Source organism: Ruditapes philippinarum, unplaced genomic scaffold, assembly GCF_026571515.1.
Source record: "Ruditapes philippinarum isolate M1 unplaced genomic scaffold, ASM2657151v2 ctg1468_1_1_1_1, whole genome shotgun sequence".
NCBI classification, from domain to species: Eukaryota; Metazoa; Mollusca; class Bivalvia; order Venerida; family Veneridae; genus Ruditapes; species Ruditapes philippinarum.
This window is the reverse complement of record NW_026861330.1, coordinates 84,985-226,190: the sequence shown is the minus strand read 5'-3', so window position 1 is coordinate 226,190 and position 141,206 is coordinate 84,985. Positions and strand designations below refer to the sequence as shown.

Below are 141,206 nucleotides of genomic sequence, written 5' to 3'. Positions count from 1 at the left end.
TAAGATCTTGCTAGAGTTACTAAGACATGAGTGAAGTTTCAAGGGCATACCTTCAAAAGGGGCTATATTTGATAGGTTTAATCACTGGAATACATATTTCTTTACTTTCAAACAGAAATGACACCTTTTGACCACCAAAAAATGTAAAATAAAAAAAGAACATTTTTTTATCTGACTAAGTGAACCCTGTTCATAGGCTTTGCCTACGTTCATATATATGAAAAAAGGCAAAGCCTCAAAGCGAGCTTGATGTACTTTTAACGTGAAAATAGTATAAAATAATCGCTTGATCATTTTTTATTTTAAATTTTCCGTTTTTAAATTGTCATTCGGTATTTTATACACTGCTTCTGTTTATTCTGTTTCCTCCTATTATATGAATAAAATTAATGTATTTTATCATTTGTGCTACGTGAATTACCTTAATTTACAGCAAGAAAGAAGGAAATCGGCTCAACTGTTGTTTCAATGTTTGTAAACAAATGCAGTGACGAGTGCGTGTGACGGTCACACGTTAATGTAAAACTTAACACGTTTGCGGACATTTTAAAATAGCACACTTGATTTGGTTTGTTTTGCATGTGCTGTTTTTGGCGCTACATTGTGACGTCGAAGTAAACAATACTTTAACGTCTGTACAGCGTTAACAACTGAATAAAAGATATTGGTGTTAATTTTCATTTTCTTAAGTTTAGACCATTTTCTTTCACATCAAAATTCGACAAAAAATTGTTTTAATTTTATCAGAATTTTTTTTAAAACAAAATGGCGCCCTCAATGTGAAAATACACAGGGAGATAATAAGAACGGCAAGTGCATTGTTGTTGGCCTTCTTTGTTTATATAGAAAAATTTCTGATAGTGTACGGGAAAAGTCGGTTAAAATAATTGTTCAATTTTCATTTTACATTTTCCGTTTTAAAACTGTCATCCGATATTTTATACACAGCTTCCGTTATTCTGGTTCCCTGTCCAATTATGGTTCCCATATAGAAGTGCGCGGGTGACCAGTCTACACCAAAGGGGTACGGCTCATTGAATGTTCACAAAATATGTATTTGATGGTAGAAAACATTTATCCTAAGTCAGAAATGAATTCTAAGTCCATTCCATTACACTATATACTAATATATAGACAAGGGTAACAACTCCCATTAAGAAGGTGTCTATGCCCAATCAGGGTTTTTGCCCTCGTAGTTTTTTTACACGATACAGCATAAATAAAAAGGAATTATGCAATTTGTAGTCGAATTATTTATCTATCGAACCAATGTAAAAACTTTTCTTTATATCTCTTATACTTAACGAGTACTGGCGTCAAAGTAACAAAAAAATGTTCATTTCGCGAGGTCGACATCGATCGTGGCTACGCAGGAAACACAAAGTTACACGACTGTTGCAATCGTTGAAGATAATATCACAAGCATTTATCATGCTGGGCAATTAAAAATACATAAAAGTAATCAAAATAATACCAATAACCTATAATGACCAATGTGATATAAACTCACCTGCGGCTTCAAAAATATTTCCCCGTTGAAATTTCTATAAAACACCGCCATCTTGACGAATGTAAACAAACGTCACCTGAATTGTTCGTTTTTTTTTCGGAAATTTACGTGTATATTTTCGGGAAATAAACCGACCCAATCAGGTTTGACGGGGTTGTTTACATTCGTCAAGATGGCGGTGTTTTTATAGAAATTTGCAACGGGGAAAATATTTTTGAGAGCCGCAGGTGAGTTTATATCACATTTCATTATAGTTATTGGTATATTTGATTACTTTATGTATTTTAATTGCCCCAGCATGATAAATGCTTGTGATATTATCTCCAACGATTGCAACAGTCGTGTAACTTTGTGTTTCCTGCGTAGCCACGATCGATGTCGACCTCGCGAAAATGAACAGTTTTTTGTTACTTTGACGGCCAGTACTCGTTAAGTATAAGAGATATAAGAAAAGTTTTACATTGGTTCGATAGATAAATAATTCGACTACAAATTGCATAATTCCTTTTTATTTATGCTGTATCGTGTAAAAAACTACGAGGCAAAAACCCTGATTGGGCATAGACACCTTCTTATGGGAGTTGTTACCCTTGTCTATATATTAGTATATAGTGTAATGGGAATGGACTTAGAATTCATTTCTGACTTAGGATAAATGTTTTCTACCATCAAATACATATTTTGTGAACATTCAATGAGCCGTACCCCTTTGGTCTACACATCCGTTTTCAGTCAGAATTCCTCAGTTTTTATCGTATCCCCCGAGTATTAATCAGATTGCCGACTGTTTTGATGTTCTTTCTCTTTTGTATCATACGGGGAAGTCAAAGTCTGGGCCCGCGAAGCGGGCCCGGGCTTTGGCTTGCCTGGCTACAGACTACACGTGTATATTTAAAAGAAAATTCAAATAAAAAACAATTAAAAAAATATAGAGTTCTATACCTATCAATGAAATTTTCAGTGTCAGTTCTAGATAGGCGCCGCCATTTACAATGTAACTCAATGATAAAAGGCGGTGTATTCCGATAACGTAACAAATCTCAACTTTTCGGATTAATAATAATCGTCGAGTGTTCCGAGTGAAAACGGAAGTGGGTACATATAATACCGAATGACACCTTTAAAACGGAAAAATGAAAGGATTTTTTACCGACTTCCCCGTTCATAGGCTTTGCCTAATTTCATATTAGTCAAACATTAAAACACGTTCCCTATTGTCACAATATGAAACCCCGGAAATATAGCCAATAAACGAGCATCTGAATAAGATATTTCTGACGCTTTCCTTTTCTCTGCCATCACAATAAGTAAACCCCAGCCAAAATGAACCAATCAATGGCATGCTCTGGAGTTCGGGTAAACTTAAATACCTGCACTCCAGTTAACGCAACTGTGCATGTACATGTTATTTAAGATTTAACTCGGACTCATTTTTCAAAAAGAAAGGTCCCCAAACTTGATATACAAGGATATATATTTCACTGACTTTCACTTGATGTTGCAAATAATACCGCAATTCAACCGTGCCTCTTGTGTCCAATTAATGATTTGGTGTTGTTCAACCTTACAGAAATTATCACAAGTCAAGTTTTATAATAGTAATCTGTTCTTACTAGCTGTAAAAAGTACTGACATTTAAACTGCTTGGCCAGATTATAATGTGTTCATTAAATATCTATCACATGTATACAGGTATCATAATTTGAGTTCCTTATAAGCAAAACTTACAAATAATTGCAAAAATTCTGGTGAAAACTTTCCTTCTACTCCATTTTGAAAACTAAAAACAAGAAAGTCGTCCCCGAAATTATTTTATTGTTACCCTAACTCAATATAGAGTATATCTATATTTAGGCAAACAATACAATTACGTTATTTCTCATTTACTATGTAGATAAATCTTCTCTAAATGCATAGCGATAATAGGAAAGAAAGTGTGTATAAAAATAATTCGTCCAAAAATATTGAAACGGTGTCCCGTAAATTTTCATACACATAAAATTCTTACATAAATCTCGAGCATCTCGAGTTATAAACAATAGAAGGTATACAAAATGTACCAGTTAAGCTATCTTTTTAGACCTAACAGCAGCTTTTGATCTTACATGGCACTTCGGTATTTTATGTAAGTTAAAAGAACATGGTGTGACAGGTGCCTGCTTCCAGTATTTAAGGTCTTTTCTAGAGGGCAGGAAAATATCGGTTCGAGTTGAGGGTTCAATGTCTGAAACAGAGCCAGTGGAACGTGGAAAGCCACTTCCCCTACTGAATTAATGGGGTTGTCCACAGCAATGACCTCATAGTTAATTGAATTTTTTATAAAAATAGCTAACCCTCCTGCTATATTTTGACTACCAACGGCACTCTTATTAAAGTGTTTATATTCAGGGGTGTATCCAGGAAGTGATCTTTCTTTGATTTGAGTTTCATTTTAGTTTCCTGGATACATAAAATATCAATATGAGGGTTATTATCAAATGGAAGTGTTTTTTTTCTGTATGTGTTTGACTTGTAAACCCCTGAATATTATGAGAAAAGATATTTAAAGATCTAGACATGACTGGGCCGGTTTGAGAAAAACTTCTTGTTGTGGGGAGACTTTATAAAATTACTTATAGAAGATCTCCCTTCTTGAGTTTTACCTGGGGTGCCAAGGGACCTTATACCCCCCTCCTAACTATGTTTAGCCCCCGGGATGTCAAGGCCCTGTGGGTTTTTGTTTTTAGATCCACAGTCCCATCAATTGGCTATTTTTTTTTGGGCTCGGACTTGAAACCAAATTTGTTTAACAGGACATTTTTTATAAAAGTGTCCTGTGTCGGTTATGGGCTGGTCTGCTTTTATTTTTTGATTATGCTGATAATCAAACTTACAAGATCTTCTAAGCAGACCGATTTGGTTTCTGCAGATCTATTATTGTCTTTTTTTAACATATATAGATCTGAAATGTAACATGTTTTTGATTGGCCGGTTGACGTTTGGGCTGACTTATTGGCCAATGACGGAACCATAGTTATGCTCTTAACCGGTGTGTCAGGGATAGACATTAGCCCCGGAAAAGAGACAGAATTTTTGTATCCCTCGGGGGTCGGGTCCCTCGAGGGACTATTTAAATACGAGGTATGCATGGAGACCATGGAGTCCTCGTCGGTGACATCAAAGTCCCCGCAGTCACTCACGGTCCGATCCTTAGAAACCGTCCGTGGGTGATGGGTGACCCTTCTGCCACCGGCGGTGACCCCGCTGGTCTCCCTGTTGTTGGAGTGGATGAGGAGGGGGGTTCCTTCAATAGTACCCCACTCCCACTCTTATCAATTTTACCAATTTTACCAATATGCGGTTGAAGGTTCGAATCCCTATCAGGAGTCCTCACCCCTGCCACACTCTTATTGAGCAAACATCCCTGCTCGCCATTAACAGGCGAGCATGGGGTGTGGCAGGAGGCGAGTCCCTGGGGGGGAGGCCACGATCATTCTTCCTCCTTGATCATGGCCTCCTCCTCCTTCAGTATAAAGCTGGGCCTTAGTCCAGCCCACTTTTCCTGGCCCGGGGCAATAGCTGTAATTGCTGTGGCGCGGAAATAGGCGACCACCCCCGTGTATGCCGCGCTATGTCCTTTCGCCACAGTTTATACATTTAATAGCCTTAGACCCACAGGTCCTTGTATTGTGAGCCCCGGCACACCTATCCCCGCACCTAGTGCTACCCCTGCAGGACTTGGAGCCAATGAACCCAAAAGCCCTGGCAGAGATAGCACCTGGTGGGAGGCCCCTAACATATGTTTCAGTTTTATATATTTGATCGTTAGGTCATCCTCTCTTCAGGTACACATCAAGGGGCACGCACCTGCGAATGTAAGTTTGATTTGCTGTAGAAGGGCTTCCCTTCTGTTGGAAAAAGGCCTATCTACAGCAAACAAGGGACGCCCGCTGGACCTGTCAAACTCCAGCCTATGCTGGAGTGCTGACAGGTCCTCCTCCATGGATATGCCACAGTGGATGACAACATCATATGTTGTCTCCCCCGGCATATTTGTGACTACACACAAATATATTGTTCAACTTAAATTTCCCTGTTTTTATACTAATAACCAGTGCTTCATGAGAAGCAAACTCCAGCAGAAGATTACCTGATTGCCAAGGGTGTTGCCTTCTTAATATTTTTGATCTTGCTATTGAGTTCCTTGGCCAGGGTCCTTATTGGTAGCGCTGTAATTTTCCTACTTAACCCTTTTAGGAACCCCTATATTCTCCGACGTGTTGCAAGATATCTCATGGTTCTTGCGAGGGTCCAAAGCACAACCAAGGACCCTCGAAAGATCCATGTGATGTCTAGATGGCCCGTGACGGGCCACCTTGACTGGCATTTTTGCCAATATCTGCGGTTAAACCGCCAATTATCAATAATTTCTGATTTTAAAAGATCTATTTATAAGTTAAAACTAAGGTTATAAACATATACTATGTATATGATATAATATCTTATTTTCCTAAGTGGTACAGCTGATTGTTACATGTATATATACCAAAAAAAAACAGAGTGGCTCACTAGTCAGGTAAATAAACCAAACACACCAAATGGTCAATATGACCTTGCATATAATTTTGTATGTCAACCAAAAGATCCAAAAATCAAAATGTCTAGAATAATAAATAATGGTTGACCTATTAATCAATGATCAAATATGCTAAATGAGTTAAATACAGAATATTTAACTATATATGCTACTGAACAGTAGGTATATGTACTAATAAATAACAAATAAAGAACAAATAGCTAGGAAACGATCGAACTGGTGTGGAACTGATATGGAACGTGGCGTGCGTGGTGGGAGGGGTACTGCTTGGCTGAGTGACGATCAATAACATGCGTCGAATGTAGATGTAAAACGTGTGTAGGTGAACCGTAGTTGGTGGCGATCAATAAACGATGTAGCGTGCCAATATAGTGTAACGTGTCTGTGCTTTTTATATAGTCTATTTATATCATAAAACTTTGATTTTGTAAATATTTTTGACTTTGTTTACAAAATGGCCCGTCCACCGGAAGCGGGTGAAGGAGACAACTGGATCAATATATAAAAAAAAAAAAATAAAAAAAAAAATTATTTTTTTTTTTCACTGTTATATTATTATAGACTATAAATAATATAACAGTGAAATTTTTTTTTTTTTTTTTTTTTTTTAATATATTGATATTTTATTGTATAAATAACAAGGTCAAAACACATTTTAGGTCAAATCAATGCCACTAGCACTTTTGGTAAAACCTGAAAAACTTAACTGAACTAAAAACCACTTACCAGATGACCGGGATAATTTTCCCAAATATACCCAAATACACTTAAATATAGCAATAATCGTTGTTGTGTTGCCTTAAAAAAGGCGACATATAGGTTATTACTTTGTTGTCGTAGTTTATGATCGTCCCCTCAAAGCTTTCCTTCTGCCAAAATGGCAGCAGCTTGTAACCTCATCCTAGTCCAAATATTTAGACGTAACCGGGGATTTGAAAGCTATTTTTTACATGTGTCAAATCCGCTTCGCATTTTCCAATAAACGTCAAACTTTAAAGAAAAGAAAACATGCGATGTCTTTTCAATTGAATGAAGGACTAACCTCATTCCCAGTATCCTTGGGTGTCCCTAGGACCCCTCCTGTCTCTCGCCTATATAAATTACCTCCCACAAGACATATATCCCCATGTCAGGTGGTTTGCAGACGACACTGCAATATACATTGCTCTGACATCTGCAAAACCAATCAGTCACCCTCCAAAATAGACCTAAATTGGTTAGAAAAGTGGCAGTTGGAGTGGGATATTATATGGATTTAACCCCTCCAAGTGTCAAGTTAATCCAGGAAACATCCTATCCCAACACAATACTACCTTCATGGAGTCAAATTAGAATTGATTACCTCAGCTTAATATATAGGGGAGTGGATATATGATAGAAAATCTCACGTGGGATGCCCATATAGACAGGACATACAAGAAAGCAAACCAAACATTAGGATTCCTACGCAGAAACATAAAGGTTAATCCCAATCCTGTAAGTCCAGACGTTAGTCAGACCCCTGCTTGAATAAGCAACCAGACCATGGTGAATCTTATAGAAAAGGGATAACCTAGCATCTATACTTCTGAGTTCTGGTTTATGAAGCTTAAGGGAGTGGAACATGTCCATGACTCTAGAGGTCTGACCATAATCTAGCTTGATCCATCAGGCTGCTCTTTGGACATTTTCAATTTGATCTATTTGTATTTTGGTGTGGGTAGATTATACTTTGGAACCATGCCTACCCAACATTGGTGGTTCTACTCAGGTGCCTGAAATAATGCGGGGAAGTCAGCACATGAAGTCTTCTTCCAATATGACCTATGCTGTGTTGGTGTGATTTAAAATCCAACCAAAAAAAAAAATGTCACTATATACATGTGTATAACTATTATATCATTTTTGTGTCGCCTCTACGGAGTAGTGGCGACATATAGGGATCACTTCTCCGTCATCCGTCTGTCTGTCTGTCTGTCCGTCTGTCAGTCCGTCACAAAACTTGTCCGGACTACTCCTCATAAACTACTGGTGCAATTTCATCCAAACTTTACAGGAATGATCAGTACCAAGTATAGTTGTGCATATTGTCAGGATTTTCCGGTTCAATGATTTTTTGTCAGAGTTATGGCCCTTTAAATAATTTTTAATTTTAAAAGTTTGTCCGGACTACTTCTCTTATACCACTAATGCAATTTCAATGAAACTTTACAGGATTGATCTGTAGCTCAAGTCCTTGCGCATATTGCACGGGTTTTCCGGTTGAATGATTTTTGGCCGAGTTATGGCCCTTTGATAAAAAGGTTTCTTTTTCTGTGTGTTGCCAGATACACAAAAGCTTGTCCGGACTACTCCTCATAAACTACTGGTGCAATTTCATCCAAACTTTACAGGAATGATCAGTACCAAGTCTAGTTGTGCATATTGTCAGCATTTTTCGGTTCAATGATTTTTGTCAGAGTTATGGCCCTTTAATAATTTTTAATTTTAAAGTTTGTCTGGACTACTTCTCTTATACCACTAATGCAATTTCAATGAAACTTTACAGGATTGATCTGTAGCTCAAGTCCTTGTGCATATTGCACGGGTTTTCCGGTTGAATGATTTTTGGCCGAGTTATGGCCCTTTGATAAAAAGGTTTCTTTTTCTGTGTGTTGCCAGATACACAAAAGCTTGTCTGGACTACTCCTCATAAACTACTGGTGCAATTTCATCCAAACTTTACAGGAATGATCAGTACCAAGTCTAGTTGTGCAATATTGTCAGGATTTTCCGGTTCAATGATTTTTGTCAGAGTTATGGCCCTTTAATAATTTTTAATTTTTAAAGTTTGTCCGGACTACTTCTCTTATACCACTAATGCAATTTCAATGAAACTTTACAGGATTGATCTGTAGCTCAAGTCCTTGCGCATATTGCACGGGTTTTCCGGTTGAATGATTTTTGGCCGAGTTATGGCCCTTTGATAAAAAGGTTTCTTTTTCTGTGTGTTGCCAGATACACAAAAGCTTGTCCGGACTACTCCTCATAACTACTGGTGCAATTTCATCCAAACTTTACAGGAATGATCAGTACCAAGTATAGTTGTGCATATTGTCAGCATTTTCCGGTTCAATGATTTTTGTTTGAGTTATGGCCCTTTAATAATTTTTAATTTTAAAGTTTGTCCAGACTTACTTCTCTTATACCACTTATGCAATTTCAATGAAACTTTACAGGATTGATCTGTAGCTCAAGTCCTTGCGCATATTGCACGGGTTTTCCGGTTGAATGATTTTTGGCTGAGTTATGGCCCTTTGATAAAAAGGTGTTTTTTTCTGTGTGTTGCCAGATACGCAAAAGCTTGTCCGGACTACTCCTCATAAACTACTGGTGCAATTTTATCCAAACTTTACAGGGATGATCAGTACAAAGTTGTTAGTCTAGTTGTGCACTGTCCGTCTGTCTGTCCGTCTGTCACAAAATTTGTCCCAACATGAAATTGGCCATCATGAGGCGACACATGTGATTACTGATCGCTCTTGTTATTGCAGATTGATGATTATATTTGTGTGTACAATAACAATACTGAAGTTGAATAGCCAGTATGTCTAAGAGGTACTATGTTAGAAATACTGTTGTCCCCTTTGAAGAAGACTTCACTCATGAGTTCAAAGGTATTTTATAAGCATTCCTGTGTATATTTAAAATATTGACAAACATTTACTTCAAATAAGGCATTGCCCTTGTAAGTGTATGACATAGGGTTTTGATAAAAAAAATGTCAGGAAATGTTTAGATTTAAAATCAATATCATCAGTAGACTAGAGACTCTGAGAGTGAAAATATTATAATTCATTAATTGTGATATTTTACATGGGTATAACTGTATATGTAAATTTATATAAGTTGTTTTGAGTAATGACTATCTTAGATGGGTATATGATTGTACATTTATATTATATAAGTTGTCTTGAGTAATATATTAATGAAATAGAATAAATTTGTGTACACAATGAGAATACATTGCTTTTTCACAGATATTTATTTCTAGTTTATTTGTTAACATCTTAATGATTGGCTTGATGTATTTTGAATTATTAAATTATTTGTTATTAGGGCACAGAAATATATGTGTGGAAGATTTACCTCCCTGGACACAAGAAAGTAAAACAGAGAAGGCTTCAAGAAGGGCTGTGTCAAGGTATATTTTAACCCTTTAATTATGATACAAGGGTAGCAGTGACATAATTGATCATATGAGTTTTGTTAGTCACAATAGATATTAAAGTTCATATTGCATCTTTCCAGCTTTTTTGATTGAGGAAGATTTCAGAAAACCTTGAGAGCACCATGATTTTAGGCATTATCTGTCACCCGAGACTGTTGGCCAGCTTGATAGATTCTTCAAGTAAAATTACTCAAGGTATCTTATAGGACCAAAAGTGGTAAAGCACACAGAGCTTTTGAAGTCACCAACCTTAACAATTAGCTTCCTGACAGGAGGACTGAATTACCCATGTGATCAGTGCAGACTAAGATTAGCAGCACATTCTATATCAATGCTATCTGCTCATCGTCTGCACTGTTTAGACAGTACATGTACATAAATTGAAAAATTCCCTCAAAATGATGGATGGTATTGTCCAAATTGAAAGATTGACGAAGCCATTTTAGATATTTAGCATCATAAATGTTAATCACTTAGCCACATGCTTAGAAATATAAATATTTATGACATTGAATCAGAACCGTTTGCAGATTATTTCACATTTAACTCTTGTTATGGACTTTGGCATAAAGGTTTCAAAGGCCTATTCTTATTCCACTTTCAAGTACTAAGTTGAGTGTGCTGACGTCACCTTAGTGCAGTATCAGGTTAAGTCCTTCTAACCAGTTATTGCACTAAGGTGAAGAGGTCTGTGCAATTATGAAATTTTTGTTACTTCATTAAATTTCATTCATTTTAAATTAATGCAATATAAATACTGGTTCAAGATATTAGCTGTGATATCACTGATTAAAGCTATGTTGCTAATTTGATTTGATTTTCTTCTTCTACTATTATCCTACAAACAAATGTTATCCTTTCTATATTTTATATTTTCAGAGTGCTGAATGCCTTTCTAAACACAGGGAAAGGTGGAACAGTGTATTTAGGTGTAATTGACTCTGGTTGTGTGAAAGGCTTGCAACTATCTGCCTATCAGGTAAAATGTAGACTGTTATCTCTTACACTGAAAATTTAATCCTGCTTTTGCTGTGGATATGTACAATGTAGCAATCTCATTAACCTTTAACCTGCTGTCTATAATTTAAATAATTTTTGTTGAGGTCCAAAATATCTTAAGACCTAGCCCTTGCAGTTTTCAAGAAGTAGAATTTCGAGGTATTTACTATATAATGAAAAGTTATGATCCCCTGGGGCAGGGCCAATTTTCACCCAAGGGCTAATATTTGAACAAACTTAGTAGAGGTCTACTAGATAATGTTTCATGTAAAAAAAAACTAAGCTTTAGCTCATGTTGTTTTAGAGATTTTTTAGGTTTTTACTATTTACATATAAGAAAAATCTATGCCCCCTCCCCCTGCCCTTGTTTTAAATTATCATGATCTGCAAATTGCTATTCAGTCAGTATATATTTAATTTTTGAAATTTTCCTAAAATATTATGAATTATATGAACAAGTCTGTTGAAGATTTTATTGAAATGGCAGCTGCTAATTATGTAAATTTATAACATTTGTTTTGTAGATATTGTTATTGATATAATGAAATATGTAATCTGTTTTTATTCTATTGAAAGGACAGCTGTTTCCAGTACTGTATAAGTGGTTATTAAGGTAGTGACATGGAAATATTGGCAAATTTCACAAATTGATGAAAATCGCTTAAATCTTCTCTAGCGTAAATATCAACCATCCTGTCATTAAATTCTACTCTTGCATGATGCATTAATATTTCCTCACACAAAATGTCTGGAATTTTAAATTTAAACCTTTCGACAAGCGGAAATATCCAATTTTACAGTAGTGACTTAATAACATTTCTATTGTAGAAAATGCATGTGATTGATGCAGTGAATGATGTATTAAGTAGATATATACCGCCTGTGAAAAATCATAGATACTCCATCAAGTTTGTCCCGGTTTACGAAAGTGACGAGGACAGCAACACAAGCACTTCTAAAGGGTAAAGTCATACACCTTATTACCTGCAGATTGTTGTATGATCAGTGATTTTTTCCCCTGTATTTTACATCAGAATTAAGGTTTCCTTTAGCCCAAAATAGGTATATTTTCCTCTAAAAAAAGAAGCTATATTTTCCCTTGAAATGCCCTGTGCACATTCTTTATCACTTTATCAGAACCATGACTAAACAGCAGCTGACTTATATCAGCTAGTTGATGTATTTAATTGACTGAAAGACAGAAAGCTGTCCCTATGGATAGCCTCTGCTATGTACCATGTATGTTTAATTGAATTGAAATTGAAACTTTTATGAAATTGGTGGGAAATTTCAATTCTCAGTTGTTGGATTTTGATTTCAGGTTTTCCTTCTTTTTCTGATTTATCATGCTATATTTCCCTATTCAGGAAGCCATAGGCTGTAAAAAAATCACTGATTATATGTAAACAAGTGCTATTTGTGCATGTACATTTAGAATAACCTATTTTTTTAAAGCAAGATCAGACAATTTTATGAAGATATTATTTTACCTCAGTGGCCAAATGGTTATGGTAACTACTTATTTTTTTTTCTATTTACTTAGAGGTTCTTCATTGAAAGGGTTAACAAGCTGAAAGGTGGCAGTGTGGTTGCGATACCTGCCTCTTATGACAGGGATCATTGTTTCTGGGAGAGTGGTTATGGTTGTTGACTTAAAACCACTTGCCCCTCACTGCTGTGGATTTGAATCCCGCTGGAGGCTTGGGGACCCTGTCTTGTGAGTAAGCTGTCCATATAGCTTACAGAATGTTGATTGTTTTATTCAGATGCCTGCTCATGCCCGAAATAATGCATGAATGGGCACTTGATGTCTTCCTCTACCAGTAAAGCTAAAAGTTGCCATATGACCTATATAGTGTTGGTGCGACTTAAAACCTAAAGCTAACACACACCAGAACCAGTAAGTTCCAGGAAGTGGACTCGAGAGTACTTTCAATATAAAGTTATAAGTTTTTTGCAGTCAAGCTTAAATAGAATAACATTAAAAGTTATACTAAAGGATAAATTGAACATTTGTTACTTCATCTTATTTACGACTGGTCTACTGGAGAGTATAATTCACTTTATTTGCAGGTTGGATGATGGATTTGATTCAGAATTAGCTGGTCGTGCACATGACCTACAAGGTCATAAGTATTGTTGGTGTGATAGAGATGCTGTTATGCAATATAATGCGGTAATTTTCACTGATACATTTGTACTTTTCCAAATAATAACTTTGTGATAAGGCATATTAATATGCAGTTGTTTGTCCAGTTTTTAGCTTGACTATACAAAGTATATGGAGAGCTATCCTACTTGCCCTGGCGTCAGCGTCCCTGTCCAGATTTTAGATTAAAGTTTTGGTGCAGTAAAATATTTTTCATTATAACTTTTTCATTTCTTATGGTACCAACTCCAATCTTCAAATACTGTATATGTTCCTTAAAAATATTTTTTTTTTTACTGTAACTTCTTTATTAGCTCACCTGTCACAAAGTGACAGGGTGAGCTTTTGTGATCGCTTTTCGTCCGTCCGTCCGTCCGGCGTCCGTCCGTCGTCCGTCCGTCGTCCGTCCGTCCGTAAACTTTTACTTTAAATGACATCTCCTCATAAACCACTCAGCCAATTTCATCCAAACTTCACAGGAATGTTCCTTTGGTGGTCACCTTTAAAAATTGTTCAAAGAATTTAATTCCATGCAAAACTCTGGTTGCCATGGCAACCGAAAGAAAAAACTTTAAATATCTTCTTTTAAAAAACCCAAAGAGCTAGAGCTTAGATATTTGGCATGAAACATCTTCTAGTGAGTGTCTACCAAGTTTGTTCAAATAAAAGCCCTGGGGTCAAAATTGGCCCCGCCCCGGGGGGTCATTGATTTTCCCTATATGCATATAGTAAAAACTTAAAAAATCTTCTTTTAAAGAACCCAAAGAGCTAGAGCTAAGATATTTAGCATGAAACATGTTCTAATGGGTGTCTACCAAGTTTGTTCAAATAAAAGCCCTGGGGTGAAAATTGGCCCGCCCCGGGGGTCATTGATTTTCCCTATATGCATATAGTAAAAACTTAAAAAATCTTCTTTGAAGGAACTCAAAGAGCTAGAGCTTAGATATTTGGCATGAAACATCTTCTAATGAGTGTCTACCAAGTTTGTTCAAATAAAAGCCCTGGGGTCAAAATTGGCCCGGCCCCGGGGGGTCATTGATTTTCCCTATATGCATATAGTAAAAACTTAAAAAATCTTCTTTTAAAGAACCCAAAGAGCTAGAGCTAAGATATTTAGCATGAAACATCTTCTTATGGGTGTCTACCAAGTTTGTTCAAATAAAAGCCGTGGGGTGAAAATTGGCCCCGCCCCGGGGGTCATTGATTTTCCCTATATGCATATAGTAAAAACTTAAAAATCTTCTTTTAAAGAACTCAAAAAGCTAGAGCTTAGATATTTGGCATGAAACATCTTCTAGTGTGTGTCTACCAAGTTTGTTCAAATAAAAGCCCTGGGGTCAAAATTGGCCCCGCCCCGGGGGGTCATTGATTTTTTCTATATGCATATAGTAAAAACTTTAAAAATCTTCTTTTAAAGAACCCAAAGAGCTAGAGCTAAGATATTTAGCATGAAACATGTTCTAATGGGTGTCTACCAAGTTTGTTCAAATAAAAGCCGTGGGGTGCAAATTGGCCCCGCCCTGGGGGGGTCATTGATTTTCCCTATATGCATATAGTAAAAACTTAAAAAATCTTCTTTTAAAGAACTCAAAGAGCTATGGCTAAGATATTGAGCATCAAACATGTTCTAATAGGTGTCTACCAAGTTTGTTCAGATACAAGCCCAGGGTCAAAATTGGCCCCGCCCGGGGGTCATTGATTTTCTTTATATGTGTTTAGCAAAAACTTTAAATCTTCTTTGAAAAAACCAAATAGCTAGAGTTTAGATATTAAGCATGAAACATCTTCTAGTAAGTGTCTACAAAGTTTGTTCAAATAAAAGCCCTGGCGTCAAAACTGGCCCGGCCCCAGGGGTGTCATTGTTTTTAACTATATGTGTATAGTAAAAACTTAAAAAAAATCTTTTAAAAAGCCCAATGAACTAGAGCTTAAATGTTTAGCATGAAACATCTTCTTATGGGTGTCTACCAAGTTTGTGCAAATAAAAGCCCTTACGTTAAATTGGCTCTGCAACGTTGGGTGGGGGGGCCTATATACAGGTGAGCGACCTCAGGGCCATCATGGCCCTCTTGTTTCTTTAGGAATCAACTTCATACTTCAAGAATATGTTCCTTATCATCAACCACATCTTATGTGATAAGGGTTATAACTCTAGCAATATTTTTAGATTTATCTCCCCTTGAAATTAGAATTTTCCTTAAAAAATATTATTGTTACTGTAACTGCTTTATTTCTTAAGGGATCAGCTTCATACTTCAAATATATGTTCCTTATCATCAACCACATCTTATGCGTCAAGGTTCATAACTCTAGCACCAATATTTTTAGATTTATCTCCCTTAGAACTTAGAATTTTCCTTAAAAAAATATTATTTTTTACTGTAATTGCTTTATTTCTTAAGGGATCAATTTCATACTTCAAATATATGTACGTTATCATCATCCACATCTAATGCGACAAGGTTCATAACTCTAGCATCGATATTTTCAGATTTATTTCCCTTTGAACTTATTTCTGTCTCTACGGACTTGACCTTATGTTAAATAGTTTTACTAAGTCTTGTAGATTGTCAGTGATTGATACTTTTACTTGAATGCTTGAAAAAAGTTTTTTAGGGGCATCTTTGTTTACAGCTTGTTGGTCAAAAAGCCACAGCTAAAAATTCCTGAGTTAAAAAAAAATTGACTTTTTACTATTGTAAAATTAAAACAGAACTAGTGAAAGTCGTTTCAAGTCTAAATAATTTTACAATTTGCAAGAAAGTTACATTACAGTTACTGCTCTATGGGCTTATATTGCACTAAATGTTAGTGTTACTTTATACATACATCAATGAAAATGTGATATATTTTTACTGTAAACAGTCTTATTTTGGATATGTGATAAATAGAATATTATATTCATGTAGATTCATTAATAACTTTATGAACTTGTTAATAAATTAAATCATGTGTTTAACTTGTTCATTACATTCAGTATTGAACCTGCACTCATTCAATATCCACTTTATATTGCAGGGTATTATGCTACAAGATTATGTGATTGAAATTAAAGTAAAGCCATGGGACTCAGATGATCCATTAAACCATGATGATGGATGTGGAACCATGGTTAATTTACACCCCATACATGATGATGAAGAGGGTAACTGCTACTTCAGGAGGCAGGCTAGTAATGTACAGGTAAAGATAATATATTTTATGAAGGACATTTGATATTTTGTGAAGGAAAGTTGATATTTTGTGAAGGAAATTTAATTGTGAAGGAAATTTGGTATTTTGTGAAGGAAATTTGATATTTTGTGAAGGAAATTTAATTGTGAAGGAAATTTAGTATTTTATGAAGGAAATTTTATGAAGGAAATTTATTTGTGAAAGAAATTTGGAAGGTTTTTTTTAAGGGACTTTAATTGTTTGTGAAGGAAATTTTGTATTTTGTAAATGAAACAGAAAATTTTGTGAAGGAAATTTGATATTTTGTCAATGAAACAATATTTTGTGATAGAAACATAATATTTTGTGTGTAGATTGTAATAATTTGTGAAAGAAATACAATAATTAATGGAGGAAAACTCAATATTTTGTTAAGGAAACATTATATTTTGTGAGGAAGCATTAACGTTATGTGAAAGAATTTGATATTTAATGAAGGAAACTTGACATTTTTTGTGAAGGAAGCATAATATTAATTATTTTGTGAAAGAATGTAAATATTTTGTAAAGGAAGCTTGACTTTTTTGTGAAGGGAACATAATTTTTGCCAGATTCATCAAGGAAAACAAGAAAAGGAATGAAAATTAAAAGTTATGATTATTTGTTATACTTTACAGTACACAATGACTGAGCTGGCTAGACTGACTAAACATGAGGTAGAGGTTACTTGTCAGGAGAAAATTGCAAGGTAAACTTTTAACTCTATGAATGTTTGCTTAGGGTCAGTATGTAAGTGGTTCAGGCTGCTGACATTGACTCATTTGCCTCTTACTGCTGCAGGTTTGAATCCTGCTAGAGAGGTAGTTTTCCAGCTAGCTTCCAGACAATTTGTGGTTCTACTTGGATGCCTGTTTGTAATTGAAATGCAAGTATTGCAAATTGGGCCACTTGAAGCTATCTACATCAGTAATTCTAAAAAATCAAATATGATCATTACCAAGCCCCTTGTGGCTTAATTCTCAACAAAAGATGTTTGGGATGATAATAACTTTTCTGTACCACCAATATGTAGCCAATATATAGTAAATCAAGTCTGTATAACTATCTGAACAGTCAGCACATACTACAATTATCTGCTCATATTGCATACATTTGTTATTTTGATGAAAAAAAATCCCGTAAATCTGCAATACTAGATAAATTATAAACTTAACAAAACACAAGTTTGTTACATAAGATTAGTTTGGTAAATATTTTTCAACAGTTTGATTTGTATGAAGGGACTTGACAAAATTTATTATCTGTTATGAAATAGTATACATGTACTTGATTTTTTTCTGAATGATTTTTACTTTAAAATTTACAGTCAGACTCACCTTCATCAAAATCTTATGTTACATATAAGTGATTTGTACTGTATCAATTAAGCACACCCAAGAGAGATAATAAGTATAGGTGTGGTTACAGGATTGCATAATTAAGTGATTTGACGTTGAAATAGTTTTCCGGCTGAGGGCATGGGGTCTCTAGTCCCACATTTTGGTAATTTTCAGGACCCCCCCCCCCAACCACACATACTTATTCTAATTTTTAAAACTCATTACTTCTATACTCATTCGAGAGTTTGACAATATACAATGTAATAATCATTGTAAAGGAAATACAATAATACATGATGTTTCTTATTGCTTATTCTTTTATTTCAGTTTGAAAAGAGAAATTGCACATCTTCAAAAGATCAAGCAAGAATCTATAAGTTGATAAATAAACTTGATACAAGAGAGAAGGGATCTATCCCTATAGTTACCTTAATGAGAAGTTCGAAGAATTTGTGAAACATAATAGCATTGAGCATTTTTTGAAGGAGAGGAATTACTATGTGTCACTGAAGAAAGGTTTCCTGAACGTGAAGAAAGGGTTCCTGTTTCCTGAACTACATAGCAACTGGGGTTAATGAGGAGAAAAAATGAGAATGAGAAAACTATGGTATAGTGATATGTACTTTACAAACATGTAACATCTAATAAAGGTGATGTAGGTTCATTGAATAGACTGTAAAAGTATCTGTAGGAGACAGAAAGTGTACACAAATAATCAAAATGTTGGAGTACTTTATATACATGTAAAGTAGGTTGGTTATATTGCAATAGACATCAATTGCACATACAAAATTAGTGACTGCAGTGTCAAAAAATTAATATAAATGTTGGTGATACTAGATAAAGTGGCCTCCTATGTAACATTCAACTGTTTAGATTTTGAAAGTTTGGTCTTAAAGGGGCGTCTGTAAGGCATTAGCTTAAACCTATATAATTTAGCTAAATCATAATGAAAGAAATCATGGAGCTTATGAAAACATGCATGTATTCTGGAAAGACCAATAGTTATATCATTAATTTGTGGAGAAAATATCCTGACCCGATTAGGGGTTCAAACATAGGATTTTTGGATTGTGATGTTGACACATTGGCCACTAGGTTTAGGTTTTAGGATATGTACAGTACACTATGGCTGTGATAGATTTTTAATATATCTGTATGCTAGTCATGAACGTCATAAAGTGCAAGCAATTTTTATCATATTGTTACTATTATGAAGGGAAAAAAGATGTCTTTTTTTTTTCAAAAAGTATTTATATTTTGAACCTAAACAAAATGTGTTTTCTGGAAATAAATGATTTAGTGAAAGAAAATATAATAAGTCACTTTTAAAAGAAGTAACTGGATATTTGTAATGTCTGTTTTTATTGGACTCTTTGTGATTTTTATTGTGTCGCCTCTACGGAGTAGTGGCGACATATAGGGATCACTTCTCCGTCGTCTGTCTGTCTGTCTGTCTGTCTGTCCGTCCGTCCGTCCGTCACAAAACTTGTCCGGACTACTCCTCATAAACTACTGGTGCAATTTCATCCAAACTTTACAGGAATGATCAGTACCAAGTCTAGTTGTGCATATTGTCAGTATTTTCCGGTTCAATGATCTTTGATAAAAAGGTTTCTTTTTCTGTGTGTTGCCAGATACACAAAAGTTTGTCCGGACTACTCCTCATAAACTACAGGTGCAATTTCATCCAAACTTTACAGGAATGATCAGTACCAAGTCTAGTTGTGCATATTGTCAGTATTTTCCGGTTCAATGATTTTTGTTTGAGTTATGGCCCTTTAATAATTTTTATTTTTAAAGTTTGTCCGGACTACTTCTCTTATACCACTAATGCAATTTCAATGAAACTTTACAGGATTGATCTGTAGCTCAAGTCCTTGCGCATATTGCACGGGTTTTCCGGTTGAATGATTTTTGGCTGAGTTATGGCCCTTTGATAAAAAGGTGTTTTTTTTCTGTGTGTTGCCAGATACGCAAAAGCTTGTCCGGACCACTCCTCATAAACTACTATTGCAATTTCATCCAAACTTTACAGGAATTATCAGTACCAAGTCTAGTTGTGCATATTGTCAGCATTTTCCGGTTCAATGATTTTTGTCAGAGTTGTGGCCCTTTAATAATTTTTTATTTTTAAGTTTGTCCGGACTACTTCTCTTATACCACTAATGCAATTTCAATGAAACTTTACAGGATTGATCTGTAGCTCAAGTCCTTGCGCATATTGCACGGGTTTTCCGGTTGAATGATTTTTGGCTGAGTTATGGCCCTTTGATAAAAAGGTTTCTTTTTCTGTGTGTTGCCAGATACACAAAAGCTTGTCCGGACTACTCCTCATAAACTACTATTGCAATTTCATCCAAACTTTACAGGAATGATCAGTACCAAGTCTAGTTGTGCACTGTCCGTCTGTCTGTCCGTCTGTCACAAAATTTGTCCCAACATGAAATTGGCCATCATGAGGCGACACATGTGATTACTGATCGCTCTGGTATAATCTATATATACTGCTGTCAATTTTTAAGAAAATTTCAATTTTCCTCCAGTGAAGAAAATTGCTGTACAATTATAAAAGCATTATTTAGATTTTCTTTTAGGTTATATAGCCATGCAGAAATGGCTGTTTGTCATATAACCCTCAGAGGGTTTTAGATTATATAAGATTCAAACCATAACTACTGGGTCATATAACCTGTCAAAAGAAATGTTAATGACCTATGATACATGTATAAGGTTATATTTACATGTATAATGCTGTATATTATGTAAAAGTAATAAATGACAGATGAATATTAATCAAAATAAATAACTAAAAAAACTACATTCAGTAGGAAACTACAAATATAATGTATACAACATTTTTAATTAACAAAATAAGCATAATAAAAAATTGGTAAATTTTTTTTTTAACCATGGTTGATATAATTCTTAATACCCATGACTATATGAGCATTTTCATCAAGTATTTGCTGACACTGTAGTGTCTCTATATAATTATGAAAACGGGTAAAATAAATGGTGCTTTTCAATGTATGTATATCATGTAAAAAGGGGATGCTACACATCATCTTTTTTGTGCAATAACTGATTAACTCCTATTAAATCTAGAAGAACTTATTTCATTACTGCACTAAGGTGATGATGACATGTTACTCTGTTATTGTTCACTTTTTCATGTGTTTAAGATTGTATGTAAAGTTCACATGTAATGTCACATACTGTTCTTCCATCATTGTTTATTTTTTCATGTGTTTAAGATTATATGTAAAGTTCTTGTAATGTAAGAGCTCTACACCACACAGTCCGAACTTTTCATGTCCTAAAATACGAATCAGCTTCTCCTGTAATAGAAAAACAATTACGGTTTTAAGGTACATTTAAAATAAGGTTATATATTAGATAAAATAATATATATCGTTTTGAGTAATACAAATAATTAGAAAAAAGATATAAGTTTTTTGGTGCATTGTCATATAGTATTGGACAGTTAAAGCAGCATGCCTCCAAATTCATGCTAATTTTCATAAAGATTTTGAAATTAAATTTTAAAGTTACATATTGTCAAGAGACCAAGAAAATTATTTACACAATCGGCACTTACAATCCAGTTAAATTACCAGATATACAATGTATGTCAAAATGTTTTTTAAATTAAGTATGTAATTAGTTAGGCAGTAGATATATGGTGATAAACACTGCTAAAGTAGTCATTAATTTTACATAATAATTTACATATAACATGTAAAATTATAATTTGAATCTTGAATGTTTTACTTTTCTCAGAATCTTTATACATTTGTCTCAAGGTTTATCTCTGCCAGTAAAGCTGGAAAGTCACCATCTGACTTTCACAGTGTTGGAGTAACTTTAAACACAAACAAAAGATATACTTAATATATACTATCTTATAATTCAACCATATAACATACTGTGACAAATCTGGCATAACAAAAATATTGAAGACTTTCTTTTTTCTTATTCTAAAGTTCCCACCAAATACATATATTTCATGATTACTTATATACATGTATAGCAACTGATTACCTCTAGTTCCTCCTCACCATCTGTTTTGTCAAGTTCCCTGCTTGCATTGTCAAACAGTCCCTGATCATTGCCAAGCACATTCAAAATGTACCTGATAATACAATAGTCTTTTTAATTAAAGGGATATATTTTAATACAAAATGAATTTGGGAATGACCTTATAATACTTATTTTGGAAAAATGGACGTATTAGAAAATGTCTTAAAAATGGACTTGGTACACAATTGTTACGAAAATGCACGTAATAGGAATATAGATAATACTAATGGTTTTGAAAACAGAGTGAATACAAAATTGACATGGAAAGAAAAAATACAAATGTTGTTTGTCATTCAATATTGATATATCATAGATATGTATGAGACCATATAAATGTCAGCTCTTCTGTATATTGCACACATACCCTAACTTTTCAAAGGTGTCTCGTTGATATTTTGTCATTCAATATTAATATATCATCAATATACATTATTAGCTCTTTAGTGCTGCTAAAAGTATTTGTAAATTTTAAAAAATCTTGAAAAAGGGAAATGAGATTTTTTAAGGCGATTTTTTTTCGTGGATTTTAATACTGTTTTAATATTACTTACATCTTAAGCAAGTCAACTTGTTGCTGCAAATGTGTTTTTCCAGCTGAAAAAAAAAATATATGATATCCATGAGTTATATCCCTGAATTCTCACTTCTTTTCTTTTTCAAGTTTAAAGTTGCATGCCAAAATATTTCAAGTAAATCAAAACACTAAGATTTTAATCAAAGATTCAAGTTATGTGCAAAAAATTACTGATTTTGTGGTTGTTTACACCATTTTTATATGCCCGAAAGAATTTCGGGCATATAATGTTATACCCCCTGGCGTTCGTCCGTTTGTCAGAACGTCCGTCTGTCTTACCGTCCGTTAGCAATTTGGTTTCCGAAGCATAACTTAAGTTCCATTTGGCCCACAATATTCAAACTTCATAGGATGATTGTCCATATTGGGTAGAAGACCCCTATTGATTTTGGGGTCACAATGTCAAAGGTCAAGGTCACTATGACCTTAAAACTGAAAACAGTTTCCCGGAGCATAACTTAAGTTCCTTTTGGCCCACAGTGTTCAAACTTCATAGGATGATTGTCCATATTGGGTAGAATACCCCTATTGATTTTGGGGTCACAAGGTCAAAGGTCACTATGACCTTAAAACTGAAAACAGTTTTTTTGGAGCATAACTTAAGTTCCATTTGGCCCAGAGTGTTCAAACTTCATATAAGGATGATTGTCCATATTGGCTAGAAGACCCCTATTGATTTTGGGGTCACAAGGTCAAAGGTCAAGGTCACTATGACCTTAAAACTGAAAACAGTTTCCGGAGCCTAACTTAAGTTCCATTTGGCCCAGAGTGTTCAAATTTGATAGGATGATCGTTCATATTGGCTAGAAGACCCCTATTGATTTTGGGGTCACAAGGTCAAAGGTCAAGGTCACTATGACCTTAAAACTAAAAACAGTTTCCGGTGCCTAACTTAAGTTCCATTTGGCCCAGAGTGTTAAAATTTGATAGGATTATTGTCCATATTGGCTAGAAGACCCCTATTGATTTTGGGGTCACAAAGTCAAAGGTTAAGGTCACTATGACCTTAAAACTGAAAACAGTTTCCGGAGCATAACTTAAGTTCCATTTGGCCCACAGTGTTCAAACTTCATAGGATGATTTTCCACATGGGGTAGAAGACCCCTATTGATTTTGGGGTCACAAGGTCAAAGGTCAAGGCCACTATTACCTTAAAACTAAAAACAGTTTCTGGAGCATAACTTAAGTTCTACTTGGCCGACAATGTTCAAACTTCATAGGAATATTGTCCATATTGGGTTGAAGACCCCTATTGATTTTGGGGTCACAAGATCAAAGGTCAAGGTCACTATTACTTAGAAATTGAAAACAGTTTTTATGAGCATAACTTAAGTTCCATTTGGCCCACAATATTCAAACTTCATAGGATGATTGTCTATATTAGGTAAAAGACAACTATTGATTTTGGAGTCACAAGGTCAAAGGTCAAGGTCACCATTACCTTAAAACTTAAAACAGTTGTCAGAACATAACTTAAGTTTCATTTGGCCCAGTCATAGTATGATTGGACATATTTGGTAGAAGACCCCTATTGATTTTGGGGTCTCAAAGTAAAGGTCAAGGTCACTATTACCTTAGAACTGAAAACAGTTTCCGGGGCATAACTTAACTTCCATTTGGACCACAATATTGAAACTTCAAAGGGGGATTGTTTTTTGAAGGAGGTAATACTTTATTTAATTCCCATGTCTTACAAATGCTTCATCTTTACTAAAAAAAATCACTTTCGGGCATATTATGCTCCGCCTAGGGATGCTCTTGTTTCTACTGCGTTAGTCAGGCAGTAAGGGCAATTTTTGCATATTTTTTACTTCTCTTTGGTAATTTATGTGAATTGTATGTGCTGTTTGCCTTGTGAAAATTACTTTCTTTGTTAACTTCACAATATTTTACATTTAAATACATTTTCATAATTATCATGAAAATAAGTATGAATCTTGAGGCATGCTGCTTTAACACTTCACTATAGGAGACAATTAACATAGAAGATAGTAATGTATTTCCATTATTTATTTAACACTCCTCTTAAACATGTTAAAAATATAATTACTACAATTTCTAAAAACTCTGTAATATACATGTGTATTAATGTTTAAAACTTACTAAAGTAAGCAAATATATTTTCTTTTTATTGTGTTATATCTTTAAAAATGATTTGTTATTTTGAATTTGATTACCATGTCATAGATTAATGTTACATACCTGGTCGAATAGTGTTGTGACCCTGTGAATTAGAAAGGACTAATTAACATAATTGTGTTATGAATTTATTATAAAAATAAATAAAGTTACCAAAATTTATACATGTACTAGTATTTCTTTTGATTATTTTTCAAGGCAAAACATAATTGTTTTATCAAATTGTTATTAACATAAATCAAATTACCAAATTTATGCATGTACTAGTATTTCTTTGAATATTTTAAAGGCAAAACATAATTGTTCTATCAAATTGTTATAAACATTAATAAAGTTACCAAAATATATAGATGTACTAGTATTTCTTTTGATTATTTTTCAAGGCAAAACATAATTGTTTTGTCAAATTGTTACTAACATGAATAAAGTTACCAAAATATATACATGTACTTGTATTTCTTTTTTCAAGGCAAATGTATGACAAATTTTATCAAGATGGTGTATGTATACAATGTAGCACGGGTAACGTACGCAAGGATAACTTGAACTACATTTTTACCTTACAATACCATACCTAACCTTACCATACCTTATCTATTAACAGGAACGTGTATATTAAAAATTTATTTCTTTGTATTACAAAATAACCAAAGTCATTATCCACTCAAAAAAATACTTGAGTATCCAAATATTATAGTAATTTTAGCCAAAGATGCCAGTAAATTGTACCAATAATGTGTGCAATTGGATATGTCAAAACAATTACCATATCTTTGAGAGTCCTGGTCACCAGTTCCATAACAGGGTCCGTTATTGTATCGTCACCAATCTTGTCACCTGATACCGCCGCCCCACCCTCCTTATCAGCACGTAGTCTAGGTTTGGGCACGGGCTTCTTATCTCCGAACTTCCTACCCGGCACGGTGTCATTGATAGTTTGAAGAGCGCTCCTTATATTAAAGGCACCCATATCATAATAATCTTCGCTGCCGTAGTCGTCCGGAGATCTGATATTTGGCTATAATATGCAACATATTTTATAGGTATATTATATAGTGGTCGTTTCTTGCATCTTGGAAAAATGTTTCTTATCACTGTTTTAGTTAATGTAAAGTTTCTTTTAAATTTATTTATCTGTTTTTACGACGATTTTAACATAGATTTGGTCATATCTCGGCGGACATATCAGTCCTTACCGGTTTACCTGGATGACTGGATAACTAACCAGTGGTTACCGATTTCTCTTGAAGTGGCTGTTAAAATCACATGATTTCTAAATCAGTGGTCAGAAACAAATGACCATTTAACTCAATTTTCGAGATCAATGGTTACGGAGGAGTTTCGCCTCGTCCGAGGATCGAAACAGCCGTGGATTACAAAAACGATGCTTTTCCTATTGAGCTTAGTGGACGGACTCTGTTGTATGCTTGGACAATACGGTAGTTAGAATGAGTATTTAGGTACAGTAACATACCAATAAGCCGGTATGAGACTACTTCTCAAAGCAAAACAAATCTTGGAAATAAGCGATGAAGGACAAATGGAACAGTGTGTATATCGTCTCTATCAAATATCAAGGGTACATTATAAGTTTAAATTAGGCGCCAACCTTATAACATAAACCCGTAACTTCACTAGCTTATGCCCCAATAAGAACTAGAAATACGGGACACTTTAGCTCCAATGACATTTTTTAAGTCCGAATACATACGCATTTTATGCTTTTCCATACGAACATTCAGAAATAATACAAAGTCGTATGAAAAGAGCAATAAGCTAAGAAGTAAGGAGCAGGAATACAGAGATGTCTGTATATTAAACATGTATAATGATTGGTGCATATACACTTTTTGAGGCGATTGAATTGCCACACACGAAGTGTCTTTGCGTTGATATTGGGATGCACTATTTGCCGTTCCGGTCCCTCCCGGTCTTTATTTAGAGACCCGAAAATACTGGGTGGAGAGATCGGCTCAAAGTATATCCCTTATCATTTCTTACCATTGGTTTTGGCTTTTGCCTTTCCTTGAAGAGTTTGTCTTGCATAATCTCGCGTGCAGATGGCCTGTCATTTGGGTCTTTTTCCATCATCCTAGACAAGAGCTCCGTGAACTCGGGTCGGTACTGGGTTGGCATGGTTGGTTTCTAGTATTCATTCACATTAATAAAAAACTTGATTAATTCTTGTTTCGTCAAAAAAGATAATGGTAAAACGTTGCGCTTACTCCCGTTGACGACATTTTGTCCGTGCCATATTAAATTCAACTTATGTTATAATTATGTTAAGCAATGAACCAACTTTTGTCTATGTTTAGTAAACTGTTAAATTTTGATGGTCAAAGCCCTCAGTTTTTAATAAATCATAAAATTCTTCTTTCGTTTTGAAACTCATCAGAATAAAGATCTTTTTTATATTTTTTTTTCAGAAATTTAAGACACTGACGATCTACAAGTATTTTATTGATTATAATTTGTTGATAATTTAAATACATTTTTTTCTTTTCATGATGCAGACCGAGCTACATTGACAGAGGAATGGTTTTAAAGAAAAAGTAAAGGGCGTATATATATATACATACCTCGCCTCTTGTAATGTTAAATATAAGCATTGGCATAAATAGAGCGTCAAATGGCTTCTCCAATGTTGCCAGTTCGTATATCAAAATAGAAAGAGACCAAATATCTGTCTGAAATAAGAGAAAAAAGTACTGGTACTGTATTTTAGACCTATAATCTAAAACATCAATTTAACCAGCATCATACATATTGAGTGAATCTTACACAGTGCTTGTTCAATAAACACCATATGATTCTTGCAAAGCTGGTCTTTTAAACTTTTTTACTTGTATTATTTAACCATGATATTAACAAATACAACAAGTTAAAATTGTAAAATATACAACGACTTAACCCATGAATTATATTTCAAATTGTTATAGACGATGAAGTAAATAACGTGTATATAAATTCGATAAAGAAATGTGTCACGTGTCTAAGAGAGCATGTTTCGTAATACAGAACAACCTCTTCATAGCGACCCTCTGTAGGGCAACCACTTCTTTACAAAAAACGTGCTATTTTTCCCAAATATGGCTTGACAATAGATTAAACCTCTCTAGAGGAACAGCTCTCTGCAACAACAAAAGTATTTGTCTCCCGAAGGGTACTGCTTTGCAAAGGTTTTACTGTATTTCTGATAATGACCACAAAATACAATTTTCCAGACAAGTAATGTGTGCATTGTATTTGGTTATTTAACAGATGTTATGAATTAGCTCAGACCATTTATTAAAGGGACTCACCTTGGCATTATAACCTATTCCCATGAATATTTCTGGGCTCATATAATGCGGTGTTCCAATCTGTGTCTGGGCCATGTTTATCACAGGATCTAGTACTCTGTAAGGAAAGGAAAAACATATCGTAGTTATAATAGTGACCATCTTTTCAGTTTGAAGATAAGGTTGACACAAGTACTCATATTAACGGTATGCAGATTGAATGCATTTATGCATAATTCACCGTGTATAACTGGTGGCGCTTAATTATTAAAAATACGGCGATGATACTTTAAACGAGGATAATATACATGTAGCAAAAAGTATAACATTCTTTATTAAATATATACTAGTATCTGGTTTCCCTTTAAGGGAAACGTGTAGAAGCCATTGTAAGAGCCATTCCCCTATATTTTTTTCTTTTCAAACAAATTGAAAATGTGTGTCTATGTATGTAGCCTAGGACTTGGCGTTATCAAAACAGATAAAGGTCTTGTAACTCATTTTTTTAATGTTTTTATATAATGTAGATTTATATACATAATATTATATACAATTTCACTGAAGTGTGGTAACAACCTTTATCACACACCCGTGCCGATTTTGCGACTCCGTAAATATGGTATTGCACGGCCGTGCATATATTTTGACGTGACGTCATTAGCGTTATACAAACATAGTGTAAAGACGCGCTAAATGTTAGCGTTATACTGAAAAATGGCTCTTATTTCACTTTAAACGGTCTTTATTTTGGGTATGTGATAAATAGAATATTAAATTCGTGTAAGTTCCATACTGAATTTATTGCACTCGTTAAATAAAATAATATTATGCTCGCCAGAGGCTCGCATAATATAATTTTATTCAACTCGTGCAATAAATTCAGTATGGAACTTACACTCATTCAATATCCTCTATTAAATACAACATACAGATTCTTTAATGGATTGTCAGGGGAGGTTACTGAAGTCACATTGTCGGACGAACGTTCATGGAAAGCAACTGCAGGTTTTTCTTATTTGATACATAAATTATATTCTTGAAATTCGATCTTCATTTAAATAGGCATTTAAGCACGGAGTTTGATAATTACACAAAGTCCGCTAATTGATTATACATTCTACATCTATACAAATGGTTACCTAGCTATTCCAAAATCTCCCAGTTTGCAATTCATATTTGCATCCAAAAATATGTTTTGAGACTTTAGGTCCCGATGTATAATATTTCTTTCATGAAGATACTGAAAAGAATTTAAATCGTGTTAATTTCAGAAAATCTAAATATTTTAATTAAAACCATAAAGCTGCTTGCCGCCAGATGAGCCAAAATATTTCAAGAAAATAAGCCCGAGAAAATGTACAAAGATTTGAAGAAAAAAAAAAGTAAAAAAAGATTCAAGATTCAAGCAATTGTGTACACGTTATATGCAGTATTTATCATCGTTTTTTTTTGCGTGACTAACGCAGTAAGGGCTAATTTTGCAAACATTGTGTTTTCAACTCTTTGGTTAATTACGTTGATTGTAAGTGCCGTTTGCATTGTGTGATTTACTTTCTTTGTTCACTTCACACTATTTTACTTTTACATTTTTAAATTTTCTATGACAATTAGCATGAATCTGTAAGTATGCTGCTTTATACTACAAATTGTGTCTAATAAAACCGGATGCGATCTGCTTTGCTTAATTTGAACCTGGTTCTGAATATTGCTATTTTAAGAAAGAAACTACAGTCAGACTGAGCGGATGTATAAAGTTGACGAGGCTCTATATTTGAGTGTCGTCACGACAAAACCAACATAATGGGTTTGCGACCAGCATGGATCCAGACCAGCCTGCGCATCCGTCAGTTTCTCTACTTGTAATAGAGTCGGTAAGCGAACAGCATGGATCCTGATCAGACTGCGCGGATGCACAGGCTGGTCTGGATCCATGCTGGTCGCAAACCCACTATGTTGGTTTTGTCATGACGCGGCTCATTTATACCTGTTACACATTGAATTTAGTAATTATACTAAAATGGAGGATCACGCCACTCATAGTTTCGATAAAAGATAAATTTCGTAACTAAAATCATCATGTAACATAAAATGTTTATGGTTTGGACGTTGATATCTGACGATGAACAACAAAAACAACAACAAAAATAAAAAAAATAAGAACGTGGGACAATTTTATTCAAGCAAGTTCAATAGATACTTATAGATAGATTGCTCATAGTTACAGTTGGATAAGAGATAAAAATATTATTTATATAAACGGCTAAATGTTTTGAATGGTTACAAATGATAGATGGTTAGATATAAGGTATTTATAGATAGAAAAGATTGATAACTAGTTATAAGGCGTTGTTTAATCTATAGTTTTTAAATGTATTACGGGGCAACAAAATTAACTTTAGGCGGTATAATGTTAAAAGTTACATATAATTAAAGAACACATGAAGACACAAAAAAGTTAAACCAATGCTTCTTAAAACGAAGTCATAAAGATCCCGATTGTCAAACGAACGGATATAACACAATTGCAACTGCCAAAAGAATAATCATCATTTTTTTTCTCATGATTATTTAGTGTCTGGTCGCCCGTAAAAGCACAAAACGGACCTCGGACACCCTCAGTCATGCCCTTACATGTTTAACTGGATTGTAATTTTCTTGTGTGCAATTTGCAAAGAATATGTTTGAAGAGAAGATCTTTGAGCTGAATAATAGGTCATTGCACAGCAGTCGATGAAACCTAGAACCAGTCAATTAAACGTAGAACCAGTCAATGAAACCTAAAACCAGTCAATGACACCTAGAACCGGTCAATGAAACCTTAAACCAGTCAATGACACCTAGAACCAGTCAATGACACCTTAAACCAGTCAATGACACCTAGAACCGGTCAACGAAACCTTAAACCAGTCAATGAAACCTAAAACCAGTCAATAAAACCTAAAACCAGTCAATGAAACCTAAAACCAGTCAATGAAACCTGGAACCAGTCAATGGAACCTAGAACCAGTCAATGAAACCTAAAACCAGTCAATGAAACCAAGAACCAGGCAGTGAAACCTAAAACCAGTCAATGGAAACTTAAACCAGTCAATGAAACCAAGAACCAGTCAATGAAGCCTAGAACCAGTCAAGAAAGCCTATTTTTTTTTATTGCCGATTTTTACATTTTTCATTCATTAGCATACATTAATCGGTGTGAAAAGATGAATTACACCTTTTAAAGTTCATTCCGTTGGGTAAAAAGGCAAGATTTTAGCATTTTATCATTCAAGCGCCTTGTCCGGTTTATACCGGAAGACGGTATTAAGTGTGGTGCTCAAATCCTTTTTTTTTTAAGTCTCACTCAAAACCAGTAGTCACTGAAACCTAGAACCAGTCAATGAAACCTAGAACCAGTCAATGAAACCTAAAACCAGTCAATGAAACCAAGAACCAGGCAGTGAAACCTAAAACCAGTCAATGAAAACTTAAACCAGTCAATGAAACCAAGAACCAGTCAATGAAGCCTAGAACCAGTCAAGAAAGCCTAGAACCAGTCCAAACTCCACACAGTGATTACTTCCCTTGGCAGAATTGTCTCTGTACTGATAAGGGAAAATAACTGCGTAGGAGATTGTTAAAACCAGTCAATGAAACCTTAAACCAGTCTCTGAAACCTAGAACGGACACCGAACGGACGATGTTGTCTTGTATGGAATTATCAACAATGTTTGACTTAAATAAATATATTAAAATAGGAAAATTTTCAAGAGTCTGATATCCCGATATATAGCTCAAGTCGATTGCAAGGCTCGCAGGACTACAGATTTGAGAAAGCAAATAGCTCTCCGGAATAGCGCACTCATGTTTATTGTATACTTTCTGTAAAAAGGTTTTAGAAAATATTAACAAAACCCGAGAGATTATTTTCTACTTATCAGGTCATAGAATATAAAGTCAAAATGACTGTGATAAATTGTGTTCAAGATGTATACATTACATACATTGAAATTAGTCATTTTATCAGAAAACTTATATTTTACATTGATAAATCAATATAACTGTATCTATTTATAGTTACTTATAGTTACAACATTGTATTTATTACACGGGCCTTTTTAGGGATATTCGTAAAAAGAATGATTTTAGTTAAGGTAAAAGTTGATTTAAGGATATTTGTAAAAGGAATATAGATAATAGTTAAATAAAATAGATAAATATCATTCTATACATTTTATACCTCTATTGCACTGGCAATCTGTCGAAACCATTCTATAAGCCGCAGTTCCTCTAATGGATTCCCATGCTGATTGTTTATATAATCTGTCAAAGATATATACGGTGAGATCTATCGACATTTAAGTGCTATTAAAGCGATTGAGTTTACGTCACTCATTTCTTTCTATATTTAAGCTTCCTGTTTAACATGCTGTTTGAGGTTTAATTATTAATTTAGTCAGTTTATTTAATAAATTGTAACAGTTTAAAATACGCCTCCAGGATAATGTGTCGTTATGTAAAAAAAGCAATAACCATTTAATCTTAATTGCAAAATGAAACGATTCGCTAGCGCTATGCATTTAGTTTAATAATATCTTATAACTTGTTTACACATGTAAATAGACAAAGAAACAACAGGATTCGGACGAAATTTGTCAATTAGCAAAAGAGTTCTTAGAGCAACAGCGACACCCCCCCCCCACCTGCCCCGACCAACAAATATGTGATTTACAACTAGGCATTCACGACTTTAATTCTTGAAAGTACGTGACACTTTAAACAGTTCCACTTCAGTTTCAATATTCTGCAGACGGATAATACTACTGACATACTAACCGGATAGATCTCCATTTGAACAAAATTCTGTCACAATACAAATCTTGTCATCTTGCACGAAGCTCGCGACGAAGGACAGCACGTGCTCGTGCTCGAGTTCGGAGAGAAGCTTGATCTCTTGTAACGTCAGGGCTAGCGTGTCTGCATCCATTGATCCAATATCCATCAGTTTTAAGGCTTGCTTTTTTGTTCAAATTCAAAGGTTAATATGGTATATATCTTTTATTATTACTGTGAGTTTTATATTGCAAAGATATATGCATTTATCACCAATTAAAGTGACGGTGAACACTTGAAAATAAGTAGGATGATTTGAAACGATAAAAAAAATCCATAAGTTTTGGTTGAACATATATACATGTAAATGTATTGTATACATGTATGTTCATTATAACTTTAATTAAGATGCTCTTTTAAGTCAGATGTATTAAATTATTTTTGACGTAAAGCGTTCATGTTTTGGCAATTGGAACACCTCGGCTATTATCAATAATAATTCTTATCGGAAAGGGCTTGAACTTTCGGTTTAAAATATTTGAAAACAAAAGTAAAACAGATAATCGAGACCTAAAAAACAACTTACTTTTGTTGACGGGTCAGATTTGTCTTGTATTAAAAACACTTTGCCGAAACCCCCTTCCCCAAGTAACCTCACCACCGTGAATTGTTCCTCCGACATTTTTTATTTTTTGTTTGCTTTTTGTAATTGAATTATCTCTCAACAATGTTAGAAGCTTAGTTGTATGTTTCGTAGAACACAACAAGGAAGTTATTTAGGGACGTGCAAATATCCAGGAAGTTAATTATAAACTACCTGGACAAAACGCGATTGTAGTTTACAAACTGTTAAATTATTAATATCAAATACTTTATTTCTTTAATATCTGTAACTTATATGCTTACATATAATACTGCACGTTTGTAACGTCGCTTTTCATTGGACAGTCGTGACGTTATATTATTAGTTATAAAGATCGTTGACAGGTTATATGGCCCTATATAAACGCGGCTGTTTGTAAATATAACCCGAGCCGCTAGGTGAGGGTTATATTGCAAACAGCCGTTTATATACGGCCATATAACCTGTCAACACTCTTTATAACGAATTTATAATACAGCAAACATCATTTTTTAGAGAAAAAAGTAAGATTTCTTCATGAATCGACAACAGCCGTATATATAAAACTATATAAACGTCACGATTATCCAATGAAAAGCGACGTTACAAACGTGCAGTATTATAATGTAAGTTATAAAAATTGGTGACAGGTTATATGACCCTATATAAACGGTTATTCAGAAATATAACCCGAGCCGATATTGCAAACAACCCTTTATAGACATGTCATATAACATGTGAGGAATATTTATAACGAATCTATTATACAGCAAACTTCCTTCATTTTTTTTAAGAAAATAGAGATTTATTCATAAATTGACGACAGCTGTGTATATAAAACTTTATAATACTGCACGTTTGTAACGTCGCTTTTCATTGGATAATCGTGACGTTTATTTTATTAGTTATAAAGATTGTTGACAGGTTATATGGCCCTCTATAAACGGCTGTTTGTAAATATAACCCGAGCTGTTAATTGTCGTTAATATACTCTAAGGCTAGAATGAACAATAACGTTAATTACGACTTAAGTCTTCATTATTCCTGAGGGATCATCCCGTATCCAGATTTATTCTTCACAACAGCAGGTATCAAGTGCCGAGTTGCTCTTTACATCCCTTCAGTGTTGTTCATATTTTTCTGGTTCGTCGGGATCATTGATACCGTTGAAGATTGCATACCGCTTAAGCCGGTGCTAGTGGGGCGGAAGAATTGGTGCACATAAATTTACGTTATCTCATATGAACAGACTCAACCAAACCGAATATGCTATTTTTCATTTAATATTGTTGTTTCATTGCTTCTGAGGGATACCCCTTATTTCCACATTTTTAACATAGATTGTAAATAATATGTTTATAATATCTTTTATAATATGCTGAATGTGTATTTTGAATTTATTAAAAGGACATCGTGCCTCCAAAATAAATAACATTCTCCTTCTCTACGAAGGAGAAAACATGTGTTTAGTAATTCTATTTCTCAAAAATGGATTTAACGGACATTAAATTCTTATACCAGGAAGTAAAAAGCACTGAATATGAAATAATCTGTTACAAAGGTAGAAGATAGTAAACAAATTTGCATTTTGACTCCCATACAAAATACATAAATCACTATATCTGTCGTGACAGGGCACTAATACATTAAAGTATTTCGAGGAAGGAAAATGATAGCATTTTGGGGGCTTATGTACATGTACCACCTTGTCTCATGTTTTATTATTTAAAACACATTGCAACAGCCTTCAGACCAATTTAATTTAATGAATACTAGCTAATTTAGTGTAATCATTTGCATGTACAGTCAATTGAAAAGACTAATTAAAAGTAAGCCGATTTACCATAGTTAATGTGTTATGATTAATTTGAAATACTACAATCATATTGCGCATTGATAACAACATATTAATGACTCTGAAACACTTTGATTTGTTAAAAGTATTACATTATGTAATATTGAATGCCGCATGAATAAAAACTTGTACCGTGTCCTTGTTGTCGTTATAAACATATCAAATTTCAAAACTTGAAAGTCCCGTTGCGCAACACGTTAATGTTAACTGCAGTCAACATGGTCAAAAGCCGCGGACAAGGAACCGTATTTCAATTAAGTTCCGGATTTTATTGGGTTCGGTTCTCATTTAGAAAATAGTCTAGCTGTTAACTTTTATGTTCTGTTCTTGGAGCATCGATCTTCTGCCAGGGCATTGTAATAAGGTTTCCGGATTAAACTAAAACATTATATACAGAAAAGATTATCAGTCGTTGAAAACCTGGTTTAAACGTCGATAGGTATTTGTTTAGTGTTCTTTTATTGCAAAAATATTGACAATCCTTAGTTCTGACCTGGGAGATTGGCATCTTAATTCCCAGAAAAGGATACATATTCATTTCGGTTTGCTTGGAAAAATAAAAAATAAAAATATTATAAAAGAATCGGGAATGGATAAAACACATGCTATCTTTACTAACAAATCCAAATCCACTAAAATACAACCAACAACTTTCCTATTGAAACATAAAATATTTCGTAATACTTTCATTTTAACCCATTGTCAGCAATATCTCTCTTTTTCTTTGTTCATACACTTATAGTCATCCCATTGCCTAATAGGAATCGCCTACATAGAAAACATTGGAAACTATATGGTAGTTTGTTTGTTTATTTCTTTCATTTTCGTTGATTTAGCGGAAGTCATGGTTAAAACAGACATACTCCGACCGAAAAATGAGTCGTTTCTGAATTCGATGAATGCCAATGATACGACGGCTGTTATTAATTTATATTTATTGACTTTTTCAAAGGGACTAAATTGACTTATTGTTTTGTGGGACTGATAATATTCTACAGCTAATTATCGTATACAATTATATGGTCAAAAATGCTGGACAAGACTATTCCAGCTATGTTACAAATTCAATCTTAAACGATAAAACATTTAATTTATAAAAGCTATCTCAAATGTATCGACTATAACAAGTTTTTTTTTTTAAATTTTATAATTCGTTATACAGTACAAGCAAAGCCAGGGTGCCACTAGTTTTAGTAAAGTCCTTTCAAAATCTACGAATTTTAATAAAACTATCTACTGTTTTAAGCAGGCGACGAATATACAAAATTATAAAAAAAAACTCTGTATTTTAGACTATATATGCTTTTAATTTAATTGATATTTCTGCATAGTGTAATATAAGTTGCAGGATAAAATAATTATAATATTTTATCACGGTTATTGCAAGTAAATGTGATTCCATTTGACGACATATTACCAGCGAATCAAGGGTTTTTTCGTCCTTCATTGATTTCGGAACACACCGTCTTTGATTCACGTGCTAAATAGGGCCGATTGAATTTAGCTGGTTCCATGGCTTCGCTGGTTTACAGTACTTTCAGTGCTTTGATCGTGCATTATCATTATACTATACATGTATGTAGATTAGCAGAATTATGTAAAACCATGCTTTGATTGTGTTCATTAATATAACTATCACGTTTCACTACTGTCTAACATGTTTAAGATGTCTTTGTATATCTCAAGATTTTCATCAAGGAGTTCATTTGTCTCAACAGCCTTTAAGAAATTAATATAACTGTCCGGTAATTTATTTTGAGTCGCTCCTTTTATTATCACATCCATGTACATGGGTGACGGACGGTTTTGAGGCCCTTCGTCCAAAAACTCGCTTGCCGGAAGTTGGTAAGTTCTACATGTATACTGTTTCCCGGCAAGTGTATTTATTGTCACGTCTTTAGCATCATAAACCAGTTCTTGTCTGAAAAATCAATAGTGACAACCTAATTTAAGGAAAAGAACACGAAAAAGCCAGGCAAACATCCACCACAATTTGACAAAGACTTAAAATACTGACAGGTCTGTATATTCTACGTATTGAACATTTCAAATTCAACATTGAAGGCATACTAGTCAATGTAATGTTAATGTGTATGGTCCAATGAATTAAGTACTTACTTAATTAATAGTTTAAAGCAGCATGCCTCAAGATTCATGATATTTCCTTGAAAATTTTGAAAATGTATTTAAAAGCATGATATTGTCAAGTAACCAAAAGGAAACAATTTACACATTATCAATGGCACTTGCAACCCACGTAAATTACCAAGAAAGAGGTAACAATATGCAAAAATAGCCCTTACTGCGTTAGTAACGCAGTAGAAATACATTTTTGTATATTGTTATAAGAAGCTATACAATTCGTCATTAACTGCACAAAACATGTAAATTATTACTTGAATCTTCAATGTTTTTACTTTTTCTAAAATATTAGTACATTTTTCTCAAGTTTGATTTAATTGACATACTTTGGCTCATCTGGAGGCATGCTGCTTTAAAATACATGTAATTGTATCAATAACATCTACAATCAAATCTAGAATATGCCATACCCGAGTCACTTGTGAACAAAACATGAAAAGTTTGTTTGATATTTGGAGCTGAAAAGGTTTAAAATCAAAACATAATCCAAAAAAATATCAGAAATATTGTAACATATTTTTTTGCCTTAGTTTACATATAACTGTACCTGTCCAGTGTTTGAAGATGCTCATTTCCCAGCCTCCATACGCAGCCCCAGACAGAAGACGACGGATCTTCCCGAATACTGGCTGCTCCACCCCTCCATCGCATAATCTCTGGTTTCATGCCTAAAGAGCTGAATGCTAGAGTGTGTTCCTTGTGTTGAGAGAGAGACAAAATCATTTTGTTATTTTCAACATGACCCTAATGTAAATTATTGCTTACAATGAATATTTTTCTCTGTTCTATCGTGTATATATCTTCTACACTTATATGATGCAAAACACACACACACTTTTCCCATTTATAATAATCACTGTCGAGTAAACTAACAAGGACCATATGAAACCAGGTTTTGTAATCGGGAGGTGCTCGAACCACTGCCTATGACTAGAGAAAGAAAGGCTCGAACCCGACCACGACCTATGAATAGCGAGAGGGGAGCGGGACACCACAACTGCCATAGCCAGCCGATCCAAAGACTCGTGTAACAGAACATTTCTAACGCAGTGCAAACTAATTGAAATTTTCTACAAAAAAGAAAATGAATAAAAAATGAAAAAAAAGAAAAACTAGATAAAAAATAAATATAAAAAATCGTTATATCTAGCAAACAAACAAAATTTAGCACTTACTTTAAGCTCCCCAACAGCAACGAATGTGGCGCTGGGGTTATCTAACTGTATCCTCTGTTTTAATAAATTGCTGCCATAAGCGAAATACAAGAACGTCATTGTTTACAATTTGTAGAATCCGGCCTAATAAATATATACTTGATTTATATAAATCTTTAACACTTAAGAATGTTTGAACAATATATATACATACTATACAGTGATCGCTAATCCAATGCAGAATATGAACTGAACTACTTTGATAAAAGTTTAACTTTCATACTACATTTTGTACTGTAATAATTGTATTTTGCAACTTTGATCTATAACTACATACACGTTTTGATATTTATTCCTTGTTATGTTTAATAAGTACACGAAATATACACGCCAATACTTTTTATATATGATTAATTAAATATGCATGTATGTAAGGTAATTAGCACTATAAACAAATGTTACAAACTGGTAGACCTGCAAAAACTTATATGTACATTTTAGCATTTTATCTTATCTCTCTTTAACCTACATGTTTATAAATATATATTTGTCGGAAACCAAATATGGCAGTTAATACATGTATATGGTACATGTTCTATTTAATGACACCAGAGTAGATATCACGAAACTATTTAGATGTATATGCAAGCCGCATATGTTGACATATCTGTAGTTAGAATTTGTTCACGAAATTGAAAAGTTCACTTAATACATAAAGAACCAATCTGGTCTGATATTATATATAACCTATGTAATATAATAATTATTACACAACACACGACTGCAAATGTTATATGCTTAAAATAGTTTAAATGTACCACTATTAGTAGTATTTATGTTATTAAAGTTAATCTGGCTAATGACCAACTAGAGTGTTAGACTTTATACAATACTAATTAAAGCCCGTCGCGACAAATCGTTTTCGATATGTTCAATACATAACATGAATTATATCAGAAACTGAAATAGTGCTGTTTTAAAGCAATTTATTACAATGATCCTTAGAATTACTAAATGAAGTTGGGCCTATCTATGAGCTATATTGCCTACACTCTGTTATAAAACACAATAAAATTAATGTTAGAAACATATTTCTTTTCTCTTGAAGTGGACAAAACTGTACTTAAGGATGCCCTGCTGATCACTCGCAGGACTGAAACAGATTTTACAATTTTTATAGGTCTATAAAGTGAAAAAATCCCCTTATCATTTATGAGACACCCTGCTCAATTAATTTCCCGTGTAACGATGCGAACAAACAGCGGAGAATTAAGGCAATTACTGCTACAGTACAGATAAATGCGTTAAAATTTTCCAGTAATTGCGAGTTCTATAATATAGTTATTTCGTCCTGTTGCCCACTTACTTATCAAATAATGTTCCGACCAAGGTCCGCGGACGATAGGTCTATATATCTGGTCATTAATATTACGGGGACGATAGGTCTATATATCTGGTCATTAAATGTTCCGCGGAGGACAGGACTATATATCTGGACATTAAATGTTCCGCGGACGACAGTTCTATATATCTGGACCTTAAATGTTCCGCGGACGCCAGGTCTATATATCTGGTCATTAAATGTTCCACGGACGACAGGACTATATATCCGGTCATTAAATGTTCTGCGGACAATACGTATAAATATCTGGTTATTAAATAGTCTGCGGACGACAGGTCTGCATATCCGGTCATTAAATGTTTCCCGAACGACAGGTCTATATATCTGGTCAGTAATTGTTCCGCGGACGACAGGTCTATATATCTGCATGGTCAGTAATTGTTCAGCGGACGACGGGTCTATATATCTGGTAAGTAATTGTTCCGCGGACGACAGGTCTATATATCTTGTCAGTAAATGTCCCGGGGACGACAGGTCTATATATCTGGTCATTAAATGTTCCGCGAACGACGGGTCTATATATCTATAGTCATTAAATTTCCTCCGACCAAAGTGAGCGGTTGTCAAAACAAGACAATGTAATCTTGATTTGTTAACATTGGATTGACAAGTGGTGTTCTCATCAATAGTCGTAAAGATCAATTCATTTTAATAGACCTTGAATGCACAGAATATTTCTACAAGATTCCTTTTTAATTTTATGATAAATGTTAAAATAGATGGGACAGAAAGATTCTAATCGTTTAAAACCTTTTTATTGACCAAGTTTCGATTGTAAAAAGTGCCATTAATTCAGATCCGAATGTCTTGTCAATTTTTTAAATAAATAGTTAATGCAACCAATTGTTTCAGTCTTTTGTTCAATAAAGAAGTAGCTCTGCATGGACTCCTGAAGTGCACATCCCATGGCGGACCAAAATTCTCATATGTCACTTGTGACACAGAAAATTGATTTTCTTTTTTATATTTGCACGACGGTTTTGTTTTTAGTTTTTTTACTCAATGTATATTGGTATATTGATGCTAAAAGCAATAATCTACTAACGTACATGACAGCTTAACATTTTAGTCAATAGAGCATGCTTTATTTGTTGGCTCTTTATATGTTCTTATAGATATTTCGCGATTTTCACATTTTTAACCACTATTGTAAAATGGCAGCCATTTTGGGGGTCAATATTATACAATTATTGACTAGTGTGCCATTGAATATGATGTGATATTCACCGGCAGATGACATATTGACCGAGGCGATAGCGGAGGTCAATATGGCTTTCTGCTGGTTAATATCGCCATCATATTAAATGACACGCTTGTCAATAATTGTTTCTTACATGAATAGGCTATACAAATTTAAAAAAAGATCACAAAAAGCACAACTTTATACAAGTACTATTTTTGTCTGTTTCGTTGAAGCGCGGGAAAAAAGGCGCACGTGAAAGTCGTGCAACAACTACGCGAACGCTGCGCATACAAAAGTAATTCAAGTTTATACGCATCACTACGGTGAAACTATAATTGTAAAGTAATGATATTTTAATCGAGAAACAAAATACAACAATATTTTCTTAATAAGCAGGCGTTATTAACAGTCTTCGATATATGGTCATTGAATATGCGTCTCAATCTATTTTTAGACTGGGAAAATCCAATTTAGCCAGTGTATATGATTATACACAAGTGAATCTGATTCTATAAAAAGTTCTGTTGACTACTGTTTGAACCGATGAGATTGCAGCTATATTTATATCATATAATAATCCATAATAATGTAATTGACAAAATATGAAAAAAATCAATATAATAATAAACAACAAATTAATGTAAATAATCAAATTCTTTAACACATATGAAAGAAAGTATTATTTAAGTATCAATATGTAAAATATTTGTATCGGTGTTCATGAAAATGATGTATAGCTTCCTCCAAAGTCCCTGTCGGGATTCGAACCCACAGCGGTGAGGGTATTACCTTTATGTGTAAATAACAACTTAAACAGTTTTTGATAAAATTTGTTTTATTTAAAGGTACATTATTCCTCAGAAATGAATAAATTGTTTTAGAAAGGTGAACATGCGTTTTATATGTGTTCTATAACGTGTTCAAAATTGGTTTTAGAGCACTTCAGGTGTTACCTGTAATCAGGTGACGAAATGTTCGCTGAATGTAAATCTATTTGTCATGAAAGTAACAAACTTTAAACAAAGTTGTATTTTGTCTTCCATTCAAAAAATACTATATCACTATATTAACAAATTGCACTTATGGCAACAGGAGCAAAGATGGTTAAGTTAATTGGCTAAGAAGTAACTTTTTGGAAACTTTAATACGACCGTCACAAAAATAATGTTGGGCCTTTAAATGACACAGATTTACGTTTTTATTGTACATAATAATTGCACTTGTATCTTTATATTGTTTCGAGTTTTACGAAGAGAAGACGCCCAAATGCAATTATATAGGTATGTGATATTGCTCACTGGAATATAGGCAATTGGTATATTTTAGGAGATGATTAGAGAAATATTTTCACTGAAAAGTTAGTCATACAGTTATTATTATCATGTATTTACGGTGGCATAAAAGTGACATTTGCAAATTTTATTTGTTTTATTTTTTTGTTTTTCATACTTATTTTGTTTGTTTTTCATACGTATCTTTTAAGTCTTTTTGTACATATTTTATTTTTGTTTTTCGTACATATTTTTATTCAATCAAAACACCCGTTACATTTCATAACAGCCCATATTTGAAAAAGGGGTTTGAATAATTACGCCATTTGAAAACATGACGCCATTTGCAAAGTAGATGTTTGGATAAAAACACCATTTTCAAACACTTCGCCATTTGTAATAAAATAATATATGTATGCAAAACTAAAATAAAATATGTACGAAAAAAAAATAATATATATACGAAAAACATTTTTTTTTGCAAAGGTCACTTTTATGCCACCGTATGTATTGCTTCAAACATTATAATTTATTGTTTTTTGTATTATTTATTGTCAACACAATTTTAGTTTATGTTATGTTGAATACAATGTACAATACAACTTCATGTACATGTATTCATTTAATATTGTTAAATAGCCTATAGCGATATAACTTTTTGTGGCGTCAGAGGGTAACAATCCGTAACGTCAGATGACAACATCATTTTTCGATCCGCCGACGCTACTAAACACGCTACTGGGTGCCGAGATCTAGATATGATTATTTAGTTTGAAATGTCTTTTTTGATTTGTTAGGTATGATGAAAATATCACATTCCACTGAGGGTGATACGACAAAATGTTCAACAATGACAACATAATGCCATCATTGGCTAATGCCTCGGCTGACGACACTTATCTCGGTAGAACATTTACTTCTATCAGCCATAGGCCTATCAATATCATAGTATGCATCAAATGGCATTGGTTTTCAGGCTTAACAAACATTCCCGCTCATTTGATAAATATAAACGCGAATTAACACTTCCCTTGCTAAATGTCTTAAATGGACTTGTCCATCATTTTAATGTGGACAAAAAATACAGCATGGGTATGCCGGCTGCGGCTAATCTTGGTCTCCATAGCTGAAAGGGGTAGAATCTGCCGACAGCAGGCACACGGTTAAGGATGCACTTCGAAGCCAGAATTAGCTGCATATTTTAAATGATAACATCGCTTTTAGTACTTTAAGCACGTATTTGGTAGGTGAATAACTTGAAATACAAAACATGTTAGCCAAAAATATTGTGACAAACGAAAACAATGAAGAAATACTTGAATTTCAGTTATAAATTTACCAAATATTTGGGAAATACTTTGGCATTCACATAACGGGGGCGTGATAATACGCCATTTCGTATGCTCATTACACTTTTTATTATCCCTCATGTACAAACTCAATCAAACCGAGTCTGCAATTCTTACTCGCGACCCTGAATAAAAATATATTTTATCTCTTATCTTACTTCTCATGTCAAAGTACACGCAGCAGAAAAAACATCGACGATAAAAGGGGTTTTATGAGTAATTAAGCGTCGTCTTTATTTTACATTTGTTGCCCAGTAACACTATACTTTCGATACAGACAAAATTACAAATACATTAAAGGGCTTTAATTTAATACGTTATTCAAATTTTACTCCGAACAAAGGAGGCTGACAACATCTCTGCATATCCACTGATATCTGGCCGTCAAAGTAGACAATGCAATCTCAATTCAATGCTAGTGATTTGTTTGTTATCTCTTTCATCATCCATTCGTTTTAAACATAGCTTTATCCTTAAATACTCAGAATGTTTGTTTTAGAAGGTTTCAATTTAGAGTTTTAAATTGTTAAACAGATTTAACAGAACGATTCTAATTAAGTGCGTCGAATGATTTTATTTCATCGGTAAAGCAGCGTGATAACTGCAATTATTACCTTGTTCAAACAACATGAAGCGTTTCTTCTGAGGGCTTTGGAAATGGCCCAGTTTTGATTGTAAACAGCAAAATCATTTCCGCTAAACTCTTCAAAATCCTATAAATCTTCTTCCATTATTAAGAATCCTACTTATTCGTCGCGTTAGAAGAACAGAAATAGAATTACCATAATGCAATGCGATACATTTCCGGTCTTCCGATCAATTTTAACTTGGCGGATTGTTTTCTTTTGTTGAATTAAATAGCGAAATATGACTTTCAAGTACAGTCTTCAACAATTCTATAGATGTTCCTGTCATTGATAAACAGGAAGGACATAAATATATCATAATAGAGCCTCTCATTACGAGGAAAGGTGCAAGATGTCAATTGTGACACATGAACGTGACTTTGTTCTTTATTTCCGGAAGGCGGTTCTGTTTTACTAAATGCATAGCGATGTGGAAAGTTATAAACAACTAATGAACACGACAAACGAACATGACATAATGTTTTCAATACTTTTTAAGCAAAAGAAACAGATCTGCTGACAAGCGCTTTGGAACCAGGTCGTTGTAGTAGTTCAATCATGGTTATTTCAATATAATTTTACATCTTTAAAAACATAAATAACCACAAAAGCATTTTGTTATTGTGTTGATTCTATTCTAAAAAGAAAACGGAAGACACGACAAAAGTTTCATTTGTTTTTGAAAAGTTAAAAAGAAAAATGAGTTTCAAATTTTTATGGTACATTATAATTTTAGTGACACCATTGCCTTCGTATTGTGTCGAGTTTTACGTGTATACCGAAACGGAATCCCTCAACCATGGCAATGGATCTGTGAACATTTTGGAAGTGATCGCGAAAAGTAGTCCGTTAACCTGCTGGCGGAGTTGTCACAGAAACCCAAAATGCTCCGCATATTTTGAAAATGATTTGACGAAAGAGTGTCGCCTTGTGTCCGACAACGTAACAGGAATATCCGGGGACGTAACCGATAATAATGTCAACGGAGAAGTCGGCTGGAAATACATAGGTATGTTTCATTTTTCTTCTGGAAAATATATGCCAAACATGTCTTATGTGCTAAGATATTTTAATGCAAGCTTTTAAAAGCGGTGTTACGTTTATATAAATCTCTGTATTTGTGAATTGACTTAATTCCGTGGACATGAAATTTCGTGTTTTTTGTCTTTTTTTCCCCCTCTCCCTATCTCTTTTCTTTTTAATTTGTGCGTTGTATACATTAGACGAAATGAATTAGTTTCCTCAAGATTCATGCGAATTTTCAAGAAAAAACTTTATAATACAAAATGTATATAAAAAGGTCAACAAAGAAAATAATATACACGTTGTAAACGGCACTTAAGGGTGTTGGAGCGTTTACAGTTTACGGTAGTTTAGTCCAAATGTCGTAAAAGTTTTTTTTTAGTTTGTGATATATTTTATCGATACTATTAGACAGTTTACGAATATTACCAAACATAGATCAGAACATGGAAAGATAGCCCACACAGCGTAAGTCACGCAGAAAAAATATGGTAATATATATACTGCAAAATCAATCATTTCTTGCATACGACATAATTTATTCATTATTTTTAAATGGTGGATATCTTTACTTTTCTTTAAAAACATTTTTCTATAGGTCATCACGAACATGCAGCTTTTAAATTCGTGGAGTGATTCATACGCGAAATAACACGAAAATAAATGTCCTACGAATAATGATTTCGTGTTTTTGTTGTTGTTTTTTTATACTTAAGTAAAGTAAGTAAATATGTCTCACATGAAAATAAAGATATTTTTTATTTGCGTTATTTGCTCTTTTTATACATGTAAAAAAGTAAGATATAATGCATTTACTCGTATTAAAAATCCCTGAAAATGAACATGCTACCCCCACCCCTTCCATGACGAAAACTAAACTAATGTAACAGTTGTTATTTCTTCACAGTCATATTATAATATTCATGATAATAAAATTCTACTTCATTAGTGATCAATTTATGAATATTCCCTAATTTCAATTTCAAGCAATAGGCTGGATTCGTTGGCAACGCACATCACATCCCACACTCGCCATGCCCCTGAAACCTGGTAGTGCATTGGAGCATCAGGATGTTTAATTTGAAAAAAAGAGAAATATTTGAGCCGCGTATAACAAAACTAACATAGTGCGTTTGCGACCAGCATGGATCCGGACCAGCCTGCGCATCCGCGCAGTCTGATCAGGATCCATGCTGTTCGCTTACTTACCCTATTACAAGTAGAGTAACTGATAGCGAACAGCATGGATCCTGATCAGACTGCGCCGATGCGCAGTCTGGATTGGATCCATGCTGGTCGCAAACGCACCATGTTGGTTTTGTCATGGTGCGACTCATTTGTTTTTTGTTATTTTTTTACTCTTTAATTCAGTGAAGTCCATGAAACAGCCGTCGTGCCCTACATCTCTTGGGTTTCATTTTTATCAAGATACAAATATGTGCTTCAAAATGTTATCCGACACGAAAGTAAGCAGAGATACTGCGACAGAGCTTTGTGAATCAATTGGTGGACGTATTCTAAGAATACAGAACGACAAACAACACGCCACTGCTGTCGCTTTCATGGGTATGTATTGTATATTGATAAATACAAGTGTTTATCAGCGTGTACTTTGACAACCAATATCGTAGCAGGTATATGAAAATATTTGATTCACAGACATTTCATTTTCAAACTGTAAGGTACATTAATCACGATGGCACATTGCATCCGTCCAATGATAAGTAAAGTTGTAATACAGTCGAACTTGGTTGACTCGAACTCGAGGGCCAGAGCAAATTTGTTCGATAAATCAGTAGTTCGAGCCAGCCGAAGTTGAAGTTTTATCCTCTAAAATTAGATCAAGCTGTAGCTGAGGACGTAGGTTTGAGGGTTATCCAGGTTATATTGGTCGAATAAAAGATATGTCTTCATAATTCTGTTTGTGCGTCAGATCGTTAAATGTTTGTCTAAACATGAAAAATGTTTGCCAAGAAAATACATACCGGTGTTCAAATCAGTATTAACGGTACTCTATGTTAATCTTATATTCGTGCATATTGTTTATTTCCAAACTTGTTGAACGATCTCCCACCTAGTGATCTCCCCTTACAGGATTAGATTTCTGCCATTATATGATTATCTTTTAAATTTTGATATTTATTATAATGCCGCTATTTATAACAGATAAAACAATTGTTCAACGATATCTGTGGCGTATCCGCCATCTTAACACAATCATGTGATAAAACCATCAGCACGTGATTTGTGTGAAGCCCTAACATAGAGGTGGTCAATTGCAGAAAATTGTCAGTTGTTGTACGATAAAATGTCTTTATTACAATTTAGATTCTACAATTATACTTCACTCAAATAATACATTTTTTCTAATTGTTTTTTTTTTAGAAAAGTTCCACAAAGAAGAAAATGTTATCATAGACGGATATCGAAACGATCCGAGCGGATCCGACTGGAAATTTAGTAATGGTGTACCGATGACATACTTCAAATGGGCTGAAAGCCAACCGGAAACTGGCAAGCCCGCAATAAAACTGGATAAAAATAAGAACTTTGACTGGTCACCTTCATCGAATATGGATAAATTTTACCTCTGTGAAGTACCTTTAAATGATATATAAACATTTGAAACGTTTCAGAATGATGGTATATATAAATAAATATGTTACGTATTTCATTAAATTCTTAGACACTACTATATATTCCCGTTTTTGTTTGTTGCAATTTAGACCATGTTTGGACCAAACGAACTTTTCAGGTCAAAATAAGACAAACGATGCGAGTTATTTGAACATTTTCATACATACATTTTGTATTTCTTTATTTCATCACGACTCTGTGTTTGATGTGTTGCACTCTTATTAAACGGTATCTTCTCATTTATTCTTATTTTCTTTTTCATATCCAGTTGGCTTTTCTCAATAGATTTCAATCTAGGGTGCTCATATATTTTTCTATACGTTACTTATTACTTATGCATATTTTGAGTAATTTGACTTTAAAATGCTATCCTACGCGGTAAACTATGTGTTTAAGGGTTATAGATATATCGAGTAGCTTGCAATCGATAATTAGTGGAATACGTGTAACAGCTTGCATTCGGAAAATGGAATATGCGGGACAGCTTGCATACGATTATAATTGAATATTAGTAGCAGATTGCCTTTGATTATAGATGAATATTCGGGGCAGCTTGCATTCGATTAACATGTAATATGTGAGCAGCTTGCATTCGATTAACATAATATGCGGGACAGCTTGCATTTGATTTGGAGCAGTTTGCATTCGATTTGGAGCAGCTTGCATTCGATAATGGAATATGCGGGACAGTTTTCATTCTGTTATAATGTAATATGCAAGCAGCTATCATTCGATTAACATGTAATATGTGAGCAGCTTGCATTCGGTTAACAGAATATGCGGAGCAGCTTGCATTTGATTTGGAGCAGCTTGCATTCGATTAACATGGAATATGCGGGACAGCTTGCATTCGACTAAATATAATGGAATGTGTAGCAAAGCATGCATTCGATTAAAATAGAAACTGAGAGGGGCCAGTGAAAACGCATCAGTATAACCGATATATCGAAACAAATGAAGCCGAATAAGACAGGACATTTCTGTATTTAAAAATTGAAAAAGGCGTAAAATATAAAGCATGAATCTCAAATGACATAATGATAGATAAGGAAAACAAATGGTCAAAACTACAAAACAATCGGTCTAGTCGACCGTGATCGGGGATATACATGTACATATATAAAATTTTAGAAAGTAATTGAACTCTTCATAGTTTAAAACACAGAGACAATTGCATCTTTTACTAAATAACATAAAACAGTTACATCTATTGTAGGAAAATAAGCCAAAGTCGGTCACTTATTAGAGAATCAGGATCGTTTTTTCCCTTTCTCGCCGTTAAGGTAAATGTATTCATTTAGGAAGGCAACGACCCGATTACATCTCCTGATAGGGACTCAAAGATCGAATAACCCAGTTTCAGGAGCCATATAACTCAGAAAGAGGGCTGGTGACCATAAAATTTGTTCTCATAAATTTATTTTTTAAAACATCATCATCACGCAAAGTTTAATAACATACTCCCTGCTCATTCTTTGCCTTTGGGAAAACATGCACTATTACCAGAAACGTCTGCACCCGCACATTGTATATTCATACTCATGGAAGTAGTACAATATATACGGATGTGCTTTTATTTGTTTTTCTTTAAATATACACAATTCTGTTTGAACGAACTCTGCCGCTTAGGTTGCGCTTTGATTACTGTTTAGTAAAAACCATTTTCTTATTAACACTTGTGAAACAAAGCATAATTTTGTCTTTTAACATTTCAGTTAATCAATAAAACTTTCCTCATAATTGTAGTACAATATAGGGCGACTTGCACAAGATTACATATTCCAATACAATTATATTTTGAAGCAGAAAGCTATCACTATGTAAATAATGACTGGATGTCTGTCATTCATGCGACGAGCTGTTTAATAACCAAGATCAGATTCCATTTTATATCTCACTTTATATTCATTACATAAACATTTTTAACTTTTAAGGATTTCAATGTATTAAATATGTATACATGTATGTCTTTCTAATAATTCATTGCATGAACTATATATTAAACTTCTTATAAGTATATAGTGTTCAACAAATTACATATAGACAAAACAATTCAATGCTTGTGCATCATATTTCCATATGTTTACTGATAAATGTTACGTTAGCTATAAGGCCAAAACTTCAGAGCATTGGCATGTTAACAAATCGACACAAATGATATGTTAGTTCAATTTCAAAAATATTGCCAAGACAAATTAAGACAAAATAAATAAAAAACATTTACAATGTACATCATTCAGCAAAACAAACACAAAAAAGTAACAAAAAAACAAACAAAAAAAAAACATTTGCTAGACGAATTAAACATTATATGAAACAAATATGAGATAAAAAACAAAAACGCAATTTAGTATTTTTTTTATTACAAATTTACAAATGCATGTCATATACATATGTAACATCAATATAACAATATAATTCAGATAATGTTAATGCAATGAAATTTGACAAAACAATTTCAATATACAAATACTGCAACATCATTTTGTATTTTTTTAAGTGAATTGGCTTACAATGAAATACAACATATTAATATATTTAAATGTTCGTTCTGAATCACTTTGCATTTTATTTACTTCTAGCAATACTTTATAAGAATATCCAAAAAACAAAACAATAATATGTGCCAATTCAGAAATGTAGAACAATCCACTTTTAACAATCTTTAATTTAATCAAAAGCAAATCATTGATAAATTATATTTCACATAGTAATTTTACCATGGACCAATTTGACAGTTTATTTTCCAAAATGTATTTTTAACAATTGATTAGGCTAATTCTAACCTTCCTTTCGGCCCATTCAGATTTGGAACAATACATTTTCTCTTACATAAATAAATTTATTACCCTTCCAGATTTTTTCCGCCTTTTTGATTGGATATTGATCACCCGAAAGAAATTGATATAACCGAGCCAGACGGGTAATATACACACTAAATTTCCCCGTTTGGTACCCAACGTTGTAAACAACATGCGCCGAGGTGATGCGCGTACGGTTCGATTTTTACGCGGTGTAAATTCCGATTTAAAAGCACTTTTTAACTGTCAAATGATCAATATTTTCCAAACTAGAGTAATGATACATATTACCATCAGTATCAAAAACAAATATGACCTTGTGAAAGCTTGATATTAATTACAAAAACGTGCGTTCAATAGACTACTCCTTTTCTCTTGTTTACTTTTGTAAGGTACGGGAAAGATACGTCATGTATTTATGTGACGTCATGTTGTGACGAAGAGGTATCCTAAAGGGAATCTTATTTCGACGTTTCATTTGAAAAAGCAATGATTTTTTAAAAAATCGTCTAAACTCGGCAGGGGAAGGGTAATAAAATTATTATTTTGGTTTTGGAGTGATATATGTGGATATATTACCTGCCAAGATAAAATATCACCCTCGCCTAACGGCTCGGGTGATATAAAATCTTAACAGGTAATATATCCACATATATCACTCCAAAACCAAAATAACATATAATATCCTTTGATTTCTAGGTAAAGTATGTTATAACTTTCAAAACTTTTTTGGGGGATTTCCGAAAATAAAAGTTTTGCAATCTATCTCAAAATTTACTTTGAGTGTTTTGACATATTCATTGATATCTGATATAAGCTATAAATTACTTTACTTTTTCACATTCCCGAAACAATTGTTTCATTCTCACTTTAACAAAAAGAACATTTTTTCATCAGTCACAATATTCATTTTTTTTTTCAACAAAGTATTTGTTGCTTAAATTCTATGCAAAAGCCTAGTTTGAAACAATAAAAAGTACGTATCATTTGTTAGTTTAGAAATCCAACTGTATCAATGTTTCCACTCCAAAGGAACTACATGTATATCAAAAACACTACACCATGCACCTTGGGGGTAGGCTTTTCATAATTGGTTGTCAACATATTGTAAATAATAGAAGTACCTTGTTTACATAGTAATATAGGTTGAAAATAACATGGTATCAAGGGGAGGTGGGGAATAGATTTGTCACTGATTAATTCTGTTCTGTCTTTTAAAAAGTATTTGATGCTTCTAATGAATCCTTCAAATTGAAAGAAACTTGTATATAAGCCAGTTTTTCTATCAAATTCATGCTTTGTCATAAAATTACCGCTTAGCTAGCATCCAATAAATCGCTGACATATCTAATCCCCTTTACATACTAATCCTTAAAGAACACATGTTCATGATCCATTATAAAGTTATGATTATAAACAATGGCATACGACAGAATTTGTCCATACTATCAATTGGGAAAATGTTTATAAAATCAATATAACATTTAACAACATCTTTCCAAATATATACTATTTCTGCATACAATCTTCCACAATTGAACAATTTTTCAGTATTTATAATAACATTAGCTAATGCATAACATTTATTATCACCTCCTATTAAAAACCTTCTAAGCCAGGTCAGTTTAAAACTATTCATAAATGATAACACATCAGTCATTTTCAAACCACCTTCTGTATAATCCTTAATGACAATGCTATTATTTATTCTAGATGGACCATTCCATTTGAAGTCAAAGAAATTTTATTTATATTATTTATCCAGTGACTATTTGGGTTTGGAAGAGGTATAAGTAACTGAGTTAACATCGGCAATAATGAAGACTTAATTACAGTTATACGTCCTAATGGTCCTAAAACACAATTAAGTATTAGCAAATACGCAAAAACTTGATAATACAAACAACAAAAAGTTATAAAGATATATTAAACGCAAGCTATGAATTTGTAACATTTGTGTTTTCATAACTAAGTTAAGTTTTTACACTTTTCGTTGAACATTCGTCTTAGCTCAATTTGAAAGTTAATTTGTAATCGTATCGTATATAAACTCAAAATTTCGACCATCTGATATACCATGAAATTGCACAGTTTAGAAGACAACAATAGTTTTTTCTCCTATAAACACTTCGTGACAGTCATGTTCTTTTTTAAACATTGCACAGCAAAAATTGATAAATGAACGCTTCAAAAGGTTCAATATTAAAGTTAACGTCAGACAAATACTAAATATACCTTTAAACAAATGTCAGAGTGCAATACCAATGTCAAAATTTACAAAAGTATTCAGAGTTTACAGGGGAATTTATTCATTGGCTATCAGGTTAGCTATTTGTTCCCGAATTGGATTATATTTCTTTGTATTTCCATTGACGCATCCACTGACATCACATTCAAATATTTGCCATTGTGGTCCCGCCCTGACAACAGAGCACATGACGACCGCCTGACTGCTCAGGGCGTGGCTTATTGTTGTACTGCACAAGTTGGTATCAGGATCGGATGCTTCGTAAAACTGAAGACTTGGGTTAGTGAAGGCGGAGAGATTTGGTGCTTTCCATGAGCTTAATGTGAAGTACAGATGAGTAATGTTGCTAGGCAACCGCTTCAAATACACGTGGATACTCTGATGACCGATCCGTCCTCCAGCTGTCTTGACATTTTTAGCAGAGTGTTGAATTGCCCCTGTAAAGGACATTCTATTCAATGTAAGAACTTTTAACATTTTTTATTATTTTATTATTTTCTCAAATCATTTTCCTTATTGTACTTTCTCTTTCCCACATATTTAAACAACGTAAAGACAATGTGTTCACATTTCATATATCTCACCAATTAAAATGGTTCACACATACGTTGTTTGATTATATATACCAGAAAAAGTCCTATTCACCTAAACATGAAAATCATTTTGCACTTATTTATATACATTTACATTACTATTATGTATTAAATAGCAAAGACTTACGTGACGTAAACTATTCATACAATATACTATTCAAACAATTTTTTGGATATTTTTCTTTACGAGATTATTTTAATGGTAGAATAATATAGAATCATTTGCCCTTTCAAAATTATTTCCCCTGAGTAAATAATCTTAACGTATTATGATTGCCAGATTGCTTAGTATCATTTTTGGCCTTATTATAATGTATGATCCTTTTAAAATGATATTACACTCTGGAATGGCTTACCTTTCAGATAATAGTCATTAGTAGAGTGGTTCCAGTCAATGACTTGAATAAATTCAGTTTTCTCGAAAGCCAGACACGAGGCGTCAAGGAAATCTGGATTTACTTTTGGAAACTCCCAAGAGAGATCAAACACCACGTGATCAAGATTCTCTGGTATACAGTACAACGGCACAATAAGGCTTAGCGAGGTGTTCTCTGTAATTCCATAATCTGATAGTGTGAAATTTTGCCCTGGTCCTTTGACAGTCTGAAAAATTAACATACATTAAACTTTTAAGAGGAAAATTCGACAATATGTTAACATTTTCAACTTGCTCTATTTTTATAAATGTTTACACAATTCAACTCATACTGAGTATTTTACGCTTGGTATAACAATATGCATGATATTTTTTTTTACCTAACAGTGCATTGGTCTCGCACATAATATTGCCAAGAAGAAAGTTTAAAATCAAAATAACTAAATAAGTGAGACTGGACATTAACACACTTATAATTACGTTTAAACCCAACGAAAATTATAGAATTGATGTAAATAAAGATTCGAAAACTTGATGAATGTTAAAGACTTCTTTACATTGTCATAAGTTTTCATTAAAGTATGTGAGCAGTGATCGGAATATTTAGGTAAGCAAACATAAATAATACAATGACCAATGATATATGAGAATGTGATTATACTTTGACAAGTAGAAAGCCATAAGAATTACGAAATATTTCAGACAAAATGCAGGTACCTTTAGACCTCGTTCCTTGTAGAGAATCTTTTGCTGAGACTCTTTTATGCCAAGTTGTGTTTCTATTTCCCTCTTCAACTCTACAATTGTCATGCTAGGATTATAATCTATCCAGGCCGTGTCACCATTCATAGCGGAGACAGAAAAGACTGGGCCACCATGACCTGTCATCAGTTTTCGATTTTCCTCTAAAACTTTAGAATAGTCAACGAACATCCTGTCCAGTTTGGCTTGAAAGAACTTCACCATTTCGCAGTCTGGTTCAACAGTAACGTCACATTTTTTATGAGGACATTCGCCAGTTCTCGTGACATGTTCAACAACACACTGAAATGCAGGTTAATGTCCATAAGCACATATCAGTTTTAATTCTAGCATGATTGGGAAGAATTTTTGTTGCCAAGATGTAATCTTAAACATTTTATATAAACAAGAGATATACTTCTGGCCCTAGTTGCAGCTAACACACATTTCAATGGATCTTGAAATTTCTAAAATATGTTTACCATTGCGCACCCACTAAAATTTTACATGTGAAAACTTACTTGCATTCAGGCAATATTGTATTTTACTTTATATTATATAAACCAGTGAACAATTAAGCGACTAGTAGTTTCTTAAAATCCCTGCTTTAATTGGTGTCGGTAGGTCGAGATACTAATAGCGCTCAAACCAACAGTCCTGGAATAGTAAGTCAGATGCTTTAAGCAAAAGAACACCTCTCTAAAAGCAATTAAAGTGAAAACTGGTACGTAGGCATTTATATTTACCCTTAAACAGTGTCCAGGATAATGATTGCATTCCTCTGATATAGGCGACTTTGGGAACTCATTTGAAGGTTTTTGTTTCTTGCATATAAAACAGCGTAATCCTTAAATATGAATTCATAAACATTTGTTTTAGTTATGTGTTTTAATTCATAAGGACTATGGAAAAGTTCAATAAAATTAATTGGATAAAAAAACAACGCTTTTTATACATTGACATTAAGCATTAATGTTGAAACTGCATACAATTTCGTATGTTAGAAAAAGAAATTATGCTGGCAATAAGCAATGCAACTAAACAATATTACAATTATTTTGTAAAGGTGACGTTTTTTTTACAGAAATCACAGTATTATCATTTAGCACTAATACAATCAATGAGGCACATATATCTGCATAGAAAAACAAAACTTTAGATTCAAGCATACATAATACATGTATGTGAAATAAATAAAATAAAATACAGTCAATACTTATAATCAACTTGATAAAGCCATGTTCCCTAAAAGGAAATCATAATGCAACCGCTGTTGCCAGTTTTTTTTTTAAAATAAAATTTTACAAAAGTTAGTGAGCATGGAATGTGCTTCTGTTTTAACCAAAGATGTCTGGCTTAAGTCTTAATGTTACAGGCCCATCTGGAATGTAATTAGAAGCTTCTCACTGGATTGGCTTTGCTACGGGCTCATCCGAAATGCGATTTCAAGCTTATTTGCTAGGGCCGACATGTAATTTACAAGCTTATCACAAAATGCTACGGACCATTCGAAATTTAATTTCGAGCTAATCACAGCATTTACATTAACACTAAATTGCTTAGTTTAATAAAATAGTCTTACAAACCGTTTTCATCATCGCTATCATCGTCGTCATCATCGTATTCTCCATCAGATTCTGTCGCAACAAATTCTTCGCATGGTCTCGGTGTTTCAATCGCTTTTGGTGTAGATGAACTAGCAGGTGATATGGTAATAGACGAACTAGGCAACTAGAAGAAAAAAATATCATGCACCTTAAACAATTAATTGTACCTGTCAAAACTCCCACAACATTCATATAAAATACCTTCGAAAATGTTTTAGGCATTGCAATTTTAATACATGTTCTGCATAAAATTACTTAAGCTTTAAAAAGTTGTGTAAATGTCCACATTTATTTGAGTAACATTTAATTGAAAGAAGCATAAAAGTTTTATGTTGTTTAATATTAGTAATTTGTGCTTTTTTCCTGCAAAACAATTTAATTTCCCCTCGGGGAAGATTAACTGGGCAACAAATTTTTTGTGTAATAATCAAATAAAACCAAAAATTTTAAAATTAGTCAAAGGGCTGTTTTTCAAAAGAAAAATTTTATAAGGGGGGATCCTTAACTTCGTTTATGTTCGACAAAAAATGTAGTACCCAAATGATTGGCCCCAAATATACTGGTAAAATTTTTTCGTCCCCTGTGATAATAGTTACCTGAACAGCATACACTTTAATGTCCTTTAATTATATGAAAAAAATATATTTATAAAAGATGCATTCATATCTTCGATAGGGGAACTGAAGCCCTAATTTTCTACGAGTTTTTTTTGATTTTTTTTAACATGTAGTCATTTTGATGGGCCTATATAGATTCTGCAGTGGGTGTTACGTACAGTATGCAAATTTGCATCTTTTTACGAGTACATTAACAAATGTTTACAAACCATTTTCCTCAGACGCTCTATTTCTTCCTTCCAGTCCAGGCGGCGATAGTTTTGGCTCTCTGACTTTTCATGTGGAGGGGCGTCACCTATCATTACTAAAGATTTTTGAGAGTTTGTACTCCACGCAAGATTTTCCTGCACCTCTCTTAAAACTAATTCATAGCATTCTGGAGTATCTCCGCCCCCTGTTCCTCCGACATTGCTTACAAAATTACAAAGGGTGTTCGGATCATTTGTGAAGTTAACATACTTTGTGACGTAGGTACTCCCAGCATCACAATAATCGCCATGGGCAAAAATAGCAATTTTGATACCAGGAATCGTTCGTTTCAGATCTTGTACCATTTCTCTTAAACGTTTCCGGACTTCTTCAAGGCAACTGTACATAGATCCAGTTGTATCAAACGAAAATGCTATTTCGAATGCGTCACCCATTCTTTTGCTGTCTAAAAAAAAACAAATGCACGTAGCACAATATTATTATGCATAAAAATTAGATTAAATTATAAATAACTAAAGATGTACATGGCCTATGCCAGTCCTTAGGTATTTTATAATTATATATATTGCAAAATGTTTTGAAATCAAGATATTTCTTACTGAGTATGATACATTTGAATAACGGAATGCATACACTATGTTTCGAAAGCTGAGTTCCCTATAACACGCCTGGCAAACTGTCGCTCCACTTCAAAATTGTGGTGTACGGTAAAACGAGCGAACGGCATTTCAGAGATAGAGCGGAAGGCCGATTTTAACGCCTAATTGTAAGTATTGGTTTATGTTTTTGTCTTTGTTATTTATTTAAGGTTGTATTTTTTTCGAAAAACGGAAAATGTTAGTTCCGTGTAGGAATTTGATTTAGGCTTCCAATGATCTAACCTGTTACAAAAAGAAAAATTATATTAAAGCCCGCAGGAGAACTTTTCTCCCCGAACGAAGCGAACGATGATTGTAGAATATTGAACTTCCCAACCATAGAAATGCCCATACCTTTCGGATTTTCTTGAAAAAGGGTGTATTAGTAAATTTATCAACCCGTAATAAGAACTTGTCCTTCGTGCAAAATAAATTACTCCTGAAGGATTTCTTAAATTTGTAAACCGATATTTTTCGTAAGTAGTGGAGCGAAAGGGCAAGAGATGGAGCAAAAGGTTCGATGTTGAGCGCAAGGCGATATTAATTTGACGTATTAGGAGGAGCGTAGTCGATGATTTTTATGAATAAAAGCTATAGAAGTTAGAATAAACATGATCAAGTGTTAAGACCGAGATATATATACCTTTTAAAGAGAACTAATTTATTGTGATGTCCTTTCTACGACTATAGCGTAATAACTGTAATCTCGAAGGTGTCACCTATGGCTGTCGTGTAAATTCCATTATTTATGTTCGGAATTTGGATTAGGCCGGACCATTGAATCATACAGTCCCATTAATGCATGGCATAATACAGGATGCCACTTATTCGAGTTCAATCATGATTTTTGACACGGTTATGTACATTTAAAAACGTGTGTCCGTGCAAATGCGAAAAAATCGAATATTTTTAGTTCTACCGCGAACAAATATTTCCGAGCAGGTACGTGTAACTCGATTGTTCACGCAAAAATGTTATGTTTTTCGAAAATTTAGAAATTCAAGGTGCAGAACAGAAACAAAATTATGCAATGCATGGAATGCATTGAATTAAATGGATCACTACTACCGAGTTCAGTTCACAGTGACTTTCTGTAATTAATAGCTCTAACGTGCATGTTCTGAGCAAAAACACAAATAAGCCACGTTTTCATGAATTTGTAAGGTGGGGAATCGCTATGAAAATGGTTGAAAAGGTGTCAGTCTTTATAAGGATATAACACGTGTTCCAGTTATGTTTTCAAACGATACTTCCTCCCCTTATTTAGCATTGTTGTTTAGTTTATTATTTTCCTCTCAAAGTGAAGGCAGAACTCAGTTTGGTGTACGGACTAAAAATTATCAATTAATATAATAGACCTAGCTATTAGTAGAATTTCTATTTACACTTACAGACGAAAATAATAAACTAAACAACAATGCTAAATAAGCGGAGGAAGTATCTTGAAAAAATAACTGGAACATGTGTTATATCCTTATAAAGACTGACACCTTGTTCAACCATTTTCATTAGCGATTCCCCACCCCTACAACATTTCATGAAAACGTTGGCTTATTTGTGTTTTTGCTCAGAACAGGTACGTTTAGAGCTATTAATTACAGAAAGTCACTGTGAACTGAACTCGGGTAGTAGTGATCCATTTTTAATTTCATGTGTTCCGTGCATTTGCATAATTTTGTTTTCTTGTTCTGCACATTGAATATTCTAACTTTTTGAAAAACATAACATTTTTGGCGTGAACAATCGAGTTACACGTACCTGCTCGGAAACATTTGTTTCGCGGTAGAACTAAAAATATTTCGATTTTTCGCATTTGCAGGGACACACGTTTTTAAATGTACATAACCGTGTCAAAAATCATGATTGACCTCGAATAAGTGGCATTCTGTAGTATGCCATGCATACATGTGTATGATTCAATGGTCGGGCCTCATCCAAAAATCGAACATAAATAATGGAATCTACACGGAAGCCATAGGTGACACCTTCGAGATTACATTTATTACGCTAAAGTCGTTGAAAGGATATCACACTTTATTAGTCGTCTTCAAAATGTATATATATCTCGGTCTTAACACCATCGTCGGATACCCACGATTGATAAACATGTTACATAACATGCAATCAATGTTAATGGTTCGGCCGTGGGTATCCGACGATGTCTTAACACTTGATCACGTCTATTTTAACTTCTATAGCTTTTATATGTAAAAAAATCATAGACTACGCTCCTCCTAATACGTCAAATTAATATCGCCTTGCGCTCAACATCGAACCTTTTGCTCCATCTCTTGCCCTTTCGTCCACTATTTCGAAAAAAAATCGGTTTATAAAAATTTAAAAAATCTTTCAGAGTTTAATTTATTTTTCACGAAGGACAATTTTTTACGGTTGATAATTTACTAATACATTTTTCAAGAAATCCAAAGGTATGGCATTTCTATGGTTGGGGAATGTTCAATATTCTAAAATCATCGTTTCGCTTCTCGTCGGGAGAAAGTTCTCCACGGGCTTAAGGTAATTTTCTTTTTGTAACAGCTTAGATATTTGGAAGCCTAAATCAATTCCACACGTAACCACATTTTCCGGTTTTTTTCGAAAAAAATACAACTAAAATGAATTAACAAGACAAAAAAAATAAACAATACTTACCAATTAAGTGCGTTTTTAAATCGCCTTCCGCTCTATCTCGGAAATGCCGTTCGCTCGTTTTACCGTACACCACAATTTTGAAGTGGAGCGACAGTTTGCCGGGCGTGCTATAACTGATGCAGCAAATTTAATTGCACTACGTATTCATATTGACTATTTACCTATACATGTATTGCTTAGTGTTTCAAACATAACATATCTAATCTGTATGTACTGGAAAGATGTTTATTTTACATTCTAAATGAGATTGTACAATTATTAATTATCAGCATTTTCAAATGTCAAATTATAGAGCATAACATATCTTTATTACTTAATCTTTCTAGTTTATGTAAACAGTAATATCTGGCTACTTCTTTCCTACTAAACCTTGATAAGCGGATATACGAGTTTGAAGTTTACAACATATTTGTTAACTAAATGTAATTATTTATTCATTACATTCTACATTAATATTTTTGAAATATATGCAGCATTACTTATCAGTGTTTTTTTTCCTCCACTTTGGGAAGCACCCTGAGAAAATCAAAGCAGCAAAGGGTACAGCATGGAAATAAGCAATGCTCAAGTCAGGAGCAATGAATACATGTACATTTGTATACTTATTAAGGTTACTTCTTACTCAGATATGCTTATAACAAACATGTTGAATAAAGAAGTTAATATCAATTGCATACCTTAAACTTAATAAACTTAATCCCTGTTTACTTAATTGTATATGCATTAGAATCTATGTTATCTTGTTTGGGGATGATATATATTCATACATATGTTATTGTATATTGGACTCTTAACCTTGTAAGGCCTTTTTCCTCTAATTTGAGAAAACGCCACGTGGCAAATTTTCGGAAAATTGTGTCATAAAATTTTCCAATTTGGGAAAAACGGTTATCGTGAAATTTGCCGATTTGGGAAAATATGCTAGCATTTAATATGTTACAATTGTTGAAATAAATCTAAATAAATCTTACTTAAACTGTTCAGCTTTTTCTGTCATATCAAAAATACAAGGACAGGCTCAAATGTGTACAAATGTAAAACTGATATCTATTAAAAATCCTAACATGAATATATTCCGTAACACTATTTCGCGTCACCAAAATTGAAAATGCGATACTTTTTCTTTCAAATTGCCTACTTCTAGATTGGGATTTTATTTTCTTTTTTTTTTTTGGGGGGGGGGGGGGGGGGGGCTTGGGAAAAAAACACAACATAATTTGGATGGGGAATGGGCCATATTCGGAACCATGGGATAGGGGAAAAGGCCTGCTTTTCATTAAATATTGACTTTGACATATTATGCTTAATTTGTTTCCCTTTATCGTACTGTTTTGAAACTTTCCCCTTTTCAATAATATTGCAGCTCACGGAAAAAAAAAAAAGTTAATTCCTAAATTTAAAATGAAAAATACACCCCAAATCAAAAAAAATATATCAACTATATTGACCAGTTTACCAATTTATTATTCAAACATACTGTTTTACTTACGATTTAAGTTTAACAGTCAAGAAGATTTTTGAAATTCACATTCTTAACCCTTTTTTTATCTTTATGTAGAGGAAACCATTTAAACAATTTTGACAGCTGGGGAACCCAATGATCTTCTGGAGTTTGCTTGATCCCAGTCATGGTTTAAATTATACGTTTTTAAAAGACAAAACTAAAAAGACAAAACCGCGCAGGCGCCCCGAGGGGTCGATTGGGTAAAATTATTTTTTCCTTTTTAAAATCTTAAAGGGGTAAGGTCAATTTGTTTTTTATCCAATATGATATTTCAAAATAAATGAAAAAGAAAGCTGACATCAAAGTTAATTTTAATTTTTGCACAGGGGTTTTAAAATTTTCGCTGAAAACTCAACGACAATAAATTAATCCTTTATCAAAGCTATTATGTATCTGAACTTTTAATTTTAAAAGTCAACCCCAAAAGAAGGAGTCCCCCCTCGTAAAAAATCTAGGTCAGTTTTAAATTAATTAATTTAAAAATTGTTACATAAGTGAATTTGGACCAGGAATTTGATATACCATAAAAAGGACTAGTCAACAATTTGTAAAACGCAATGAGATAGCGTAAATTTGTGTAAGGGGCAAATATTCCCCATATCTAAACCCAAACAAACATATCCAAAATCAGCTTTGGCCCGCCATTATACTTTTTGACTTTGATTTAAATACTGAAAAAACCCCCCTTAAACAATGTAAGAAGAGGAGTTAATTTTACCCTTTTCTTATTGCGTTATGTGCATAAATGATGATTTTTTTAATGACAAAAACCCGTCTTTTTTATTATAAATTTATGTTACATTGTATTCAAAATGACCAAAGTTTGAGTTTGCAATATTTCTCCATGAAATTAAAACAGAACAAAAAATTTGAAAGTTTTTTATCGGGGTTTTAAACATGTTGCTGTGTCTAAGCAAATTTTGGTCTTTTAAAAAATTTTATAATTACTGCTTTTTTGACGAAAACTACTATAGGAGAGAAAATAACCCAAAAGGGCATTTCAAGGTTGTTAAAACCCTTTAAGGTTTAGTGCTATAGATTAAAACCTTACAGAGGGGGAAAAAAAAAAACACCCCCTTAACATTAAACCATTTTTGAAAACAATAGAGACATCTAAACAGAGTGTTTTTGGAAAAACTCTTCTCTTTCTTTCTTATTTTTCTCGAATTTTTCTTCGAAAAATGTCAGTTTACAAAGGGAAACCGTGACTAAATTTTTCGTCAAAAATTTTATTTAGACTAACCCCAACGAAAACATTTTCCCCTTAACCTGACGCCATTTAAAATGAAAAGGAATTTTTTTTTGATTCCCACTTTTTAAAAAAAGTGGGCGTTTGAGCAATAACCCACACTTTTTTAACCCCTTTTAAATGGGGAAATTGGCCCCAAAAATTTTGGCCCGCTCTCAAAAGTTTCCACTAAAAAAGTCAGGGGAAATTTTAGCAAACCCTGTTAATAAAAAAATTTCCCCGTTGCTGAGGAAAAAAAAATTTCGCTTCAAATTTTTTTGTAGAATTTCAAAACAACACTTGCGCCCAAATAAGGGCAGTTTCCTTTTCTGCCCCCGACTTTTTTAGAACCAAACGAGGGAAAAAATTTTGTAGGTTTAAAAAACTAATGGACGCAAACCGGCCACGGGAAAATAAAATTTTATTTTGTGTTTAAAATTTTTTTAACAGTTGAAGAAATTTTAAAAAAATTAAAAAAAAAAAGGTTTTTTCCCTTTTTAAATTTAAAAAATGGGTTGTAAATTTTCCCAAACTTGCTTTTTTGCCCAAAGTATGGATTTTTCCCATAAAAAAAATGAAAAATGTTTAAAAAAATTTTAAAAAAAACAAAAAATTGTAAAAGAAAAAAAGGGTCTTTTAAAGTCCAATTTCATACCCTGAATTATTAGTTTTTAAAAACACATAAAAAAAAAACCCTTAAAAAAATAAAAAAATTTTTAAAACCAATTTTAAACCAAAATAAAATTTACTTTGACCTTGACACCCCAAGGGCCCTTACAGTCAATTTATTTTAGAGTTTAAGGGGTTAAAGGTTTGTTAAACCCCAAAAAAATTGGCATGAAAAGGGTTGTTTTGCCCAAGTATAAAAAAAACCCCTTTTGGATTAAAAAAACCCCAAGGTTATGAAAACACCCAAATTTTATACCCTTTTTAATCTTTTTAAAAATTAAAACAAGTTGGGACCTTCTTGCCCAAGGGTTTCATACTTTAAAGTCAAGGAAAATTATTGATTTTGGGGATATTATAAAATTAAAAGGGTTTCTGCCCTCTCAGTATGAATTTTAAATCCCTTTTTTTGATTAAAAAAAAGGTGATAGCCAATAACAAAAAACAAAGAAGAAAATTTTTTAAATTATTTGAAAAATTGCCCAGTTAAAGGGTTCAATTGAAGGTCATTAATATGTTTGTTTGGGTAGAAAGTATGTTTTTTGGACCAAGACTTAAAAATCAAATTATGTAAAATAAAAAAAACAAAATTTTAATGACACTTTAAAACCAAAACCCAAATACGGACGAAAAAGGTCACTTAAAGTAAAATTTAAGGTCGGGTTTAAAACCCCTTATAAGCGGGGTTTTTTTAAAAAAATTTTGGTTTTGCAAAACAATTCACAGGAAAAACCCATCGATTAATTCCCAAATTTACAGTCAATTACGTTCCCCCAAAAAAGTTTTGTCGGGCCAATAAAATCGCTTTATTTTTTTAAAATTTTGGGGAAAAAATTTCCCCCTTTGCAGTGTTTGAAACCCTTAACGGGTAATTTTATAAAATGACCGTTTTAATTTTAATTACAACAGTGCAATGATTTAAAAAAGGCCGGGGTTTTAATGAAAGTCGGTTTTAGGTTTTTAATACAAAGTTTTAAGAAACTAAATTTTCCCCCCTTCCCCTTCTTTTTGCTTTTAAAAAGACACTTTTGAAACAATTTATTTTTGGGGGTTTATAGGAAATATATATTTAAAATATAGATCTAAACAGTTGAAAATTTATGGTGTCTGGCTCGGGCCAGTTAAAGGACTTTTCTTGGTATGTTATATTTCTTTCCTATAGTCTTGTACGGCCTTTCTGTACTTTTTATAGATAAAGTAGCAAGATTTTACATCCCTGCGCCATTCAACGTTGAATTTGTCTCATGCATATACTTTCTTATACTTCAATCCTTGTGCGAATCAAAATGTAAAATTCTTGGCAATGATTAACCTTAATTTTCGCATGTTTTTTGCCTGAACTGTAACCTATTTACAGTACCAATGTCTATAGTGAAAGTTCTTCGAAATATGTTAAATTTTGCTACTTATCCATTAACAAAAGCCATTGCGCTCGACTGTTCTCAGTGCTTGAAAGTAAAACAAGAACCTGAATAATGTATATCTTTTAACTTCAAAGGGCATTAGTTCTGTCAAAATTCATATTTACAATAGCTCTTCTACTTTTCGAATAGTCGAGCGTAAACAAGAGATTTAGTCAACAGAGATATTTTAACTGAAACAGGACACCATATATAGAAACTGTATGAAAGTTGTAGCAATAAATCAAATCAATTGAATGGCCATTTCCAGGAACAAAGTTACTGTTGATTTAAGCTTTCACGAAACTAACAATAGTTCGTTCGATGATGCTAAAACTCTATCATTTATCTTTGGTATATCATTATAAAAACACACACATCAGGGGCGTACCTCGGCTTATTATGAGTGTACGCCGAGTGCCGGTTTTTGGCCGAAGGATCGCCAGAGACTTATATATCAAATATAGCTATGTGCTATAACTAATGATTTAGGGGATATTAAAGCTAATTGTACTACTATTAACTTTATCTATAGTTATGAAAATAACATTCAAGTACATATATTGAATGTAAGAGAAATAGCACGAAGTCTAACGTGTACACTGGTTTTAAACAGTTCAAAAGTTTTCTTCCTTCTAGAAAAACAAAACATATAGCCGGAGTCTCTCTTGTAAAAAAGATGGATTTAATCTCTTTTTGTAACAAATTTAGTTTCTTCTCTTGGTTTGTTATTTTTTTTTGTTTCACCATAACTTAACGTGAGATATTATCAAGGAAAATATGCTTTAAAATGATCTTGTATGACCTTTAAATACAAACACAACAGCTTAAATGTTTAGTGTAACGAAAGGTTATCGTATTCACAGCTAAAATGTAGTATCGCACGATCATTTAGCTTCCTTAAAATATTTTTAATGCGTATTAATGTCAATGGTGTAGACAATAAGTATTGTCTTTAATATTTTTGTTCTCAACAATCCAGTCTTTCAATTTCCATTCAAAACTTATTTAAGTTATTTCATTTACGTAGTTAAAAATGCCTCACGCACATAAAGCATGTTGGTATAAACATACTCGCCAATTTGTTATCTAACAGTCGGCGAAAATAAAATAATTTGACATGATGTGTCTTAATTATGGTTATCATCGTTTGTCTCGTTATATATTTTGTCTATGTTTTAAATATGTATAATGACGAGACCTACGTATAATAAAAATATATATCATTGTTTTTCATAAGTGTGGCATTTTTTTACTCAATAAAATAATACAGTAGAAACAAAAATTTTTTAAGTGATATATTTTTGTTAAATACTGGTATTTTTTTACGGTCAAATAAACAAAAGTTGAATTTGGTTTGTGACGATGGAATGATGGCAATAGTTCACTGCAAAGATCTGATTCACAGTGTCATTTATAGTTACAAGGTTTAAATATAAAAGACATTCCATAAGCTAACTCACTCCCTTCTATTGTTGCCTGCAAACGCCAAGTTGCAAACAAGATTCTTTATTTTGCATATAGATCTAGATGTAAAAAATGAAATAAATGTTGGACGTTTCACTGTTTTGATTTCTTCGGAAAAAAAAATGAATTGTAATATATTGGTCAATTTTATACCCTTATTTGAATTTTGACGAGGATTATTAGCATTATAACGCTTTTAAACTCAAGCTGAAAAAAAGAGAAAATTCCAAAGAAGATTGTTTATATCATATTTTTTACTCCCCTTTTCTTCATAATTAAAGTTTTCGATTGTGCATAAAAAGGTAACGCATATTCGAAAAAGGTAACATCCTAAATATACCGGTAAAATAATCTATTCTTGACAGCTACGAATATGTTGACAGATCTATCAAAATGATTTCATTTTTTATTTTTTTGTTTGTTTTACGAAACTTTTTCTTTTTATACGCCCGTGCGTATTGGCGTATCGGTAGGTACGCCACTGCACATGTCACCTTTGTGCCACCGTAGAAAGTAGACTAAATATATTACGTGACCTCGTGTTAACACGTGATACATGTATTTAGTGTAAACATGTACAGTATGAATCATATACGATATTAGCTACTGAGTATCAGTTGTCCAACTAATCAAAGTGTATAAATGATATCATCACAATTATCCAACTCATCAAAAATGTTTTCCGAAAATAAAGGTTTCAATATCGGGCAAATGGGCCGCCCTGCGCGCAAAATGACGTACATCATGCATATTTATAAGGTCAAATTTAAACCCACCATTCAGGTAATTAATTAATAAAGCGGACTGGTAGTGGCGTAATTAAATGAATATTAATGAGGCCATCACTGTTCTACAGAAATTAGAAACTTTATCCGGTCGCTATCGCTCCCGTTAAAGTTTCTAATGAACGGATGAACACGAACATAGACATTTGTTTGTAGTCGATTTTTTCCCTATATGAATCAATGAAAAACTGTACTGCTACAAAAAACTCATTTAATTGAATAACAGGAAATAAATGTATATCGGACCTAAATCGGACCGATATCACCAGTGTCACAGGGTGAGAAAAATGTGCAGCCTGACCGGGACTCGAACCCGGGACCCTCAGAATACCGTACCGCGGCTCTACCGACTGAGCTATCCGGCGATTACACATCTTCTTCTCCCCTAAATAGTGAACAGTTCTGACCGTGACATACTCCCCCCGCTATATTGAAATTCGTCCTCGAATTTCTAATGGTAAAGAGAACAATGTGAAAATTGAACTCGGAGCTTATACCATCACGGCCCCACGTTGGGCGCCAAATGTCACAGGGTGAGAAAAATGTGCAGCCTGATCGGGACTCGAACCCGGGACCCTCGGAATACCGTTCCGCGGCTCTACCGACTGAGCTACCCGGCCGCTTTCACATCTTCTCCCTTAAATAGTGAACAGTTCAGAACCGTGACACCAGGTTTGTCTATATCGGTCCGATGGCGGAAAGCCGACTTCGATATTCCGACATCTAGCCGATATAGTATGTTTGCTGGGTATATATTATATATCTATACAGTTTTAAAATGCTCATGGAAGTGTACTTGGGAGTAAGAACAAAGGAAAAGTTCCAAACCATGCAATAACTCTACTTTTTAAAAAAATGTCGAGCAAGTTCTCAATTCTAATATTTTTTTTTAAAAAAATTTCATAATCTAGATCTACAACTTATTAATCAATTTTGGATAGCAAGCCTTAATTTGTATAAATTACACTTACCGCACTTTTAAAAACAGTTGTTAAAATATGACTGGTAATTAATGTATCCAACTGATAACACAAGAATAGGAATTGTACTTATTATTCTAAGAAAACAAAATGAAAGTGCTTTTTGTACAATGTATATGCATGCGGTATTGTCTATTGAGATTTTAGGTCAACACATTTTTGAAAAACCGTACTGTAGGCGTGTTTTTTCGAAAAATGATAAAGGTAAAGTTCTGCACAGTGCAGTAGATCAATAATAATCTACACGACGAGTTAATTCTATAGATATGCCAGTCATTACACAGATTTTATATATTTAAAAAGGTCGTACTATAAAAGAAAGGAAAAAAAAAAATATATATATATATATAGCACTGATATAGGGTTGACATAAACATATTGGATCTAGAAAGAGGCTATTAAAATTTTATCACGTGCGGCTCAGTTTTCTGAAAATGACTGATCGACTTTCAACTATTTCAAGTTTCGGTTTGGCAGTAGAAGGTCACCTTGTTAAATCGAGTTAGAAGAAGGGCTATATATTTGATATAGCGACATGATCACGGGCGTTCGGTGCTTTGATGGAACTTACTCTTGGTAAATATATTTTTATTTGAGACACTTTAACTGTTTAAATTTAATGTAAGAATTATACACGTACTTTTAATATATATGTATTTATTGTTACAGGCCAAAAATAAAATATTGTTTGTTTCTCCTTTCGCTAACTACCCACAAAAAACTCGGCTACCCCAACAATTTGATTGTCAAACCATAATACATAGATCTACTATATTTTTTTCTCCTAAACATGGAAGGAGAATCAATAATCTTTATATCTGTCTCCTGTTCCTGTACAGTATGGTAAATATACAATCTGGGATATATGTTGAATGAAATTTTTTTATATCATTCCAAGTTTCTAAGCATTCATTTTTTTTTAAATCTATATTATTTTAGATAAAATATTATTGTAAAAAAACAAAAAAAAACAACATTTGTCTTACCTACCCTACGGACACTGGAGGGGAAACACAGTTAATTTTAAAGTAGGCCTAACAAAAGTAAGATGAAAAATAGTTTGCATACATGTGAACTTTTTTTGATGATCAAGTGGGAGATTTTACTTCAAAAAGAGGGAGATTTTAGAACTTACAATATACAAATAAGGAAGTTCTGGCATCAGAAATAGGAGGATTGCTTAAAATTGTGTAAAACCCCCTCATTTTTAAGACAAATCTTTAAAAAAAATATGGCTGCCAGAAAGTCGGAGTCTCCTGCTTTAAGTGGAAGAGTTCACATGTATGAGTTTGCCTGACTCAGGGTGTATTATGGCTCATTTAAATATTTCACTTTAATCGCTTGCTCTAAATGTAACTAAGTTATTCAATCTTCTAGTACTCTTAATTATTCTAAATAAAATATGTGAGTGATTTCAATTTTAACCTGAATTTAATAAAGCTATACCCCAAACCATTAACCCTTTCGCTGCCAAAAGGTTATTGTTTTATTGATCACCTATTTCCCGAAATAACTATTTTATTAATTAATATAATTATTATTATTTGTTATTAGTATTATAATAATTATATATGTTTCCAAAGCTGTTGGTATAATAATAATTATTGTCGATGGTATTATTTTCTTTATAGTTATTATCATTATCATTATTATTATTATTAATTTATTATTATTACTATTATTATTATAGAAACGGCTAAAGCCGTCCATATGGCAAATACGCCAAAAATAACGGAAGGCATAAGCCGTCCCTATGGCAGTGAAAGGGTTAATGGCAAACATTTTTTCTTACTTTACATTGAAGAACAGTTGTCTCATGGTGTTGATAAAACAGGAGATTTTCAAAAACAAAAATAAACCATTTTCTGAAAACATAAAAAAGAGAATCTTTAAGGCCTAAAATAAAACATTATTTGTTTGTTTCAGCTTCTGCTATATTCCTACCCATGAAAATCACAGCTACCAATAAATGTTATGCAAACCAAGAAAAAATTACCTTTTTATTAAACATTAAGGCACATATTGTCTCATGTTTTAAATTGCAAACTCCGGGATATATATTCAATAAACCTTTAGAACATATGGTTAAGAACTTTGCATTCACATTTTTTAGATCACCTGTTTGGCATGAAACATTTCTAGTGTTTGTTCAAATAGATTAAGAAGCCCTGGGGTCAAAATCAGACTGTCGCCCGAGGGGAGTGGGTCATTAATTTTTCTTATATGTTTATAGTTAAAACTTAAAAAATCTTCCTAAAAAAATAACCCCAAAGAGGAAAAGCTTAAATATTGAGCATGAAACATCTTCTAATGAGTGTCTACCAACTGTTTGTTCAAAGACCTTGGGTCAAAGTTGGCCTGCCCCAGGGGTCATTGATTTTCCTTATGTATTATATAATAGTAAAAAAAACCCACAAAATTTTTGTTTTAAATACCCAAAGAGCTAGAGCTTAGATATTTAGCATTGATTTTACTTATTGGCTTGGTTGCACATGAGGTGCAAATGTTAACCAGGGTTAGTAAAAAAACAACAACAAAAAACATGTTTTAAAAAAAACCCCAAAGAGCAGTTGCTGAGTACAGCTTAGATATTAAGCATGAGAGTGTCTACCAAGTAAAAATTGTTCAAATAAAAGTCCTCAGTAGTCAAAATTGGCCCTGCCTGACAGGGGGTCAATGATTTTCCTTATATACCGTCTAAGTACACAGTACTTATTTCAGTGGGCTTGATATTCTACGATTTTTGTTAAGGCCACAGAAAATTAATTTTTAGACTCTCATCCTCGCCCGCCCGTATCAAAATCTTTCCGCTCCAAAATAATTTATTTTCATAAAAAAAAATTGTTCATTTCGCAGACGTCTATGGACGAAAATAAATCGTCCGAAAATCGTGGTCGAATATTCGCGGGACGAACGCATAAAAATCAGACTGAGGTTTACAGCGTCTAGTGATCAAGATTTTAAATACGTTCGTTTTCGATCGGTAAAATTGTCAAAATGTTCATCATATGTGAAATATATGATGCAGTAAACAAGAAAACTGTTTGTGATTGTAAAAGATGATTGTAAGTAACAAATCTTACAACATTTAGTATTATTCTCATTAAAATATAGATTTAAACACTTTTGTTTATTCATACATTTCTGTTTTTTCAGGTCTTAAAAGTGATGGATAAAATAAATTATAAATTATAAATTCCACCCACCCGCCCCAATTATTTCTTGAAACCTGGATGAGAGTCTAAAGATTAATTTTCTATGGCCTAAAATAAGGGATTTGAAAATTCTGCATATCTTGTATAAATTTATGCGATGTAATTGTCTTTATGATCCTTCTGGCATTGATGCGTTTTATTTCTGCATTAAGATATTTGTACATTATTTACCTATAAAAACAAACAACATTACGATATAAATTTGTTGATCACAGTAACATTATTAGTAATATTACTTCCATTTAAAAATACATACAACTGAGAATGTGTTTAGTGGTAATCAACAAGTTTCGTTATATACAGGTTAATAAAGAAAAAAAACAAAAACATGCAATGACAATAATTATAATACTGTATGTGTGTATAAATACGAAGAATGAAAAATAATGGCATAATCGCACATAGACATAAGATAATTTGTACCAATACAAAATAGTAAGTTTATTGCAGGTTTTAATGACAATAACAAACAATGTTACAATGGTAGTTTTTTCTATAATATCGTAAAATATATTTTAAAATGAGAAAATTAAAACAGTCGGGTAACGGTATAAACAATTACAATAATAAAATGGACACAATTTTAGCATTTAATTGCAATGATAAACAATTATTATATACGGTCCATATATTACTTCAATGTAAAACTCCCATAGGCCTATTTATGTGTTCTGATTGAATATCACCCTCCTGTAGTAGAATATATTCCCAGGGTAATATTTCTTAATTATCACCCTGGGGCACATAACTTATAATTGCAGCAAAATTTTAAGTTAACTATAAATTATAGACTTTGTTACAATAGTATGGATCACTATCAAATAGAATTTAATAATTATTGTTCACAACTAAGTTCATAACTCATAACATTCATTATAAGTTTAAAATTTGATTTTTAACAGTGATTTTCCTACTTATATAACAGACTCAGAAAAAAGGCCTCTTCCCAATTGAAATTTACTTCGAAATCATGCAGTTTTCACAAAAATCTGAACTGAAACCAGCTTTTTTACTCATTCCCAATTCAGCACTTTTAGTGATATTTTTTCCCAAAATCAAGAGGCTTTTAAAGGCCTAGCTATTCCCATTAAAGTGAGTGAAATCACTGTTCAAGGAATTATACATGATTATTGTATCTCAACTTTATGTAGAAATGTATAAAATAATTCTTGAACTGTTTTTTGTTAAGTTTATTATCTTTTTGAGCATAATGATGATGTGTATTCTGTTTATTTCCTTGACTGTTTACTCTATAAATATTACATAGTTGTAGGTCTTTTGGTAAAATAATATAAATGACACAATTGGCACAGTCCGTGCGAATTTATTAGAGGATAATGCCAACCCTTGAACTGGCATATTACCCTGAGGGGCATATTTAACCCCTCACAGGGATTTTTTTAAGGATTTTGGGAACATTACCTATACCCATGGAATTGGAAATTTCAGCGGTGTTTTGTTAAAAATTAGTAAAAATACATGACTGAAATTTTACAGTGATTAAATGGATGCTAACAATTTCTGTCTAGGACATGTAGGATGGCATCTTCAAACATGTAACCACTATTACAGTGAAGGAGCCCTTATTGTCCCCTGCCTTTTCGAAGAAAAAAGGGGGATATAGAAATAGGCTCAGTCCATCTGTCTGTCCGTCCGTCTATCTGTCTGTCCTTCCATCTGTCCGTCCGCACTCACAGGAGAGTAATTATGTGGCTAGAGGGACAATAGGTTCTCTTTGATGTCATTCATTCCGTAATGCTTTTACGTGGCTATTTTTCTTTTGCGTGGCTAAAAGAACAATAGAGAGAACAATAGAGTAGCCACATAATTACTGTCCTGTGAGAACGTCCGTCTGTCCGTCCGTCACACTTTCGTGTCCAGTCCATAACTTTGTCATTTATCAAAGGAATCTGAAATAACTTGGCACAAATGTTTGTTATAATAAGACGATGTGTCATGCGCAACAACCAGACCCCTACCTCCAAGGTCAAGGTCGCACTTGCTCATTTAAGGTCAACATTGTCTATTAGAGAGTATATGTCGTGTCCGGTCCATAACTTTCTTATCTTTGAAGGGATTTTGTAAATACTTGCCACAATTGTTCACAATAATGGGACGATGTGTCATGCGCAACAACCGGTCACCTACCTTCAAGGTCAAGGTCACACTTGGAGGTCAAAGATTAACATAGTCTGTTATAGGGTATATTTTGTGTCCGGTCCATAACTTTTTTATAGATCAAAAGATTTTGTAAATACTTGCCACAAATAGTCACTATAATAAGACAATGTGTCATGCACAACACCTGCATCCCTACCTCCAAGTTCAAGGTCACAGTTAGAGGTAAAAAATTAACATAGTCTGTTTTAGGGTATATTTTGTGTCCGATTAAGAACTTTTTCAGGATTTTTAAATAACTAGGCACAAATAGTCACAATGATTTTCAGTTTTGTAAGAGTTATTGCCCTTGATTTACAGTAGTATAAATTTGCAATTTTCAACTTGTTCATGCATAGCTCAAAATACTTGTAGGCCTGAAAGTTTACAAAAATGTTGGTCAGCATGTGTACTTATGCACCTTGGGGTTTGCTTGTGGATTTATTTAGTATTTGTGAAGTTCTTGCCCTTTACTTTGTGAAAGATTTTTATCCCCAGCCGAAAAGGCGGCAGGGGATATAGAAATAGTCTCCGTCCGTCCTTCCGTCTGACATTTTTGTCCGGAGCATACCTCAAAAAGTATTTGAGATATCAACATGAAATGTCATAGGTGGATAGATCTTATTGAGGAGGAATGCTAATCGCAAGAATGATAACTCTTCTCTATATAATTTTTTAGTTATTGCCCTTTGTTCTTTTTCATACTATTTTATCGGGAGCTTATCTCAAAAAGTATTTGAGGTATCAACTTGAAACTTTATAGGTGGGTGGATCTCATTGAGGAGGAGTGCAGTGCACAAGAATGATAACTCTACCCTGCATATTTTTTAGTTATTGTCCTTTGTTATTTTTCAAAATTAATTTTTGTCCAGAGCATAACTCAAAAAGCCTTGGAGATATCAACATTAAACTTCATAAGTGCATAGATCCTCACTCAGGAGGTGTGCAGTGCACAAGATTGATAACTCTACCTTTCATAATTTTGAGTTATTGCCCTTAGTTATTTTTCATACCTAATTTTTCACCTGGGTGGAGCATAACTTAAAAGTGTTTGAGATGTCAACATAAAATGTCATAGGTGGATAGATCGTATTGAGGAGGAATGCTGCGCACAAGAATGATAACTCTTCCCGATACAATTTTTGAGTTATTGCCCTTTGTTCTTTTTCATACTATTTTGTCGGGAGTTGAGGTATCAACTTGAAACTATATAGCTGGATGGATCTCATTGAGGAGGAGTGCAGTGCACAAGAATGATAACTCTACCCTGCATAATTTTTAAGTTATTGCCCTTTGTTATTTTTCAAAATTAATTTTTTCATCTAAGTGGAGCATAACTCAAAAGTGTTTGAGATGTCAACATGAAATGTCATAGGTGGATAGATCTTATTCAGGAGGAATGCAGTACACAAGAATGATAACTCTACCTTTTATAATTTTTGAGTTATTGCCCTATGTTATTTTTCATACTTAATTTTTCATCTAAGTGAAGCATAACTCAAAAGTGTTTGAGATGTCATAGGTGGATAGATCTTATTCAGGAGAAATGCTGTGCACAAGAATGATAACACTTCCCTATATAATTTTTAAGTTATTGCCCTTTGTTCTTTTTCATACTATTTTGTCCAGAGCTTATCTCAAAAAGTATTTGAGGTATCAACTTGAAACTTCACAGGTGGATAGATTTTACTCAGGAGGGGTGCAGCACACAAGAATGATAACCTACCCTGCATTATTTTTCAGTAATTGCCCTTTGCTGTTTTCAGCCATCAGTATTCACATAGGTTTCAAATCTGTAATCACTTCAGCCATTAGTTTTCATTACCAAAAGACCTTTTAAAATGGAATTATTCTGCTCTACTAGTCATATACATTCTTCAGATGAGCAAACACATTCGACGGGGGATGGCCATGTTGACATGGCTCTTGTTAGTTTTCAAAAAATATTTGACCTAAAGTCATGAAATTGACAGAACAGTGGCGCGGTGGGGGCACCCGTGTCCTATGGACACATTTCTAGTTAAGAACTTTTAAAAAACTGGTATGTGTGTTATGTTTGTATATGATCGTGTAAGTGACAGTACAAGACCGTAAGATACTCTGTGAGACCGTATGGGACCCCATATAAAACCGTATTTAAAGTACGCTCCTCGAGTGAGCCCAACCGTGTCAAGATCGTATATAATAATATAAATAATGTTTTGGAAAATTTTTAGACTGTCCCCCAAATTCATCCAACCCGATTTTTACCCGAATGTCAACCCAAACACGGTAGATTTTAACGAGTGCACCATGGTTTATACGATGCCATACGACCCAAAATGGTTTAAAACGTGGGAAAAACATACATGGAGACAGTTAAAATAAGGGTATACTGACTGTCTCACACGGTGGTAGAAATTAAACCCCCACCCCTTAAATGCTAGTTCCCGGAAAAAGGGTTTCCCTGCCAGGGGAATATAAAAAAGGGCCCTCCAGGGCCCCCAACCCCTCCCAATGCTGACCTTTTAAGCCTGATGAGTGGGGCCCCAAAATGTTATCAGTCTATTTTTGATAAATAATTTATTATTTCAGGGAGATGTAGAACAAGTCAATTATGGCAGATTCAAGTGGTGCAGGCAGTTCTTGCAGTAAGTTCTTGACTTATTTAAGTACATGTACCATATTTATAATTATATGCCCGAAAGAATTTCAGGCATATTTGTTATATTATACCCCCTGGCGTCCATCCATCTGTCCGTCCGCACTCACAGGACAGTACTTATGTGGCTAGAGGGACAATAGGGAACTGTTCTTTCTCTTTGATGTCTTTCATGCTTTTATGTGGCTATTGTCTTTTGTGTGGCTAAAAAGAACAATAGAGTAGCCACATTATTACTCTCCTGTTAGAATGGCCGTCTGTCCGTCCATCTGTTAGTAATTTGGTTTCCGAAGCATAATTTAAGTTCCTTTTGGCCCACAATATTTAAGCTTCATAAGATGATTGTCCATATTGGGTAGAAGACCCCTATTGATTTTAGGGTCACAAGGTCAAAGGTCAAGGTCACTATTACTTTAAAACTGAAAACAGTTTCTGGAGCATAACTTAAGTTCCATTAGTCCCACAATATTCAAACTTCAAAGGATGATTGTCCATATTGGGTAGAAGACCCCTATTGATTTTGGGGTCAAAGGTCAAGGTCACTATTACCTTAAAACTGAAAACAGTTTCGGGTGCATCACTTAGTTCCATTTACATGTTACAGATAGAGTTGGTGGACTGTGAGACATGATGAGACTGTAGGATATCATCCTTTTGTAAATGCACTTTGTCAAAAACCATGCGAAGAATATTCTGGATACAGAAGGATCAGATTTCACAGATCATAACCTTACAAATGGGTTAGTGTTTTGTTTTCTAAATAAAACACAGCTTATTGTATGTTTATGACTAGTAGAAATCATCACTTTCTTAAAGAATAAAAGAAAAAGAAAACTTCTCGAGTAGGCCTACTGAGTAAAGTACACTTAAAAGTTAAAAGGTAAAGGACAGTTTAGTTTATTGTTTACTCTTGGTTTATTTTTGTTACAGTTAGATTTAGTTTACAATTTCAGATCATCACAGTATTTTGTTCGCGGTAATAAAATAAAAAACGGCTCGGGTAACAGCTATTTTTCTCGGGATGATATTTTTACTGTTACCCACAAACCCATGTGTTATTTATATACTGTTACTTATGTAACACTACAAAATTCTTAGTCACGTGGTACATTTGCATTAACAGTAAGAATATTAATTATTCCCAGAGGCCTATGGGAAATTAACATTACGAAAAAATTGAGGGGTAATATAAGTAATTTATAATGACAAGTCTTAGGTCTATTAAATTTTAGTATAATGTATGGAATATGACCTAGACCTTCAAGATCAAATCCTTGAATTTGTCTAAGAATTTCTATAAATTTGTTGTGTCGCCTCTAAAGGAGTAGTTGCAACATATAGAGATCACTTCTTCGTCATCTGCCTGTCCATCCGCTCTCACAAGACAGTTATATTATAGCTAAAGGGACAATAGGTAACTGTTTTTTCTCTTTCATGTCATTATACCCCGGCAAAACGAAGTTGTAAGGGGGGTATACTGGAATCAGCTTGTCCGTCCAGACGTCCGGACGTCTCCCCGTCCGTCCGTCGGTTTTTCCTTGTCCGCCCAATTACTTGAGATTCCTTTGGCCCACAGTCTTCATATTTGGCATGGAGGTTAGTCATGATTAGTAGATATCATGACCCCTATTGATTTTGAGGTCACTGGGTCAAAGGTCAAGGTCACAGGGGCCTTGAATAAAAAACCTTGTCCACCCAATAACTTGAGATTCCTTTGACCCACAGTCTTCATATTTGGCAAGGATGTTAGTCATGATTGGTAGATGACCCATATTGATTTTAAGGTCACAGGGGCCTTGACTTTAAAAAGCTAGTCCACCAAATAACTTGAGATTCCTTTGACCCACAGTCTTCATATTTGGCTTGACCACTTTTGATTTTTAAGGTGGGTATGTCAAAGGTAAAGGTCTGTTTGATCTTTGCCACTAAAAACATGAAGAATACGTAACTTAGCAATACACTGGCTTACTAACCCTTAGATTTTGTAGGGAGGTTGTCCTTGAGCTCTAAATGACCACTGTTGATTCTGACAAAGTGGTATGCTGGGGTATTCACGCAATGACAGTGGCAGTTCTAGTTTTATTAGCTCCACTCTGTTTTAAAAAAACCCAGAGGTATTGTTACAGTCATGTTGGCCTTGCTGTTGCCATCCCCCAAACTTTAAATTTATGTTGGGACCTTTAAAGCCGATTTGAATGAAATAAAATGTATACATTTGGGGTTATACTGTCTTAAACTGACAGTATCAATATGTAATTACATGTACATGTATATATTTATCATAAGAATTAACAGGACTTCTTATTTTTCACTTTACAGAAAGGCTTTCTAAGAAAATCTATTTTTTTGTCTTGATTAAAGGACTGCTCTTTAAATGATTTGTCCTGATAATTCCTATCCTTAGGACATATATGAAAATAAAAGTCCTTAAAGGATTTCCTGTCTGCCCTATTGGTCAATCTGACTTATTTAAACACAATGTAGATCTGATTACCACCGTATATGTTTCGCCTTCCCGTGAAAGCTATTTTTAGCTTGACTTTTTAAAAAAAATAAAAAAAATAGAGATATTGTTGATGATGATTGGCTGTTTAAAAGGTCATGAGAAGGTGACAACCATTTGGTGATTTTCAGATCTGAATGCATAGCATTATTTAAGAGCTGCGTTTAATCAGATTGTCTATTAATAAGATTGACAAATTCTGTTTTGTCTTGTTCAGTTTGTTCAAAAGTCTTGAGATTTCTTGTTGGCAGGACTTTTGTCAAGAGGTAGAAAACAAATCCTGAGACAATCCTGGGATTTCCCAGGACTCCCTGACTATAAGAAATATTTTCTGCATGTGTTGTCTGGCTTTTACAGGTCAAACTGCTGGTAGGATTTCAGGATTTCAATGAAACTTCACAGGAGTGATCAGTTCCATATCACCAGTATGTTCTGCATTGCCTCACAAAATGGCTGCCAGAGCTTTTAATAGAAAAATCTTGTCCGACTTTTACAGATCAAACTGCTGGTGGTATTTCAATGAAACTTTACACTCAGCCAGGAGTGATCAGTACCATTACCTAGTTGTGCATTATCTGCTGGCATGTTCTGTTTCGCTGCACAAAATAGCATTTAGAGCTATAAATAGAAAAATCTTGTCTGACTTTCTTAGGTCAAACTCGAGCTGGCGGGATTTCAACAAAACTTCACAGGAGTGATCTGATTACAGTGTACCTAGTTTTGGGAGACATGTTTTTGTGACAAAACTCCTTTCTTAATAAGTTTTGTTATATATGTAATTATTTAATTGAATACTTCCACAAAACATACTTGTAACCAAACAAACATATTGAATAATTTAGATGTGACCTTGACCTTTAATTGACAGACTGTCAAGTTCAAATTAAAGAAATTTTCTTGTTTTTGTATTTAACTGGCTATAAATTTGTTATTTATAAATGGATTGAATTCATATTAAGACACAGCATCTTTTAGGTCATGACCTTTATAAATGTATATCAAATTCAAACTGACCTTGATTCATATATGACCTTGATGGTCAAATTATTGACTTTACACTCATATTTGTTATTGTACACAATGTTAGAAATTGATGAAATTGATCTGTTTATCAGCTGACCTAGATAATTTGATGAAATGACCTTCTTAATATGTACAGCTAATTGGACTTTGGACCAATTGTGCACTGAGTTTTAGATGTAATTTTAATATCATGGGACCTAGATAATTTTACAAAGTGACATACTTTCTTATCTTTTGATGTATTGTCGGCTATTAAATTGGGACCATGTGCACAGTTTTAGATGTAAAATTGAACGTTGATATCAGCTGACCTAGATAATTTGACAAATTGACATACTTACTTATTCATTGATGTACAGCTATTAAATGGGACCATGTGCACAGTTTTAGATGTAAAATTGAACATTGATATCAGCTGACCTAGATAATTAAAGTGACATACTTACTTATTCATTGATGTACAGTTATTAAATGGGACCATCATGTGCACAGTTTTAGATGTAAAATTGATCATTGAATATTACATTTATGTTAATGAGATTCATACTTGTTGTGACAAACAACAAGTGTGACTAGACTTTATAATACCTCTGAAATTTAAAAAAAGGAAAAATATTTTTTTTTCTTTAATTTTCTTTTTCAAGATTTGTTTAAACCTTTATTTGTTTGCATTTAGAATAAACAATAAAAAATGTTGAGTGTTGTCTCTGCCACTGGCGGTGGCTCTTGTTACCCAGATGATTTTGAAGAGTGTTTAACTATGCATGAAAATAAGATCAAAATTTTCATTTGGCTTGATAACAACACTGAAGTCATTTATCTTTTGTGCAAATTAATTATGATCTTGAAGGTTCCACTTAACAAATGTTTGACTGTAGATTTCTTTTTTCAATTTTTAGCTGTTTGTCTACCCCTTATCTTGAAAGCAGAAGAAGAAATTAGAAAAGATGGAGTGGAAGAAATTGCGAAAGACATTAAACATCATCTTCATTTATTCCAAAGACACATTCGTAGTTGGAGAGACTTTTCTTATGTGAGGGTCAATGATGTGACATTTGAATCAGGCTTAGTGTACTTGACATTTGAATTCAACTCAGAGGAGTCATTGAATTCTTTTTATGCTTGTACAAAGGATGAAAGTAATGAATTATCAAAATGTCTTGGACAGTATATCTATGAACAAGGTATTGAATTTATTGCGGGCTTGCCTTTGGGTGCAACCCTATCATGTGAGGTAAAGATGACAAGAAGACACTTCTTACAAGCCAAGCAAAACATGGCTAAAAAAGAACCAACGACTCATAAGTAAGTTACCTAAAACTCTTTCTTATAATTATTTCAGGTTATTGTAAGTAAAACTGTGATTTTCAGATTTGGAAATTGTTTGAATATTAAATTACTCTGTATGTTCAAGTAGAAAACAATCAGAAAATGCATACTGTAAAATTCCTATTAAAGGCTCTGGGAGGCTAAACATTTTCCAAAGGAAGGGCATTTATTAAAACACAGTTTTTTGTGTCGCCTTGAAAAGGTGACATATAGGGGTTACTTTTGTCGGCTGCGTCGGCGGCGTCTGTGACGGCGTCGGCGTCCCCTAAAGCTTGTCCGGAGCATAACTCAGTCACTATAAGTCGGATTGACTTCAAACTTGGTATGCATGCTTCTTTCAATAACCCGAAGTGCAGTGCACAAGGACCGGTACTCTGCAGTTCTTATTTTTTGAGTTATTGCCCTTTGTTAATTTTCACACTTTAATTTTGTCCGGGCCATTTCTCTTCAACTAAAAAAGCGTATGGACTTGAAACTTCCATAGGATGATAGATCTCATTAAGAAGAAGTGCAGTGCATAAGAACCGGTACCCTGCACTTGCTAATTTTTTGAGTTATTGCCCTTTGTTAATTTTCATACTTTATTTTGTCCAGGGCCATTTCTCCTAATTGTATAAAAGCCATGGACTTGAAACTTCATAGGATGATAGGTCTCATTAAGAAGAAGTGCAGTGAACAAGAACAGGTACTCTGCATTTCTTATTTTTGAGTTATTGCCCTTTGTTTATTTTCATACTTTTAATTTTGTCCGGGCCATTTCTCCTTAAGTATAACAGCTATGGACTTGAAACTTCATAGGATGATAGATCTCATTAAGAAGAAGTGCAGTGCACAAGAACCGGTACTCTGCATTTCTTATTTTTTGAGTTATGGTCCTTTGTTAATTTTCATACTTAATTTTTGTCCAGGCCATTTCTCTTCAACTAAAAAAGCTATGGACTTGAAACTTCATAGGATGATAGATCTTATTAAGAAGAAGTGCAGTGCATAAGAACCGGTACTCTGCACTTCCTAATTTTTGAGTTATTGCCCTTTGTTAATTTTCATACCTTATTTTTGTCCAGGCCATTTCTCCTAATGTATAAAAGCCATGGACTTGAAACTTCATTGGATGATAGGTCTCATTAAGAAGAAGTGCAGTGAACAAGAACAGGTACTCTGCATTTCTTATTTTTTGAGTTATTGCCCTTTGTTAATTTTCACACTTTAATTTTGTCCGGGCCATTTCTCTTCAACTAAAAAAGCGTATGGACTTGAAACTTCATAGGATGATAGATCTCATTAAGAAGAAGTGCAGTGCATAAGAACCGGTACCCTGCACTTCCTAATTTTTGAGTTATTGCCCTTTCTTAATTTTCATACTTTATTTTTGTCCAGGCCATTTCTCCTAATGTATAAAAGCCATGGACTTGAAACTTCATAGGATGATAGGTCTCATTAAGAAGAAGTGCAGTGAACAAGAACAGGTACTCTGCATTTCTTATTTTTTGAGTTATTGCCCTTTGTTTATTTTCATACTTTAATTTTGTCCGGGCCATTTCTCCTTAAGTATAACAGCTATGGACTTAAAACTTCATAGGATGATAGATCTCATTAAGAAAAAGTGCAGTGCATAAGAATTGATACTCTGCATTTCTTATTTTTTGAGTTATTGCCCTTTGTTGATTTTCTTACTTTATTTTTGTCCTGGTCATTTCTCCTCAAGTATGAAAGCTATGGACTTGAAACATCATAGAATGATAGATCTTATTGATAAGAAGTGCAGTGCACAGAAACTGCTGCTCTGCACTTAATATTTTTTTAGTTATTGCCCTTTGTTATTTTTCATACTTCATTTTTGTCCGGGCCATTTCTCCTAAACTACATTGTTTACAAGGCGACACATCCGACTCGCGGAGTTCTAGTCCTAAATTAAAAAATCTTTTACAAATGTAAATATGTTTCGTATAAAACAAGTTTTCGTAATAACATTACAAAGTGTTAAAAGTTTTACAGTTTCCATGTAGGTTTCCATGTATATATATAGTAAAAACTTGAAAAATCATCTTCATTGAATTGACAAAGACTACACATTAGATATTTTGCATGGAACATTGTGTAGTAGACCTCTACCAAGATAGTTCAAATTAAAGCCCAGGGGTCAAAATTGGCCCCGCCCCAGGTGTCATTGATTTCCACTTATTATGTACATATAATAAAAACTTTAAAAAATCTTTATGTCTGATTTAGGTACAAGGCTAAGAGGTTGGTTTGCATTGGTTTTCCTTATACTATTTATATAGTAAAATCTTAAAGAAAACATTTTCTCTGAATTGACAGAGGCTAGAGGTTAGATATTTTGCATAAAACATTGTGTAGTGAACCTTACACCCCCACCCTGGGGGTCATTGATTTTCATTATGTACAAACAGTAAAAACAGAAACAAAGAAAAATGTTTTCTAAATAGCAGAAAGCTAGAGCTTAGATATTTGACATGAAATTGTCTTCTGAACCTGTATCAAGATTGTTTGAATTAAAGTTTAAACTCTTGGGTCAAAACTTTGCCCTGCTCAAGGGAACACAGTGACCTAATTTCTTGTCCTTTGATATACAGCTATGAAATTTGGACCAAGTTTGAGATGTAATTTGTGAAATTGAATTTTAATATCAACTGACCTAGATTTTGACAAGTGACGTACTTTCTTGTCCTTTGATGTACAGCCAGAAATTTAAACCATGTGCACAGATTAAGTAAATTCATGTAAATTTAACTTTGATATCAGCTGTACTTTTTTTAGCTTGACTTTTTTTAAAAAAAAGTAGAGGTATTGTTATAGTCGCTCTCGGTGGCGTTGCCGTCCGCAAACTTGTACCTGGATCATAACTTTTTAGTTCTTGGTGTATTGTTTTCATACTTGTCCACAACAAACCTTGGGACAAGACCTTTCAGTAGACTACACTAACCTTGACCTTCGTCCATAAATGACATTGACCTTCAAGGTTAAAAGTCCAAATTTTGCTTGATCTTGTTTTTATTGGCTGTAACTTTGTTATTTTTGAATGGATAGTCTTCAAACTTGAACATAATAATCTTCAAGGGTATCCCTTAAAAATAACCAGACAGACCTTGACCTTCACTTATAAATGACCTTGACTTTGAAGGTCAAATTATTGAAATTTTCATTTTTTTGGCTATTATTAGCTGTAACTTCGTTATTTCTAAATGGATTGTCTTCAAACTTGACCATAATAATCTTCAAGGATAACCCTTAACAATAACCAGATAGACCTTGACCTTCACTCATTAATGACCTTGACTTTGGGGGTCAAATTATTGAAATTTTCATTGTTTTGGCTGTAACTGGCTGTAACTTTAGTTTAAACAATATTTTATTTATAAGTATTACATTTACATAATAATTGACAAATAATAAATAGTACGGATTGAGTAGGAAGCTAAGCTTTTTTAGAAACTCTTTCCGTAATCACCATCTCAAAGAGTATGTAAAATGGTAACAATTATATGCATTTTTGTGTTAAATATACATAACATTTTCACTATAAACTTGCTTCTTTACATGTACAAGAAAGTTAGTAATTTGCACTCTGGTTTTCATTAAGTCTTCTTTTGAAAATTGAAATGGATGGTGAATTTCTGTAAAACAGGAAGATTGTTCCAGTCTTAATTGATGATTTATTCTCATTCATTTTTGTGTCGCCTCTACGGAGTAGTGGCGACATATAGGGATCACTTCTCCGTCGTCCGTCTGTCTGTCCGTCTGTCCGTCACAAAACTTGTCCGGACTACTCCTCATAAACTACTGGTGCAATTTCATCCAAACTTTACAGGAATGATCAGTACCAAGTCTAGTTGTGCATATTGTCAGCATTTTCCGGTTCAATGATTTTTGGCAGAGTTATGGCCCTTTAATAATTTTTAATTTTAAAGTTTGTCCGGACTACTTCTCTTATACCACTAAAGCAATTTCAATGAAACTTTACAGGATTGATCTGTAGCTCAAGTCCTTGCGCATATTGCAAGGGTTTTCCGGTTGAATGATTTTTGGCCGAGTTATGGCCCTTTGTTAAAAAGGTGTATTTTTCTGTGTGTTGCCAGATACACAAAAGCTTGTCAGGACTACTTCTCATAAACTACTGGTGCAATTTCATCTAAACTTCACAGGAATGATCAGTACCAAGGGTAGTTGTGCATATTATCAGCATTTTCCGGTTCAATGATTTTTGTCTGAGTTATGGCCCTTTAATAATTTTTATTTTTAAAGTTTGTCCGGACTACTTCTCTTATACCACTAAAGCAATTTCAATGAAACTTTACAGGATTGATCTGTAGCTCAAGTCCTTGCGCATATTGCAAGGGTTTTTTGGTTGAATGATTTTTGGCCGAGTTACAGCCCTTTGATAAAAAGGTGTTTTTTCTGTGTGTTGCCAGATACGCAAAAGCTTGTCCGGACTACTCCTCATAAACAACTTTGTCCCAACATGAATTTGGCCATCATGAGGCGACACATGTGATTACTGATCGCTCTTGTTTTTTTTGCCATCATCAATTAAAGACTGGCTGTAACTTTGCTATTATTGAATATTATAACAGAACATTCTTAAGGACAAGACCTTATTGTTTATCAAACCCAAATTGACTTAGGCTCTTTAATGACCTTCACCTTGATTTGTGCATTAAATGACCATATATATTTATTGGTCTGTGTATATATATATATATGATATTTATAGAATTGCGTGAATCTATTTTTAGAATTGCTTGTTTCTATTTATAGAATTGCGTGTTTCTATTTATAGAATTGCGTGTTTCTATTTATAGAATTGCTTGTTTCTATTTATAGAATTGCGTGTTTCTATTTATAGAATTGCTTGTTTCTATTTATAGAATTGCGTGTTTCTATTTATAGAATTGCGTGTTTCTATTTATAGAATTGCGTGTTTCTATTTATAGAATTGCGTGTTTCTATTTATAGAATTGCTTGTTTCTATTTATAGAATTGCGTGTTTCTATTTTTAGAATTGCGTGTTTCTATTTTTAGAATTGCGTGTTTCTATTTTTAGAATTGCGTGTTTCTATTTTTAGAATTGCGTGTTTCTATTTTTAGAATTGCGTATTTCTATTTATAGAATTGCGTGTTTCTAATTATAAAATTGCATGTTTCTATTTTTAGAATTGCGGGTTTCTTTTTATAGAATTGCGTGTTTCTATTTTAAGAATTACGTGTTTCTATTTTTTGAATTGCGTGTTTCTATTAATTTCATAGAATTGCGTGTTTCTATTTTTAGAATTGCGTGTTTCTATATATATATATATATATATATATATATATATATATATACAAATTATATAGACAAAATGAATGTGACAAGACAGACCGATTAAATTCATAAAAAGGAAACGGTGGCTCTTGTGACTTACTGTCTTGTCTTTTGCTGTCCAGTCTTGAAATTTAGGCCATGTGAAATATGACCTTGACCATCAAATTCACTAGACTCAACTGCATTATGGCAAAGTTCAATTGCATAGAAACAAAGTGACAATATTGGTGAGCTTTTGTGATAGTTTTTCGTGCGGCGTCTGTTGGTAAACATTTACTTTTAACGACATCTCCTCATAAACTGCTTAGCCAATTTCTTCCAAACTTCACAGAAATGTTCCTTTGGTAGTCAACTTTAAAAATTGTTCAAAGAATTTTATTCCAAGCAGAACTCTGGTTGCCATTGCAACTTAAAATACCTTCTTATAGAAAACAAAGAGCTAGAGCTTAAATATTTGGCATGAAACATCATCTAGTCAGTACCTACCAAGTTTGTTCAAATAAATGCCCTGGGGTAGAAATTGGCCTCGCCTGGGTAGGGGGTCATTGATTTTCCTTATTTGTATGTAGTATAAACTTAAAAAATCTTCTTTTAAAAAAACGAAAGAGCTAGAGCTAAGATATTTAGCATGAAACATCTTCTAATGGGTGTCTACCATTTTTGTTCAAATAAGGGCCCTTTGATTAAAATTGGCCCCGCCCCGATGATCATTGATTTTCCTTATATGTATGAAGTAAAACCTTAGAAAAACAGAGTTTAGATATTAAACATGAATTATCTTCTAGTGAGTGTCTACCAAGTCTGTTCAAATGAAAGCCCTTGGGACAAAAATTGGCCCCGCCCAGAGGGGGGGGGGAGTCATTGTTTTTCTCTATATGTGTATAGTAAATTGACCTTGACCGTCAAGTTCAAATTATTTAAATTATGTTTAATTAAATTGTCATAACTTTGTTATGTAATTATTATGGATTTGATTCATTCTTGGACAAAAGAGCACTTATGACAATATTGCCATGATTACTAATTCAAATCTGACCTTTACCTTTGAAATACTTTGAATGTCAAGGTCATATAGGAATTAATTAATTTTATTTGTTACGAAAAGTTTTGTAGTAAAGACTATTATGAATGTTCTTCCTCTGATGTGTTTGACTTAAAGATCTCGTAACACAATTTTTTTATGGTTTTATATTATAATTAAGATTTATCGATTTTGTAAGTTCCAAAAAGGATTATTTATAAAGATATTACATAATTTAACATTGCATGTAAAAAAGGGAGGTAATAAAAAATTATTTTCTATAAATACTAAGTCAAATTTTTCAATAAGAAATGAATGTATATATTTTAATGATTACATATAATATGTACAAATATTTGCAGTACATATTTTACATATTCTTCTATGTTTGAAAATTGTTTTATAAGCATAATTATATACATATATATAATTTCATTTAAGTGTGGTATACAACCTCAATTACAACATACAGGATCTTTAAAAAATAAAACAAGTTGAGCATCATCCAGGGTACGGCTAGGCGGTGGCTCTTGTTAGATTTCATTTCTCTTACTTAAAAATGTCAAGATTATGCTATGATTGCATTACTTACTTGAATATTGTTCAAAATTCTTTACTAATTATAGTCAAAAGTTTCCATCCAAATGCAGAACTTCAATATCACAACATCTGTCCAAATTTTTAACGCAAGCAGATTTTGTCTCACTTAAAGCATGCTTGAAATAACTTTCTAATTCTTCCCATGATTGATTTTAAGTTTTATAATCATACTTAATTTTTAGGTTCATTTGTAATCAATCTTTCAGATCAAAGCAAGATGGTGGAGAGAGAAAAGACAAAAGAATAAATGTTCACTATGAAATTGTGACAGAAAATACAGAGGTATTGTTAAATATATTTCACATTAAAGCAGCATGCCTCCAGATTCATGCTAATTTTCATGAAAATTTTGAAAACGTATTTAAGAGTAAAATGTTTTGAAGTGAATAAAGAAAGTAATTTACACATTGCAAACGGCACTTACAACCCGGGTGTAGATTTTCCGAGGTTTATGAAAAAAACCATGGAAACTGCTTCAAAAACCTTGAAAATAAACCAGTTTTACAAGGTTTTTTTTTTAATTCCGAGGTTTTTCTTAAAACCTTGGAAACTTTATCCAAGGTTTTTGGTATAAAATCCTTGGAAATAAAGAAAACATTGGAAACTATCTCGGAATTTAAACACTCTGCCAAAAATCAGCTTGGAAAAAGCTTAGAAATGAACAACTTTTGTCATTTTTTAGCTCGGAAAAGAACTTAGAAAATTTACGTAAATTTGTTGGAAACACTTTGCCAATATTTAGCTTGGAAATGACCTCGGAAATTTGTACTTTACTAATCTTCATCTCGGAAAATGTTAAGCCATAATGATAATCATGATTTAACTTAAAATTAGCATCAAAAGCAATGATCAACAGTTAAAGCTGGCAGATTTACTCTTGACAAACCAAGCTACCAACCCGGCTGTAGATTGCCCATGGATATTTATTTAATCCATGGTCAGAGCAAACAGTTGTCCATGGTTAGTCCATGCAAGACAGCATGGTCCAGGGAAATCAATTTTCAGTATGGACATTGTCGATGGCCAACTTCCTTCTCAATAAATTTGCCCGTACGAAAACTTCCGCCCTGAAAAAAGCAGAAATTCTGTCTACCCGTACGAAAACTTCCGCCCTGAAAAAAGCAGAAATTCCTCCTAGCTACTAGGCGTAATCCGTCTAAGGCATTTCAGGTTTACATATCACAGATTCCTCCTATAAGCAGGAATACGCTGCGAAATATGCAAATTTTCTTAGGAGGAAAACAGTTTGGGTAGAGGGAAAAAACCCCGCCTAAGAAAATTTAACCAGGAAAAAATTCAGCTTAAGGAAAGCAGGAGAAAATTCCGCCTTAGGAAAATTCTTAGCTAGAAAAAATTCCGCCTAAAATATTTTAACCAGGAAAAAAATACCTACTTAGAAAAATCACTAGCAGGAGAAAATTCTTTCTAAGGAATACTAGCAAAAAATCCGCCTAAGGAAATGAAGTTATTGGTACACTAATAAAGCTGAATTATAGATGGATAAAACATTATTATTTAGCTGCATAAGAATTGAATTGGAATCCAAAATGTACAGACAGACAATAGGTGATCACAATTACAAAGCTTTTAAGTTATCTTTGTGAGCTTTACCATAATCTTTTCTACATTAGGGTGCATGTACAGTACGTAATTTTTAAGAGTCACACAAAAAACAGATACACAAGTTATATTTTTTATTGCACTGCTATTGTATTGTTTTAATCCATGGCAAATTATTTCATTTTATTTCACTGTAAATGTTTTCTGTTCAGCCAGTTGTTTTCATTTTTATTCCAAGCATAACTGATCTGCTTTAAGTTATGGCATCATTAATATCCTTGTCCTTGACTCCTCCTCATCCATTCTTTTTACACCAGCCTGAGACATATCCTGAAACACAAAGTTAACAGTCATCAGTAAAACACTGCCAACACAAATATCTTATATTATTGTTTCTTGTCATTGTATGCAGTTATAATTGTACATGCATTTAAACTATAATTCATTACAACCAAACTTAGTGTTACAAATTTACTCTCAAACTTAATGCAAAATTATTTAATTTATTTGAAATATATTTTTATTGTTTAAATGTATCCAAAAGTAACTTACCTGGGCTGCGTTTCATGGAGAGTCCTAAGTTAATCCTAAATCCTAGGACTTATGACCAACTTTAGGAGAAAAAGTTTTTGCACTTAAGACCGTTTCAAGTAACTGTCCTATCTTTTGTCTTAAACTTAAGACTTATGACCAATTCGCTCTCCTGAAAAAAGTTACAAAATACAATGGCACGCGCATAATCCCGGATTGGATTTACTATGTAATTGATTATAGGAAGTATAAAAAGTAATGTATTTCCCTCTTATCATGTTGAGTGAAAATATATACCATATTTCACGAAAAACGATAAAATAACCGTTTTATTTAATTTCATAGTAAAAAATATTTACGCAATTGTACATCGCGCAGTAATATTATTTATTATATACTTATAAATGAAATATTGAGAAATATTGATAAAATAAAATGCGTATTTTCATTTTCCGTATTTTCACTGTAAAAATTTATTTTTCACTGCAGTGAAACATATTTTCCGTATTTTCACTGGTGTCTTGCCGGACTACTTTCTTTTAAATTCTGCCAGTACACAAAATTTAAGGGAAAGTCTTTCCAATTTTATCGCAAAAAAGAGAAAAATGTATATAATAAACAGAAAATTCAAGTTTTTTCTATAAATACATGATTTATTTTCATCTTGTGGCATGAAAATTACCATATTTCACTCGTGGCTACCGCCACTCATGAAATATTTATTTTCATACCACTCCATGAAAATAAATCATGTATTTATAGAAAAAACTTGAATATCCTCTATTTATAGATGCGTTTTGTTTTGTACGCGATATTTGGCGCTAAATTGTGACGTCATGTAAACAACTCTTCAAACGTCTTTACAGCGTTAATGACTGAATTAAAGATATTGGTGTTCGGATTTATTTTCTTAGTTAGACCATTATCTATCATTCTAGATAGTTTTCAAAACAAAATTCAACAAAAAGTTGTTTGATTTTGGAGTGGTTTTGACTTAGGACAATCTTAAGATACCTTTACAACACTCCTAGACTTAGGACTGTTTTTGGTCATAAATATAGGAGTCCTAAGTTAGGACCTTTTTTAAGACTTTCTTTGAAACGCAAAATTGTCACAATTTTTGACTTAAGACAAACTTAAGACTTAGGACTCTCCATGAAACGCAGCCCTGAATTTTTATGATATTGGTATTTATCTTCTTGTCCAAGGTCATAATGTAGCATTCAAAATGCATTTACAACTGAGCATTATCCAGATTTATTATTGTCATTTTCATTCACAAGGCTAAGTCTTAATTTTTTTCTTTGAAAAATTCAAAAATATTCAATCCTTACACTTTAAACAAAATATTATCTCAAAAATTGCTTATATATTATCACCACAATTTTTAACTTTCAATAAAGTCCTTTGTTATTTGCTTTATTTCCACTGTCTCAGCTTCTGCTGACCAATATTTCCTAGATTTCAAATTATGGACAAGTCCATGATATGATGGTAAACAGGGATAATCCAACCCATCATTTTATTTTCACAATTATATAAACATACCAGAAAATAAATGGAAAAAGAATCCAAAATTCATAATAATTATTTTTTAAAAACTTTGCAAAGCCCTTCTTAACAGACTCTTCATATAAAATGTACAAAGTAACTGTTGCCCCCCCCCCCCCCCCAAAAAAAAATCACACGGAACTAGTTGTCTGGACTGTAGCAGAATTTACGATGGGAAACCATAATATCTGATCTGTGTGTTATCAGGTCTGTGGTGTGAAATCATAGTAGAGTGGTTACTATAGAGGCAGTATTTATTTATTTATCCTGTGGAGTTTTTTTTATCAATTAATGATTATGTATATTTATGTTTGTACAAACAATATTTTAGTTTTGAAAATTAACAATGAATAAAAGCAGCAAAATAATTGTTGATCACTTATTCGATTTATAATTTACCTGTCTTCTGCAGAAATTTCTCTTAATTCAGAAAATCTGTCTAGTAATCGGATTTTGTTTCAAATAAATCAACTTACACTTATATATATTAATATATAAATGAGTTTTGATAATTATATAGATAATAAGATTTAAGAATTCAACTACCCCAGCTTTACAGAACTTTCTTGGAAAATTTATTGTGAAACTTTAAAATATATATAACGTGGAGCATAATAGATAATAGAAATACCTTTTAACGTCTCCTTCTACACCAAATTTTGTCTGTGGCATTCTTAGGTGATCTTTTATCAAGTTTGCTTATATTAATTTAATTGGCCCCTTTAAGGGGCCGCTAAAGCTAAAAATAGAAAACTATTGAACATCATTTCCTACTGAAATAATTGATAGATGATCACCAAACTTTATTGTATCATTCTTAGGTAGTCTTTTATCAAGTTTGCTCATATTAACTTGATTGGCCCCGTTGAAGCTAAAGCTTAAATGCCCCTGGTCATGGCATTTCTTCAAATTATAGTTTAAAGATATTTTATGCTCATATTTAATAATTGGATAATTTCCAACACTGAAAAATAGTTGTTTCTGATAAGCGACTAAGTGCCATCATGGCCCTCTTGTCTATTATTTTGATTCAGTTGCCTCAAGGCACCAATAGAGCCAAGCATGAGGAATCTGGTAATACTGATAGACAAAAACAACCTGGAAGTTATCCTCAAGATGATGGAAAGAAAGACAATATAGCAAGATCAAGTGGCACAGAACAAACCAGATCTGATAAAAGTGCAACACAGGTAATCATAAAGTACAGTACATGCAGTAGTTAACATTAACTTGATTATTTGTGCATTTTGTTCTGAAATTTTGGTGAGACATTTAAAATAAAGGATGAATTATGTCAGTCACAGTTGGAGCTACCAATCACATTGCTCTGCACTGCAAATAATATACATGTAGCTCCACCATAATATAAACTGGAAACATTTGACCCTTGGTCGGTGAGTCTATTCATCTCCATGTTACTTGTCTCATGTAAAAGAATAATACAAATATACATGTTAAATGATTTTTTTCGACCAATGGCTGCTTGGCTCAAATAATCACCTAAGCATTGCAATGAACAGAATTTTAAGCCATTGCTGTGCCAGTTAAAGGTCAAGATTATCCTTGAAGGTTAAATGTCACACAATCTTTTAAGGGCTCTTTAAAGTCTATACCTGGTGAACGGATTACTTATATCTTCTTTTACTGAAATCTTCATCTTAATCACACAGTGTAATATGCCAAAATAGATAATGGCTGTCAAAAACACATTGCTGAGACATTGTTTCAGCAACTGTCAAATATTGTTACTAGTACTGGATAAAAATAATTGTGAACAGGTATGAATAATACAGTATGTTCTAAGATAGTAAGCACATAGTATATTTAAGAATATGCTTCTCAAAGATCTTTTTTTGTGAAAACTGAAAAACAAACTTTGCATCCACAGGTAGACTGAATCCTTTTTCTCCAGTTCTATTATTATCCGGTGATGCAAAATTAGTAACCCGTAAAACATTAGAGAAAAATAATAACACAGTAAATGTCCAGATAAACCTATTTTCCTACATGTTAATTATTTAGGCAATATAAAATAAATTCTTAGATTCGCATCCCTGTGACCATCCAGCAAAAATTGCTCTGCCCAAACTTTTCAGCTTGACTCAAAGAAGTCTCTCTGTAGTCATCATTATCAGTCTGCGTTGCGGGTGCCCTCTGCAAACTTTACCTCGATCATAACCTTTCAAGTTCTTTGTGTTTTGGAACCATTCTTTGCCACAACAATTCTTGAGACAAGTCCTCCAAGTAGACGAGACTAAACTTGACTACCTTGACCTGCAATGGCCGATTTTTGAGCTCCCCGAAAACTTTCGGGGGAGCATATAGTCGGCGCCTTGTTCGTCTGTTCGTCCGTCAGTCTGTCCGTCTGTTGTTTTGTCCGGAGCATAACTTGAAAACCCTTGGAGATAATTTGTTTAAACTTCATACAGTGGTAGAGGGCATTGAGGGGGAGTGCAGTGTCAAAGAACCATTACTCTATTTTGCCCGTTTTTTTCAATAATCTCCCCTTATAGAAAAATCTTTTCCAGGACATAACTCTAAAACTATAAGAGATATCAACATGAAACTTTGTAGGTGAATATATCTCAATAGGTAGATGTGCAGTGCACAAGAATCATAACTCTGTCTTGCCTAATTCTAGAGTTATTGTCCTTTGTTTATTTTTACTTTTTGAACTTTGTCTGGGTAATTACTCTAAAATTATAAGATATATCAACATGAAACTTTGTTGGTAGATTGATCTCATTGAGTAAAAGTGCAGTACAAAAAAACCATAACTCTGTTTTGCCCAATTTTTTAATTATCTCCCCTTTTAAAAAAATCTTGTCTGGGAAATAACTCTAAAACTACAAGATATATCAACATGAAACTTTGTAGGTAGATGGATCCCGATGGGTAGATGTGCAGTGCCTTTCCAAATTTTGTAGTAATTGCCCTTTGTTCATTTTTGGCCGGGTTGCTCTGGTGCAAACCCGGGTTATAGTATGGTGAATGTCGGGCGGCGGGCGGCGGGCGGGAAAAAACTTTCGTAAAAGTTTTCTCAGCAACTACTTATCACAGCCTCTTGATATTTGGCATACAGCATCAACACATGGTCCCATACCGTGGGATTTGATTTCAGGTATGTCGCTCATCCACTTCCTGTTTATCGACTTAGTTAAATTTTCAACATTAATGGTCAATGGTAGGAAATTTTCGTAACAGTTTTCTCAGCAACTACTTATCACAGCCTCTTGATATTTGGCATACAGCATCAACACATGGTCCCATACCGTGGGATTTGATTTCAGGTCTGTCGCTCATCCACTTCCTGTTTACAGACTTAGTTAAATTTTTGACATTAATGGTCAATGGTAAACATTTTTTGTAACATCACAGCCTCATGATATTTGGTATACAAATGCAACCCGGCCTTTTCTGTCTTTTACCCATTTTTGGCCTGGTTGCACAGGTGCAAACCCGGGTTATAGTATGGTGAATGTCGGGCGGCGGGTTGGCGGCGGCGGGCGGGCGGGGAAAAAATTTTCGTAACAGTTTTCTCAGCAACTACTTATCACAGCCTCTTGATATTTGGCATACAGCATTGACACATGGTCCCATACCGTGGGATTCGATTTCAGGTCTGTCGCTCATCCACTTCCTGTTTATCCACTTAGTTTAAATTAGTTTAGATTTTTTGACATTAATGGTCAATGGTAGGAAATTTTCGTAACAGTTTTCTCAGCAACTACTTATCACGGACTCTTGATATTTGGCATACAGCGTTGACACATGGTCCTATACCGTGGGATTGGATTTCAGGTCTGTCGCTCATCCACTTCCTGTTTATCCACTTAGTTAAATTAGTTAGATTTTCGACATTAATGGTCAATGGTAGGACATTTTCGTAACAGTTTTCTCAGCAACTACTTATCACAGCCTCTTGATATTTGGCATACAGCATTGACACATGGTCCCATACCGTGGGATTCGATTTCAGGTCTGTCGCTCATCCACTTCCTGTTTATTCACTTAGTTAAATTAGTTAGATTTTTTGACATTAATGGTCAATGGTAGGAAATTTTCGTAACAGTTTTCTCAGCAACTACTTATCACAGCCTCTTGATATTTGGCATACAGCATTGACACATGGTCCCATACCGTGGGATTCGATTTCAGGTCTGTCGCTCATCCACTTCCTGTTTATCCACTTAGTTAAATTAGTTAGATTTTTTGACATTAATGGTCAATGGTAGGAAATTTTCGTAACAGTTTTCTCAGCAACTACTTATCACAGACTCTTGATATTTGGCATACAGCATTGACACATGGTCCTATACCGTGGGATTGGATTTCAGGTCTGTCGCTCATCCTCTTCCTGTTTATCCACTTAGTTAAATTAGTTAGATTTTCGACATTAATGGTCAATGGTAGGAAATTTTCGTAACAGTTTTCTCAGCAACTACTTATCACAGCCTCTTGATATTTGGCATACAGCATTGATACATGGTCCCATACCGCTGGATTGGATTTCAGGTCTGTCGCTCATCCACTTCCTGTTTATCCACTTAGTTAAATAAGTTAGATTTTTCGACATTAATGGTCAATGGTAGGAAATTTTCGTAACAGTTTTCTCAGCAACTACTTATCACAGCCTCTTGATATTTGGCATACAGCATTGACACATGGTCCCATACTGTGGGATTTGATTTCAGGTCTGTCGCTCATTCAGTTCCTGTTTATCCACTTAGTGAAATAAGTTAGATTTTTCGACATTAATGGTCAATGGTAGGAAATTTTCGTAACAGTTTTCTCAGCAACTACTTATCACAGCCTCTTGATATTTGGCATACAGCATTGACACATGGTCCCATACTGTGGGATTCGATTTCAAGTCTGCAGCTCATCCACTTCCTGTTCACATTAATGGTCAATGGTAGGAAATTTTCGTAACATTTTTCTCAGAAACTACTAATCACAGCCTCTTGATATTTGGCATACAGCATTGACACATGGTCCCATACTGTGGGATTCGATTTTAGGTGTGTAGCTAATCCACTACCTGTTTACCTACTGAATTAAATTTTCGACATTAATGGGTCAATGGAAATTTTTTTCGTAACATCACAGCCTCATGATATTTGGTGTACAAATGCAACCCGGCCTTTTCTGTCTTTGACCCATTTTTACATTTTGAAGTTGTCCGGGACATAACTCGAAAACCATACAAGATATCAACAAGAAACTTTGTAGGTTGATAGATCGCATTGATTAGAAGTGCAGTGCAAAGAACAGTTACAATGCCTAAGGAATTATTGCACTTTGAACTTTTTCCAGGGACATAACTCTTAAACTACAAGAGGTGTACTTTCCTGTGTCCAAAACCTATTCGGGGAACATCACCCGGCTCAAATCAGCTGTTAGTGGCTATAACTTTGTTATTAGTCCACTACCAGTTTAGCCGGAGGGGACTTTCGGCTTACACTCGGTCAGCCCGTCCGTCTGTCTGTCAGCACTACCGAATAGGGATAGGGATAGGGGGGCATCTAACTGTAAACAGAACAAAAGAGAACAACAGAATTCACTCCGTATTAATAGAATAAGGGGCCATGGCCCTCTATTATGCAAAAGAAAATAACAAAATAAATTGCCCTTTATCCCTATTCAGTTGGACGTCCATCCGTCTTTCAGTACGTCTGTTTAAAAAACTGGATCCCGTGATAAGCAAAAAGTACTGAAAATATTTTATGAAACTTGATAAATGGATAGATTGCAGTATGGAGATTATGCACGTCTTTTTCTTTTCCTCCTATGTTGAAAATTCTGGTTGCTATGGCAACAAATAGACAAATAGAAAATATGGCAAATTCAAAACATAAACTTGATCCAGTGATAACATAAAAAGTACTGAAAATGGTCAAGATTTCTGATTCTAGTTTTTACTACAAGTTATTTATTTCTTAAGGTATTTACTTCAAACTTCAAATATAAGTTTCTGGTCATCAACCACTACATATGTGACAAGGTTTACAACTCTAGCACAAAAATTGTCAGAATTACCTCCCTTGAACTTGGAATTGTCATGAAATAAATGTTTTTTTAACAACTTCTTTATTTGGTAATGTATCTACTTCAAACTTCATATATATGTTTCTTATTATCACTCAAATCATTTGAGAGAAGGTTCAATACTCTAGTAAGACTATTTCCAGATTAATGTCCCCCTTGAACTTTTTTTTCGAGAATTTGGTATTTTGTACTCTAACTTCTTCATTCCTTATAGGATTTACTTTAAACTCCCACATCATAATAATATCTAGAATCAATATTTCCAGAACTATCTCCACTTTTGAGCTCACCAGAGCCGAAGGCTCAGGGTGAGCTATTAGTATCAAAGGGGGATGCTCCGGCGCCCGTCGTCCGTCGTCATGCGTCAACAATCGTCTTCTTCTCTGAAACTACTAGGCAGATTTACTTCAAATTTGGTCTGTAGCATCCTTGTGTTTTAGGTGTCAGCGGAGCTAAAAATAGAAAAACTTTAAACATCTTCTTCTACAGAACTAATTGATGGATGATAACCAAACTTTGTCTGTAGCATTCTTGGGTAGTCTTTTATCAAGTTTGCTAATATTATTTTGCTTGGCCCCTTTTAAGGGTCTCTAGGGCTAAAAATAGAAAAAACCTTTAAATATCTTCTCCTACAGAACTAATTGATGGATGACACCAAACTTTGTCTCTAGCATTCTTGGGTAATCTTTTATCAAGTTTGCTCATATAAATTTGATTGGCCCCTTTTAGGGGCCGCTAAAGCTAAAAATAGAAAAACCGTTAAATGTCTATTTCCAGAGAACTAATTGATGGATGATCACCAAACTTTGTCTGTAGCATTCATGGGTCGTCTTTTATCAAGTTTGCTAATATTATTTTGATTGGCCCCTTTTAGGGGTCTCTAGGGCTAAAAATAGAAACACCTTTAAAAATCTTCTCCTACAGAACTAATTGATGGATGATCACCAAACTTTGTCTGTGGCATTCTTGGGTAGTGTTTAATCAAGTTTGCTAATATTATTTTGATTGGCCCCTTTTAAGGGTCTCTAGGGCTAAAAATAGAAAAAACCTTTAAATATCTTCTCCTACAGAACTAATTGATGGATGATCACCAAACTTTGTCTCTAGCATTCTTGGGTAGTCTTTTATCAAGTTTGCTCATATAAATTTGATTGACCCCTTTTAGGGGCCGCTAAAGCTAAAAATAGAAAAACCGTTAAATGTCTATTTCCAGAGAACTTATTGATGGATGATCACCAAACTTTGTCTGTAGCATTCATGGGTCGTCTTTTATCAAGTTTGCTAATATTATTTTGATTGGCCCCTTTTAGGGGTCTCTAGGGCTAAAAATAGAAACACCTTTAAACATCTTCTCCTACAGAACTAATTGATGGATGATCACCAAACTTTGTCTGTGGCATTCTTGGGTAGTGTTTAATTAAGTTTGCTCACATTAATTTGATTGGCCCCTTTTAGGGGCCGCTAAAGCTAAAAATAGAAAAACCGTTAAATGTCTGTTTCTAGAGAACTAATTGATCGATGGTCACCAAACTTTGCCTGTAGCATTTTTGGGTAGTCTTTTATCAAGTTTACTCATATTAATTTGATTAGCCCCTTTTAGGGGTCTCTAAAGCTAAAAGTAGAAAATTCTTTAGATATCTTCTTCTACAGAACAAATTGATGGATGTTCACCAAACTTTGTCTGTAGCATTCTTTGGTAGTATTTTATCAAGTTTGCTAATTTATTTTGATTGGCCCCTTTTAGGGGTCTCTAGGGCTAAAAATAGAAACACCTTTAAACATCTTCTACAGAACTAATTGATGGATGATCACCAAACTTTGTCTGTAGCATTCTTAGGTAGTCTTTTATCAAGTTTGCTTATATTATTTTGATTGGCCCCTTTTAGGGGTCTCTAGGGTTAAAAATAGAAAAACCTTTAAACATCTTCTCCTACAGAACTAATTGATGGATGATCACCAAACTTTGTCTGTAGCATTATTGGGTAGTGTTTTATCAAGTTTGCTCTGGCCCCTTAGGGGCCGCTAAAGCTAAAAATAGAAAAAACCGTTAAACGTCTATTTCTAGACAACTAATTGATTCATGATCACCAAACTTTTCTGTAGCATTCTTGGGTAGTGTTTTATCAAGTTTGCTCATATAAATTTGATTGGCCCCTTTTAGGGGATGCTAAAGCTAAAAATAGAAAAACCTATAAACGTATATTTCTACAGAACTAATTGATGGATGTTGACCAAACTTTTTCTGTAGCATTCTTAGGTAGTCTTTTATCAAGTTTGCTAATATTATTTTGATTGGCCTCTTTTAGGGGTCTCTTGGGCTAAAAATAGGAAAACCTATAAACGTCTATTTCTACAGAACTAATTGATGGATGATCCCAAAACTTTGTCTGTGGCATTCTTGGGTAGTCTTTTATCAAGTTTGCTCATATCAATTTGATTGGCCAATTTTAGGGGCCGCTAAACCTAAAAATAGAAAAACCGTTAAATGTCTATTTCTTGAGAACTAATTGATGGATGTTCACCAAACTTTGTCTGTAGCATTCTTTGGTAGTCTTTTATCAAGTTTGCTAATATTATTTTGATTGGCCCCTTTAAGGGGTCTCTATAGCTAAAAATAGAAAAACCTTTAGATATCTTCTTCTACAGAACAAATTGATGGATGATCACCAAACTTTGCCTGTAGCGTTCTAGGTTAGTCTTTTATCAAGTTTGCTCATATTAATTTGATTGGCCCCTTTTAGGGGCTCTATAGCTAAAAATAGAAAAACCTTTAGATATTTTCTTCTCCAGAACAAATTGATGGATGTTCACGAAACTTTGTCTGTAGCATTCTTTGGTAGGCTTTTATCAAGTTTACTAATATTATTTTGATTGGCCCCTTTTAGGGGTCTCTAGGGCTAAACATAGTAAAACCTTTAAACATCTTCTCCTACAGAACTAATTGATGGATGATCACCAAACTTTGTCTGTAGCATTCTTTGGTAGTGTTTTATCAAGTTTGCTCATATAAATTTGATTGGCCTCTTTTAGGGGCCACTAAAGCTAAAAATAGGAAAACCGTTAAATGTCTATTTCTAGAGAACTAATTGATGGATGATCACCAAATGTGTCTGTAGCATTCATGGGTAGTCTTTCATCAAGTTTGCTAATATTATTTTGATTGGCCCCTTTTAGGGGTCTCTAGGGCTAAACATAGAAAAACCTTTAAACATCTTCTCCTACAGAACTAATTGATGGATGATCCCCAAACGTTGTCTGTAGCATTCTTTGGTAGTGTTTTATCAAGTTTGCTCATATAAATTTGATTGGCCTCTTTTAGGGGCCACTAAAGCTAAAAATAGAAAAACCGTTAAATGTCTATTTCTAGAGAACTAATTGATGGATGATCACCAAATTTGTCTGTAGCATTTATGGGTAGTCTTTTATCAAGTTTGCTAATATTATTTTAATTGGCCCCTTTTAGGGGTCTCTAGGGCTAAAAATAGAAAAACCTTTAAATATCTTCTCCTACAGAACTAATTGATGGATGATCACCAAACTTTGTTCAAGTTTGCTAATATTATTATGATTGGGCCCTTTTAGGGGTCTCTATGGCTAAAAATAGAAAAACCTATAACCTATTAATTAGTAAAAATTTATCAAGTTTGCTAATATTATTTTGATTGGCCCCTTTTAGGGGTCTCTAGGGCTAAAAATAGAAAAACCTTTAAACATTTTCTCCTACAGAACTAATTGATGGATGATCACCAAACTTTGTTTGTAGCATTCTTGGGTAGTGTTTTATCAAGTTTGCTCATATAAATTTGATTATCCCCTGTTAGGGGTCTCTTTAGCTAAAAATAGAAAGAAACCGTTAAATGTCTATTTCTAGAGAACTAAATGATGGATGTTCACCAAACTTTGTCTGTAGCATTCTTGGGTAGTTTTATATCAAGTTTGCTCATATTAATTTGATTGGCCCCTTTTAGGGGTCTCTATAGCTAAAAATAGAACTAATTGATGGCTGATCACAAAACGTTGTCTGTAGCATTCTTTGGTAGTCTTTTATCAAGTTTGCTCGTATGAATTTGATTGGCCCATTTTAGGGGCCGCTAAAGCTAAAAATAGAAATACCTTTAAATGTCTATTTCTAAAGAAGTATTAAACCTTCGAACATCATTTCCTATTGAAATTATTGAGAGATGATCACCAAACTTTGTAGCATTCTTAGTGAGTCTTTTATCAAGTTTGCTCATATTAATTTGATTAGCCCCATTTAAGCTAAAGCTTAAATGCCTCCAGTCATGGCATTTCTTCAAATTATTGTTTAAACATATTCTATGCTCAAATTTAATGTTAGAATATATTGACATTCCAACACTGAAACGCAGATGTTTCTGGTGAGCGACTCAGGGCCATCATGGCCCTCTTGTATGATGGCCTTCTTGTCTCATTTATTCTTTTACTTTCTTATTGTTTCATGGACTTACTTCAAATTCAAAAATAAACATTCATTATCAACACCTACGTTATAATTATATATATATTTCAATTTTCATCTTTGTTACAATACAGTTTAGTGGTCTATTTGAAAATTGTTATTTTTTCACTTTTTTGTGACTATAAATGATATCTTTAAACTTAAAATAATTGTTCTTTGTTACACTTGCATCATGTATGACAATATTCATAATTCATCTTTTAAGGGTTTTCTCTTTAAGAATTTTGCTTAAAAAATGTTATATTTTGGTAAAAGGGATGTTTAAAAAAACAACTTTAGATTGTCCTTCTGTCCGTCTGTCGGTTCATAAAAACTGTTTCCGGAGATCGCTTTTAATTATTTTTTTTCAACAAATTTACTTAAAATAGAGAAAAGTTGAAACATTAGTTATACTTATTCATCCTGAGAAAATTGAACCCTTTTCTGTTGTAAGAACATAATTTCCTTGCCAGGCAGGGAAAGTTAACACATTACTATGATACAGACAAACTAAGAACTCAAAAATTTAAGTTCATTCATGTCATGCATTCAATGCCATAATTGAATGGCCAGTGGTCCTTTAGAATGTTGCTGGGGTTCTAACCGGAAGGGGACTTAGGGATTGCTTGCAATACTATGATAATTGCTTGTTTTTTGAATGAATTCAAACTAAAATACTACATTCTTTTAGAAAAGACATTAATGTTAACTAGATAGGCCTTGACCTCCATTCATAAATGATCTTGACCTAGAAGCTCAAGTTATTGAAATTTTCTCTCATTTTTGCTGTAACTGGCTGTGACTTTGTTATGAATGTTTAGACTTGCATTGAAAGTTTGGTTCGGGCCAGAATTATTTTCCATTAAACTTGCCCAACACTTTGGGCGAGTAAGATTTTATAATTTTTATGCTCCCTAAGGGGCTATATTAAAATTGCACCGTTCGTACGTCTGTGTGTCCCCACTTCATTTGTGTCTGGACTGTCACTTTGTTATACATGGAGGGATTTTGAAAAAGCTTTGCACAAATATCTACCACATCAAGACTATTTGTCGCACCCAAAGATCTTGTCCTACCTCAAAGGTCAAGGTCACACTAACACTTTGAAGTTTCAACATTATCACAATTAGAATTAATAGGTTCACACATTCGTGTCCGGACTATAACTTTGTCATGCATCAAAGGATTTTAAAATAACTAGGCATAAATGTCTACCACATCACGACAATATGTCACGTTCAAGAATTACGTCCCTACCTCAAAGGTCAAGGTCACACTACCATTTAAAAAAATTCACTTAATCACAATAAGAGTTTATAAGTACACACATTTGTGTCTGGACTGTAATTTTGTCATGCATCGGAGAATTTTAGTATAACTTGGCATAATTGTCTACCACATCAAGGCAATGTGTCACATTTAAGAATCACGTCCCTACCTCAAAGGTCAAGTTCACACTACCATTTTGAAGTTCACTTTTACACAATTAGAGTAAATAAGTACATTCATTTGTGTGCAGACTGTAACTTTGTCATGCAACAAAGGATTTTAAGGTAATAAGGCATAAATGTCTACCAAATCAAGACCACATGTCGCGTCTAAGACCCATATCCCTACCTTCAAGGTCACACTTATAGTCTAAATGTACACATTCTGTAACAGACTGTAACTTTGTCATGCATGGAAGGATTTTAGAATTAGTTGGTACAAATGTCTACCACATCAAGACAATGTGTTGTGGCTAAGACTCATGTCCGTCTGTCCCTCCGTGCGTCCCCACTTACACAGCAATTAGGTCCAGACTGTAACTTTGTCATGCATTAAGGGATTTTGAAATAACTTGGCACAAATGTCTATAACTAGAGTTTGAAGGAACACATTAGTTTCGAAACTGTAACATTGTCATGAATACAAGGATTTTAAAATAATTAGGCATAAATGTCTTCCACATCAAGATGATGTCTGGGCAATCCCCCGTAATTTTGAAATCCTAGATGCAACACTGGACATTATTGTCATTGTAAACGGGCTGAAAATCATATGTGTGTACCAAATACATTGTTTCAATTACTGATTTAATTTATTGCATTGATGATAATATTCAGTATGTAAAAGTATCATATTTATTGTCTTAAAATGTTTAAAGAATGTAAATCCTTTTTTTCAGACACCAATTGCAAAGAAACAGTTTATTTTACACTATCCCCCAGTTCCCAAAGGATGGAAAATAGTCGATATCTTTATCGAAAGTGATAGATTCAAAATACTGAATAAAACATTGTCTTGTCATATTGATAACCTTTACTCAACAACCATAGATATTCCTTTGAAACTTTTAGAACGCCATTCAGTTATGTCATTCCATTATGTTGTTGTCTGGAAGTACACAGGCTTTGGCAGAACATTTGTTTCTGACCATAAGGAAAGCAGCAAAACATTTTATCTTGATGAATCAAACTGTCATCGTCATTTATGGGAGCAGTCTAACATAAAGATGTCTGTAGAGGACACTGCCTTTGGATACATAGAACATTTAAAGGACATTATATTTCATTGTTCTTCAAATCAAGAGACAAAGTCAACATGCATAGAAATAGAAACATTCTGTAGCAAGAAGCACTTTTCAAGAGAAGAGGCATTTGAAATCTTAACGATTTTGACAGGCAAACTTTCAGAGCTTGGCTATAGGCCAAATGATTGTCTAATGTTTCTTGTTATTGTAAAATGTTTGTTAACATCATATGATGTGATAGTAAGGAATAAACTTGTTAATGCAGAAACAGCTAAGAAGCTACTGCAGGCACTGCAATCATCTAGTTTAAATGACGTTCCTTCTTCAAGTCAGCGTGATATACAGTCTGTATACTATCAATTCTGCGCGATAGCATTAGGTAGCCATATGTGTTGTTTGACATACTTATGGATAGCATATCCTTTCTATGATGAAGAGTATGTCCTTAAAAGGATTGAATCATATGTTACGTCTAACGCAATAATATGTCAGAATTCAGAAACCATGCTTCCTTTTGCAAACGAACTCTGTTCAAAACTGTACAAAAAAGCTCTATCTGTCACAGACACTAGCCCTGCAAAATCTATTCTGGAAAAGCTAGTTCGGAACCTACCTTTAAACGTATCAATGGATGTATTTGCCAACCTTTACAGAGATGAAGAGGCGCTATCATCAAATGAGTCAAACGTTCAAAGTACTATTTACGGCACTATTTCTGTTCGTGTTGAGAAAATGCTTGTAGACTCAAAGAAGTCCAACAACCTTTCAAGTCTTTTAGCAGGCTGGAAATCTATTCAGAGATTCAAATCCCTTTCGGTAAAATTCAAAAACAAATATGAGCATGCAATTATTCACATTTTAGAGTCACAATCAAATTACTCTGAATCGGTTCAAGAGATCATAGATAGCTTTATCTACCAGTTTGGATTTTTTAAAGAGAAGCCAAAGCAAAAAGAGTTGATAGATGTAGTTGTTAAATCAAAAAATGCAGAGATAAGTAAATTGTTTATATCTCTAGCCAACAGCTCTGTTATGTGTGAATTATTTATGGAACTTGAAACATCGCAATTTAGGCAGTATTGTATGGCCTTTATTTCGGGAACTTCACAGTATATGGGTCGCGAATTTACATTTCGCTATGTATGTGAACATCTTAACAGTATCTCGCTCATGCAACAAATGGAAAGGAGGGCAGATTTCAGAAATATATGGGAGAACTTGTTGCTGGAGGAATTGCAAAAATACAGGTTTCGGGAAGTTCTACAGAAAATAAAACTTCTTGAAATATTGGCTAGAGACAATCAACAATTTGGAATAGTTTTCCTCAAGTACGTAAGAGCAAATCTGTTGTCAAACATGGAAGCCTTTCGTCCAGAGGAGTTATTTCGATGGTTAGATGGATATAGTGAATCACCGCAAGTAAATGATAGGTAACAACAATTTAATCTATAATATGATAATTGGAGTTTTTCTAAAACCCTTCTTGTTTGTGATTTTTAGCTCACAATTAATCACTAAATGAGCTTGGGGGGAGGGTCATAGGCTTTCCTTATATATTTATGGTAGTAAAGGCTTAAAAATCTTCTTCTCTGAATAGACAAAGGCTAGAGGTTAGATATTTGGCATGAAACATTATGTAGTGGACCTATGCCAAGATTGTTTAAATTATAGCCCTCCCGTCCCAGGGACATTGATTTTCATTATGAACGTATAGTAAAAACTTAAAAAATCTTCTTGTATAAGAGCTTTAAGAGCTTTGATTTTTGTATATGATATCAACTATAGGTCCTTTACGATAGTTGTTCAAATTTTGCCTCTAGTGTCAAAATCGGCCCACAGGGGGTGGGGGTCATAGGCTTCCGTATAAGTTAAAAGGTTAATAACCTTCTAAGAATTGACAAAGGCTAGAGGTTAGATATTGGCATGAATATTCTGTAGTACACATCTACCAAGATTCTTCAAATTATAGCCTTTGGGTCAAAACTTGCCCCGCCCAATGGGTCATTGATTTTCATTATGTAAATACAGTAAAACAGGAACTAAAAAATGTTTTCTAAATAGGAAAAAGTTAGAGCTTAGATATTTGACATGGAACATTGTCTGGTGGCCCTGTATTAAGGTTGTTCAAATTAAAGCCTTGGTGGGGTTTTAATTTAACCTTATAGAAATAAATGTTCACCACTATGAGAATCAGAATCATGTTCATGAACCAGGTCTCTAGGTTAAAGTCACACTTACAGGTCATTGAAAATGCCTGTTTGGAGCCGAACTTTGACATTCATCGGGGGAGTTTAATGTAACGTGGCACAAATGTTCCTTCCCCATTGTGAGTCTAATTGCGCACATAATCCAGGTCCCTGCTACCAAAGTGAAAAGTCAAAGTTTCTGTACGAGGACCATTTAGTCATCATTTATTGATGGAATTTTACACAAATGACTACAAGTGTGACACATGTAATTGTTTCCCAAAATTTTTGGGAGACATATTGTTTTGCCTTTGCCGTCTGTCCATCCGTCTGGTTGTCGGTCCGTCCACTTTAAGCTTGTTCAGCCATCACCGGTCAAATTACTTCTGGGATTTCAACCAAACTTTATAGGAGAGACAGGAGTGATCAGTAACATCCCTAGTTGTGCACATCACCAGCATGTTCTGCTTCGCTGCACAAACTGGGCGCCACAGCTTAAAGTAGAAAAATCTTGTCCAGCCTTCACAGGTCAAACGACTGATGGGATTTTTACCAAACTTTACACAGGAGTGTTCAGTACTATCCCTAGTTGTGCACATTACCGGCATGTTCCGCTTCGCTGCACGAAATGGCCACCAGAGCTAAAAATTGAAAAATCTTGTCCGGTTTTCACAGGTCAAACTACTGGTGGAATTTTAACAAAACTTTACAGGAGTTATCAGTACTATACCTAGTTGTGCACTTCGCCGGCTCATTTATCTTCGCTGCACAAAATAGCTGCAAGAGCTAATTATAATTGAAAGGTCAAACTGCTGCGTTTGGATCTCCACTGAAATTCACAGGTGTTCAGTCCCATCCCTATTTGTGCATATCACTGCATGTTCTGCTTTGCTGCACAAAATGGCCGTCAGGGCTATGAATAGAAAGAAATGTTTATCCAGCTGTCACAGGTCAAGGTACAGGTGGGATTTCAACGAAAATTCACATGAGTGATCAGTACAATCCCTTGTTGTGCATATCCCCACCATGTTCTGCTTAGCTGCCAGAGCTAAAATTATAGAAAAATCATGTCTGCCTATCACAGGTCAAGCTGCTGATGGGATTTCCACCAAAATTCACAGGATACATAGGTTTGGGAGACATATGTTTTTGTAACAAAAACCCTTTTAGTTCAGGTTAATATTTGCAAGGTCAAGGTGACTAGAGACGGTAAAATATCCAGATATTTTCTGAATATTGACCAGAGCATAATATATATATATTTTGCATGAAGTATGGTCTAGTGAGCAACATCATTCAAATTCTTGTAATAGACACTAATTTTCACAGTTTTCACACAAATAATAGTCTGTCCTCAGGTGAGCGTTTTGGGGCCAATGGCCCCATTGTATATATTATCCAATAGTCTTCAGAACTAGACATTTTGGTTTGATAATTTAAATTTGAGCAATATTGGTATAATTAATATGTCTTTAAATATGAACATGTGGACGTATGTTTAAGTTTGCTGATTCAGTTAAAAACATTTTAAAAAGGAGCAAAATACAAGATTCTACCATTTTCGTTTCAGAATTGCTGCACTGATTATTAATGTTATGATTGATGTGTACGGATGTTTTCCACCTGAATGGTCTATATTCGAACAATTCCAACATCTTCTTGATCATGGCACTTTTTGGAGGACACTGTATTTTTGTGGTGGAGCTTATTTTGATTTTGTTAGAGAAAACAACAATTTCATCCATGTTCAAAACTGCATCAAACAAATGGTCGAATTGTTCAAAAATCATGAAGTTAGTTATGACTTTGTAGTAGATATCGAGAGCAATAGCCAATTATGTAGGACAACTAAATCATTACTGCAGTTGGAGTGTAAACGAGCAGAAATCGAAAAATATTGGTCAGAAGCCTATATGAAATTCAAAGAGGAAAAGGATAAATTACGGAAGTCGCTAAATGTGATAAAGATTATATGTAATCAATTGAAAAAGGGAGACATATATGAATGTTTTTTGAACATATTTGAACACTTAGGCAAAGTTGATGCACAACTAACGGGTGGAAAGGTCACCGCAAAGGAATGTATTCAAAATAATTTGATATGGAGCAACGTAGAGTCATTGCCGTCATTATGTGAATTCCTTGAACAAATAGTGTCCTCCAGTGTGTTTTGGAATATTTGCTTGGAGGATGTAAAAGAAGAATATAGGGAAAAGATAAATCCTATAGCAGATGACACTGACCCTCTTCGCTCAATTTGCCTCCTGTTTCAAGATATTTCTGTACAGGACAAATACGAAATGAACAGTGCAAACGCTATTCATTTTCTTAATATTTTAGCCAAATCTGGAGTACAATCATACAAGGAAGGATGGACCAGATTACTATCAGACAAGACATTGAAGATGAATGACGTTTTGAAAATGTTTGGGAAAAAGCCAAATGTTGTGGATGAGGTGAACATTGCAAGGAAAACTTTACTATGTAACATAAGTGAAGATATTGTTAGAACTCTGGAAAGAGTGTATGCTGTAGATAAAATTAAAACCGCAGTACATTCTGTAACTGCTGTGTTGAAAGCATTTAAAATCGATACCGATTCATCATTTTCATTGGCTATTGAGTCGTTTAACCAACTCAGAAAAGGGGCGGCCACAGATTATACATTTTTCGCTGTCAAAGATGCCCTAGAAATTATATTTTCCGCAACAAAAGACCTTTCAGATAATACAATTAGTATAATGAATGAACTTGGAAAATCAACTACCTTGATTGGTTTTCTTCAGGAGATCGTTGATGAGGATATAAGAAATTTAATAGATGCAGTAGAAGATATATCAGAACAACAAGTTCGTGAGTCGACAGTTTCAGCATTGATTGAGGTAAAACGTTACATTCAACCGATTCTTATACCATCAAGTGAGAGAACTTGCAGTGAGTTGGTTAATATACTTGAATCCCAGACTCGCTCAAGAGGTAATTCACAGAAACTTCCTGTGAAAATAGCAGATTGTATGGGTCATCTTCACAACCTGAAGTCTTTGTATAATAATGTTGCAAATAGAGGAGAGCAAACAAAGGAAATGATAAAGAATATAAACCACAGAGGTACATTTATTTTTCAGTTAAATAAGGAATCTGATTTTGTAGATTTTGAAGTTAACTACAAACAGAATAAAACAAAAGAAGTGCGTCAACGCTCGACACTCACGGATTTGAGAAGTCGAGCACTTCTTTTGATGAACACAGAAAGGAAAGAAGTTGGTGGAAGTCATGTTCAGTCAGAGGAATTGTCAGATTTTGTGAATTATATCAATTTATGTCTGGATATTGCTGACTGTCTTTTTGAACTGTATTCAACAGGACACACTGAGGATATGCGAATGCGGACTGTAGTTAGACCAGCTGAACTTGGAGATAAGAAAATTGCTTATAATAATATTTTGAAAACTTGGTTGTATGATCTTCAGGTCGAACGGAAAAAACACTATCTTATGAACTTTGTCCATGGCACACAAATTCAAGTTCTGTACAGATACTTGGAGGGAAATGAAAAGGATGTTTCAGCTATTCACACCTTGTTAAAATTCATACACCCAGCTATGCATGTTGGAAGTCTTCGAGAATTTTATCAAACTGAAAAGGCCTCTTTTATAGAAGATGAAAACAAAATGCTCCATTGTATTGGCGCAACATTGACTAAAGCATTTAATGGACTAGCACTGTATGAACGTCCAATTACAGTAGACATGTATTCAAAAAAGTTTACAGACCGAGTTCAAGCAAGTAAACTCCTTGTTGCTCAGTTGGAAGATGGGAGCGTTAATACGGTAAAGACAGTTATTGGTCTTTACTTAAATACTACACAGCGTTTGCCAGAGCCTAATCAAGTATTGTTTTGTACAAGATCAACAACAAAAGATGAACTTGACCTACTTATCAGAAGGTGTTTAGGAGGTGAAACATTTTATAAAGTTACACAACTCTTCTGTATAGCTAATGTTGAATTGTTATCCAATGAAATCCAGTTTGGCTTGGTTGATACTTTGAGACACCTTGGCAAACACCAGAAATATTTTTTAGCACTTGTATGTAGAGGCTCAAGAAATCATCCTTTTATTGATGAGTTGAATGACTTTGTAACATCTGTCACTCCAGCTACAGACAAAACAGTGCGTCAGATATTCAGGGAACATTTTGCGTGTGTCTCAACGATCACTTCAGATAAAGCAGGTCAGGGAAAGACCAGCTTTATCCATAGTGTTGCACATACAGACGAAAAAAGTGTTGCAACATTACACATTAGTGGCCCAATGAGAAAATCTACTTTAGTAGAGAAACTGCAATCTATGAATGTGAAAGAATTTCATTTATTGCATATCGATATTGGCAGTGTTGACGATGCAACAGAATTGGACACATTTATATTTGAATTGGTTGTTCTCCGTTTCGTGTCTGCAGCTAAGGTTTCATTTAGCTTGCGAACACATGATATCAAGATAGAAATAGCAAATACTATCCATGATACATTGAGAAATGCTCTTCAAACAGCTATGCTATTCACAAGGAATCATGTTGAATGGAAAGGAATCAGTTCTTTCGTTGTCAGCAAAGAAATCTATAGCCCTACACAGGTTGTATGCAAATACTTGGACAGTCTAGAAAAGAATATAATTGACAAATTTGATTTAATGGTACTGAAGGCAGACTTTAGTCCGTTGTCAAAGACTTATTGCAGACGTTTACTTGAGAAGTATTTAGATGATTCTCTTTTCACATCCTATCCCATCATACACACATTCTTAAGTGTTCTTGCTGATCAGCTTAAAAAGTTATCACAGAGCTCTTTCTTCCGTGTTTCACGACTGCGAGATATGGTAGGGAGCAAAACACCATTAACTGTGAAAAGCAAACTTGTTCTGGCAATGATGCAAATGTCTCTAGAGTTTGCAACAAGATCTGTCACAGAATGCAGAGAAGCCCAATGTTCTACTGTAGGAACGGGATATGATGTCGAGGACAGTGAAATCGAACCAGTTACTCTTGCTTCTGAAAGTGTTGATCGTGTGAGTGGAATGATCAGGTGGGAGGAGAGTAATCATCAAGTATTTGTTTTTCACAATCAGAACATTCAGACATTATCAGCATTGTATAGAAGACTAGACAAAGTAGAGGAAGCTGTAAAAATTCTATTTGAAAGCCAGATGAAGAAAAAAATGGATGATTTTTCTATAATGAATCAAGAAGCTCTTCAAAGTATATTGCAGAAGGTTTCACGTACAAATCCTTTACCATTACCTAGCAAGAAGCTTATCAGTCTTTCCAATGATTACGCCCTTACAGCAGACAACCTTTTGAAGATGGTTTTAATAATGTTAAGGATAAGAGCAAATGTGCCTGTTATAATAATGGGAGAGACTGGGTGTGGCAAAACATCACTGATTCGTTACTTGGCACAAATTTGTGAAGTAGAATTTGATGTCATGAATATACATGCTGGTGTGTCAGCAGATGAAATTCTTAGAAGAGTACATGGTGTAAACGAACTAGCGCTTAAAGATTTAAAATCAGAAAGATGGCTTTTCTTGGATGAAATAAACACATCAGAAAGTATAGGAATGATGAGTGATACAATTTGCCATCATACATGTCTTGGGAAAGAGTTGTCTCCAAATTTAATTATATTAGGGGCATGTAACCCATATAAACTAAGAACTTCCAAAGCAATATCAACAGCAGGCCTGGACAGTAAAGTGGTTACAGATGAACTCTCCAGGCTGGTATACAGAGTGCTACCTTTACCAGATATGTTGGTTGATTATGTATGGGACTTTGGCAGCTTGAGTGAAGAAGATGAAAACAAATATATTTTCAGAATGACATATGATGTGTTTCCTAGTGATTCAGATTTACATAGTGTATTGACGAGCCTTTTGTCGGCATCTCAAGCATTTGTTAGAGATAAGGAATCTTCTGCCTATTCCGTTAGCTTAAGAGACGTACAAAGATGCAAACAGTTGACCAAGTGGTTTCATGAAATCCTGACTAAAAAAGGAACACTGAAAGGCACTATACGTTTCCAGTGTGACATTTCATGCAGAGCAATTATCTTAGCCCTTGCCCATTGCTATCATAGCCGTTTTGCTGACAAGTTATTAAGAAAGCTTTACCGTGAAATCATAGCGAAAGTATTTGCTATGCACGGTTATGATTTCTGTGAAGGACATGAAGATTTTATACTTGGAGTTATTAGAGAGGAGCAAAAAGATATTTTGGGAAGAATGGAGCTTCCACCAGGTACTGCTTGCAACACTGCGCTCCAAGAAAATGTGTTTGTTATACTTGTTTGTATTTTTAACAGGATACCTATCTTTGTTGTTGGAAAACCTGGTTGTAGCAAGTCACTTGCAATGCAGCTCATACGAAGCAATTTAAGAGGAAAAGACTCTAAGGATGAATTCTTTAAATCTTTACCACAATTATATTGTGTTTCTTTTCAAGGGTCTGAATCATCAACTTCTGATGGGATTTTTAAGGTGTTTGAAAAGGCTGAAAAGTACCAAATTTCAAATAGCCGGGAAGATGTCTTGTCAGTTGTCATTCTAGATGAGATAGGTCTAGCTGAGATATCAAGATTTAACCCCTTGAAAGTTTTGCATAATTTACTAGAACCAGATGGCAAAAGTCAACCTAATGTAGCTGTAGTCGGTATTTCAAATTGGGCTCTTGATGCTTCAAAAATGAATAGAGCAATCCATCTTTCACGTACTGAAATGGATATTGAAGAATTGTTTGATACTGCTGTCTCAATTAGTGAATCATTTCTCGACTCAGAGGCATCAAAGTCGGAATCACTTTTTGAAGGGAGTAATATGGGTGATTCTGTGCCAGCCAATGATATTACAAATGAATTGCATGGTATGGCTGAGGCATATTTCAACTACACCAAACAAATGCGGTTTAAGAATTTCCATGGTCTGCGAGACTATTATTCTCTAGTAAAGTATGTTGCTCGCGTGTTTGCTGAAAAGGGGAGTGATTTAAATGAAGCTGAAAAGGCAAATGTGATAATATTGGGACTTGAAAGAAATTTTGGCGGATTGCCTGCAGAAAAACAAACTTTGAATGATGTGTTTAGAAGATTTACTCCTTTATCGTCCTTATCAAAACATACGGTTGTTGATTTGGTAACGCAAAACGTTCAGGATCCAATAGCGAGACACTTGATGCTTATAACAACAGGCGAGTCAGTACTTGGAATAATTGAACAGAAAATGCATGAAATTGGTTGTGAAAGAATTGAAGTAATTTATGGTAGTCAGTTTGAAGAAGATTTAACTGACGATTACAACTACAGGATTTTAAGCAGAATAATATTATGTATGGAGGAAGGTGTCATTTTGATATTGAAAGATTTAGAAAGTATTTACGGCAGTCTGTATGATATGTTAAACCAAAACTATACGACAATTGGGAAAAAGAGAAATTGTCGCGTTGCATTAGGGCCTTATAGCAATCCTATTTGCCATGTTGCAGATTCTTTCAGATGCATTGTCTTAATTGATGAAACCAAAATTGATATGTCAGATCCTCCCTTTTTAAACAGATTTGAGAAGCAATACTTGCGATTCTTCGATATTATTAACGACCCACAGAAGGCGCTTATCTCAGAGATCGAATCATGGATCGACGAGTTGACATCGCTAGGATCTAGTAAACTCAGTAAACATGATATATTTCCAATTTACAGTGAGGATATGGTCGCTTCATTAGTACTTAGGTATGACAAAAGATTTAAATTAGCAAAAGATATGTCATGCGAAGTAATTGAGAATGAAACAGTTTTCCGAGAATGTAAGAAGAAATTGCTATGGGTTATTAAACCGGAAATAGTCATACGCATAAAATCAACAAATCAAGTACTTGGTAAAAGCAATTCTCATGACGTTGTTGGAGATTACTTCTCTTTGCCTGTTCATGGTGGCCTCAACGAATTGATATCATATCATATGGAAACACAGGCTACCGGCGCCGGACATTTATCAGTACTCTTTACAAACAGCAATGTCCATGCTAAAGTACATCAGTTAATAGAAGATTTAAAAGTACAAGTGGAAAAGGTTGGTGCCTTTAAATCGGAAAAACAATTATCATCTAAAATACAATTCTTCTGGGAAAGAGATGACTGTCAAATTCTTGTTGTACAATGCAATGCAAAAGAAGACGAAAGGCATATAATGCTTACTAAACTGGTAATTGAACGGTACAGACGTGAGTATCAACGTAAAGATTTCACGCAACAAAAGCATGTTTATTTTATTGTACATTTAGATAGAAGTACAGGCAAGTCAAGTTGTGTTACTCAGCTGAACTTCTTGTCCGATTGGAATTTAATCATGATTGATAGTATTGATTGTCCAAAGATAAAGCTGCCAGACTTATGCAGTATGCCTTTGCTTGATGCAATACAACAAAAGCGACCTTTTTACGACTACCTTAAGGATGAATTATTCTGGGCTTTTACAAGAATAAAATACGAAGATCAAAGTCGTAATGTAAAAAGCTTAACAGATATCATCACGAAAATGGAAAGTTCTTCTGAATTTTTAGAAATATTAGACAAAGAAGTGTGGAGTTGGATTTGGAAAAATAAATCGGGAAATAAAGATAAAAACTGGCAGTTAACAGTTGCTTGTGATACAACGCTGTTAAGCACTTCCTCTAGTTTTGTTAATGCACTGGAAACATTTGTCCTTGGAGTTATCAAGATGCCATTGTCAAAGTATATTTATAGTTTTGAATTGTATGGTATTTTAGATAGTTTTTTTTCGACAGAGAAACGATATACATCAAGTGGTTCATTGATCGACAATAATGAGGAAAGGCAACAAGCGTGGGTAAGCTTATTGCAAGACACTAATGTGTTTTCTCTTAATGGTATACCAGATGAGACAGGTCCAGAATGCTACACTTGTCCCACTCATGACTTATCATTGAAAATGCCGTTTAGCTTACGGATCTTTGAAAAGGTAGAGGAAACAAAAGATAATTTCTTAGAAATTGTCCAGTTATATAAAACGCAATGTCTCCTTGAAGATGATGAAGAATTACCCAACGAAGTATATGAAGAAGTTCTATGTCAGCAAGAAAGTTTTATTGTTCAAAAGTTACCAGATTTAAACAAATTTTTGTATAAAATGTGGGGTGATGATTATCTTGATGATTTTTGTAATGTATGTTCCCACAAAGTATGTCCTAGTATGTATAAAAGACAAAGAACTGAATATGCAAAACTGATATTGGCAAAGCATATCAAGATGGATTATGAAGACTCATTTAATTTCGTCATTCGCTTGCACACCACATTTTGGGTACAGTTCCCATATTTCAGAGCAAAGATGATGCTTATCGAGGCAAGCTTGAAAGTGGTTCCGGGAATGGAAAGTGCGATAAAGAAAACATTGTCTGGTTCTCTTTATATTTGTACAGCAACATCCAAAATCACTCAAGATGTTTTGCTAGAGATACAGACTGGGGCAGTAAATACTGAACTTACTAAGGCCAATGGACTCTCTGAAGGATCTTCAGAGTATATGGTACTTCAAAATAAATGTGCAGATGAAAGTATCGACTTAGAAAAAACAACTATTGAGGGAACCGTATTAAGTTATGATACATTGAGTAGTACAAGCGAAATGGATGAAGAAAATGGAAAATGCAAAGAAGATTTTGAGGAAAAGGAATTTGCAGAATCAGATGATGAAAAGTCTCTTGAAATGGTTCCTGAACAACTTCATAATTCTGGGGAATTTTACATGGAAGAATTAGAAGATATTAAACAAGAAACAGTTTATTCAAATCCTAGTGAAACTTCTTTAAGAACAGAGCCACATACCGATGAAACAGATACAGACGTTAACACTTTAGACATGAAGCATGAAATGCCTCTTTCAGATAACGAGTGCCTTGTACAACTACTTTGTCAAAAGATGATCCCAACATCTGACACGATAAGTTTCCACGGAGGCGTATTAAATTGGTACAGAAAGGTTTCTAGTACCCTTTCCTTAGCATATCAGGTAACCCAAACCACAAAGCTGCTGTATGCACTGAAAATATGTACTGAACTCTCTGCCGAATTGATAATACCATTTGGTTTAGATGATAAGTTAATGGAAGATATTGGAAACGTTCTCGATCAAGGATTTGACTTAGATTCAAACGAAGTGTTTGAACAGATCAAATCTGTTTTTGATGCGGCATTAAAAAATGGATCAGATTTAGATTGTACAATTTCAACAACATGCATGAAAATGCTTTCTTCATACTTGATCATGTGCATATATTGTGAGCCAGAAACATCTGCATTGAATTTTATGTATACTTTAATACTTAATGATTATATTCGCGAAGAACATATTTACCTGCTGAAGGCACCATTGTGTTTGTCTCTAAGTCTAGTTGAAAGGGAAATCTTTTTTGATTTGATACATTCTCAGTCTGAAACTGACGATGATTCACAGCACGATGATTCAGAGCATAGCGATTTGTCAGAGATTGGAGATGACTGTCCTTTATTTGAAAATCTAAATCAGGTTATATCTTCTCTTTGTGAAACAAAAGACATCGGGCACAAATTCATTGTACTTATAGTTGATATGTTTCAAAACATGTTCACAGAATACCTCAGAAAAGACGTCGAAAATAAAGAGTCAGTTACCGAGGTTGACGCCAAGTCTTCGTTTTCTCAAGCACAGGCAGAGGAAATTTTTTTAGCATGTCACATGATTCTCCGTAAGGAAATTGTTGGTATTCGCTATGTTGCAGCAGTTGGATACTTCAAAGCTTACATTGATTTCATAGTTAGTCAGTGGAATATGAAAGAAGGGGTAGATTCAAACATAGAAATATTAGATGCTGTCCTATCAGATGACACAAATGCTGGTTTGTATCAAAATGCTAACATATTTTTTATCAAAATGATGTCAAGAAACAGCAGCTTAAGCCGTGTTGAATCATTTTGTCAAACATATTCCAACGAATATAAATGTTTTAAGCAGATGCAGTGGACTGAAAGTTACTGTAAACAATGTGTTGAGAAGGCACCACTTTGTATATACATCAATAAAGATATGCATGAAAAAGTAACATTATGTAGAAACAGTTCTGATATTAGTGCATACAAAGACGAAATACAAAATATTGTAATTGAAGCAAAGGAAAGTGTTGATGGCTTATTAAGTATGTTTTCCTTGGCAATTAATGAGTTTTACCTCTGCCGTGTATCAGCACCATTAGATGACACAAAACGCACAAAAGCATCAATATTTTTGAATGAAGTGATAGGACAGGGATTTGATAACGAAGTTGTAAGCTTCTTACAGTGCATTACTGGAGAGGAAAATTTCTATTTTGATGTGTTTAATCTTACAGAAGAATCTTCGGATACTCAGTTTTATAAAGTGTCATTTCTCTCGTCCCTTTATGCCGTCGTGCTTGGAAATTTTGCCTTTACTGAAAGAAAATTGATGTCAATTTTTATGAAATGTCTATGCGTTCCGTTGAACCTGAAAGACTGTATGTTTCCTGGATTTCACAGAAGCAACAACAAAGGCATTTCAAGCTTATCTGCTTCAGGTATGTGTGCAAAAATAGCCTTATGTTCATGTGGAAATCAAGTTGCATTTTATGACAACAGAGAAGTGTTTATATGTCCAGTTTGCAACAGTAAATTTGACGATGTGAAAAACAGCGATGACATAGTAGATGAGACAGACTTGGAATGTTTATTTTCCGTGAAAACAGATTTAGATCTCTTAGAATTTTCTCAAGGTATGCATCCAGTATCACTTCATGTTGTTCAATTGGTCACAAAGGCATGCTTACTTGGCTCAAAGGCATTGAATCCAAGCGATCCTCCAAATATTGAAGAAATAACAGGTGTTCCAGACGTCAACGTGTGCGAGGAGCTATGGAGTGCTATTGGTAGTCACTGGGAGACACTTCGACGACTTTTGAATGTAGAAAATAGCCTTTTGTTCGTGTTTTTGCAAGCTATTTTATACGAATCAACGGATTTGATATGTAATGCTAATTTATCAAATACTTTAAAGGAATTACTGTCTTGGGAAAAACAGTTTGATCACATTATTGGTGCTGTTCTAGAGAAAAGGTTTACTCACATACAACAAATCATCAAAAGGCATGACGGTTTACATGACTTTGGAGAAGAAGTTATGGAACGACGCATTTACGAAGTTGATACTGAAGACAGTTTATCAGACGAAAGAGCCTTATACAGGACTACTGTTGTTCCTGACAAAGTAAGTTTTGTATCAGAATTATATCTACAACGTGATGAATTTCGCTTACTGACCTTTGTCCTTCAGAACGAGGAAAAGCTCAACCTACCTGAACACATTTTTAACATTATAAATTGGCATATGGCAACGATTGCAAATTCAAATTACATTCTTAAAAAGTCTGAATGCCTGAAAATGAGTGCTCAAGACTTTATTTATAACAAACAAGAAAGAAGCAAAGGACATTCTGTCATAGTTTGGGACCGATTTGAATCTTTTAGGAAGTCGTGGGACTATTTGATTGACAATATGAGTGACAAAGGTATTGTTTCGAAAATGAAGCGCATTCATAGCGAAAGTAAAATGTTTGATTGTCTAATTTTGAATGAAAAATCAGTAGTATTTGAAGTTCTAAAAACACTTGTAGATATACAGAATAGCTTGGTTACAGAAGTACTAACAGTTGCTAACTCGAGCATTGCATTGCAGTTCCTCTTCCGAGAAATGAATGTAGCTGTCTTTCCAAGTGTACAAATAATGGATATCAAAAGTGAGCAGCTATTAACAAACAAAATAAACTGGCAAATACTACTAGGACAAGAATCACAATGCGATTTGCGATATGGACACGGAAGGTTTATACATTATTATTTTGAAAGCATAGAACAGTCTGTTGCCGTTGATGTATTTTCAGGTAAAGCTTTTATTCAAATGACAAAGGGATTTCCAAAGATAATTTTCAAAGACGAACTACACAAGAATTATTCCTCATTGATAAGAGAACTGAAATTAAACATTCCACAAGAATCACTTCCGTCGGAAATAGTAAATGGAATCAAGTCGAGAAAAGAAGAGGACCCACGAATGGCTACTCAGCTTCTGACACACTTAGGTATTGTAATGTCATTACTAAAGAAGACAAGAGGTGACCCAGATCTCCCTCTTGTAGAGTATATAAACAAATGGAAGTCTCTATTTGCTGATAGTTTTCCGAAAAAACTGTTGCCTAGCCCAGACACTTCTACGAAGCTGTGCCATGTGATCGGGCTCAGTGAATTACTGGAGGAGCTATGTGCTGATTCTGTAAAAAATGGCTTGAATGAAGAATTTAGATGTAAACTTGACAGACCTATTATGGATCAAATATTGAAGACCCTTAAAGAGGAACGTTTAGCTAATGCATTTCTCAAGGCTTTAAAGCGGTTCACATACAGATGTCTTTCATCCCGCACGGCGAGCTCTAATCAGACATTAAGAGAATATCTATCAGATGACACCTTTTGGCCAGACGGTTGTCTTATAGACGGATATTTGATCATCAACGAGAAACATCTTAAACTGACTGATGTTCTACCTGACGGGTTAATGGTACGCCATACATTCGCATGTCTGACTGAAATGGAAAAGAATATTGAGGTACGTTTTTATACGATGTTGTGTTTGATTGTTTTAAAGATTTTTATGCCTCTATTGTCGTCACAAACCGTCCGTCCATCTCTTCTTTGAACATCATCTCCTTAACCACAAAATCAGTAATTATTACATCAAAACTTTGTAGAAATGATCTTTATATCAAAACTTTGTAGAAATGATCTTCGGGTGATCTTACTTTAATCTTGTTCAAAAAAGTATATTGTTATGGCAAGAGAAATAAAAATATTTAATAAATCATCTTTTTAGTGCCCTACCGGTTTACCGAAGGGGACTTTAGGTTTACCCTCCGTCCGTCTGTCTGTCTGTATGTCTGTCCGTCTGTCAGTCTGTCTGTCTGTCAGTCCGTCAGTCCGGCCGTCCACAAAACTGGATCCCGCGATAACTTGAAAAGTACTGAAAATATTTTTATGAAACTTGATATATGGATAGATGGCAGTATGGAGATTATGCACGTCTTTTTCTTTTCTTCCTAGTATGTTGAAAATTCCGGTTGCTATGGCAACAAATAGGCTTAAAATATGGCAAATTTTACACATAAACTGGATCCAGTGATAACGCAAAAAGTACTAGAAATATTTTTATGAAACTTGAAATATGGGTAGATGGCAGTCTGGAGATTATGCACGTCTTTTTCTTTTCTTCCTATGTTGAAAATTGTGGTTACTATGGCAACAAATAGACTGAAAATATGGCAAATTTTACACATAAACTGGATCCTGTGTTAACGCAAAAAGTAATAGAAATATTTTTATGAAACTTGTGATATGGGTAGATGGCAGTCTGGAGATCATGCACGTCTTTTTCTTTTCTTCATATGTTGAAAATTCTGGTTGCTATGGCAACACATAGACTGAAAATATGGCAAATTTTACACATACACAGGGTTCCCACGGTCAGGGAAAAGTCAGGGAAAAATGATTTTTTTTCAAGGTTAGGGAAAAGTCAGGTAATTTTGAAATTGGTCAGGGAAGTTTGAAAAATAACCAAAGTCAGGGAAAAATCAGGGAATTTTGTAGAAAATAATGTATGTCAAACAACAAGAAGCAAAATCAGTAAAAGCTAAGGCAGTTTCTTCCATTATTTTGGCTATCTTTATTTTATTTTTTATTATGAGAGTCTGTTTTATTTTTAAATTCTTTTACTCTTAAAAATGATTATGCTTCTGCCTGAAGATTTTGTCATTAACAGAAACTATCTTTTTACGAAAGAAACTAAAAGGAGTTTAAGCATCCCTTGCCTCCTGAGCTGTTTATGGTTTGTTCTTGTGAAAAAGGCTGATAATCTGCTCAGGAGGCTGAAAATAGATAAAAATGAACTTGCTTGTGAAGTCAAATGCCAAGTGCAATGCCTTTAGGGTCAAGGTCAAAGAAAAGTAATAAAAGAATCCAGTAAAGATATTGAGAAACTTGATAAAACACTTAGTGGACTTTGATTAAGTACCAATCATTTTAGTGCCATGTTTTTATTTTGAACACATGCATTAAACCATAACTTTGAGATACTAACTGCCATGGCTAGTTTTATTAGTATTACTGCATATTGCTTTTTATGTAGCCACTTCATTACCTGTCTTTTTGTTTCTTTTTTAACACAAGTTTCTATTGATTACTATCATATATTTTATTTAAATGCAGGCCTGTTTTAGTCAATCCTCCATTGATAACACTGCTTTGTATTTTTAAGAAAATGAAACATCTTTTAGCATGACATGTATTATCAAATACTTTACATTTTGGATAAATGTACTCATACTTGTTGAAAGTAAACAAGACAAGTAGCTTATGACAATCACTCGCTAATATTTTTGTATGTTTTATCGTGAATAATTTAAAATAAAGAATTGGAGAAAATAGGTTGGCTGTTTGAGGAGGAGGAGGTCGAAATACATGTATAAAAATACATTAAATGCTCTAAGATTGTACAAACTTGACGCTGTTATTGGTCAGGGAAAGATGGCTTTGGTCAGGGAAAAGTCATGGAAAAGTCAGGGAATTTTGATTTCTCTTCTTTGTGGGAACCCTGATACACTGAATCTAGTGATAACTTAAAAAGTACTGAAAATATTTTTATGAAACTTGACATATGGGTAGATGGCAGTCTTGAGATTATGCATGTCTTATCTGTTCTCCCTATTTTGAAAAAATAATGGTTGCCTTGGCAACAAATAGGCTTAAAGCATGGCAAATATAACATTATTTGTGATTAGTAAAAAAGAGCTATTTTTTTTTATGAAATTGCATCTTTAATTCAAGAGTTATCTCCTCTTTAAGAATTTTGCTTTTAAAAATGTTATATTTTGGTAACAGGGATGTTTCAAATATTAACTTTAGAGTGTCCTTCAGTCCGTCTGTCTGTCTGTTCATAAAAACTGTTTCCTGTGATCACTTTTAAAGAACTTTTCCAACAAATTTACTTAAAATATAGAAAAATTGAAACATTAGTGAATGGCCAATGGCCCTTCAGAATGTTGATGGGGTTCTAACCGGTAGGGGACTTATGGATTGCTTGCAATACTATGATAATTGCTTGTCTGAAACTATAAAGGCTAGAGCTGAGATATTTGGCATGAACCATCATGCAGTAGACATCTACCAACAAAGCTTGTTAAAATAACAACCCTGTGGTCACAATTGGCCTTGCTCTAGGGGAGGTCATGGATTCTATTTATATGTTTAGAGTTAACTCCTTAATACCAAATCTCTTTTAAAACCATAAAGATTAGAGCTTAGATGTTTAGCTCGTAACGTAACTTACTAGGCTTCTACTAAACTTGTTCAAATAATAGCCCTGGTTCAAAATAATAATAATTATAGTAATAATAATAAAACTTTCATAATGAAACATAAACATAAAAAGTTCTGGTAGGGTTATTAACTTGAAAAATGGAACACTTTAAGATGTGTTCCTCAACCAACCTAGCTGTCGTGTTTGGTTAAGTGAACTCTCAACATCTACATTATCAGTCGGTAGGCAGTTTTTTAAAAGTACTTGATTAAGGTATTAGATGTATAATAAACACTTTTTCAAAAGGCATTTAAAACTTTATATTAATAAACTTTTCTTGACATAAATACAAAAAATTTAAAAGTTTACGATCATGTTTGAAATATATTGACAATTGAAGTATAACTTTTGTATCTGAAGAAAAGATTTGCTAGTTTCATATTTTTCTTAGTTGAACAATACTAATAAAAATATTGTTTTATGCAACCGCAGCATCTGCGATGTGGTGGCATATAGCGGTTCACATGTGTGTGTTATATAATTTAAAAATCTTCTTGTGAAAAACCACTGCTCCAATTTCAACCAAACTTGGCAGGATTGATCCTTGGGTAAAGGTCTTCTACCAAAGTTGTTCCAATTTTGCATCTAGTGTCAAAATTAGTCCAACCAGGGGGGTGATAGGTTTTCTGAAGGTACAAGGTGTAGAGCTTTAATATTTAATATATAATACCGTCTATAGATCCTCTACAAAAGTTGTTCAAATTTTACCCCTAGTTTTAAAATTGTTCCTGCCCCGGGGGTTATAGGTTTTTGTTTGTATGTATGTAGTAAAATAGAGTGAAATAAGAATCCCTAAAGAAAGCCCAACGCGACAAAATTGAAAATGTTGCAGGCTCGGTTTGATTGAGCCTGTTCATGGATGGTACAGGAAAGTGCAAACTACCGTCCGCGCCCCAAGCACCGGCTTAAGCAGAATTCAACATTTAACATGAACTGGTAAAATTAAAAAAAATTCAAACATCCGCAGATGTGTTCATATGGCGGTTATCATGGAACCTTCAATGTGACACGTTAGTGCCATTCCATGAAAAGCGGCATATGGTCCCCAAAACTTGAAAAGTCTTCATCTTTGAATTGACAAAAGCTAGAGGTTAGATATTTTGCATGAAACATTGTATGGACCTCTACCAAGTTTGTTCAAATTATAGTCCAATGGTCAAAATTGGTTCCGCTGTTCGGTCATTAATTTTCACTATGTACATACAGGAAAAACTTTTAAAATCCTCTTGCCTGAAGATACAAAGCTTAGAGCTTTAAAATTTGGTATATATTATCATTAGTAGATCCTCTACCAAATAATGTCAAAAATGGCCGTTTCCCGGGGGTCATAGGTTTTCCTTAAAGATATACTATGCTCATCTTTGAGTAAAATATTTAAATCGAAGAAATTTATTAAAACCTATGAAATTCTTACTGAATATGTCTTATTTAAATAAAAAATGAATGATAAACTATATTGAAAGTCACGTTCTCTTAAACAGGACAAGTAAAGTTGGTCTTTTCTTAAAACTGCCAGTTTTTTTAACGACACTATATATTCATATTGTGACGATCTATGTGTGTAGAGTTTTAAACATGACATATTAACTTTGAGTGAAGTCAAAACATGTTTATTTCATATTTACAAAGAGGCTGTGTAGCAATAAACAATATTTTCTGATATCATATTTGAGCACTGTATATCTTTAAATGTTTATAGTAAAAACTTAAAAAGTCTAACTTCTCTGAATCAAAAAAGGATAGAGTTTAGATATTTGGCGTGAAACCTTGCTTAGTTGACCTCTACCAAGATTGTCCAAATTAAATCCTTGGGGTTAAAATTGGCCTAGCCCCGGGATCATGGCTTTTCAATATGTACATATAGTAAAACAGGAACTAATGTTTCCTCAAAAGGAGAAAGCTACAGTTTAGATATTTGACATGAAACATTGTCTGCTGGACCTGTATCAAGGTTGTTGAATTTAACCCTTGGGTCAAAATTCTGCCCTGCCTAAGGGGACAGTGACCAACTTTCTTGTCCTTTGATGGAAAGCCATGCAATTTGGATCATGTAGACAGTTTGAGATGCAAAATTGAATTTTAATATTGACTGACCTAGATATGACATGTGACCCACTTTCTTGTCCTTTTATGAAGAGCTATGACATTTGAACCATGTGCACAGTTTTAGATGTAAAATTGAACTTTGATATCAGCTGACCAAGATTTAGACGATGTGACCTACTTTCTTGTCCTTTAATATACAGCTATGAAATTTGAACCTTTTGCACAGGTTAAGATGTAAATTGAACTTGATATCAGCCCTTTTGTGAATCTGCAATGCACAGCGCTTAGATAGTTAGCATTTAGGATTGCCTAGATGTCAATACCTCTTTGTAAATCAAGCCCAACAAATCAACTCACCCTTGAGGTCGCTTAGTTGACATAGGTTTGTATGGTTGATTTTACGGTACAACAACGCAGTAAAGGTCACCTGGAGCAGAGCATCAGTGGCCGAGGAGTTAAGGGTGTTGATTTCAAACCACTTGCCTTTGACCGCTGTAGGTTCGAGCCGAGCAAACGACAGGGGGTTAAAATTATTTTATGTGAGGATATCTAGCTTACGGAACGTCGGTGGTTCTACTTAGAGGCCCGTTCATGCCTGAAATAATGGGCACAGTAAAGCTGGAACGTCCTAATATGACCTACTCTGTGTCGGTGTGACGTAAAACCGAATCAAACAAACAGAATTTGCCCCATCCTAGAGGAACAAAAATCTTCATTTAAAGTTACATTAAATAAAAATGTAAAAAATATTTTGCTGTCGGCCTAATAACCAAGCATTCTACTGTTTTATTAACCTTTTTAACAGTATTGTTGTAAATCTCATCAAATATTGTTCATAAATTACCATTTTAAACGGAAAACCCCACGGTAACACTAAAGTTCGTATACGAATTTTAACATGCAAATGAATACTATAATCAGTTCATGTATGTGCTACGTCACAGTGTTATAGTTGCTATACAGAACACAGCAAATACGAGATTTTTATGTGCAAACACACTTTAACCGTTTTAGCTTCATGGTGCACTTCGCATGGCGTTCAGGAAAGAGTAATAATCTCATAAAAATATCAAATTTGAATGAAAATAACCGTTACAATGCGTAGATATACCGTTATATTAAGACTGCTACTTATAACCACGTTTGTTGATTTAATATTGATGTACGGATGACCCGAAGGCGGAGTTTCTCATGCAAATTCCGTTTTTGCCACAATTAGGTCGCAGATGTTTATGCTTATAAAACACATTTTGGTTGCCTTGACACCATAATAAGATCTGGTGTCGATATGAAACCAACACAACTCAAATTTACCATATGGACAAGTCCGAATTTGGTTATGGTTTGATGATTTTTGACAGAGTTATACCTCTTGCACATTGAAAAAAAAGAAGAAATTTTAAATTTTCGTTATATTACCAACAGTTGTACACATTCAACATTAATTCAAATTTGACATATCGATACATCATTTGAATAAGCATGTCGGTTTTGAATTTGGTCATGGTTCAATGACTTTGGACAAAGTTAACCCTCTTGAACGTTGGAAAAATGAAATTTTCAGTTTTTGCTCGTGTTCTTTTGTATAAATGTATGTTTAAGGATGAAATCGCATGTGCAGGTTTTTGACCGGAAAATACAATAGAGTGAAATAAGAATCCCTAAAGGAAGCCCAACGCGGCAAAAAAGGAAATGTTGCAGGCTCGGTTTGAAGGTTTTCAACAAGCCTTTCCTTGTTGATCTTGTTTATCATATTATATTGATTGAGCATGTTCATAGATGGTACAGGAAAGTGCAAACTACCGTCCACGCCCCCTAGCACCGGCTTAAGCAGAATTCAACATTTAACGTGCACTGGTAAAATTTAGAATTTCGAAACATCCGCAGATGTGTTCATATATCGGTTATCATGGAATCTTCAATGTGACACGTTAGTGCCATTCCATGAAAAGCGGCATATGGTCCCCATGTAAAAAATGCGTGTGCCCTAAATGAGAAAACAATGGGTGGAACTAAATAAAATGGAATTTTGAAAGGGGGATCCGAGGTTTTGAAGCCTGCATATCACAGATATAACGTCAAAAGGCAGACCTCATATCCTAAGGGTGATTCAACAGTATTCAAGTTAGGAATACTGGAACCACCCAACAAGAAAAAAGCCGAATAGAAAGAACTAAAATACCACAAGCACAACAATAATGTGCTGAACGATCTTTAAAGATCGGAAATATAACATCCCTGATTGAATGGACGGGGCGACTTTTTACAGCCTCCACACCACACAAACAACGCTGATGTGGCGATAAAATAGAGTGAAATAAGAATCCCTAAAGAAAGCCCAACGCGGCAAAATAGAAAATGTTGAAGGCTCGGTTTGATTGAGCCTGTTCATGACTCAAGTTCAAATTTTGTTTTGGTCGGATGATTTTTTACAGAGTTATGTTGTTTGAACTTAATTAAAATTATCAATTTCTTCTCTGAATTTTCTATAAATGTAAGTCCAAGGTTGACATTGCATATACTGTTTTTTTACCAACAGAAAATACAAGTCAAGTTCTTATTTGGTCAGATGTTTTTTTTTTTTGACAGTTATTCTCCTTGAAAAGATTCAAAAATCACAATCATTATCTTGGCTTTAAATATGCGATTCGCAAAAGTTTACCACTTAATAGTTTAATGGCTGTAAACTTAGAATAAAAAAATGGTTTGTGTAAACAAATTTGGAATTTAATATAACATTTGAAATTTTGGCTGCATTCGTGCGGGGGCATTCGTGGCGTTACGATACATTAGTAGTTAAAATACATTAATATTTCTTTTGTTGAAATACCAGCCTCTGTATAGCAACTTCTACAGATTTACTTCCGTTATGTGTATACAAAGTCCACCAAAATCAAGAAGCACGATTTATTTTTGCAGAATATAATTGTATAAAAATGTATTTTTTTCAATTTCACTACAATTTTGTAGAAATTACGCTTAAGTTCTCATAAAATCAAGGGTTCCTGCTTAAAACATACTTTCTCTTTTTAAAGCTAGCTGTTTTTGTGACGTAAAATATGACGTCAGTTTTGCACTTACTCTTGTTCAGCAGACCGATTATGATTATGTTTTTTGGCCCGGGCCACAAACTCATAAACAGTCACGTGACACTCATCATCAGCTGAAATCATAGGCAATTGTTATGCTCATATCGTCGCAGCTTTGTCCGTGCGTCCGTCCGCTTTCCTTTTCCAGGACATAACTTAGATATCAACATGAAACTTTGTAGGTAGGCAGATCACACTGAGTTATTGCCCTTTGTTCAATTTTACACTTTGAACTTTGTCTGGGACATTACTCTAAAACTTTAAGAGATATCAATATGAAACTTTTTAGGTAGATAGATCTCATTAAGTAAAAGTGCAGTGCAAGAGAACCATAACTCTGTCTTGTCTTATTTTGGAGTTATTGCCCTTCGTTCATTTTTACACTTTGAACTTTGTCCAGGAAATATTAAACACTAAAATTATAGGAGATATCAACATGAAACTTTGTAGGTAGAGAGATCTCGTTTAGAAGAAGTGCAGTGCGAAAGAACCATGACTCTGTCTTGTCTAATTTTAGAGTTATTGCCCTTTGTCCCTTTTTACACTTTGAACGTTGTCTGAGACATTACTCTAAAATTATAGAGATAACAGCATGAAACTTTGTAGGTAGATAGATTTCATTGAGTAGAAGTGCAGTGCAAAAGAATCATAACTATGTCTTGTTTATTTTTGGAGTTATTGCCTTTTGTCAATTTTTTACACTTTGAACTTTGTCCTGGACATAACTCTTAAACTATAAGAGATATGAACATAAAACTTTGTAGGTAAATGTATTTTATTGGGTCATTGGGTAGAAGTGCAGTGCAAAAGAACTATAACTTTACCTTGTCTGATTTTGGAGTTATTGCCCCTTTGATTTTTGTCCGGGACATAACCATAAGAGGTGCAACATGAAACTTTGTTGGTAGATTGATCTTATTCAATGAGTCAGTGTCCTTTGTTCACTTTTACACCTTCAGAACTTAAATTGTCTGTGACATAACTCTGGAACTACAAGCGGTACACTTCCCTGTGTCCAAAACCTATTCGAGGAGCATCACTCGGTTTAACCGGTTCTTGTGTTACTATATTTAGTAACGAGTGTATTAAGTCAGGGTGAGCTTTGAGGATCGTTGAATGACCGTCGTCATCCACGTTTGTTCTTAAATTTAACAGTCTTGTGGTCTTAAATTTAACAGTCTAGTGGTCGCATGTTTTGCTTCAGTCATCACCAATTTTTAGCTCACCTGTCACAAAGTGACAGGGTGAGCTTTTGTGATCGCTTTTCGTCCGGCGTCCGTCCGTCCGTCCGTCGTCCATCCGTAAACTTTTGCTTTAAATGACATCTCATAAACCACTGAGCCAATTTCATCCAAACTTCACAGGAATGTTCCTTTGGTGGTCACCTTTAAAAATTGTTCAAAGAATTTAATTTTATGCAGAACTCTGGTTGCCATGGCAACCGAAAGAAAAATCTTTAAATATCTTATTTTAAACAACCCTAAGAGCTAGAGCTTAGATATTTGGCATGAAACATCTTCTAATGAGTGTCTACCAAGTTTGTTCAAATAAAAGCCCTGGGGTCAAAATTGGCCCCGCCCCGGGGGGTCATTGATTTTCCCTATATGCATATAGTAAAAGCTTAAAAAGTCTTCTTTTAAAGAACCGTAAGAGCTAGAGCTAAGATATTTGGCATGGAACATCTTCTAGTGAGTGTCTACCAAGTTTGTTCAAATAAAAGCCCTGGGGTCAAAATTGGCCCCGCCCCGGGGGGGTCATTGATTTTCCCTATATGCATATAGTAAAAACTTAAAAAATCTTCTTTTAAAGAACCCAAAGAGCTAGAGCTAAGATATTTGGCATAAAACATCTTCTAGTAAATGTCTACCTAGTTTGTTCAAATAAAAGCCCTGGGGTCAAAATTGGCCCCGCCCCAGGGGGTCATTGATTTTTCCTATATGCATAAAGTAAAAACTTAAAAAAATCTTCTTTTAAAGAACCCAAAGAGCTAGAGCTAAGATATTTGGCATGAAACATCTAGTGAATGTCTACCAAGTTTGTTCAAATAAAAGCCCTGGGGTCAAAATTGGCCCCGCCCCGGGGGGTCATTGATTTTCCCTATATGCATATAGTAAAATCTTTAAAAATCATCTTTTAAAGAACCGTAAGAGCTAGAGCTTAGATATTTGGCATGAAACATCTTCTAGTGAATGTCTACCAAGTTTGTTCAAATAAAAGCCCTGGGGTCAAAATTGGCCCCGCCCCAGGGGGTCATTGATTTTCCCTATATGCATATAGTAAAAACTTAAAAAATCTTCTTTTAAAGAACCAAAAGAGCTAGAGCTAAGATATTTAGCATGAGACATGTTCTAATGGGTGTCTACCAAGTATGTTCAAATAAAAGCCCTGGGGTCAAAACTGGCCCCGCCCCGGGGGTCATTGATTTTCCTTATATGTGTATAGCAAAAACTTAAAAATCTTCTTTGAAAAACCCCAAATAGCTAGAGTTTAGATATTAAGCATGAAACATCTTTAAGTAAATATCTACAAAGTTTGTTCAAATAAAAGCCCGGGGGTCAAAACTGGCCCTGCCCGAGGGGTGTCATTGTTTTTAACTATATGTGTATAGTAAAAACTTAAAAAATCTTCTTTTAAAAAACCCAATGAGCTAGAACTTAGATGTTTTGCATGAAACATCTTCTTATGGGTGTCTACCAAGTCTGTTCAAATAAACAAATAAAAGCCCTTGGGTAAAAATTGGGCCGGGAGGGGGCTATATACAGGTGAGTGACCTCAGGGCCATCATGGCCCTCTTGTTTGTCAGAATGCTTGTCGAGGTAATTGCTCGGATAAGTTCGAATAGGGATCATCACGAATAAAAAAATAGGTTACAGGAGCTAAAAATAGAAAAATCATTTTTACACTCTAGTGGCCACAGTTTGTTTTGATCCAAATATCATGGAAATTGGTCTGACAGTTTCTTTTGATGAATTCTAGGTAAAGTTAAAATATAGGTCACCTGGGGTCAAAAACTAGATCACACTGCCTAAATGGGGAAAATCTTGTTTACACTCTAGTTATCACATTTTTGGAGCAATTGTCATCAAACTTTGTCAGGATTCTTGACTAGGTAATTGCATGGATAAGTTTGGACATGGGTCATCTCGGCACGTGAGCTAAAAATAAAAAATCTTGTTAACACTCTAGTGGCTACTGTTTAGATCAAAATAATCTTGAAATTTGATGATTATTAGGTTAAGTTCCTTTATTGGTCAAATGGTTTCAAAGACTAGGTCACATCACCCAAATATGGCAAAACCTTCTAAACACTCGAGTGGTAACATTGTTTTACTCAATTGTCATCAAACTGACTCACTTTCGATCTAACTGATATCGTTTGACATAGATTCACATTTTTTAAAGTACAGAGTTGACATTTTGACCAGGGGTTTAATTTCTGATGCAGAATAAAAAAAAATGATATTGGCTGATCGACCTACTTTTGATGTTTTGATATAACTTTACTTAGTTTTATATTTTTTGACATACAGACTTAAAATTTGGACCATGGGTGTAATTTCTGATGCAAAATTGAATTTTGATATCATATGACCATCTTTTGATTATTATTGATGTCATTTGATCTATTTTCTTGCTTTTTGATATACAGACATGTAAATACGGCAAAAGGGTGTAATTTTTTATGCCAAGTTGAAATTTTGATATTATCTGTCGTACTTCTGATATTTTTGATATCGCTGGAACTACAATAAAATGATGGGTCAGGTGAGCGATCTAGGGCCATCTTGGCGCTGTTGTTTATGTGTCCCAGCATCTTAGAAAGCTGTCTTGCTTCATAATTTCTGTTCAGTAGTTTGTTCTAATATGCAGAAATGATGCAGAAATGCATCAAAATAGATATACGGTTATGTTCTTCTATGCTTCGATTATTTCTTTTTGAATAGAAACGTCGCCAAGAAGATATAAAACTGACGGCATTCGCCACAAGCTTTAAGACAAACAGAGCAAGTCCAGCTGTAAAAGCAACAGAGAAGAAACGAAAGGCAGTGAAGTATCGCAAGTTTTAATACTTGTTTGTAAATAATATGGTAAGTTTGAAAACATCTTAAACAGTGAAATTTGTTTTAACACGAGTATTTTGGGAAAGAAAGGAAATGTTTTAAGTGTAATGCATGCATATCAATTTTCAGTATTTGAATGTTTAAATCTGACATTGGTTATTGGTTTTATATGCAAGATTTTTTTTTATCATGCATGCATATAATGCAACTAGTCACTTGTCTATCTATTAGCAATTTCATGTCTACAAAGTTTTCTTATCGAATGAAGGAAATTTAATCTACTTGGTAAAAATATAAATATTAATTAGACGGACGATGTACTGGTTAGGTCAAGGTCACAGTTAGTCATTGTGCATAGATTTCAATGTTTCATATCCTCTCAGAGTATTTCTTGAGCAGATTGCAGGAAATTAATAATATATGGCTGCAATATTAACAATAATCAGACGATGTGCATAATGCATCTGTTGACTTCATGAGATTGAATTTATCCCCGCTTCGACGGTTATTTAGTTATGCCCCCCTTCGAAGAAGAGGGGGGTATATTGTTTTGCTAATGACGGTCTGTCTGTCGGTCCGCCTGTCTGTCTGTCTGTCTGTTGGTAGACAATATTATTTCCGCTTATTAACTTGAAAACTATTTATCAAAAAGTCTTCATATGTCACATTGTGATTGATCATAACTAGTAGATGACCCCTATTGATTTTGGGGTCACTCGGTCAAAGGTCCAGGTCACAGGGGCCTTAATTGTCATAATGGTTTCCGCTGATTATCTTGAAAAGTATTCATTACAAAGTTGTCATACTTTACATAGTGATTGGTAATAACTAGTAGATGACCCCTATTGGTTTTGGGGTCAATAGTTTTAAGGTCAATGTCACAGGGGCATCTTGAAAGATAATTAGCACAAAGTCTTCAAACATCACATAGTGATTGGTCATAACCAACAGATGATCCGTATTGCTTTTGGAGTCACTAGATTACAGGGGCCTTAAATGTCAGAATAGTTTCCGCTTATTATCTTGAAAACTATTCATCACAAAGTCTTCATATTTGTCATATTGATTAGTCATAACTTGTTAGTGACCCCTATTGTGGTCACTAGGTCAAAGGTCAATGTCACAGGAGCCTTAAATGTCTCATTATCTTGAAAACTATTTATCACAAAGTAATTATTATTTTTCTTTTTTCCATAAGTTTATACTTCAATGTTCCAGTTTATGGCAAGTTTCTTTAACAAAAATAACCAATAATGTGAGGCAAAGGCTAGAAAGGGGGGCGTATGTGTCGTTCGACATTTCTTGTTTACATAGATTTTATTGTGCCCCCACTATAGGGGTGGGGGCATTTAGATTTACCCTTGTACGTCCGTCCGGGCTATTTAAGAGAAGTAGGGGGCCATCTAACTGTAAACAAAACAAAAGAGAACAATAGAGGTCATTCCGTTACAATAAAATAAGGGGCCATGGCCCTCTATTTAACAAAAGAAAATAACAAAAGAAATGGCCCTTTAGTCCATTTAAGTGGCATGTCCGTCCATCCGTCTGTCCGTCCGTTCTCTTTTTGTGTCGCACGTAGCTCAAAAAGTAATTGATCTGGAGTCATGAAACCTTACAGGAATTTTGATCATCATGTGTAGTTTTGCACCTGGGTATTTTTATATGGGTATAAGATATTGCCCTTGAATTAGTAAAAATTTGCAATTTTCAACTTGTGTTGCACGTAACTCAAAAAATATTTGACCTAGAGTCACAAAACCTTACAGGAATGTTGATCGGCATTTGTAGTTGTGCACCTGGGTATTTTCTGAATCATGTGGATATTATAAGTATTTTTAGAGTTATTGCTCTTGATTTAGTAACAATTTGCAATTTTCAACTTGTGATGCACATAACTCAAAAAGTATTTGACCTAGACAGGAATGTTGGTCAGCATGTGATGTTGTGCACCTAGGGTTTTATTCTGTTTGTCTGAGTTATATATAGCCCTTTACTCAGTAAACATTTGCAATTATCAACTTGTGATGCTTATGGCTCATGTGCTTATTTTTGTGTGAATTTACTAGTATGTAATATTTGTAGAGTTATTGTCCTTGATTTAGTAAAAATTTGCAATTTCAATTTTGTGTCACACATAGTTTAAAAGTATTTGACCTAGGGTCGTGAAACTTTACAGGAATGCTAATCAGCATGGGAAGTAGTGCACATGGGGTTTTGCTTGTGACTTTATTCTGTCTTGTGAAAGTTATTGTCCTAAGGATAAATTTGCAATTTTCAACTTGTTCATGCATAGCTCAAAAGTATTTGACCTGTAGGCCAGAAAGTTTATAAGAATGTTGGTCAGCATATGTACTTATGCACCTTGGGATTTGCTTGTGGATTTATTCAGTATTTGTAGTTTTTGCCCTTTACTTAATAAACGATTTTTAGTTTTAAACTTGGGCACATGTAGCCAAAATAAATATTTGACCTAGAGACATAAGATTGACAAATCAGTGGAGTGTGGGGGCACCCGTGTCCTATGGACACATTTCCATTTCTATTTTATAGAAAAACACACCACAGTCTTACTGTCTACAATTATACCTTTATGGATATTTGACATGTATATATAGACCTCGAACAATAATTGAAAGTCATTTCATTTTAGTGAATAATGGTTTTGCCAGAGCGTGGTCACTTAAAAAACCTAGATTTATATAATTATCATTTCTTGAAGTGAATCGGTCCATTGTGTTGATAGTATTCAGTAACATTCGTGACATCAAACAATGTTATAAGTATTAGATGTTGTTGGCAAGTGTAGTATAGTCCGATGTGACATATCAAAATAGCAGATAATAAATTGGTTTTAGAACAAAATATTATTATTCATTATATCAATATTTATACTAAATTACTAAGAATACTATCAACATGTTTTGTTTTGTTGCTGTTTTTTTTAGCTCGACTTTCTAAGAGGTATATTAACAGTCATGTCGGTGTTGCCGAAGACAAACTTTAACATTAAACTTTAACCTTCTAAAGGTTGAACTGACCTTGACCTTGAGCTTTAAATGACCTTGACCGTCAATGTTAGATTATACAATTTCGATTGTCATCATTTTGTTATTTATGAACGGATTTGATAAACAGCACTACAGCTCACTATGACCAAACGGACATGATGAATAACTTAGATATGACATTGACCTTTAAATTACATTGACCGACAAGGTCAGATGGTTGAAGTTTGCTTATACCTTCTTAACTTTTGTCATTTATATATGGAAATGATTCAATTTGGACAAAACATAAAGTGTGACTAGACAGACCTATTAAAAAGGAAACCTTCATTTTTTTCTTTTGCTTTTTAAAGGTTTGTTTAAATCATTTATTTGTTTGCGTTTAGAAAATTTAAAAAAAGTGGAGCGTTGTCTTGTAAAAAAGTTTACATTTATTATTTTTTTTTATTTATTATTATTATTTTAAATGACTTTGTCTAGGTTGAATATGAAATTTGATTATATTTTGTACCAGAAAACGATGTTTCTTGAAGCACTCTACTACAATATACTTCCACTGATGTGTTTGACTTTAATTTAAAGTTAAGAATAAGCCAAAAATGGTCTCGCGTAATAGTGGCTCTTGTTATCTTAAAGATGACATTTGGCGATGGCAATGTGTCGGTTGTATTTAGTTGATTTCTGTTAAAACTTCTCCTAAACCACTATAAGTTTTTCTAGCAAATGCATCTCCGGTGAAAGCAGTGGAGTTGTCATGAGCTATGTCCATAATTGTACCACATTTTTCTGATTTTAGGACTGTGTAGAAGTCGTCAACACTATAGATAGTCTAACCACAGTACTTTACCAAGATGTGATGTGGTGTGATGTCCAATTGTTTTGTTTGTATAACAGTGATCTGACTATTCTTACAAATTGACAATAAAAAGGAGAAATTCATTCTTTCTTTCAAATAAAAAGATTATCTTAAAACTTTCAATAGTATAATTGTTTACATTGCCATATATACTTTTAATGTTGTAATATCTTTTTGTGTTTTGACATATTAAGATGACTTGTGACTTAAATTAAATGTGTTTATATTTCATATTATTGTTTATATTCACCCTGTAATAATCTATACTGTAATGTAATGGACTATTAATGTTTTATTGATACATAAATAAGTTTTTATCATCTTTACTTCATTTTGTTGTAAATAAATATGTTTTTGTTTTGACTAAGGTTCCTGATACTTTTTAATGTAATGTTGAAATATATATAAATTTTGTCCTACTTTGAATTAAAGAGATACAGAATGTTTACTTATTAGTTAGACAAGCTATGTTTTATGCTAGTAAATATACCGGTATGTATCTTATGTTAAACTGTTTCAGCATCAGTTTGAGTTTATGTCTTTTGAGCATTATTGCTAAAAGGGATTTCTCCAAATGCAAACATGTAACATGTTGCTATAATATATTGATAAAGTAATGGTGTTAGTGTGACCCAAACAAAGTAGAATAGTTCACGTATACTGATGAATCATTTTTGTTTTGATTTTGTTCTAAATCATGTTCATGTCTTGTATAAATTTATTGTGTATATAAACATGTATTATAGGGGAAAGTGCTGATTCAAGTTTGATATGATGTAAACGCGTTTTCAGGCAATTTTCACTTAAAATTTGCATATCGCAGAATATATGACATGTTTTAGTTTATAATTATTGTGCTTCCCTTATCATTGTTTAATTTGGAGTTTGCAGTGATGATCATTGATTTATATCACTTGTATCCTTTTGATCATAGTATAGCACAATATTTTATAAACACTGCAGCTGTGTTTGTAGAATTCTTTATTTTTTATTTTCTTATTTGAAAATGTCTGCGACAAGCTCATTATCCTTCTTGTAGGCATACAAGAAACATTTAGTAACTGACATCTAAAACATATTCATGTCTTGTGTGCAATCACCATTCTTATGTTTCGGGATGTTCCTAATGAACAACTGGACTTATATTTAAGTAATATTGATAATTATGCTGAAGTGCATATGATGTGTCTTGGAAAGTTGAAAGTAACAAAATGATAAGTGTAAATATTATCTATGAAAATACTTTGTAAATTAATATTTTCTTTGTTTGTGTAAAATTTATTTGCAATATATATATTGCATGTACCATTAGTGTTTTGCTTTTGCGAAGATTGAATATATATTTCAGTAAACTCTGTATGTTTGATTTGCATATTGTTTGTTTTTTGTTTTTTGTTTTTAATATTGCATTTTCGTATCTATGACCATCAAAATATTTTGTATATATCGTTTTGTTTCTTGCTGTGGTTGTTGTCCAGAAATTTTATGACATATCGTGCTGGTCGTTATAGATGTGCATTTTTGTGTTCAACAGAATTACTTTCATACTTTTGATAGTTATTTGTACATGCAGATCTACATGTGTGTACATACGTTCTCAAATGAGAAGGGTGGTCTAAACTTCTGGCTTTATCGGCTTGCTTGTCATTAAATATGTTTTACCCAATTTAACTTTTTTTGTTAATATGTAATTCGAATGTACATTGTAAATTGTTTTTGTATATTTCTTACGCGTAATCTTCCCTTTCGTTGTTATCGAGTATTTAAGTCGAGTATAATTAACACGTCTCTAAAAATATCAAGTGGATCGTACAATGTTCAGTAAAGACATACTTTTGATGATCATTAAACTTCTTAGTTTGTAAAATATTCCCCGATTTATCAACCCTTATCAATGTGTATCATTAACTAAAGCATGCTAACGCGTGTAAATAAACTGAAATTTTGTATTACTTTTTGTTTTAAGTAGTTTGCATAATAAAATTATAGATAAATTGTATATTATTTATTAAATAAACACTGTCTATATTATTCATAATTAAAAATGTAATCGGTGCTTTAACGTACATAGTATTTTCTGTAGTACGTACTGAAGATTTTGCTTTATTCATCTTTTCTCTACTTGTTGTATAATATAATAAATACAATTAAGCTTTGGATAAAAACAATTTTGCATATTCATGATTATTTGGATGATTATAACTTAAGATCATTATAAAATGAGGATAACATAAACAAATTTATCTGTTTTGTTTTAACGCAGACTATATCAATTTGTCAGTGCTGATAATCACTTTTTGACGTTGTTATTCTTTTGTTCTTCGTTAGTTAAGATTAGTCTTATTTTACCTATTGGATAGTGTGTTTCGCCAATAAACACATTATGCTTTTTGCTGTCTAAGAAAGTACTATGTAAATAGTTATTGTTTTTTGCTCTTTTTGCATTGTACAGCATAATTCATCGATTAAAACTTATACACTGTTATTTTGGTTAATGGTGACAGTTTAATATAATTCAGTTAATTAAAGGTATTTAAGACATGTAAAAACAGTTATTATATAAGCAGTATTATATAGGACAAACTATGTTATAAACAATGTATTTGTATATACTGTATATTTTTGAAATGTTGTTAAAATGCAGTTTGGTATGCTTTAAATACGTGTAAGTGTGAAAGTATATAAAATAAAGTTAGTGTTAAAATACATCCACGGATTTATATAAATCCGTGATAGATCCTTTTGTATGAAGACATAATGTTTGCTGTAACCAGAGTTCTACTCTAAATAAATAAATGTAAATATTTTCATTTGTATTTCACAAATGATAGACATACCATTGCGTAAATATCATTTAGTGCATTCGCAATCTTAAGCAAACTTCTATGTCTAGCAGGAGGGTGCATTGGCATGGACCGAGTAAGATTGCTTTCGCATGTCGTATTTTTAATTATAAAAACATACTTCATTTTATGATTCTGAAATATCCACATGTTCTTTGCTTGAAATTAATTGATTTTTATGCCAATGTAAATACCAAACTCAATTGTTTTGGTTTGCTTTGTATCCATTTATTTTTTTAGATTCAGACATGTATGTTGTAAATCTTATTAATTATTCTTCATTGTATAAAAAATTGGGGGAAAAAAGTACCAGAAAAAACCCAAAAACAATCATTGTGTCATTAATTTATACAAACGCGTATATCATGGGATAAATGGGGTTTTATCAGTTAATTTGTTGATTTATATTAATGAGTATGTATATAAGAAAATAGGAAAAATATTACCAAAAAAAAAAAAAAAAACAATAACAAAACAAACAAGAAAAAAGTATTTTTAAAAGGCCTAATGTTGTACACCAGTTGTTGTATCATACATATGAATAGTTGCAAGACGTTAGTATTGGCATTGATTTAGTGATTGAATGGGCTTTTATTTGTTGATGTATATTTTTGTCCTTTTATTTTTTGTTTGTTGATTTTTGTTAAATGCTTTTATATTTTGTAAAAAATAGAAAACCGTATAATGTTTATTAATTTATCTTTACCACTTATCTTTAAAGAATGTTGTATATATTGTATATATATGTTTTATATATTCCCAGATTCATATATTGACTTTTTGAAAGATAGTATTGTATATGAACTGCCTTCAGGCAGGATTTTTGTCATATCTGTGTATACATGTAGATTCATGTAATGAGTACATAGAGTATAAGTAACTAAATGAGCGAGAATTTGAAAAAGAGTACTTAATGCTTTATAATTCTTATTTGTGGTACTATCCTAGATCCATTTAGGAATGGTGCATTCAAAGTTACGTTAGACAAAATCGGTATCATGATATTTTTAGTATCATGGATAAAAATATGTATGTGGGACCATGTTATACTACATGGGTGCATATATCAGGTTATATTTGTTTTTAAAAGCGGTGTCATGATCAATATATCATGGATGCTTAATAATTATTTTACTTTTAAATATAATTATGTGGAACCATGCTTATCCTATTGATTAAGTATGGGTGCATATACTAAGCTATGTTTGTTTTTAAAAGCGGTGTCATGATCAATATGTCATGGATGCTTAATAATTAATAAGTATTTAACTATAAATATATGTGGAACAATGCTTAACTTATTGGTACAGCATGGGTGCATATATAAAGTTTTATTTGTTTTTAAAAGTGGTGCCATGATCAATATGTCATGGATGCTTAAAATTAATTATTTTACTATAAATATATGTGGAACCATGCTAATTGGTACAGCATGGGTGCATATTTTACTTTAATGAAAATCTAAATAGAGAAATGTGGGACCATAAAATATCCTAATAAATTTATGGG

The 141,206-nt window shown here is 33.8% G+C and overlaps 7 protein-coding genes across 8 annotated transcripts; 3 read left to right on the top strand and 4 right to left on the bottom strand.

Annotated features, from left to right (window-relative positions):
• The first annotated feature begins 3,492 nt into the window (after window positions 1-3,492).
• Window positions 3,493-18,801, top strand: LOC132715282 (uncharacterized). Of its 2 annotated transcripts, XM_060698271.1 has the most exons (9): window positions 3,493-3,555; window positions 9,599-9,721; window positions 10,164-10,248; window positions 11,155-11,254; window positions 12,103-12,236; window positions 13,348-13,450; window positions 16,442-16,606; window positions 17,254-17,324; window positions 18,283-18,801. In XM_060698271.1, the coding sequence occupies exons 2-9, from the start codon at window positions 9,652-9,654 to the stop codon at window positions 18,335-18,337; spliced, it is 783 nt and encodes a 260-aa protein (XP_060554254.1). In that variant the 5' UTR covers window positions 3,493-3,555; window positions 9,599-9,651; the 3' UTR covers window positions 18,338-18,801. The 2 variants fall into 2 exon arrangements, with proteins under 2 accessions (XP_060554254.1, XP_060554255.1); XM_060698272.1 differs by lacking the exon at window positions 3,493-3,555 and having other exon boundaries at window positions 9,592-9,721.
• A 1,646-nt stretch (window positions 18,802-20,447) lies between these two features.
• LOC132715281 (serine/threonine-protein kinase Nek4-like) lies at window positions 20,448-33,631 on the bottom strand. The gene is made up of 12 exons (XM_060698270.1): window positions 33,431-33,631; window positions 32,848-33,028; window positions 32,252-32,334; window positions 29,172-29,272; window positions 28,054-28,150; window positions 27,331-27,438; window positions 26,753-26,896; window positions 25,518-25,769; window positions 24,815-24,836; window positions 22,590-22,632; window positions 22,000-22,090; window positions 20,448-21,296 (listed from the first exon to the last, which is right to left on the bottom strand). Exons 1-12 carry the CDS (start codon window positions 33,524-33,526, stop codon window positions 21,192-21,194), a joined length of 1,323 nt encoding a protein of 440 aa, XP_060554253.1. The 5' UTR covers window positions 33,527-33,631; the 3' UTR covers window positions 20,448-21,191.
• Window positions 33,632-36,695: 3,064 nt separating this feature from the next.
• Window positions 36,696-39,161, bottom strand: LOC132715286 (gamma-glutamylcyclotransferase-like). Its single transcript, XM_060698276.1, has 3 exons — window positions 38,639-39,161; window positions 38,011-38,159; window positions 36,696-37,242 (listed from the first exon to the last, which is right to left on the bottom strand). The coding sequence occupies exons 1-3, from the start codon at window positions 38,735-38,737 to the stop codon at window positions 36,957-36,959; spliced, it is 534 nt and encodes a 177-aa protein (XP_060554259.1). The 5' UTR covers window positions 38,738-39,161; the 3' UTR covers window positions 36,696-36,956.
• A 5,544-nt stretch (window positions 39,162-44,705) lies between these two features.
• Window positions 44,706-48,472, top strand: LOC132715280 (uncharacterized). The gene is made up of 3 exons (XM_060698269.1): window positions 44,706-45,457; window positions 46,843-47,037; window positions 47,857-48,472. The coding sequence occupies exons 1-3, from the start codon at window positions 45,148-45,150 to the stop codon at window positions 48,087-48,089; spliced, it is 738 nt and encodes a 245-aa protein (XP_060554252.1). The 5' UTR covers window positions 44,706-45,147; the 3' UTR covers window positions 48,090-48,472.
• Window positions 48,473-50,073: 1,601 nt separating this feature from the next.
• LOC132715279 (uncharacterized) lies at window positions 50,074-56,623 on the bottom strand. The gene is made up of 5 exons (XM_060698268.1): window positions 56,454-56,623; window positions 55,614-55,714; window positions 54,844-55,170; window positions 54,107-54,353; window positions 50,074-53,594 (listed from the first exon to the last, which is right to left on the bottom strand). The coding sequence occupies exons 3-5, from the start codon at window positions 55,090-55,092 to the stop codon at window positions 53,215-53,217; spliced, it is 876 nt and encodes a 291-aa protein (XP_060554251.1). The 5' UTR covers window positions 55,093-55,170; window positions 55,614-55,714; window positions 56,454-56,623; the 3' UTR covers window positions 50,074-53,214.
• LOC132715283 (uncharacterized) lies at window positions 56,446-68,783 on the bottom strand. The gene is made up of 4 exons (XM_060698273.1): window positions 68,613-68,783; window positions 57,301-57,746; window positions 57,035-57,094; window positions 56,446-56,598 (listed from the first exon to the last, which is right to left on the bottom strand). The coding sequence occupies exons 2-4, from the start codon at window positions 57,733-57,735 to the stop codon at window positions 56,446-56,448; spliced, it is 648 nt and encodes a 215-aa protein (XP_060554256.1). The 5' UTR covers window positions 57,736-57,746; window positions 68,613-68,783.
• Window positions 68,784-69,035: 252 nt separating this feature from the next.
• On the top strand, window positions 69,036-137,471 carry LOC132715278 (uncharacterized). The gene is made up of 9 exons (XM_060698267.1): window positions 69,036-69,197; window positions 76,568-76,623; window positions 81,060-81,465; window positions 88,637-88,712; window positions 93,107-93,262; window positions 104,747-106,521; window positions 108,848-120,995; window positions 132,877-133,020; window positions 136,795-137,471. The coding sequence occupies exons 2-8, from the start codon at window positions 76,590-76,592 to the stop codon at window positions 132,997-132,999; spliced, it is 14,718 nt and encodes a 4,905-aa protein (XP_060554250.1). The 5' UTR covers window positions 69,036-69,197; window positions 76,568-76,589; the 3' UTR covers window positions 133,000-133,020; window positions 136,795-137,471.
• The last annotated feature ends 3,735 nt before the right edge of the window (window positions 137,472-141,206 follow it).

Coding starts and splice junctions, on each gene's coding strand:
- LOC132715282 (XM_060698271.1), top strand. CDS start 9,652: ATGTCTAAGAGGTACTATGTTAGAAATACTGTTGTCCCCTTTGAAGAA. Junction 11,255..12,102: donor TGCAACTATCTGCCTATCAG/GTAAAATGTAGA, acceptor TTTCTATTGTAG/AAAATGCATGTGATTGATGC. Junction 17,325..18,282: donor TGTCAGGAGAAAATTGCAAG/GTAAACTTTTAA, acceptor CTTTTATTTCAG/TTTGAAAAGAGAAATTGCAC.
- LOC132715281 (XM_060698270.1), bottom strand. CDS start 33,526: ATGTCGGAGGAACAATTCACGGTGGTGAGGTTACTTGGGGAAGGGGGT. Junction 24,837..25,517: donor CCAGGACTCTCAAAGATATG/GTAATTGTTTTG, acceptor TCTAATTCACAG/GGTCACAACACTATTCGACC. Junction 22,633..24,814: donor TCACAACACTATTCGACCAG/GTATGTAACATT, acceptor TTTTTTTTTCAG/CTGGAAAAACACATTTGCAG.
- LOC132715286 (XM_060698276.1), bottom strand. CDS start 38,737: ATGACGTTCTTGTATTTCGCTTATGGCAGCAATTTATTAAAACAGAGG. Junction 38,160..38,638: donor TTGCTGTTGGGGAGCTTAAA/GTAAGTGCTAAA, acceptor TCTCAACACAAG/GAACACACTCTAGCATTCAG. Junction 37,243..38,010: donor CATCTTCAAACACTGGACAG/GTACAGTTATAT, acceptor TTGATTTTTCAG/ACAAGAACTGGTTTATGATG.
- LOC132715280 (XM_060698269.1), top strand. CDS start 45,148: ATGAGTTTCAAATTTTTATGGTACATTATAATTTTAGTGACACCATTG. Junction 45,458..46,842: donor AGTCGGCTGGAAATACATAG/GTATGTTTCATT, acceptor TCTTTAATTCAG/TGAAGTCCATGAAACAGCCG. Junction 47,038..47,856: donor CACTGCTGTCGCTTTCATGG/GTATGTATTGTA, acceptor TTTTTTTTTTAG/AAAAGTTCCACAAAGAAGAA.
- LOC132715279 (XM_060698268.1), bottom strand. CDS start 55,092: ATGGTGAAGTTCTTTCAAGCCAAACTGGACAGGATGTTCGTTGACTAT. Junction 54,354..54,843: donor ACAAGGAACGAGGTCTAAAG/GTACCTGCATTT, acceptor TTAATTTTTCAG/ACTGTCAAAGGACCAGGGCA. Junction 53,595..54,106: donor TAATGACTATTATCTGAAAG/GTAAGCCATTCC, acceptor TGTCCTTTACAG/GGGCAATTCAACACTCTGCT.
- LOC132715283 (XM_060698273.1), bottom strand. CDS start 57,735: ATGGGTGACGCATTCGAAATAGCATTTTCGTTTGATACAACTGGATCT. Junction 57,095..57,300: donor TAGAGCGTCTGAGGAAAATG/GTTTGTAAACAT, acceptor ATATAATTAAAG/GACATTAAAGTGTATGCTGT. Junction 56,599..57,034: donor GGGACGAAAAAATTTTACCA/GTATATTTGGGG, acceptor TTTTTCTTCTAG/TTGCCTAGTTCGTCTATTAC.
- LOC132715278 (XM_060698267.1), top strand. CDS start 76,590: ATGGCAGATTCAAGTGGTGCAGGCAGTTCTTGCA. Junction 88,713..93,106: donor TTGTGACAGAAAATACAGAG/GTATTGTTAAAT, acceptor ATTTTGATTCAG/TTGCCTCAAGGCACCAATAG. Junction 93,263..104,746: donor CTGATAAAAGTGCAACACAG/GTAATCATAAAG, acceptor CCTTTTTTTCAG/ACACCAATTGCAAAGAAACA.